The following is a 144179-nucleotide window of genomic DNA, read 5'->3' on the forward strand; positions in this document are numbered from 1 at the left end:
GTAAAGATCCACGTGGGCAACCGCATATTTGGTACCAAGGAATACACAGGGAGCTCACCCCCAAGATGCTAAAGATCTCAAGCAAACTAGGGTCTCAGAAAGGCATGTTTTTGCTAGGCAAAATATATTGATTTAGGTTTTCAGCACATCATCAAACACATCTTTCCCACTTTTGATCAACTTGAAAAAGCATACATTATTTTTTTGGCAATGGAGTTCTATATGCTGAGATACTGTTCGGGCAGGCCAAAAAAATATTTAATATTTCCATACAGAAAAAAGAATAAGAGTTTGAGGGACCAGGTATTTATACTCACAGTGAAGAAATGCAGAAAACAAAATATAAAAAGGAAGAAAAGTCTAGTTTTTAAGGGTTTCAGACTTACTAAAGATTCCATACCTTCATTCATGAGAGTGCTTCAATAGATATTAATTGCTACAGGATCCCATACTGTCAAGCCTGGGTCCTTCCTTTGTGAAAAGCAAGTCTTCGTAGTCTTCTCCATGTAAAACATAGCTTAATAGCTTATGTATAAAGTTGCTAGGGGGATACTCAGGAAAGTATGAAAGCCTCCTGATACGCTGATAGATTTATACTATAGCTTGAGTGTGATCTGAAATCCAGACTTGCTTCACGCTCAGACTGTTTGGATTAGAGCTTTTAGATGTATTTTAGACCATGCCAGAGGAGAAAGTGTTGTCATGTGCTAGTCCTCAGCATGGTTCTTCACATGTTTATTCCCTGCAGTGCAAAGAATCCAAAGAAACCCGTTCTTCGCTATGTATCTCACATTGCCATGTGATGATGTCATTTGATCAACCTCCAGCAGACGAGTCAGCAAGCTGCCTTCTCACCCCTCCAGCCCAAGGCAGGGAAGCATATGGTAGCTGCTGCAGTAAAGACATTTCATAACCACCTTTGTGCACATACACTGTGCTTCAGTTTGCTTCCTGATCAGTGCACTGACAGACATGAGAGATATGATCTCTGCTATGGCTCTCTGCATACACATTGATCCAAGGTACCCCACTGAAACCCAGCTGGAGATCAGATGCTGAAATATTTGTGGTCACAGACTGTAAACTGCAACACGATCTCTATCAGAGCCCGTCCTCTTCAAATAAGTTCTGTTGGCATCAGAAAGAAAGTAACCAGCAAAAACATCGCCACGTGCTGTAACAGTGCCGTTACCAATCAGGCAATGGAGCTAAAAAGTGATTTTTTTACTTTTTACAAACAAAATAATCTCATATTTGAGGTCAATTTAAAAGAAAAATACAAATATATGTACATATATATTACCTTAACTAGAAATAGACCATTAGCATTGCTTTAAACAACAGTGCTCTGAGACATCTCACCTAGATAGGGTGGAGCAGTTGCCTCATTCAGCAGTGGAATGCCAGACAGAATTACACTTCTGTCATATTTATTCATTGCTATCAGAATTAATGCCACATTTGGGACTATTTTTATTTAGATGGACAACTGCAATCTTCACTGTGCCCTCCAGTGAAAATGAAAAGTGGCCCCTCAGATTATTTAACTTTCTTCTTCTTTTCACCAAATTTGCCAGGCTTCCTGTTGTTGCTCTTCCCTCTCAAGGCTCTCCACAATTCTTCACTCGTTTAGCAACGATCTCCTTTTTCCTTTGTTAGTTTGCTATGAGTACATACATATTCCATCTCTTCTCCATCCTTTTAATTCTCTTTTTTTTTTTTTTTTCCTCCTGTTACGCTTTAGAACCTCCTTCCTGCACTAAGCACTGGACTACAGCTCTTTCCATTACTTTTCAAAGTTTAACTCTTCTGTTAATCTGACCTCACCAACCTGGTCTGGAAACTCTTTCGGTGTTTGCCAGTTACACACACATTTATCCCTTAAACAGGGAACTTGCCATGCAGGGAACATGTCTTGTATGGCTTATACCCTCCTTTATTGTGGGTTAAACAAGTACATCTCAGTCTTGAAGAATCCTGCTTGTGCAGGGGTGACTAGGCATTTCAAATCAATAAAATATCACTCTTGAAGTGAAATTTTTATATGTGGATACATACTCATGACAAATCTGTACGACTGTAATAATCATGACAAAAGATCTTTTTTATTCCCTCTTACAGCTTGGGATAAAATAAGGATTGTCAACACTTGGGAAAAAAAATATACAAAGACCCATATTACTAAGTATATCGGACAATTTTCTTTTCTTACTGCCTTTTCAAACCATTTCACTGAAATACATTGTAGGCTTTTAGCCAGGATAATGTAATGAAAAAACTGGGGTAATCTATTTTAGCTTTATTTCTAGTGAATTTTCAAAATTAGAATGAAGGTGTGATGAATTTGTCTCATAAGTCTATCTTCTCTTGTCCACATCAGCCCAAGGCACATGTAGAAGACAAGGGAACACTGTTACAGAAATGCCAGTTCGTGAAGTCCAAGAGAGATTGATTTATATTTGTGAACAGAACTCAGGCACAACTACAACAGAGCAAGCACTTACATATGTCCGGTGTTTTGCCTAGAACAGCATTCACTGCATGTTGAAACTTCAAAAAGAAACCTGAAGGATCTGCACAGAGAGACATAGGATAACCATCATAGGATCATAGAATGTCGCTTTCTCTGAACTGGTGATCTGTTTTGAAGATAGTAAATTCCACAAGTCATTTAAGGGTATTGCAAGTTCCCCTGGATGTTTTTAGAGGAACTAAAAAAAAAAAAAAAAAAGCCAGCAACCAATACATTAGAGCACTAATCCAGTTGTCAACAAATAATAATTATGAACATGGTTTAGTGGTGTCCTTGGCAGTGTTAGGTTAATGGTTGGATTTGATGATCTTAAAGGTCTTTTCCAACCTAAATGATTCTATAAACACAGTTGAATAGAGGCACGCTAAATGTCTTATAACGTCATGTGATGTTCTTAGTTGCTAAGCTTGATTTGCTTAATGTTTTAGCATATTAAAAGTAGTGTTTTGGGAGTTTGAAGAGTCTTTTTGCTTACTATTCGCTTGCAGTATATTTTCAAATGTAAGATTTTCCTTATGGATCACAAAAGAGCAACATTTTAGGTTTTATGACGAAGAACCTTGCCACAGGAGTTTGTAGAGAAAAAATAGTGAGATGATTGAATTAATAATCAAATATAAAACATGTGTTTAGTGCATGCACAGGAGAAATGTGCTAAGTTCTAAGAGGAATATGTTCTGTGGTCTTCAGGAATTTTGTTAAACTTCTGTACTTTTATATATGTCCTAATCCTTTCCCCAACAAAGTTTATGTCAACATTTCTGTTGACGTCAGCAGGAAGCGATCAGAACAAATTGGTAAAGCTGATGATTTGTGTATCTTTAAATTGGCAGCTTTTAAAATATATGGGGTTGTAATATTATTAGCTTCCTGTTTTTCCCTCAAAATTATATTTCATACATAACCTAATGAATACAAGTAACATAAAAAAAGGGTTTATATTTCAATGATCAGCGTTTCTGTCATTCTAATTTTAAAGGCATTAAAGCGGTTTTATTTCATGATTGTGGGATTTACATTCTAAAAGTATTCAGTCTCGCCCTCTGTTTTACAGATCTCCATGGAAAGTTTCTCTCAAACTCCAACTGCAATGAAGACTGTTCATGGAAATGCTCATTCTAAGGAGTTATTTTAGCTGCTTTGCCAGGATTATTGTAGAATCACAATAGAGAGAAAACACTACAAATACATAGGTAAAATTGGAAACCTATGATGCTTCTTCTAGGACAGAAAGCCTGTGATCTTTCTCTTGATACGAGGCTATATCTTTCCAAGTTCCAATAAACACATTTAAATCTCTACAATATTTATAAGTGATGGGAATTTAATTTTTCTCTATATGTATCTTTTCCTTCTACTTGATTCAGGTGTTGCTCGCTGTCTCCTCTACCTTCCAAAATACACATAAGCTATCCGTAAGCTTTTGGCTCTGTGGCTAGATCCACTATTAAATGGAACAATATTTTTAAAATAGAAAATAAAAAAGGGCCTAAGTTAAAACATATTTTTCTTTGAACAGTTTGGAAATGGTCCAAGGTTCAAAGGGGCTATTTTGAATGGCACTATGCACACAAGGCTGGTTATCACATTGACACTCTTATCCATGATTAGTAAATCATGTATGAGTGCATACTCTAGCTAATACAGAAAGTGTATTATGGACTCCACAGATTTCATTCCCAGAAAAATAAACGGTTAGTTCTTTGTTTTCATTTGTATGTTTTTTTTCTGTAGCTTTTTTTTGTCCTATATGATCTCCAAAAAGTCCATGCATGAGGGAGGTGTACACTCCTGCTGCTTTATAGCAAGGCTTCTCACTGGCATAGACAACAGTAATTAGCCAGAGAAACAATGATCACATTATAACACAGATGTTTTTGTGAGGAGGGTTTTTCAGTATAAAAGCGCAGTTAGAGCTGTTTGTTACATACGCTGCTTTATCAAACAGTTTATTCAGTCTCTGCCATCTGCTTTAATTTTAAACAGCTATTTAGAGCACTTGGGAAATTCTGTATGTTTGATAAATAGTATCATTTTATGCATTTTTACAATATGAGTAACGTTCCATAACCCTTGAATATAAACTTGAAACTGAAAGAATTCTGGAGATTAATAACCTAATTCAGCCTGATGTTTTACCATGGAGTGAGCTCACCCTTCAAATAATGAACAAATTAGCCTATGCAAGTCATAAAATTCCTCCAAACTTAACAATGCCCATCAAAATTCTTCCAGTCAGATGTTCATGGCTTGTGTTTTAATGGATTTCAAACTCAGTTTAATGTAAGGCTTCTCTTTTCTCCTCTCCTCCCCTTTTTTGTCCTTTCCTCCCCTCTGCTGTCTTCTCCCCTCTCCTCTTTCTATTCCCAGTGCAGTGTTAGAACAGAATGCCTCTTAATTTTTTTGACCTAACTCAGGTTTGATTAGCATGTAGCAATTGTTAGCAAAATTTTAAATATTTAAATGCCAACTTTTCTTAAATTAGTCAAAGTGCTCATAAAGCCATAGGTGACTTAAATTGACTTCCTTTCCCTCAATCTCTGAGTGAAACAGGCTAAATTGATTATGATTATGACAAACTACTAACTTTTATTAAACTCTCTCTCTCTGAGTAGATGTATATATCAGAGTTGTTTCAAGTTTTGGCAGTTTCATTTTGCTGAGGTTTGTGCCAATATTTCCTTCAGTTTTAGTCCAGATGGGTTCACACTCCTAAATTTTGCTCTGACTTTCAGTATTGAGCAAACTCAGACTCTCAGCTGAAATTTAAGGAAAATGACCTGCACTTGAGAGACATATGAAACCACTTTAATCCAAAGATTGTGTTGCCCCAGGTTTGTTTGAAATTTAGGCCAAAGTTACGTATTAAAGCCACAAAGCTTACCTGTCTTTTGTCAGACTGACCCAAGTTTCAACTAAAATCCAGATCCATTTTCTCTGCAAGTATTGAAAATAGTGCCTGTGGTAACATCAGAGCCTATACCCGTTCTTTAGCACCATGATGGAGCAATTCAAATCCCTTTTTGCTGGATAGTCAAAGGAACAATGTCGAGAGGCGGTTGTTTTCAGCTTCCTGTTGAAAATTATGAAACGAGAACCCAGCCCAAATCAGAAAATTTTGACTGAGACAATAAGGTTCCAGCCATGCTGAAAGGAAAAATATGCAATGTTTTTTCCCAGCTTGTTGTTTTAACCCTGTACTGTTAGTTGACCAGTCTGGAATGAAATTTGGATTATGAAAATATATATTGAATTTACATTGAGAACAAATCTTATTATTAAGCACTCGTCCTGTAGAATCTCTTGCCTTTCCCAAGTTTGGCTCTAGGCAGACTTTTGCACATGCTCTGTCTCTTTCTCCACTGTAACTGAGTGAATAGGGGAAGGACGGATCAGTACATCTGGCAGAGGACACCGAGCTTCATTCTGCAATCAGTATTCCTTCCCAGATGAGGCACGTGTTATCTTGAGTAAGTGTTGGACAAACCCTTTGGAGCCTATTCTGAGATTTGTTTAATACCTTTCTTCAGCACAGAATTCACTAGTAGCGTGTTTTCACCTTGAGAAAGACGAGAGAGTTTGTCTTGAGAAGTTCTGACTCAGACTGTCTCCAGGTATGAATTAGCTAACTACCTCACGAGGCCCACATTTATCTTGCAGAAATCCCCAGAAGTGAATTGTCAAGCATTTTGAAAGACTGCTTGCCCAGTTTCCTCAAGATATGGATCTTGACCTAGAAAACTATATGACTTTAAAGAATAAACTACAGGTAAGAACTGTTCCTTTCATTTTAGCACGCAATTCTCACATCTCTCACTACTGGTACTTCGGAGCCCGGCTGATCAAGCTTGTGTTTCCTGAACTCAACTCCCAAGTCCTAGCGTTATTTGATTTGTCTATGCTTCGGTTCTTAGCTACCAGCTCAGAAAAGTAAAGCTTCCCAAATGTGCAGAGCGAGCAGCCAGAAAAAAATTAATTCACGCTCCTCTAGAGGAGCAGAGCCCTACACACACAAACACACACGTATATCCTGGCACACACCAACACACAGAGGGAGAAGGTCGAACCTTTGGGAGAAACAAGAAACAACTCACTGATCCTATCACACGCATGAGAGAGGAGAAAGTGGGTTCCCCCATCTCTTATTACCTCATTCATCCACCTCCTACCACACATACTGCAGCAACTGATCCTGCATGCGTCCAAGAATATCTTGGAAAAATATATTCTGTCAGTCAAATTAAGTCAAGGCTAGATGCCTGAAAAAGTAGGATTTTCTGGTGGATGCTTAGATAATACTCAGGGGGTCAGTGCATAAATCGGGCATGAGACTTTGCGGGACTGACATGTAAGGTGCACTTAAACTTTGTTATGCAGATGCTTCTGCATGGCTATTTTGCCATGCATCTGATTTCCCAGTTAACTGAGAAGTTTCCTAAGACTGAAAAGAGGGGCATGAAGAACTGGGGGATGGCTAGAGTTAGTATTTTATTTTTATTAAGTGCTGTTTAGCAGCTGCTCTAAGACCGACTACCATGAACATTTGAGGAGCATTGATTTGTGATCATGCTAGAGAACAGATCATGAGTTTTCACAGATATCAGAGGACACCTATGTTGTATAACAGTTTGTTATAAAATTCTGTGCTGATGTATGAGGCATGCCAGTCAGTGTTAAAAAGGGTAACTCCACGGACTTCACTGAAAGAGAAACAGTGGCGTTGCTCACTCATCCATTCTTTAAGCTGCATTTGTGCAGCTGCATCATTATGAACGGTTTCTTCACAATTCCCCTGCAACAGTAAAAACATGAAAAGTATGGTTCATCCTCTGCCTGCTAAAAATGGATCTTTATGCCCATTACCAGATCAGCTATTGATGTGACAGCTATTTGTAGCTACTCTCTGGTGGAGATTCAGCCTGTCTTCCTGCACATCTAAAGGGGTAGGTATTCAGCAAGGGTTGTTCATGCTAAAGCGAGCGAATATTTACTGTTCTGACTGGCCCCAGAGAACACACTGGGAAGCGCTGTATCTATTAAATGTTTTCAAGATCTGGGGTGAGATAATGGCTTCACTAAATCAATGGCAAATTTCCCAGTGCATTTGTGGGGCCAGGACTCCACACCTTCTGTTTTCCACAGAACATTCAGACCTGCTCATGTAAGATTTGAACAGCGCTTAAACTGAAATAAGATCTGCCTGTGGCAGTTTAATGCACATAATACTATAGTATCTTGCTGTCTAATTCTGGCTATTATATAAAGTTTGTGGACAGATAATCTGCAGCCGCTAAATTCTGCATTCCTTCTTGGTTTGATATACCCTGGGACTCTGTTAAGTGCATGAAATTGGTTGCTCTGGGACCGAGAGAGATTGCATGTTGTACCTGCATGTGCTGTGTGCTAGTCTCTGATAATTCCTCCCTGGTAATTCCTTTCATTGTTGAAAAAGTTGATTTTTGTGTCATCAGAGAGCCACAGAAGAGTTCTGAAAACTCTTATCTCATGAGAGGCTGCATAGGTTTTAGGATACTTTAAAGCTGAGTTGGCTTCAGGCCCTAAAACAACTACAGTAATTTTCCAAAGCTCTTTACTGCTTTTTCTTCCTTCTTTGAAAGCCTGAAAACAGATTCAGTCCAAAAGTGCATTCTTAGCTCTAGCCACACATTAGCTATGTTTATATGGACAAACTGTACAGTTCTCAAAATCCTTTTCGATTTTCAAGTGGCTTTCATGTACATCTACATCATCGCGTATAAAGTCCAGGCAATATTCTAGTACTGACAGCAGTTTTGTGCCTAGTCCACATGCACAGATGTCCTTCACAGCATGTCCTTCAAGGACTTAGTCATCAGATCGTTTTTTTGGTTTGAGTTGATACAAAATGAACTTTTCCTCTTTTTTCTCCTAAAAGTTTTATCATTTAAGGTGAGTTCTTGGGGCACACTAGAGAATATATATGAGAAATTGGTAGGACTTCCGATGGCAACCTGGCTAGTTTATTAAGACCAGCAGATTTTTTGCTAAACTTTGTAGCAGTCTAAGAATGAACAGCAAGTTGTAATTCTTTACTGGAGACCTTACACGCTTGGAGAGGGAGAAGAAAGGTTTAGAAGCTGGTAACTTACGTAAACTGAGCGCACAGCCTCTGCATTCAGTTTCCAAGTGACTTTTTCCACCTGGTGTAAGGTTGTTTAAGACACTTTTTTCAAGTCTGGAAGTAAGCTACTGCACCATCAAAGCTCTAGTTAGTGATACACAGACAGCAATGACAGCGGCTAAAAGGGTTAACAGAGTTAGGCAATAAAATAGTATATTGGCTTTCAAGAGTATTTGAGTACCAGAAGGGCCTTCTGACATTAGCTTCTGAAAAAAAAATAATTGTTGTTATCAATATAATTTGATAGGATTATCCAAATATGTCTATTTTACCTGTATGCCTCCAGTTATTGCAGTCTCACAACCTCAGCACTTTTATGTATGACACACACGAGAAAGAAGAGAGTGAGCCTCAGAAGCAAAACAGTTTATGGCAGCTCAGAGATGAGCGCTTCCTCATTTAATCCACTTATATGAGGCCAAATGTGCCATGACTGCAGTACTGAAGAACATGTTCACATGGTTTAAACTCAGCTAAAAACACTCCAGCCTTTCTTTATCTGCTGGCTTTCTGAGGGAAGGAAGTGATCAAAGAACAAGATAAATCAGAACAGGGTTCAATTCCGTGTTCTGCTAATGAGCCCTACCCTTAGGATATGTCTTCATTGCATAATTCATTGATGTGAAAAGGTCATCTTCCAGTCCTGAAGATTCATCATATATGACTCTTGGCAGAGCAGTCTCTTGTGTCCTGAGGCAGTATGACCACTTGTTCTCTGTGAAGTCTGACTTCTAAATGGCGTGATGTAATTTGTTTCACTTTTATAATCCAGAACGTTAGTCATCTGTAAAACCATGTGCATCATCACGCTTAGTATCAGCTAACCTCTTCTTCCCACACTAGTGTGCTCCACAAGCTTCCAAAGGTGGTCTGCACAGTGACGGTCAACAGAAAACAAAAACCCGATGCTACAAGCACACATGTATTTCCACAGAGTGTTGGGTACCTGTAGGCTTAAGGGGGAGCCAGTTCCTAATGGCTTCAAGGCTTATCTAAAATTTTTGTAACTCTGCTTGTGACAGTTTGAAAAATTATTCAGTGTTAAGTGCATTATTTATTCATCACCCCAATCCTCCAGCTCATCCACTGAGCAGAAGTAGAACATTGTAAGATTATCTGCACTATTTTCCCCCAAAAGATTAGAGAGGTCTTCAAAAGAAAAAAGGTTGGGAAAAGCTATTTTATCTGATAGCCATGTAGTCAAATTCTTATTAATGCTGAAGACACTTTTCCTCTATATAATCCAAGAGGAAAAAAAAATAATTTTATAACTGTACAAGACAAGAAATATGATTTAAAGGACTTTTCTGAGTATTACAAGAACTTCTGGAGAAGTTAAAAAAGACTTAGAGAAATGTGTCTTAAGGGTCCTTCACATAAATATTTTGCCTTAAATTTCAGTCCCAAGATTAATCGTCTCCAGCCTTACTTCCAGTGCATCAGAGAACAGTCCAGAAGCAAACTCAGCATTTTTTTGCCTTCTAGTGGAGCATTAATCTGTAATTTTTGTGATTTAGTAACACACTTGAAGAAGTTTTCTTGGCTAAAATCTGATACATAGTGCTGGCAACCTCCAATGCCCTTCCCTTCTCTGAACCAAAGGCCTTAATCGTTTGTCGTCTAATATGTACAGAGAGGCCACTCAAAAGGATGAAATCCAATATAAATAAATGACATTTGGTGATGAGGCCAACTTTCAATTTAAGATTTATTTTACCCAGATGCCTGAAATGAGTGGCTAGACTGCGTTTCAAGGTTCAAGGAAAACTTAATAGATATTTACCGGTGAATTGAAGGAGTGACATGTTGCAAGCATCTGTACTACATTACATTTTAGGGAGGCTACTCTATCATCAAACTCTTCAGGCCTTCTGATGCTGTCTTTCATGCTGATAATTTCAAGCATGAGAAAATGGATATCTGATAACTGAAAAGAAGAAATAGATTAAGATAAACAAGATCCAAGTCATGCATGTATATTTGGATTCTGCAAGATGGCCTACCACGTCACTTATCTGCTCCTACTAATGTCAGAGGGATATATGCTCACAGTTTTGGTGGGAATGGACTCATGGTCCCACTGAAACTACCCTTAAGTGAACTCATTTAACATAAAGATCACAATCATTATATGGCTTTAAATCCTCCTCCCTCACACGCGTACATAGCGTAAACTAAATAAAATTCAGATGTCCTAAATATCTATACTAAGTGTAAAACCAACTGACTGTCCAGCTGTGTGAGAGTTAAGTGCCAGTCAAACGAGATCTGTATAGTGCCTGGGGTTTTTGGTCCTCATTTTGTCTTTAGTTTCCCTTGTATTTCTGGTAAACATAAAAAATCCTTTCTTGTTCATAAACTATGTCAGAAATCCTATTAAAATCTAATTTACTTCATGCTACTTATGACATGTTTATTTTCTGTAATTCACTTGGCTTTAGTACTCCGGAAAGTACTCTAGTAAAGTTCCCCCCCCTTTTTTTTTTGTTTTCAGTTTTGGCTGTAGATATTCCATTCCAAAACTTCACTGAAATGCTTAAAGAAAAAAGAAAAACAACAAAAAAAAACTTTGCATTTAAATGTTAAAAGTATTATTATATATAACATACAATGTATAATTATAGGTACTCAGGTAATGCCCCGTTACAAATCCATGTTTTCATTGTGGTCCTACATCAGGACCTGAGAATATCCTTTTCAGGTGGCTGGGATGCTACGTCTTCACAAACGGCATATTTAAGCATTTGAACATCCTCAGGACACTGCTTACTCAGAAATGTCCTTCCCCATTAGCTTTCTAGCAGACCTCTGTGATGTTTCCCAAGGCAAATGGAACATTTTTGTTACCATCTCCATATCCCAGTTTGCTTGAGGAGGAACTGCCAATGCCCAGACATCTGTCACATAGCCAGCAAATATCTTGTTTAATATTTATCAAGAGGAACATCTTGACAAATGGATGCCTAAAGGAAATGCATGTTAATTGTTAGAGAAGCACCCTAAAGAGTCAAAACATTTTCCACAAGAGGAAAAAATGAGTCCCAAGAGTTACTGAGAACACTTGAGTTTTTTCTGTAATCCCAGTCCTTAATTCTCTTAAAGAATTTCTGTCTCTATAAGGACATCTTTACAAGGTGTCCAGTACTATAGATCTGTCTGCACAAAACTTGCATTTATACCACTTCACTCAGAGGACAGGTTGGAAAATTAACCAGGGCTAACACAGAAGTTGCTGAATTCTATCCTGCTTTGACTAACTGGCTTCCAGTATGATATTAATTATTTTAACGGAGCTCAGATATTTCACAGCATATAATGTTGACGTACACAATATTAGGGACCCTATTCACATCTGAAACCCCTGAACCTTTTAATCGTGAGTTCTTCTTTTGCCCCGTGGTGTTGAACTCTAATAATCAGGGTCTTGATATTTTGGAATAGGTATTTCAGAACGTACGCCCTAAATTATCCCCTCTGACGTTCTTACTTCTGTGCGTCCAGCTTCTGAGAGCAAATTGAGAGTAATGGGTCCTGTGAGAATAAATACACTGTGAAGCAACAGCTAGTGCCATGATATAGATTCTGAGGAAATAAAGCGTTCTCTTAACTGTGTTTAAATAGCATTAGGGATGGAGGGGACACATTAAACAAATTCCATGCAGTGAAATCCTGAACAACTGCCTGCTAATCTGCCAGAGTTCCTGTGATTCACTGAGGTCTGAGGAAAAACAAAAATAACCCAGTAACCAGTAGGACTACCAAGGGGTCTGAAGTGAAGTTACACAGAGAATCTCCCTTCTGGTATTTCCCATATTCTGAGTGCTTGACTTAGACTGCTATTGTTCTTCTGACTTTGTTTAAAAAAAGTAGGGTATCCACACGTCCTGTGTATAAAATATTACTACGCACGGAGGGCTGTTTTAGCAGGGCTTTCTCATGAGAACAACTGCTCTTATTGCCGTACGGAGGACTAGATGAGAAATCCCAGTGCTCTTAAAGCCATTTCAGGTTTGCTACTGGTTTCTACAGTGGATCAGAATTTCACCTCTAATATTGCTAAGGGTCAATATACAACTGAAGGAAATGAAAGCAAACGGTAATAAAACATCAGCAGTAAACCTGTCCCACAAATTTCTTGTGGTTTTACAAGGATGTAGTTAATACATTAAGTTGTTGTTACCTAATTAGGTGACTTTTATTGTGTCATCAAACAGAAAACTGATACCAAATGGCATGCGCATATGAATGAACGAGAGAATGGAGACAACTTAGCAGAGCAGAAAACAGCCACCGCCTGAAGCATGATTTCAGCGCAGGAGCAGAGACTTTCTAAAGGAGACCATATTTATACTGAGGAAATAATTAGTGAATGATAATTAATAAGGCGTTATTGGGGTTTTGTCTTTATAGACCTAAACAGATCACAATCAAACTCATACTTGAAATACTCTTCTAAATAATACCTGCATCTGTACGGTGCCTTATGTCTCCTCTTTCTCCAAGAGTCACACCAAAAGAACCATCCTTTGAGGTTTCTGCATCCCTTACTCATTTTCACAGAGCAAAAATTGGGGTGAGTCTCTTGGGGGGAAGGTGTCCTGTCATCGCCCCTTTTCCCATCCTCGTTTCAGTCGCCAGGACCTCAGTGCAAAAAGGATTGGACACAGCAGTAAAGTAAAATATGAATCAGTTTAGTGAGGGTGGCAGAATTGGGAGGTAACCGCTGAGCAGATCTTTAATGCAGCAAATGCTATTTTTAATACTTTCTGCTTCATCATTAAAAGCTCTTACCTTCACTGAAAAATATACCGCTATAAAACCAAGCATGCACAAACGAACTTAGTGTGTGACGGAGTGTGGGAATGCATTAGACCCACTGTAATGATGAATGTCTGCAACGTACAGCAGGAACTCAGTTAGACAACAGATGCAAGGACAGGCTCAGGAAAGGCGGCTACCAACGATATTAAACCGAATGGAGCAATCCTGGACATGCGCTCAGCTGCCTCCCCCTCTGCTTGCAGGTGCCTGATCTCAGGAAAGCGGAGCTGTGTTTCCAGGCATGGCTGCAGCGGCTGTGACCTCAAGGAGATGCAGGCTGATGTGGCTCCAGAAACTAAACGGTGGACCTGGAAAAGCCACAGGTACTGTCCCCATCAGCTTCGTTAAGCCCTCCTCATTACAGGGAAAGCCAAGCAAGCACTCTGCTTGGGGATATACCACTGCCAAGGATAGAATTGTGCTAAATGCTGTTGCTTTTGAAATCAATCCATAGGAAAATATGAGCATTCACTATTCCCTCAACCATCCTGCCCAAAGGACGCATGGAGAAGAGCAGAGCTCAGTAACCAAGTGCAGGCTTGCTGCTCTGTACTCCCTTGCCCGCTGCTGCCTGTTGCCTGAAAGAGATGCTGGGCTAACAATTAGGTGCCTAAACCCTTTGTCGTACCCATCTCCCCAGGCTGACTTCTGTACTCCTCCCACAGTAGCTCTGCTTCTGTACGAGCTGTACATTTCATCACGAAGGCTGCCCTCCGCGAAACCGGAGACTCGCTGTGGCCTGCGTGACGGGCCGTACATCACCACAGTGGCAGGAGAGCCTGTTTATACTATATAAACTATATGTACTATACAGGCTGTTGCGGGAAAGGGCTCAACTTTGTGCCTCAGCAGATTAACTCTACTTATAGGTGACTACAACAAATCCTGGGAGGGGATTTTAATGTCATAACAGCCCTGGAAGTAGCAGCTATTTTCTGCTGGCAGCACGGCTGTGCAGGACAGGACGGGGGGAAGCGCAGGCACACTTGTGGCAGGAGAGCATCCTCAGCCAGCATTTCCAAGCCCTGCTGATAGCTCTGGGGAAGCGCTCTTTAAGTTGAATGACAACTTCACAATACTGCTTGATTAATATGTCTATTCACAAATGACCTAGAACTGCTGAGGGGTTGCTGCGGTGATTTGAACCACGTATAGCACAGGCCATTTTTATAAGACCTCTGTTTTTTTCTTATCTGGGAGTTGATCTTTTTCTGCAGTGGAGAAAAATCTCAGTAGTTCCCTCCTGTTAGGTTTCTACTGTAACAGCAGAAAAGACCAAAAAATGGCCACCTGATTTTTCAGCAAAAATCAGTCAAAAACATGAAGGGAAGCTTTCCATATGGGTGCTACTTAAAAGTTGGCTCAAAAGTCTTCATTCTGGTCTGTAGGTTATATGAATCAGATATAAGCTACTTCTTGTTCTGCAGTGATTTTTCTAGGAGACATTTACAAGGAGGAATAAAGCCAAACTCTCAAATAAAAAAAATGTATTTACAGCAATTTATCAATCTTTAATAGCTGCCCTGCTATTTAATATGATGTTCTAGGAGACTCACCATGGCTTTGTGGAAAAACATTTGTTAAACACAGGCTGCTTCTTCTTTCAAACAATCAGGTTTCAAATATACCCAGAGTGTTTCATTTTCGAAGAAGCATTTCCTTTTTTTTTTTTTTTTCAGAATGACTCACTTCTCTATCCTATTTCTGTATATTTTAAAAAGAAAATGTCTTTTTTGTTTTTTTCCTAGTTATAGGAATGACATTACGTGGAAGGGGACAGTGGTAATTATTTGCCTCTGATTATGGTACTTTACAGACTTCACCCTTCCGTTTTTAATTTCTAATGGCACAAATGACCCCAAGCATTGTGTCATACAAATAAGTGGAATGGCCATAACAGCCAATTAAACGTTTATGTGAGCAAATTTGTAGTCAATTACTGCTATTATGGGTTCCCACTTTAAAAAAACACTGGTTCAAAGGAAATAGCAGTAGCATATTTTAACCATGGTGTTCAGAGAAGTACAAAAGGACTCAGATGGAGAGAGGGGGTAGCTGCTAGTAGAGGAACTAACATATGTTTGAAAAAAGGGAAAAGCAGTTGATTGGATGACTCTGATTTTTGGTCTTGACATACAGAATTTTATTAAAAATTCCAAAATACCAATTTTATTTAAAAGTATTTAGAAAAAAAATAATCTTTGATTATAATGGTCTTCAGGAGCATGAAGAAAGATCCTTTACCCCCAAATTAAACTGCAAATATAATGCTGAATATACACTTTAATAAGAAAGAGTGAACAGTTGCGTACAAGAAGAAAGCTGTTGATGAAAAAGGCACTAAGTCTTGAGGTACATTTTTACTTCTGAATTTCCTTGAGCACAGATGAAACTCCTTCTCAAAGCAAAACGATACGTAATTCCTATTGGGCATGGGATTTATGTTAGGGGCTACATAAAGGGCAAGTGTATTAGTTTGTAAATGTCACACCGCAGCAGACTTGGAAACAGAGAATTAAACTCTAAGAACAAAGCTTTCCTAATGCCACATGACACAAAGCTCAACACAGAATATCTTGACAGGTAGGGGGTAGAGGAGGAAAAAAAATCCCATTGCCTGTCTGTCTCAGCAGGAGGACGTAAGTAATGCGGGCTGAGGCTTACAGGGGAAAATACGGACAGTTTGAAAAATGTGCCCTACACAAACTATACTGCTTTCTAACGTGCGTTGTTTTTGTTAGGGTTTTAACTCCCTTAGTACAGTATCTTGCCTAAGTGATACACCGGCAAATATTTTCTAGTGTACAACGTGCAGAAGTGACAGACTGCGTGAAGAGAATTCAATCAGTCAGCAAATCCTGTTGTCTCTCAGTTTGTAAATTCAAGCGATAATTCTGCATTCATCTAATGTCAGTGTGTGGCAAAAGGCCCAAAATAAGGATTATAGCAGAGGAATTTTGTGTGAGAGGAGAGAGAAGGACCTGTGATTTGCAAAGACTCCTCTCAGAGTCGTGTTTCAGGAAAAAATATGCTTTAGCTTCTTCCTCATATTTCTTTTAAAAATCCACTTTTGTGTGTGTTTCAAGTAATGTTAATGTAGACTTTGCATCAATGGTTGCTTTACAGTCTTTCCGTCATCTCAGACAGCACAAAGCTGTAGTGTTATAAACGAAGATTATATACACTCATTGTATTATCTACTCCAACTGCTCAGACATTCTGCCCTTTTAGGCTTAGTTATGTTGGAATAGTCCGTTTTAAAATTGTATGAGAGAAGCCACACAGCACTTTCACTGGTTGACTGAATCTGTTGAATTTCAACTACTGTAAGTATTGCTGTAAAGAAACCTGAAAAGTTATGACTTCTGGATTAGTTCAAATGGTAAAGGACTTCTTACATTCTATACATCTGCCAGCATCTTTCTATTACTCTTTGCAGAAATATATATCTTTCTTTGTTTTGTGATTATAAAATGCCACAGGTATATTTACAGCATCTTTTAAAAAGTTAAAATTAAATATCCATCAGTACTTCCATCTGTGTGCATGTGTAAGACTTCTAGTGCCAAAACCTCCCAGGCATGGGTTTTGTCTTTCCTTCCTCCGTATTCCTGGTTGCACGTCATAAACGTAACCCGGAGCATTAGTGTCTTTGTTACAAACAAAGTATGGATCTTAAATTGGCTTGTGTAAGTGTGTAAGCAGAGAAAGCTTGGGAAAGCGAGTGAGCTGCTACAAAGTCTATCACAAGCTTCAGTGACTAAGAGCCGGAAGAACCACAACACTGTTCAGACGCTTTCACACTTATCGAGACAAATCGCTGGAAAAACGTGATAATGAATGGATAATAAGCTGCAGGTTCACAACCCAAAACTTTCCCATTTTTATAATATTCCCTACTTCACTTCCTTGTAGAACAAATCTAACTTCACAGCCTATAAAAACATTTCTATTTGTCTGAGCTGCCTCTATTAGTCTGAGCAGCAGGCAGTGTGATAGAAAACTAGCGTTATTACAAAGGTGTTTTGGAGTCTCGGAGGAGCAGTTCATGGCTTTCCAGACTTTCTCTGCTCCTGTTGTCACACTGCAGAGAGCGGTGGCCGAGGCAGCCCCACAGGTGCAGCCTACCTCCCATTACAGCAGCCTGTTTAAGTACAATTGATCCCTCCCGTGAAGGCAGTAGAGAGCATCCTGCCACATACTTCACAAACTCCCGGCTTCTCAAGTGAAGCCTGTGGGAGAGAGAACATACTGCAGATTAAATACAGACGAGGTATTTCCACCCAGCTGGCCCGCATTTTGCACCGAGGCACCGGCCCTCTGCCCTCCTGCCTCTTGCCCAAGGGCAGAGACCAGAGCCATACTCATTCTTGTCCTAAAGTACCACCGAGAAGCCAACCAGCAGGATGTGCAAACGCCGAGGGGCAATGCATGGCCACAGATTTGCTTGCTCTCTTTTTGCATCAAAGAGGAGGTTGACACATATGAGGCCTGTTTTAGTTTTTAATTTCCAATGGGAATATTGTTAGGAAACTGAGAACAGCGTGCAGGGGAGTTTCTATTGCAATTATTTACAGAAAAAACATAGTTTGATTTATGAACGATGCAGATAGCTTCATGGTCTCATATTAGCGAAAGATATTCTTGGTGGTGGTGTGTTATGCTGTTGTAGTTAAATGGTTCCCTGTGCTGCTGCCATTTTATAGGCAGTGGCACAGAAATAGAATGTAAGTAGTAGAAGAGAGGAATAAATTTAGCATAGTACTCCTGCAGATATATACTGGCAACTTTTCTATCATACTCTATTTACATGGAATTGCCACTATTGGATAAGACAGTCTGTCACCATACGATCTGCTCGAAAACTTTCTGTGCCCCACGTCTGTAGCATTCACTTACAGTCTTTTGTCCCTGAAGCCTGGGTTTGGTGCATTTGTAAAAGAATATTGACAAATTTACATCCTTTTCCTTAGAGAGATTTTTTGTACAGGATTATTGTTTTCTAGTTGTCTTTGGGCAGTTTCCAGAGCATGTAATACCCAAATACAGGAATCATGGCAGTGATTTAACTGAGGATTATTAGCAAGCGAGCTTATTTTGAACAGAAAGTAGATTGTCATGGCCTCAACACTTATAGACCATGGGAAACGTTGCCTATTTTAAAACTGTTTATGGTGAAATATCTCCCATCTTTGTGTGTGTGTGTGTGCTTGTGCACTCAGATTTAATTTGCCGTGATTGGATTAGTGGATAATTCCAATCATCTGGTATCCAGAGAGTGACTGATGTTGTGCCCACATGCTATCAAAGGTCAGTGTTGCAGCTATCTTAAGCAGACATATTTCCTGACAAAGCACTTCGCTTCAATGGCGTTCCTCATGGCTGAAGTATTTTTCAAAATGAGTCAGGCATTGTGAGGTAAGGTCTGTGCAATATGAGTCGTTTGGACCTTGATACTTTCTGGTTATGTTTTGTCAACTTAGTTTATTCTGGTTCATACTCTACTCTGTAATTGGTCCCTCTTCTGCCAGTTAAGTACCATTTCAGCATAAACAACTTGGCAGAATCAAACTGTAGAAATAAGCAAGAATGTGGTTGTTTTAGACTAACTTCTCTGAGCTTCTTTACCAGTCAATGGGGAGTAAGAGGGAGTTCAGAAAGTGCATATGCAGAGCTGCCTAACTGGGGTTTGTTGAATAGTCCACAACATCAAGCAAGGCAAGGAATATCTTGTACAGCCTCACAATGTCAGACTGTGTGCCCTGGGAGGTAAATACACCCTAATTTAATGCCATGAACAGCGCCACTCCGATTAATCCTAGCTGCGTTTGTCACATTAAAGCAATGGAATCTAACTGATTAAAAATGTAAATAAAGATTTTAAGAGACCTATTAAAAGTAGTTAAAGAAAATCTTGTTCTCCAAATGTTAAAAAATAATTAAAATCTTATCTTGTTGCTTTGGCCTAAAATATTCTTCTAGGTGGTGGGTTGTTTTGGGTTTTGTTTTGGTTGTTTTTGTTTTGTTTTGTTTTGTTTTCAAAGATTTTACTCAAAAGCAAAGTGATCCATTAAGTAGCAGAGGGACTCTGGCTAGTTAATGGCTGAATTGAGCTCCTGCATCCTTATTTGTGTGTCAGAAGCACAGATTTGTTCTAACTCATACTATCAGTTTATGACTTTCTGCTGTCATATTTTAAAAACTTAGATTTGTTATTGTAGTCTACATGTTCTTAAAACCCATAATAAAGGGGGGCATTTGGTGATGTTGGGCTTATTTAGAAAATAGATACAATCTCAAAAACCATAACTTTGGTTTTAAGAGGAAAACAACCCAAGAGTGAACAAAAGCAAACTTCATAAAGGAATGCATAACTGAGAGGACCATTTGGTGCTCTTGGGCTGACCTAGGAAATAGAGTGTTACAGTCTGTTTTGAACTCAACGTGCAATGGCTACCACCTCTATACAAAAGCAGAGTTATTAGATATTGACAGAAAATCATTGCTATTTATTTATGCTTATTGTTTTTCATCTTGTTTTTAAAGTGCCCTTTGGAAGGCTGACTGTGGACAGCAAAAGTTTCAAAACAGTAAGTACTAATGTATTAAGTATCTAGCTGAGGTCTTCTAAGTGACTACACAGTGGCAGCCAAAAAATAATTATTCAAATCACATTACTTTTACACAAAGCCTTACTCAATAACAAGCCCTGCATATTTCAGAGAATGGAAGTATTTTCCTTTAATTAAGCATTCTCAAAAAGTGTATCATGAGATACAAAACACATGCCATTAATATTCACTTGGGGCTAAGGAACAGCTCTGATAATATCTGTACTCATTAAATTCTTCATTCCAAATAGTGTTTATCACACAGAGCTCTTGCATCACAAGATTGCTTGTTTCAGATGAACACACAGAAAAATTCCTTCTCCAAGGAACAACTCTCCAAATATTACTCTGTTTTTTCATGCAGTGGAGAGATGAAACGGAAAAACAAGGTGTTCCGCACGCTTGAACAAAGATTCTAACATGCCAGGATGCCAAAAGAAAATGTACCTTTTTGAGTAAATGGTACAAAGAAGTACAATTCCTCTGTCTACAGAGGACAATATGAGAAAAAAAACAGGTTTTTTTGTCTTGTAGCTTATGACTGACAGTAATAGGTTCTATACTCACTCAGCTAATCTTTTCTATTATGTGCTCTATATTACTTTAAAGCTCTAAACGAAAAATACTACTCATATGATTAATGAAATGCAATTTTTTTTTTACAATAAACCTTTTCTGAATTACCCTCTGTTTTTTCCTCGAAGTCAGTTGTAGTGAACAGATGGTGAGTGAGTCCACAATAAGGCTTTCATGACTATTGCATGAGTATTTTCTCTAATCTCTTAAAACAAATAAGTTCTAGCATAAATCCTCAAGGCAACACATACGTTTATATACACACACATATATACATACATTATGTGTAAGTATATATAAAAGCAGATATCCATTATCAAGAAGATATCCTTTATCACACACACATATACATACGTATATATGTATAAATATATATAAAAGCAGATATTCATTATCAAGAAGTTTCTACAGAATGTAATGGGGATGAAGTCTGTAAAGTTATGTAGAAATCCTTGTAAACTGTGCAAATAGTAAAAATGGTGAATATTCTTTCTGTGATTTATCTGAACCTTTCTTTAGACTCCTATAATAGTTACTTTCAATAACCTACTACATTCTGTAAGAGGTTCTACAAAAGAATAGGAAAAAAGTCTTTGGTTTCTTTTCAAAATATTTTTTTAAAAGGCAGAGCACTTTCTTATACAGTTCTACTTTTTAATTCATCACTGCTGTGATATAATGCCCTTTTTTACTAGCATATCTAGAACTGGCATTAAAAAGAATATTTAAATATATGTAGCAATATTAAAGTCATAAATTTTAAGCAACATAAGAGGTTGAAACAGTCATGACTATAGCTGAGCAAATAATTGGAAATATTTGTCACAAATTATTGTTTCAATAACTTCTTGAGTGAGTTATTGTCACAGCCACACTTGTAATCATCCATGCTAATTCAATTTGTTTGCATGAACTGTGGAAGATGACTACTTTTCAGACAACTCATTCAGGTACACAAGTCATTTCAGCTGCAACTGAATTCATACTGCAGTTCAGGTACTTTCATAATTCTTTTTGGAGCTGCTGGTTCTCTGGTTTTAAGGCTTCAGTTACCACACTTGCACTCCATGACTTGGGAAACCAGTCATGAAACACGAAGGATAAAGAAGGAAGACCCACGAGAGCTCACAAACACCCCAGTTAATTGCTGAAGGTCCATCTGAGTTTCTCCCCTCAATGTTTCATTACACAACTCCATCCAGAGCTGTCCTGGCTTTGGCAGGTGGATTGCCTGGTGAGCCCACTTGCCTATTTGAAGCTGGAAGTACCTTCAGCCATTAAGATTCACATGGATTAGACATACCAGTGCTCATCAAACAAGTATTTAAATATTTATGAGAAGGGAGCTCCTCGGAGATTCCTGGCAGACACAGATGCCTGCCTTTTTAGAAATGTGAAAGCCAGTAAATGTTTCTGCCCACATTGCTACATCTGCTTTGAACTGGCACAGTTAGCCTTGTGTTTTGAGATGACACATGGACATCGTCCTTTTGGGGGCTATACATTTCGGCTCCATCTATTTAATGAAATGAAGAGCTACCTCTTCATTTGCTGTAACATAGTATAGACACTGTTACAGTAAGAGAAAAGCTATACCAACCCCTGCAAGCACAGGCAAACTGCAGCTTCAGATTTCAGTATTGCTTCCCTGATGCCGAAAGGAAGACTTCTCCTTAACACAGGTTTTAAAACATCTGATATAAAATCACTACTGTGAAACTTATCTACTTTTTAAAGAATATCCTTTAAAATGTAGGAGTTTGTTTCTGTCTGGAAAATTGCAAGGGATTTGCTTCAAGATGCAGTTTTATAACAGAAACACAAGTGTTGCGTTAAAGGTACAAGCAAGGATAATTTTCAAACCATCTATCTTTAAAACAATTCTACCATTTTTTGTGCTAATCTTGTCACCTAATTGTTCGACTAAACCTGGCCTGCCCAAGAATCTGTATTGGTTTTAACCTAAAAATATTTTACTACTGTTTTTCTAAGAGCAATTATTAATAGTGCAAGCTCCTGTCCCCTTAAACAGAAGTGAAGGAAGAAAACATGAGTCAAAAGCTATTAATAAGCAATATTTCAATTGTTTGAGCATAAAAAAGTTAAAGATTCCCTGTTTTATTGACTGATCTGTGTTACAGCTATGTACAATTTGATACATTAAACAGTCATTGCTGAAGTAGCTGTTATTTATAGATTTTTTGCTTCTAAGCAGGTCATTATTTTATGTTTTATTGAAGATCCTTTAGTTCAAAATTGTCTTATAAAACTCTATATTATGGACTCATAAAATAGCAGTAAAAACATTCTTTTTGATGTAACTCGATAAACTGTAAAAGGTTTTTAACCTACAATTAATTTTTAAGGTTTGGGATGAGGGTCTTAGTGAAAAAAAAAAAAATTACAGACATCTTTTATTTATAGGATTCTGCTAGAAGTTTCTGCTATATTTCCAGGATATGAGGTACCCAAAGGCTAAGCAACACTGAAATTGTACTGTAAGGTACTATCCTCAATGTGGAAACAGAATGTTTAACTAATTTGATAGACTTTTTCATTTATAATTGGAATATTACTTTTTTAATGTCTTTCTCTTTAAAGGGAAGTACAAAGTTTTCTGGTAAATGGTGGTTTCAGGAGTTTTCTTTTTTTCATGGCCCATTTCGCTTGCAAACACACAGACCGGGGTGGGAAGGTGGCAAGTGTTTTTTGTATAATGTGTGACTGGATAGCAAGTTAGGAAGGTAGCCAGCAACCCACCTGCATAACCAGTGCTATTGAACAAATACCAGGTACCAATGAAATCGTAGTTCTGTTTGTTTATTTCTAAGATTTCTACAACTTAATATCTTAATCACTGCTTTAGATATCGAAGAAAACTGCACAAGTGATCCCCTGACGCATGTTTGCAACATATTCTTTTCAGCCTAAAAAATAGGTTGTCAAGCTAGTTTCAGGCAATGTCATTTAGATTTTTTTCCTAAGTACAAGTTCATTCTTGCTAGACTTTTAGTAGGATTCCCGGAAATTGGATATTGCGCTGTGTTAAATGTAGAAATATAAAATAATATCATGAAAATATAAATGCCTGGTGAATGTATAACTATATACATACATACCTGTGTATGCCTCTGTGCATGTTTTACTACAATAAACTGTATATAGCAGTGAGAGCAAGATGCTTGTAGTCTGTTACTGTTAGATACTGTTTGTCTGTTACAATAATAGACTAAATTAATATAAAGAATATTTTGATAATTTCAAGAAGATAATTCAAGGCCTACCATAATTTAATAGTCTCAAAGACATTCTTAATCTCTTTTTTCCTAACTTATTACTTATTAGTGTTTCACAAAATATACTCCATCTTTGGCCAGACTTGGGGTTGGTTTTTGACAGTGTAATACTGTCATTCCTTTTTTTTTTTAAAGAAAAAAGACATTTCCTGCCAAAGGATTTTCCTTTTAATTCTTTCCCTTTTCCCCATAAAGCCTTTTCTTACAGATGTGGGAATTACTCTCAGTACATGTTCACATCTGAATAGGGACACTGATGAAGATAGTAATAACAAGACTAATGAAAGAAAAGCTAATGAGAGAAAGAATCACTACTGAGAGAGCATTTTGTAGTTTGAAAACATTGTTCAGATGTTGAACTAGTTTAAGCTCTAGAATAATTTTTCCTTTTTCACTGTTATTACATCAGGGAACTTTATCCCTGATGCAATCCTTTTATGTCTTAGTTAATAACGCTTCACAGCTTTTTATTTAATGAATCTATAGTAGCTTCCTCCTACAGACATAAATCATCTTCAACCTTATCTCCCCTTTTATTTATAACTCAGGAACACTTGTTTTGCAGCTTTGCAGTGTCACTTCAAATGCTGTATTGTGGCTTAAAACTGCAAGCAGCAATGAAACCCTCCATTTCTGAAAGTTAGGTATGAGGTTGTTCACATAAAGAACTTGCGTCTTTTTTTCTTGGCTCTCACTTACTACTGGTTTCTTAGGAACAGTGGCTGGAGGGGAGACAAGGGGACACATAAGGGGACGGTTTAGCGTTTTGTGTGCAACTTAGGCCCTTCATAACGCCTGAGCAATTACAGTCTCTGAAAGGACCCCCAGATTTTGACAGACCTGTATCACCCTTACCGAAAGCAGTGTACCCTTGCTGCAAAGAAGGGCAGCAGCTCCCTGGGCTGAATTAGGCAGAGCGTTGCCATCAGGTCAAGGGGAGGGATGAGCCTTGCCTTCTGCCCTTTTCTAGTGAGACACGTCAGGAGTGCTGGGTCCATTGCTGGGCTCCCAGTGCAGGGGAAAGAAGAACATACTGGAGCAAGTTGCACGCAGGGCCATAGAGCTTATGAAGGGACAGGAGCATCTTCCCTATGAGAGGCTGAGCGCTGGGACTGTAGGAGAGAAGGCTTGGGGAATTTCATCAGCGTGTATAAATACCTAATGAGGGGGTTAAAGAAGACAGAGCCAGATTCTTCCCACTGGTGCCCAGTGGCAGGTCGAGGCAAGGGGCACAACCTGAAATACAGGAGGTTTCCTCTGAACGTACAAAAAAATCTTTTTTAATGTGAGAGTGTTCAAACAGTAGCACAGGTTTCCCAGCGAGGTGGTAGGGTCTCCATCCTTGTCAATATTCAAAACCCATATGGACGTGGTCCTGAGCAACCTGCTCTAGTTGACCCTGCCTGAGCAAGGGGGTTGGACTAGACAATCTCCAGTGGTGCCTGCCAACCTCAGCCACCCTGTGATGCTGCTATTCAAAGACAGAAATCTCTCCAGGCCACAAAAATTTTGCAGCGATGCCCACACACCCCATTTGGCTTCATCAGTTCCTCTCAGGCCCGGCAGGATGGGACAGTGTCCAAGCGCAGTGGGAGGAAGTCTCTTTTCTTCCCTGATCATGGCTTCTTGAGGTGCTTCCGCTCGGAGATAACTAACCGAGGCCTCATCCTGCAAGTACTAACGCATGCGATAAACTGTGACAGGCGATATTCCACTAAAGCTGGTAATGTTACTGATGTGGTTAGAGCTCAAATGTATGCAAACTTGTGCGGAAGATAAGGACTCTAAATAGCTTTTTCTTTGAGTTATGTTGGTGTCTTTGGCGGTAGGAACATTTGACCACTGGAATGCAGAAATTACCATCTCATTTCACTGTTCATCAGCCATCCGCTGCTGATAACATTAGCACTCCAGTGAATCCAGTACCATTTCAACCTTCTGTAACTTCAGCTATTTGAAAGATTTGAGTTTCAGGTCAGCTGTAAATCTGCAGTCGAACTATCACCATCAAATGTTGAAGAAACAGGAGAAGGTTTCAAAGCCTCTCTGGTGCCAGAGCATCCGGCATACTGAAAGGAAAGGAGTACACAGAAAAGCTCTGGACTTCCTGCCGTTATTTAAAAAGCCCTTCAACTGTCAGGCATGAAAGAAGTAAGCTATTGTAATAGCCAGCACTCGCACCTCCCAGGGGGGAGAAATATTTCAGAGCTTCATTACAGCTCCAGATATACAATTAGCTGAGCCCCCGCTAAAATACCTGCCATTCTCAATTTAATCCATCGAAGCAGTGAAAGCCGAAAATGATGCCAATGCTTCTTCCTAACAAAAAAAAAAAAAAAGCCCTGAGTCCCTTCATCTGTAAAATCATTGCTTACTGCTTTCTGGTTACTAAAAAGTCATAAATATAAAAGCAGTGTAATTTTAACTGAAATACTTTTGGAAATTAATTACAAATTACTTTCCATGACAGCGCCTATGATCATAGGATCCCTAAAGTGGCTGGAAGCAGTTAACCTTCCCTACCTATTGCACTGTTTCAGACAGGAAGTGAATCTGATATTTCTTATACCTTATATATGTGTAGCTCAGTTACCAAGCTATATGATAAAGGAAGTAAAATATAACTTTAGGAAATTCTGTAGAATGTAATTTTGGGACAAAGGAAGACTTCTCCAACCACAGTAGTTTGAATGGTAGTCGGTCCTCTTGGCTACTACTCATATGTTTACAGTTTTCTATTCCGTTGCATGGAACGGTAGGCTGCAGGCTTTTCCAATACAGCATTAAAAACTGCTGTATAAAAACTGCATGTAAAAAAATAGCTATTGGGAACTAGCCAAGATCAGGCAATAAATGATGGGCAAAGCTAGATAAAGCACCCAAATATAATCCATTTCAGTTACTGGCTCATGAAGAAGGGCCAGCTGGAGGCATGCAAAATTCCTCTTATTAGACCTCTGAATAATTCTTGGTCTTGTGTGCCACTCTGGGCAACTTTAGAAAAAATAAAAAGAGTGAGGTCAGTATTTAGCTCATTTAGCTTTTAATGGATATAAATATCTTATTATCAGGTCACATTTTTTGGCTTCCATTGTTGTCATATCTGATTGCCCTACAACATGCAGAAGCTAAACTGAAAGGATGAAAGTATTTCTCATTTCATTAGTTTTTAACCTAAAGATTTGTTCTTTACGGAAAATGAGTAACACGTAAGAGCCATGCCAATTATCAACACAAATACATCTTACAGAAGAGTTATTTTGCCTGTATGGTTGCAAGCTTTAGCTGAATTTCTTGCATGAAAAAATGTGTCAGTTTAAGTTCCAGAGCAAGATGAAAATGACTGGCTAGAGCCATCTCCTTCAGAGATCTTTGGTCTCCTGTTATAAGAGATTTTTCAGAAACAAGCGTGAGGCTGTAACAAAGGCCATAAAGGCTACCTGAGTATGAAGACGTCGTCAGCCATTATTCGATGATTTAAATGATCCACCAGCTAAAGTTGCTTTGTTTGAAGTTGTCCAGCTTTCCATCAGCCACTTGCTGTTAACAACCCTGTAAATGTTTGGTATATGTTTGAAACATCTTGTCTGTTTTCTCTTTTTTTTAAAAAAAAGAAACCCCTCCACTGAAATTTTGCAGTTTAATGGTTCATGGATTAGTCATGTGTTAACTCATGTCACCTATATTTAGCTGCAAATCTTAAATTAATTGGAAAAACTCCACAACAGTGCCTGATATTCCGCTTTGCTGCTTAGCAGTGACGCTAGACTAATTCAAAAGCTCCTTTAAAAGAATCGTGGCATGCTTCCAAGAAAAAAAAGGAGTAAAAGAAAAGCAGCCTGCTAGCTGTATGATATTAAGAGTTAAGCCACTGTTAAAGAGCATTAAAATCATGGACCCCAGTTCTACAAACAATCGCACACGTGTTTCACTTTAAACATGTCAGTAGTGCTATTGACTTTGGTGAGCCTCCTCGCATCGCTTAGTGGTACTGAAATATTACATACATGCCAGAGAGAAACTCTTACTGAGATTTTTCCTCAAGCACAGGTCTTCCCATTTCTAATGATGCCCATGCAACAGAATCTGGGACATTAATGATGGGAGGCACGGCTAAAAATCCTCGCTGCCAGCTGAAAGCAGTGAACACCCGCTCAGAAACTTAAACTGAATTTCTCTTATAAGACAGGCGCATCCACTTTCAAAATGAGCTTTTTTTACCCAGAGGGTTATAGAGCTGAGTAAAGAATATCCCAGCCTTTTTGTTCCACTTACACTTTCTATTACTGAGGATCCTAATTATTGTGAAGTTTCATATTAACGTGAGTGTATTACTTTCTCTGTATAATAGATTCATAAATATATGTATACAAATTTATATATATTAAACACTTTGTAGGTAGAGGCATACATTTCCTTATGTCAAAATGGCATGCACGTGCTCTTCTCTATTTTGTTTTTCAAGGTAACATGAAAATATTAAGCAATTTAACTGACTGAAACAATTTTAGTCATGTCTGATTGAGTGGCTGCCCACCTCTTCATGTGGAAATAAAAGCTTTTGTTAAAGTACAGATAAATTACTTCACTTAAACTCTAGGAAAAAAAATTGATTTTGGCTGTGCATTTGTTCATTAGATCCAGATGTACACTATTAACTGTCCATACCGGTTTTACTAATAAATCATGCCTGAAGGATTTTGTTTTGCCAGATGGCAGGAGAGGAGTGCTCTTGTTTGTCCTCTTGTTGTTGTTTTTTATCACAGCTGATTCATTTGTTTTGTTTTGTTTTCTGCTTGAGACCTTCTGCCAATAATAGCACAATAGTCTGTTTTCGGAAGAGAAGTGTACGTTGACTGAGAATTTATGGCTTACAGATCAGGCTGTGCAGACCTTGTGAATGGGAAAACTAAAAATGGACAAAAGCAATTTCATAAATTGTTCAGCTGTTTTGTAAATGCCTACCTAGTAGCTGAGGCAAAAATGTACATCAATTACTACACACATATACTTTATATATATGTTATTTAATGTATATGCAAGAGCAGGCATTTTCCAGCCGGCCTGCAACTGCATTTAGTAGAAAACCCAAATGTCATCTCCTTCTCACTGTTATCTCCTATGCAAGATGGGACAGAGGGAGCCCTTTCATAATTTTACTTCTTTTTTTGAGCTGGTTGATGTATAAAGGGAACTCGTCTATCCTGCTGCCCCACACAAATCTCAAACAGCATTAGCTGTGTTGTCTGAGCCATCTGTCCAGGGAAACACAGACTCACTTCTCTTTCTGAAAATGTTAAGGCTGTAAGGAACCCTTATCGCCTGCAAAGTGCTTAAGCAAGTAGTTCGAGGAATTTGCAGTCCCAGCCAGCGAAAGCAGTAAGAGAGAAAGCTCTGCAACATCTTGCAGAATTGGACTTTATGTCAGTCTCTGTACATTAATTGTAACCTATCTTGTCTTTTCAGTGATAAACTTTTTCAGAGGCTAGAGTGGATTTCTCACAGAGGATAATATATAAAAAAAATCCTTCTGTTTACAGCATTTTTTACATGCATAGTAATATTACACATACATCATGTAGTTATGCAGTATATTTATTGCCCCACTTTATTAAGTAAAACCTGCCAGTTAGAAGGTATTGGACAGAATTATTCCTACTTTGCAACAGACAACACTGTGATTTTTTTCCTAATATACACATTTTTTTATAACAACCACCTGTGTTCTAACTGAATTCTTTTCCAGAGCTAAAGTAATAATTTTAATGAAATCTTCTGTTCCCCTGGAAACATATATTTTTGAACCTTCTGTGACATATTTACAGCTTTGGTGGTGTTTATTTTCCTCCCCTTTGTTGTCTGTACAAACAGACCACTAGTTTTTCGCTTTCTTGCCTCTCTTGTACTGGCACCAGTAATTAATAGACCATTTAATGACTTCTCAAGGTATATGGAACACATTGATTATGACAACTGTTTCTATGCCCCTCCATTTCTAAGATCCCAAGACCCCCCACTGCACAATTTCTGCCTGAAGACCCTGATAATTTGAAGGTTGAATCTGAGCAAATGTGCTTTAGTTCCCATTTTCCTTTGTTATACTTTCACCCAACTTATTCAATAGTATTAAGGTGATCCTTACCAGCAGTTCTTGGCTGGCAGCGCAGCTAGGCTGCATTTCTGTCATGACGCAATATGAAGCTCTGCTCTGGGGCTGAAATTTGTCCTTGTAGTCAGGTCTAAAATCTAAAGAGCAACAGCAATGATGAAGATCTACATGGCCTGTGTAGATCCTGAATGTCCTTGCTTGAATGAGCTTCCTCCAGCTGCTGTGACCGGCTTACACTGTAAAAAGCTGGAAGCTGCTGTTGCGTTGTTTCATGTCTAGAACAAAGAGTTGAGGTCTTCATGTTAGTGAGGAAGACTAGTTTTCAGTCTCAATATCTTCTGTTTCATGTCTTTTAATAAGAATAAATAACAAAGAAGAGAGAGCTGCTTTAGATGTAATTGACAACCTTTGGGATAGCATAAATTATGGCAAATTCAAGTAGTCCAAAGAGAAAGCTCTTCTCCAGAATTGCCAAAAAGGCCTGTATGCTCTGGCCTCGCCCCTCTCCATGCCTTTTCTGACAGTAGGACAATGCAGATGCTAAGGAGAAAGGGCTTTTCTGAACCCAGCCTTACAAAGGTAGCCTCAGAGCTCCTTCCCAGAGGCCTCTCATGACCTGCATTGTCTCATTTACAAAGCCCATGAAGCTGGGAATTAACGGTAGGAAAAGACTTCACACATGCAGCTACGAGAGAAAGGGCGCAGAGCAGGTTAGGCTACAAGTACAACTCGCATAAAGTGAGCAGCGTGAAACAGCCTGCCTTGTTATATATTTATTTAAACAAATAAATAATAAATTAACTAACTAATTAACTAAATAAATAAATAAATCAATCAATAAAAAGCTAAACACTTTATTGTAATCCAGGCTGTCCATGAAAGAATGAGCAGGTATGTATGGGAAGTTAAACATATTAAAGGATAGTCCGCTTCGCATAAGTTGGCTAAGGCAAGAGACATTAATACGGTGATATTTTTCTGATGGAAAATTCTTGTGTCTTATCTTTTCCTTAACTATTCAATTAAAACAGTAAAAAGAAATAAAAGTGAGTATGTTAACTTGCTGAGATCATTGGGAAAACAACCATTTTTCCCAAGAACAATAACATACTCCTAGTATGTATTTATATTTTAGGACTGTTTAACTCTCTAAAAATCACAGGTGCTGACTATTCTTGCAGCCTATATCAAATAGATGGCTATAAACTATTAACAGGTGCCCAGATTGTTTAGGGAGCATGGTTGATGTATCATGCAAGAGTGGTTGGTTTCACTCTTAGAAGCAAAAACATTAGGCAGAATGACAAAAAGTAAGACTTGCTATATCTTTCATAATCTACCGAGTTCCTTAGCTCTAGTGTCCATGCATGGACAGTTGCGTTTGAGTCTCCTGCTTCACGCTGTAGTTTGGCTGTAACCTTGAGTTTCAGGGATTTCGACATGTCATTGTTTATCACCCTACTTTATGCAGCAAGGAAACATATTTACAGGCTCCTGACCCTTTGCATTGTGTCTCCAAGTACAACATATAAATTTATATGCATACCAGGAATCCCTGTGCATCTAGTGAAATCCACATGTAACCTTCTGTGCCCATATTCCATCATATTTTTACATGAACACATGGCCTTTAAAACAGATCCTGCTCATAATTTGAGGCCCTCCTTTTTCTGTGATCCAGCCATGGGATGGATTTTTCATTAATAGGGCCCTAAGACTATACACTTGACTTTGGAAAAAAAACAGGCACTGGTGCCAAGTTTTGAACTCTGAGCTCATTATAATGCAGTCTGTTGTGTCACACACATCCAGAAATGCAGTTCTGGGAGAAACCAGAGTCCAGTTCCTCGAATGGGCCTCGGTGGGCAGCAGGCTTTACTGAGCATTTGACAGCAGCGGTCCTGGGCACGTTGGCTGGGGATAATTGATGGCTCAGAGCACAAGAAGTGGAAGTTGGGGATTTCTTCACCCAAATAAGGAGCGTGCTATGATGCATGCATGCTTTGGCAAAGTGCCTCAGTTTTTATCATTTAGCACAAAGAACTTTTTTGTCTCAGGTTTCATTCAGCTGTCTTCTAGCTCCCTTTATTGTAACAGATTCTACCCATCGATGCCCAATCCTATCAGAAAGGCACGTTCCCTTATCAGGAGCATCCTTATTTCTTATTTCAAATATACCTGCATGTGTTGTAATTCAAAGAAACCAGGAAAATGGGGAATACCACCAAGTGACTATCACTAATACCTTGAATTGTCATTACACCTTCCATCACAGGACCTTTTGCCCTCCAGGGAAACATCAATATAGTCTATTTTAAAGTGCATGACATTTTCATGAAGCACCTGTGTTCATTTTTAACTTTAAGTAGGTATTAATATACCTTTGTGGAAATCCTGTCATCTATAGTTTCACAATAAGTAACAGACAAATGTTCTTACAGAGGAGACTTGAAATATGGAGACTTAAGAAACAGACGGGAAATCTATTGGCACAGCCCAGATAATTCTTACCCAGGCTAGCCTACAGTTACCCTGCATTGCTGTTGTTTTAGATTAAATGGTTTTATGTAATTGAATAGAGATAAATAGCTTTTTACAGCGTGGCTGCACCACTGATCTTAGGGGATGGTCCGTGCGGTGTCTGAGACATGGGACATAATGAAGTAAATACACATGTTGATAATTAATCAGGAGGAAGGCCTATATCTCCTTTCAGGTACCTAATAAAACTGTGGCTAGGTTTTGTGTTGGAATTGGCCAACCTTCTGCAATTATTTTCTGAGAAAACCTTTTAAAAAACACTTCTCCTTTACATTTTGGAAAAAGGGCTGAACTGACAGCTCCCAAAGTTGAGATTAGTTGGCAAATCATAAAAAGTTTGGGCACTATGCATTAAGGTTGTACTGCACCGACCAGTCAATGCTTTGAACGCTGACCCAGAGGGACCATTCCCAGAAGTGAGAGAGTCAACATCTTGGATCTCATTGGGGATGGTAGAGTGCCAATAAGTGCTAATTGTGGTGATGGTTTATTTCACATGCACTTCCTAACTGCCAGCCAGCAACAAGGCCAAGATCATCAACTTGTTTAATTCAACTTTTATTATCTGTTTACCGTTATATACATTTACAAGATATGCATCATTGCAGAATCTGGACACGCTTTGCAATTACATGGACCAGAACTGACTCCACTGGCACTGTTAATATTGTTAAGCATTTATTATATCCCAGCATTGTTTCTATTGTCTTGTACATAGTCTGAAACTGCTGGGAAGACAGACTTTCTCCCAGGGAACTTAAAGTATAGACAACCAAATTTTTCTGATTAGCAGAACAAAGGCATTATGGGGTTTGGTCCTGGCTTTTTTTTTTTCCCCTGGCTTTTAGCATTAATAAAAACACAATTCAGATGAATGAATTTACTCTGTGAAGACCAAGGCCATAAAAAGATTCTGCCTTTGCATAAGGTCTAAAATGGAACAATGCTTTTAATACTTACAGAGCACTGATTTCCCAAAAGAAGACCATATGCCAGGTATCAGAAGTACCTCTCTGTAATGTATATTCTTTTAGAGAAGACAAACTTTGATACATACAACTAATAGATATTTCACGTTACCTCCAGTAATTGCAGTTTATGTTTCTGGGTAGCTCCTGAGTTTCACATATTCTGAGAACTGTGAAATTATACTGCCTGTAGGCATGGAGTTATGGAGCTCTGAAATGAAATGTGCACTGCTCCTAGCTAGCTAGGCTCTAATTTCGTTATTTTATTGAAAACTTACGTCAGGGCTTGCATCACTTTCTGGTATTTGCCAATGAATATGGGGAATGCTTTACATAAAATATTTGAGAGCGTTGGTACAGCTGATGCATGCTGCAGGTGCAACTGGGAAGGAAAAGCAAAGATGCTGTTCTGTGGGGTAGAAAGAGGTAAAAAAGAAGTGAATGACTGTCAGATTTAGGATTTCAAGGCAGAAGTCAGGCAGCACTCATGAGGGAGGGTCTTTCTGAACATACTTTAAAACTTCTGTTGAAGTGAACAAGCTTTATTAGATTTTATTGTTTCATGTTGTGTGTTTTGTCACTAGAAATCTGGGATGGGCATACAAACTGATGCCTTTAAATTTTGAGAATAATTTTCTCCTTATGCATTAGCCATTTTAAACTGGATATCATCTTGGATTACACACGTTTAGACATGTAACTAATTTTACACCCCTATACTTACAATCCAATAAAGCACTTGTATATTGCAATTTTAAAGCCTCACATACAGCAGGATCTCACTGCTAAGGTTCATTTGCTGTCCTCAGAAAGCACTTAAATGTGTTCTCTTTAAGTCTATCTGTATTTCTCACAATTCCCTTTAAGCCAAAACAAATAATATCTTTAGATTAAAAAGGAAAACAAAATTCAAACCTGCTGTGGCTTTCATTAACTTACGAGAATCTAAAATAAGGACACTAAATTTAAGTCAATCCATAGGATGTTCTTTTGTCCTGTGAAATTTTCATTTAATAGCATGAATTGCAAATGCGAAGCTGATATTTGAGACATGTTCTAATATTGTCTTGTAGCATCCCAAAAGAGACAACTAGCAATAAAGTGGAAAAGACAAGAATATTTGCAAAAATGCTGGGTCCAGATTCCCAGGTCTCTGTTTACAATGAACAGAAAGTCTGAAAGGGGATGAGTTGAACCAGCCAGAATGAGACTGTAGATACTCGGCAAGGCTGGTGCGTCCATCGGCTAACTGTGCCCATGTGTACAAGGAATAGGAGCCAACTCTTCTAAGCCCTGCATCCGGGCAGCTCCTATTGCTGGTAAAAGCTTCTGGTGCAATTTGCATTATATCAAAAACAGGTCCAAAATCGGGCCCACCACTGGCCTTTCAGGCTCTGAAGTTGCATTTCTCCTGGGTCCAGACTACTAGCTCAGACAACAGAGATGCATAGAAACAAATCTGGCAGCCACTGTGCCCCAAGTTTCCTCTGTCCTTTACGCTGGCCTGCATTGAAAAAGAAAGCTTATGGCAGTGCAGCAATTTAAAAATTCAGAGGTTTGGGGCTGCTTCTTCACTGTTAGGTGCAGAAGAATCTCCCATTTATCTCCTATTGAAAACAAATTCCTACTGAAAACATCTTTGGAAATCTTTGGAAAGACCTGGGTTATCTCACCCATTGTAGTACCTGTTCACTACAGGGCCCGGGTTCTTGGCTGGCTTTAAAAAAATGCCAACATATAGCTGTGATTTGCCTGATATTCATTGTCACTTTAGTCACAAGAAATAATTTGTAAAGGTGAGACGTTTTCTCCTTTTTGTATAGCTTTTCTCCTGTGCCAAACATACACATGGCTGAATCTCTTCAAACTCTGCTTAAAGAAAGGATGTACATCAGTTATTCAAAATCGATGTTCACAATAGAAAACCTTACATTTACTTATGCTTACGATAAATCTTGTTAGTAATGTCTACCCGAGAATAACAGGCAAAAAGTGAAATGGATGCGCAAGTCCAAGTGTTTCGTATCACATCATGTGAATGGATACATAGATACACACAGGTACACATACACACACGCAAACATATACATTTAAAACCATGTGAGACTTTCAAAGGCTCAGTTAAACAAGCATAATCCTGCATAACCTAGCAAAACTTCTGGACACATTCTGCTTTCCAGAAATCCAGCTGACTCTGGTATTTTGTTAGTGGGAAGTGACTGCAAGTAGGGGATTTGAATAAATATTTATTTATGTACAATTATGTCATCTGCTGGATGCTCCATTATTTTTCTGGCAAAAGGACTGATTAAATGGAAAGAGTAAAATGCATGAATGAATGTATGACCTGTCACTGTTTTGTTTTTCTTACAGTGAAACAAGAAGGCAGTGGCAAAGAAACCCTCACCCACATCATGCGTATGTCCCACAGGAACTTGGCCTTACCATTGCCAGCTGTATGTCCCCCATCTTACTGTTTTCCTCAAAAAATGGATTAAGCTGAAGTAGCTCGTTTTATATATATATATATTTATAAATATATATGATATTTTTTTGTAATCACAACCTTTCCTTATTAAATGTACTCTAAGAATTGGGGAAAATATGTTATTTATTAAAGCCATATTTTGCTAATAACATTTTGCAAGAGTTCAGATTACACAGAGCACTATTCTTTACTCCTTTTTAAGGAGGTGCTGTAATTTTGGAAAACAACATATGCCCCATTTGAAGCCTGGGTTGCTATGGCGAATTCACATTTCGATTCAATCATGTAGTAAATAATAACATAAAATTGTGTGCAAATGGCCAGAGTGAAGGTTAAATGAGCCTCCCAAGTACCCTTAACTTGGGGCAAGATGCTTTTTTTCTGCCAAGCCTTACAATTTCTGCGACTATTTCCCGTACAGCCTCCATGCATACCATGTGCACTTTTAACTGCATTTTTGTATTCTTGGTTGTTCTGAACTTCTTGGCTTATGGACAGTTTCTGGATAAGCTACAAAGGAAGATTCTTGGGCCCTGATAAAGATGAGTTTTATGAAGAGGTAGACTCCAGGCACCATCCAAACCAGCTGAATGCTTTCAGGTACTACCTAATATGTCTACATGCAGTCAAGTAATCGCTCTCCCCAGATACATGACAGAGGAGTGCTGTGGGGTAGCAGAAAGCACCCCAAACCCATCAGCTCCAGTAAAACCAGAGCTGCTAACACAGCCAGCCTGCTCCACCTCTTCACACATTTACCATTCGGGACAAACCTATTCCACTTGCTCCTGCCCCCAATCTGACGCAACGCTAGAGGAGCCTTCCTCTTCCACAACTGAGAAGAGACTTGCGGTGTTTAAAAACCAATTAGTAATAATAAAAGAGATCTCCAAGGTCAATAGCTTATTTACCATTCTCATAGCATAGGTCAGCTTGTTTTAGTGTGCGTATTTTTTTGTTTCTTTGTCAATATTTAGCACTGATCAGAGAGAACGATGGTTTGCAGATAGTGTCGTATTCATAGAATTACCAAAAATAGAAGTGTGTTATTGTATGGCAAATATAAATATACTTTGAGGAGGGAAAAGATCATGCTAATCACTGTTGCCCTACCTGCAAGATGTCAGAGATGAGAAGGCAGAAATTTGACTGTGAAAATGGCTCCGGGTCTCCAGCACATTCGCCCCTGTGAGCCTTGTGCTCCTCTCATAAATGTGGTTATCTTCTACTAACAGCTCAAAGCTAGAAAAGGAGGAAATATTTTTTTCTAAAACATAAAGGAATTAAGTTACCAAGAGATTATAGAAATAAAACCAGCAAATTGCATATCAGCAAAAGTAATTATAAGTTAGCAGAGAAATGAGTTAGCTCATCTGATTTCTAAGGCTGAGGTCACCTCATACACTTCTGTGCGGCCAAAAGAGTGAGACGGAAGGGCTCTTTTCAGGAGACAATGCTGGGAAATGCTAGGTTACATTCTTTGCTCCCCCTGCTTTTCTTTATCTCTCTTTTCCTCTGTCTTTTGGGTTTCTATTCCCAACAGGGACCCAGACCTGCAGTGGCTCTTTCCTGGGCTGCTGGGCACAAGAGCTGTGCCCTGGGGAAAGCCACAAGGGATGCGCCGAGTGTGGGGTTTGACCTCCCACCTCCTCCCGTCTGGCCCTTTCTGGGTTGCCCTGTGATCCTGCTCCTTCAGAGAGGTTTCCCAGGCTAAATAAATAATGCAGATATTGGCCACAGGGCTGCAGAGGCAGTGGTAGCCCAGAATTTCTGTCTTTTGACAATGACAATATTTTGAGACCTGTGTTTACAGTGTGCATTTTATTTAACTTCCATACATCTTGAATCATGTTTTTAAAGTTCCACTTCTGGAAGAATGAAATGTTATATCAAAATTAAACTGTCATTAGTTTATCCTCCCACACTTTTCATTTTCTCTCATATTTTACTCTGCCACTGCTGGCCTGTATGGGCAAATGGGGAAAAAAACAAGATTGGCTTTTTTCAAATAATTGTAATGTTTTTAATGGTTTAAAGTAATTAAAGTAATTTTAAATATCATGTGGCATGTGATTTAGAATACCATTACTTATAAACTGTCTTTTTTTTTTAATTGAAGTGCAGTTACAATGCTACTTAAAGCAGACTGAAATTTGAGTTGTTTCCAGCCCTTGTTGTAACAGTTTAAATACAAAGAAAATACACAGAAATAAGAAAAACGAGTTATAACAGTGTAGTCAATCTTCACGGTACAGATGGCTCTTCAACCTGATTTTCCACCTGATTTTTTTTTCCCCTCATAAACTTCTGCTGTCCTCTTGTTGCTTGTTTTTCAGGAACTGAAGTCCTTTCCACTTACCAAACAACCTGGCGCCAGTTACACTGGAGGTGCTTCTCCATCAAAAACTACAAAATACTATTTCCTTTATCCCTCTTGTCCTGTACTTTTGACAACACCGATTTACTTAAGGGAGGAAAACTGTATCTGATCTGAGTATTGCCTTGAGAAAAGAGAATAAAATGTTGGGTCGTTGCCAGTTCTACTGTCTTGGAACAACCCTTGCTATGAAAGCTCACACCACTATTATTGCTATAAAAAAACCTCTCTTAATATTGTCAAGACCTTTTCTCAAATCTTACTGATTTCAGGCGGACTGTCTTTTCTTTAGTAACAATGGTTTTTAAATCTCTGCAGGTTTGACCACCTGCAGAAGCTGCTAGCTGTTGAAGCTGGGAAAAATAACAACAAATAGACTTTATTTCCCATGATTTAATTCCAAAAATCTTGCACATGTGCTTAATTTAAAGTACGTGTGTATTCTCCCTGGAATCAATGGGAATACGCAGATGACTAAAGGTAAGCAGATGTGTAAGTTGTAGGATCTGGGTCTGAAATTAAGACAAGCTTCAACAAGGGAAAGCTGCAACAGAAGGGGAAATCAAAGATGACAGAAGCAATAAACAGTAATAATATTGTGAAGCCGACCTAAGACATGTAGATCATGACCATCATCATACCATATTTTAAATTTTAAAAAATAAATGTAAAAACAAATTCCCAATCACAAATCATTTTCCCTTTTTAAAGGACACTACCTAGAGGTGTAGGAGCTAAGTCTTGAGAATGGAGCCAAATGAGGAGAAAGCAGGTTTTCAGGGTGTTGAAAGACAGCGTTTCAGAGAGCATATCAGATTACATATCACTATGTAATATAGATAGCAAAAAAAAAAAACCCAAACCACCAAACCTCAAAAATGTTACAGAGGTGTGTCTCCATAGCGAAGATGTTATGGAAGCAAAGAGCAATTGATTGAGAGATGACAAAAAATATCAAGAAAAGGTGCATTTGACTTTGTCTTTTGAAACCGAGGACAAGCAAGCTCTTCTAGTGCTGCAAATTGATGAGTCAGTGGCAGGGTTCAGTGAAGGGGTGACCCTAACTGTATGGTAAGGAAGGAAGATCATCTATGGCAGCTGCATTTGAATGAGCATTAGATAAGTCAGAGGAGAGAAGGTGACCATTATCAAAGCCAGAGATGATAAGGGCATAAGTGAAGAGCTCAGCTCTCTGAGCAGGAAAGCTTTAGTCTCAAGAACACTTTAAAAAAATACAGCAGGATATGACTGACAATGCATTTAAGTAGAAATCACCAAACCCTTTTCTTTTACTTTGATTGATTTGAAAATTATTGCTTGCTACTCATGTACTCAGCAGTTTCAATATAGATATAACATATAATCTGAAGAAAAAAAAAAAGGGGGGGGAGGACAGGAAGTACTGGAAATGTCATTACAATATTCCCTGATCCACAGCTTCATTTTGGATTATGATAATGGCTTGAGTGTTTTACAAAAACACCCCTGGTATCATGCTGGTGTGTCAGAGCCAATGATGTACCTCCTGTTGATTCCTTTACGGCAGAATTCTTTCTCTCAAATGTCTGATCTCCATATCTCTATGGAGTCATCCCTTTGTTATTATATACATAGCCAGGATTCAGGAAAATATGCAGGCATTTGGTAGGAAGTAAACACAGAGGTGTTAATATTAATTCGAATTATATTCTAATTATATGAATTGTGTCTTTGACATTAAGCATCTATTTAAAGAGATTTTTTTTTTTTGCCTTAGCACCTATGCTTTTAGAGTGATACTGAGGATGACAGATGACCTCTAAAGACCACGGGGTGACTGGCTTGTGGGTGGCAATTGCGGGTGGTCTGGAAGGGGAAGGAGATAGGAGCTTAGGAAGATTTTTCAAAGGAAAAACTCTTGAAGGTAAATACGCAGTTCAAATTTATGATGTACATTACCTGTGTCTTGAAAGTTTTATGCTGACAGAGTCAGGACAATTTCTCATGTCTAGCACTCAGTGGGAACTCACAGTATATCTTAAGAGGGCTTTTGTCCTTAATATTAATTTTGACATTCACTTCGGTGTAGAGATGGGGCTGAGTCACAGCTTTTAGAGTCATAGCCACATCAGAAAACGCCTAAAGTTTGAGGGCACTCGGACTGATAGTTTTGGCTCAAATAATCTCTGATCTTCTGTAAACATTTTGGCATCCTTCCTATTTGCACATACTCAGTGAATGATGTGAACCAGGAAAGAAAATAAGTATGCTAAAATAATCCTTTCCCCCCTGGTGTGCATGTGAATGAAACTGAGCCCGTCAGAAAGGAGGATATCTGCCAGTATCAGCAGGGAGGTTATTATCTTTGCATATGTTGTTTGCTAAGAAAATCCCCGTTAAGAACTGTTGTGGTGATACGCAGAATTGTGGAAAGATGAATTTGCACTATACACATCTGCATCTGTCTGACTTTTTAATTTCCTGGGTCTCTAACACCATCCTACGTGAACAGTATGCCACCCCTAAGGAGATTAACCTGAACTGCGTTCAGCTTCAACAGGACAAGATAGAATTCTTCTGACAACAACGCTACCAAGCAGTTTCCAGCTTGATACACACATGAAAGGAGCTACGCGACGCGGTTGCTGCTGATACCAAAGGTCTGGGCTGGACAGCTCAGGACTGTCCTTTCAGTCTGCCTCTTTTATGCCCCCATGTTGCATCTGTCTGCACTTTCCACAAATTTCCACCTGTAAAAAGAACAAGAAAAACAAAGCGGAGTCATGATCAGTGTGTATTCTAAACTGCCCTATGTCTTAAATTTAACAGACATTAGCAAATGGACAACAGGTGAGGAAGAGAGAGGCAGCGAGAGGGCATGTATTTGTGTCCATGCCCATTTATTCACATCTGTTCCCAAACTCCTGCTTTTGATTTCATAGGAGCACAAACCACAAACAACTGCTGAAGGCTAGAGGAGGAGCAGCACAAAATGTGAAATCAAGATCAGTCCTCAATATGGGACAATGCAGAAGGATTCATGAACACAAGAAACAGCTTGCGAAGGAAGGAAAAAAATAAGTCAATAGTGACAACGATTTTTTAAAAAAGAAAGAGCAGGATCCCAAAATAAAAACCACACCATTGGTGGTCACTAGTGCTGTGCTTAAGCTGTCATCTGTTGAATCTGGCAGTCTGCACGTCATTCAACAGATAAATGCTTTTACCAGAACCCTCTGGACAACGAGAATATACAGTGCACACATTCAAACCAGACTGCTGGGGCTGGGGGAAACTCTGTTGGTGGTCACAGACACCAAAGAATCAGGTATAGGAAATTCTGAGTAAAGCAGACGTATGCACAGAGGGAAAAATAATGAGAAGCAAACCTTTTTCCCTTCTTATCCAACATTTTGGTAATCCAGGCTGATTGCACATTAATGAAGCCACTCATAAATTTAAGAATACACACAGATTACGTCTGTGTGGCTAAACTGGAAGCGGTCTTTCCTTTCAGGTAGCCACAGAGCCATACAATTTGCTTTGGGAAAGTGGGACATATTTTATCTGCTCTCATCCCAGTTGCTCTAAGGAACCACATGTAGCTAGAGGTACTGCCTAATCTGCAACCTATTAAATATGCCACAGCGAAGTGTTTTAAACTGTGTGCCATGTGGTGAGTCTCAGCGAAGCAAGAAATGGTGGGGTTTTTTTGCAGATTATTACATGGGCTCAGAAATCCTGAGCCTGCGCAAACATTAAAAAATACTGAAAATATTTGAACTGGAAAACACACTTGTTTGCTATAATGCCTGTGGATTTCTTTAAAAAATACAGGGTCTTCTTTTCCAGTCATCCTCTCAAATGTGAAGTGGGATAATGAAGAAGAATTCTAAACATTTTATTGTAGCATGTCTTCATAGGCTATTTACAGCCGTTTCAGTTTATTCGTTTATGTACATTTTGTCTCAGTTTTCAAACAAAAACAAACCTTTCCTGGGGGTAACTTCATGCAAGTTTTGTCTTCTGCTCCATTGTTCTTCAATGTACTCCATGGAAACAGGCGTATTATTGAAATATCCTCCTTTCACATCAGCTCTGGCATGAAGTTTCAAGGGCCAGCAACTGTGCCTGGGGCTTTTAAAGGGTATTTCTGGGGCACTGCAGCCCCTGACACTCCAGCAGGAATGCTAAGTTGTGGAACAAACACACTGCACATGTTATGGCTCGAAGACGCTTCCATGTGCCACAGTGAAGCTTGAACACTCTCTGTCCTGTGCGTTTGCTGCCATCGCTGTGCCAATGCTTTTTGAGTATATTATCCAGATTTACTACTTAAGTCTCACTTTTTTTTCTTTCCCTCTCAACAGGCTATGACTAGGATTAGCATTTTCTATGTTATCTGCTGCATACACGTGTAAAGGGACAAGAAAACTAACCTTTTCATAGTCAAGGGCAGGGAATCCTGCACAGACTATTCACTTTTCACAAGTTATTTTCCATCATATAATGCAGAAGCAAAGCTATTAAAATGTTACTTCTACAGAATTTTCCAGTTCCTTTTGTTTACTCCTAATCTACATCATCTGCACCTCCTGCGTTTTTGGGTGAGCAGTTGGTTTGTAGTCCAACACATGAATTATCTTCACATGCCAAAGAAAGCTTAGGAATTGCCCAGTCTATTTCAAAACTAGTAGAAAAAGTAGAAGGTTGTATCTGGCAGCAGCAATATGGATCAAACCTTCTCAAAGAAAGCTTTGTTATTAAGGCAACCCATTTGGATCAAGCGGGACCAACATAAATCTTCATTCAGGACTTAAAGCACACCAGGAACTATTCTGAAATTAAATAATCTCTTTTTTTTCTTCTTTTTTTTCCCCCCATAAACATTTTTTCCATATCTCCTAGGTCTCTGCTCTTCTAGATTTTAGCCTCTAATGAAATAAGAGACCTCTCTGATTATCCTTTGGACTGTGTGCATTGAATAAAGCAGAATCAAATGAAAACCCATTTTAGTTATGCATGAGATTTTTCCTAAAAACACTGCACACTTCAAGATTTTCTGTGGGTCAACTTTCCTGAAGCAGACAACGTCTATACCTCTGCAGGCAAAGGCTGCAGAGCAAGTTCTCTTCTCACTACAGTAATTTATAGAGCTTGAGGCCATTAGCATTTATCAGATTGCCTGCAGACAGAATTGAGCCCTCAGTCACCCTCCCTCCGTCAAATGGCACGCACACGATTACCAACCATAATAATGAGTCAGAGCACATCTGACTGGACCTTCTTCGAGACATAAAAAAGAATTCATTTAATCATTCCCCTCCTTTTTCCTCTTCTGTTTACATCCATTCTTTTCTCTCCCTGCTGCACAGAAGGTTTGGATGCTGTGTTGGAAAGCTTAGCCCTCCTACGTATTGTTGAGAACTCTCTGGCTAGTTTTGCAAGAAGCTGCCCATCACGACATGTTCCTCCCACAGAGAAGCGATGCAATGCTTTCAAAGAAAGCTCTTGCTCCCAGAGGAGAAAACATAAACAATCCAGATGAACATGTCAGAGAGCTGCCAATTCTTCTGATCCAACCTAGAGTCCCCCACTATTTTGGTGGTGTCGTTAAGGTCCGGCTTTTAGAATCGCGTATGACGTGGGAAACTCAGTTTTCATTTATTTATAAATAATTCACTTCTAACCCTTGGGACTTCAGAGGTTGCATGATTTTTGAACAGTATAACTTATTAAGGCGTTTCTGACTCGTGATCTTGAACTACTTAGTGGTGGCAACGTGCATGTTACATCGATTCCCCCAGATAAAGCAAGCACCCTACATGCGCTCAGCCAGGCGTGGGGAGAGCAAGACGCCCTCCCGCAGCCCCACGCTGGGGAGGGAATTGCAGCTGGCTGACGCTGCTCGTGCCACATGGTTGACTAACCTACCCCTGCACATGATGCATTAACCGAGGGAAGCTCTGCTTAGGGGTTTGGGAATTTTTTTATTATTATTATTTTATTTTAGTGTATTTTATTTCAGGGGCAGAATCTGAATAGCAGCAGTGTCAAAAAAAAAAAGAAAAAAAATTAAAAGTCCTTTACCTTTCTCTCCAGCTGTTTCAGTTTGGTCCAATGAATGCCAGTACTCCCCTGGGGAAGCCCTTAGACTGTGGCAGCACAACCACACTACCAGCGACAGGCCATAGAGGGTGTATAACGAGTTATCCTGCCCAAAGAGTCAATCCTGAAAATATTTTGGGTAGTAATCTGCTTGTTTGTTGGCTGCACGGAGTCAGGAAGGGTGAGGTAGGGAAGAGAAACATGAATTTGGAGATGGTGCATCACATCTGCCTAAGAACCTGAAATCTATGGAATAATTGGAACCTCTGTGTTTGCAAGGCTCTGGAACATGGTTAAAATAATATGCAAATTAAAAAATAAAAATGCCACTGAAGCATTTGACTGAATGTACCTTCACTGAGCTGAGGCCAGCTGGGAATTTCCTTAAACCCTAGAATAAAGTGAGGTTTCTGATGCAGATAGCCCACAGTGGAGCAACAATGTTACATGGATTATATGAGTTTCAATAACTCTGCTTTAATCAGAAAATTAGAAGTAACCAAGAAACACCCCAAGGCCTGATTTGCTACTCTATTAAACCAGTATAACACCAGAGTAACATCATGGCTTTCAGTGGCGTTGTGCTGGCATAAAATTGATGTCAGAGGCAGGTGAATCAAGCCCCAAGACAGCTGTGAATTATTTTCTTTCTATCTGGCATTTTAAGGTTCAAGTGAAAAAACATGGTGGAGTTGGGAATGAATCCCAAACGCAGCCAACCTGAAAGGCTTGATAGACAAAGATGTGGGTTTAGTGCTAGTTTAATCATGCAAATAAACAGAATATAAGTCTTCTTAACAGAAAGCACCACCTAAACAACCTGACTGCCACAGTTCTTAATAAATTAGCAACCTGCATTTATGCACTGACATTAGTAAATCTTTGTAGGACATTATAGTGGACAAATCCAAAGGTTTGGATAGGATTTACTGATCATTATTTCATTTTTTTCTGAACACAAAGCTAAAATATTTACCCTCTGGTAATTGGAATAATTTTGTAAACTGTAATGCAAGCAAAGAACTTAGTGGTACTTTTTCTGTGTTATGTGTCTACAAGAAGATACATAATTGCATTAAATTCAAGAATGCTATGCTAATTAAAAACAACAAGAAAGAATATCTTTTACAGTGCAACAAGATTTTAACTTAAGTGAGCCAGGTCAGTTTTGCACCATTTGAAAAATCCCAGTATTGTAATGTTTACTAAATATTTGTGAAATTACATGAAATTGTTTAAAAATTGAAATCTGCTAAATAAGCAGAAAGAAGACATCTGTAAGTAATATAACAACTGACCATAAAAATATTAACCGGGAGACAAAAGTTGCCAAACATATACATAATTATTGTACTTCATTAGACCCAAATCTGACGAATCTCAGTTAAACTTGCAAATACATTTGAGATTCAGTCCACACTCGCACCACTTTTGCATCAAGAGAATCCTGTCAACTGAAGGTCAGTGGAGACCTTCTGCTGGTGTACGAGAAAGGGGAAATCAGGCACTCGGCTTAGAGTTTGCCAGGATTTCAGTGCCTTAAGTAGAATTAATACAAAAATCCCAAAGTGCAATTTTTACCACCAGGAATTGTACAACTCAAGCATGCAAAATGAAGCAATATGGTATTTTAGTGCCAAAGTAAGTTCACTTAAAATTTCTGAAAAACTACGGTTTGCCAACTCAACGTCTACTGCATACAACCAGGCAGTAATGAGGGATAAACATGGGAAGGTAAATGGCCAGCTTCCTGTACAAATACTTGACTTCATCTTAAAGAGTCAGCTGAAATCCCCTTACAGCCTTAATTCAAAACTGAATCTATTACTTTTCTTGCTCCATATTTACTCGGGCCTTTACCACTTCTGCAACAATTGGCATCTCAAGAGTTGAACAGAGTTGGTTAGAACTGAACTTTAGCGGGCATCAACATGTCAAAGGGAAGTCCAAAATGGTAGGACTTAGGTGGTTTTTCTGCTCCATACCACTGTCAGAACAGTTCAAACTCTTCTACTTAATTTATGTTTGGGTACCTATTTAGAGCCACATTCATCCACCAGCTTACACGCTACAAGACATTACTCCGAGAGTAGTCCAAAAGCCACCTGAGGTCCCAAACACCTTGTATGTGTTGCACAAAGGAAATTCTGTTCCATATTGCATTTACTGAACCATACAGATAAGTACATCATCGACAAATTTTGGTGCTTTGTCCCCAGCTCAAAGCCTCACACATTAAGTAGCTCTCTGGGAAGAAAACTTGAGACTACCTGCCAATCACTTAGTTTTAGCCTGTGCTGTTCCTGTATTTAACAGATCAGGTAGTAATTCCTGTAAGCTGCAGGTCTTCCACTAAATTGCCATTGTACATACATCAGTATGAAGACAGACTAGCCAAGGAGGATTAAAAAGAGAAGCTCAGAACTCAGCCTTGTTAATCCAAATATTTCTATGGCGCACTCTCCCTCGCCCCTTGTTCTTTGCCTCTGCTGCCTTCCATCCCACCACACACACCAGCCAGGGAGAATCTGGTTCCTAGTCTAGAGCAGACCTCAAAGGGGCAGGAGAGACCAGTTCACCTCAGGAAGAAAAACACATCAATTTTCCAACATATATATAACAAATACAAATGGTTTGCAACTATGTGGCCCACTTCCAAGATGAAATTTGTGCTCACATAACTGACCACCTCACAGGCACACAATGCTCAGCAGTTTTCAAGATGTTGCCACCAGGAGATGCAGTCAGATGATTACCTATCGCTGCTACCAGTGCTGGGAAAAAAACAAACAACTAAAAAGCCCCCATGAAATGTCCAGCTAGAAAAGCCACATGCAGAAAAAACAACATGCAGTTACTAATACTTAATTAGGCAGACTGGAAAGTGTGTTGCACTGGTTGTGTGTAGTTAACTCTGGAAATAGGAGAAAAAAGAAGTACTCTACCTTAAAAATATCACATGAATCATAAAAACAAGTTTTGAGGAAGTTTCCTGCAGCAATTTTGTCAGCATATCACTGAGAGAAAATGCGCTTCCCTCTCTTTATAGTAATTTTGCTGAGGGAGAACTAGAAGCAAGAACTTACAGGAAGGAAAGCAAATCAAGGGCAAGACTAAGCTGCAATCTTTTCAAAATTCTAAGGGAATAGTTTCTTAAAGACAAAGCAGAAAGGTCCAAGAATCAAAGTTGCTTTATATATATTCCTAAACTCTCTTTAGAGCTAGGCAACAAGCTTTCTGGATGAAATGAAGCATTGCAGGATAAGAACAGAATTATGATTCTACCAAAATGATCGTGCACTAGCACGTGTCTCTAGGATTTTTTCTACTGATGTTTTTATGTACAAGATATAGTCCAAAATTATTGGGAAGGGCAACATTTAAAAGAAAGAGAAAGGAAGAGAGGAAGAATAAAAATTCTATATTACCTAAAAATGTCAATAAACAATTGATTCATATTGAAATATATTCGGCAACATTTCAGCTATAATGCTACAGCTATATAGAAAGGAGACTATCATAGCAAGAGAAGAGATGTTAAAATTTTTTATCAACTCTTTCAGAAAACACCACGTCTGTCTTCTTACAACGGACATTTTGGTTGATTATCAGCCCTCTGTAGTTCTTATGAAAAAAAAGTCTTGCTTGCGTGATAATAAACTGGAAATTGCTTTATCCTACTTTCATAACCAAAGAACAAGAATTAATATTTCATTCTCTGACAAGTGATGTTTACAATCAAGTATACCATTTTCCTGACCACAATCCTAGTATCTTGAAAGAAAAAGGCTTTTACTACAAGTTTCAGTGCCAGAAGAGATGTCTCATTCTTAATCTAGTTGTCACTGAGCGGATCATTTTAAAAATGTCCATGTTCATTTCCTTGATTTAGTCATTTAGCCCACTGGTTAAATTCATTAATTCCCTAGTTACACAACCTGGGTGCATAATTGTAAAGGAAGCTATATTTGACTTTTTTAGAACATCCTTCACATCCTTTGTTCAGATGACATTTCAAAGAAAGCAGGCCATGAAAGATACTTGAGCTTTTTTTCCCTTAACCACCTGCCAAATTCTACAGCTTTCATTTCTGTTCTCTATTTCTTTGAAAACAGTACAATGAACCAACTTGTCCTATGTCTGTAGACACCTGAGCTCTATAGACAGAATGATGGTACCAAGTTTTACTACCCAATTCACCATCACAATTACTTGAACACAGAAAGCTGTTGGCTTGTGAGATGAAACAACTCTGCCTCCTCTTTATGCTTCAGTGTCCAAAAAGGAAAGAAATGTTCCTTTTACAGCCCTATGAGCCATTAAACACATATGCCTTGATTAACTTATATATGCTAAGTGGTTTGTGTTTTTTGGAACAGATTGAGGAGAAGGCCAGCCAGTCCCGTCCAGCCAGATACCTAAACTGGAAACAAAATCTCTTTTAACAATTTCAATCCACAGGTCTTTTGCTATAAAAAGATTTTTCAATGTCCAGAAAACTGATGTTCAGTCCTCCGGAAACCATTTCTCATGCTTCAGAATTGTTTACAGTAAATAAATCATGTGCTGGATTAACAGAAAACCCATGTCAAGTTTTAGCTTGAGTCTTTAAGCTTGAGAGTTTACAAAGAGATTCGGCTTTATTTTTCTTTTTCTTCATTGCTACCCAAGACCAATTGAGAGATATCAAGCCTCCAGCGAAGAAATAAGGGGTGATTCCATTTTGTCACATGAGGAATCCTCCCCAAAAGACTCTAGTTAAGAATCAGCAGATCACTTAATTATACAGGAGACACAAGATGTTAAGTTCTTTTACTTCAGCTCTAATTCAGCAAGGGATGTTTCTTAACCCCCTAATTTCAAGCATCCTTGAAAGTATCCATATAATTTTCAGTACTATTATTAGTATTACTTCAATAACACATTGACAGAGACTCTCTTCTCACAACAGCATATGATACACATACATATGGTGCTGAATGAAATATTTTTCTCAGTATCACAACCCTTCCTCCCGAAGAGCTTTTATGCCTTGTCCAATAACAACATGAAGACCTCTCATGAAGAATAATTTGATGAGTCCCCTGTGCCTAGAGTTTATTGAGCATAGTTTAGCTGACCTGGCAGTAAGTATTCATGAAAACAATATCCTTATGGCACGTGTAATTGTGATAATAATTACCCGCCGTTACCAATTTCTTCCAATTTAGTAGGATCAGTTGCTTTTGGAATCTGGCAGCTCTTCATATTGCTGAGTTTTTCAGTTATTGAACTTGTGCAAGTTTGCCATAGATTCATCACCAGGTCAATGAGAAAATATACTGGAGATAATAGCATAAAGTAAGTGCTAACAAAACAAAACAAAAACCACACACACACAAAAAAAGGAAAAGTCTAACTATGTATTAAATTTATCTGGATCTACTTTGACTTTCAGTAATTTTCAAAATTTCATCTTACATTTAAAATTTCATTTTAAAACTTCCATCCACACAATAAAATTGAAGCACCGTTTCTGAAATTCCAAAATAAAGTCTAATATAAATTAACAAAAGCTAATAAGCAATAAAGGTGGTTCTCTTTCCATCATTGTAAAACTAGATTGAAATTAAATACAGTTTGTATTTTTATTTATCTAATTTTATATTATTTTGCACATAAGTAAATTCAGGTTTTTCTTCTTTTTGCTGCTATTATGTTATCACTAATCTAGTATAAAGTTAGTTGCTGCTCTACAAAAGGTAAATATAATTTCATTTGACATAGAATCCACAATTTTTGGTTTATTTAAAGGCCCTTTCTGTATTGAGGGCTTATTTGTCTCAGATATTACCTTGCTTCTTGGGTGTTGTGAGTCCTAAACATGACATGAAACATCACCAAATACAGTTAAACATTTCTTGAATTTTCCATGAGGCACAGGCAGGTCTCTAAACCATTACCTCAAACTCTTCTCCAATGATTTTCCTGGATACTTTTCCTTCTCTTGCTATTCTTTTTTTTTTATTGCCTTTTTTAAATGTTGGGAAATGAGCAACTGTAAGCATGCACTTACAAAGATCTCGCTTACTGTACATTTGAAGCATATTTATTACCTCTACATTTTTAGTCTACAAAAAAAACCAACCAATCATTCCAATATAGTTAGGGGATCTAGTAACCTCCTAATGACAAATCTGAGTAAAGACAGAAATGACTTAGCGAAGGAAGGTGTATATACTTCATTCAGAAAAGCTTTGAGCGTAATTTGCAACGTGGCTTGAGTGACAGTTGTGCAGTCTTCACATAGTGTCAGTCCCTTGTCGTGCTCTTGTGTCTGCTCCTCTAACGGGTGTATCGGGTGGCCTCATGTCTCAGTAAATGGAAGGGTGCCCAGGAGCACCTGAGGTTTTTCTGACTTTTGTTCAATCTGCTTTTGTAGTGAGGACATTCTGTATAAAGCAAACTGTCTTTTAACCCTAATTACGATTCTGGTTGAGGAGTCTGGAAGCTGGAAAGAACATGCCCATTAATCACTTGGGAGTGGTACAAAATGAGATACACCCGGCTACTACATACAGCTATTCGTTTTAAGACATCATAATCACTAGCTAATGGCACATAAACAGTATTGAATAAAAACAAAAAAACAAACCAAACAAAAATAAAAAAAACAACCAAAACAAAAAAAACCCAGCCAAGCATAGGCATTGGATTTGGGCTTAACCCACCTGTGAGGGAAGGGATGCAACTTTCTCTAACTTGCACATCCAAGCAATAAACTGGCATTTTCAGCTTTGTACATCCAGCATGGCCTCTGGTTTATGCATCTGCCTCTGACAGGGTCTCGACTGTTTCAAAGGGTCCAGATCACAGAGAAGTTTGTGCCAGGATGCTGCTATTAATTCTGCATTAGGGTAAGACAACATTCTGAAAATAATGAGAGATCAATACTTTCCAGAAGGCTTCTAAGAATTGCATTATAGCTAAAGTAACCACGGGATGGGGCAGAAGGGTGCTGTGTGTGGCAGCACCAAACTAACAGCTAGGTTATTATTATAACTTCGTTCTCTATTTTTGTGTGCAATAAGGGTAGTACATTAGCAAATTCAGAAAGAATTTAAGTGCCCAAATGGGATTTAGCACCCAAGACCAGTACTGAAATCACAAATTACCTGCTCGGCTGCTGCATCTGACTTTCCCAGCACCTACTTTCTGAATGTAAACATCACTAGCTACCTTTGGAGCCTGGAGTTACATCTGGGTACATCCCTTTTTGAGCTTTGATCCCCTTGATGAGGCCTAAATTCAATCCAGCAATGTAATTTTCCTGGTTAATTCCTCTGCAGGGCCTGATGCAGAGAGCTTTTGCAGAGGAAGGCCAGTGTGCTTCAAAAGAATTAGGGCCCGTTTCTTTACAAAGTTATATTTTCTTTTAAAATACAGAGGAGGGATGGGCATTAGTTATTCTGTGTATGCGTTGCTCATCAAAGCACTTTCTGGTACCTGGAAGACCCAGTTCCTGTTTCCTTAACAGTCTGAGGTATTTCAAATCTATGTTGCTCATCTTCTTAGGAAGCATTTCATTTACATTCACCCGATCAAGATCATCTACCAGAGAAAGGAGGGAAAGATAGCGAGGTGACTTTTTTAGTACCTTGTCATAAACTGAAAATTCAAGAGCGAGACTGGCTCTATTTCCTGAAATAATTTTTTTAAAATAGAGAAATAGCAAGACACTTTCATCTAGGTGAAGCTACTGGACTATAATTCCCCAGCAAAAAGTAGTGCTTTCCTATAGTGCAATGTACACATAGTGCAAGGCTTTAAGACAGAGCTCTCCTACCATCTCCTTAGTGTTCCCAAGAGTCACAACAGGTAATCCTTCACCCAGGATGCTGGCTCAAGGGTCTCACTCTTGAGCGCACAAGTAACCTTGTTAATTATGTCTGAAAGCTACATTACCTAACCGAGTTGCCATTTCGAGGCGAAAGAAGAGTACCTAGTATTTTAGCTCTGTGATAGTCATCATTCAAATGGCCAAACCCATGAATATAAAATCCCTATTATTGTGTCCAAATCCGTACCCAGAAGGGAAGATCCAAAACATAGCCTGCCCAATATAGGGCACAATAACAGCAAGTTGTGGTACACGTTTCCCACTGCAGAAACTCTAATCTTGCCGTAACATCCAAAGCAATGCCAAAGAGGTCAGCATAAACCTTTGTTACTTCTGAGCTGTGGGTTGTACCTCTATTTGTGCCTGGGCACCCATATAACTGATTTCTCTGTATTTTGTGCACATTATGAATGGAGAGTATGCAACGTTGAGTAGGAATTAGATATTCATTGCAGTAGAGGGCAGTAGTATTCATTCACAAGCCAGACAGAGCTATGTACAGTACATGTAAATACCAGTGCAGTTGTCAGATGATTTAGGCAAATGGAGTGATGTGAAGGAAAAATAGCTCTTCCTTGGAAATGAACTGTATTTTTAATACCTCGATCAAAGTGCAAAATGAACTTACATCACACTCTTTACAGATAGCGATAGGTAATCAGATTGTGTAATCCTAATATTAAAATAATCCTACACGTGTTAAAATTAGTAACCTCTTAGGAAATCAGTCCAAATTTATGAGCAAACAGAGACTGCAACTGCTTGTGCTTCATGCAACAATAAGTGTAATTTAAAAATCTGTAGTATTGAACTTGGGGCCATCCCTACCCCATTAAAAATAAAAGTCTCCTCCAAGCCAGGGGAAACTGGCAATCTTCACCGAGTAGCAACAGCTTACAGAAATACATCTCCATTTGTAATCATTTCAGTGTATGGATGATGACATTTGGAAACATCTGGATCTGATGATGTCCACAGGAGATTCCAAAATGGTAGTGTCTAAATGTGATGATACAATAAATACAAGATGTTCTACTTTAGATTGAAATAGCAGAATAAAGGCAAGGGCAGATTTAGATAAAGCATTCAAGCATGGGACTTCAGGTGGCAGCGTGTACGCCTCTTAACTCTTGAAAACACCTCCAGCAACAGCCACCTTCTGTGATCTCAGAGCAGCCCTGCAGCTGCTCTCCAGCCAAAATTCTTAACAGGCTTGTGCTCACCAAACTATGTGGCCATAATTCAAACCATTCACTGCTCAACATAATTAAGAACCAATCTCTGAGTCCAGAACAATAGTCTGCTCAAGCACTAGCACATGGGAGCAAAATGAGACTTTATGTCTTGGCTCATGTTCGCTTTCATCATTTTTTTTTCCTCTTCCAAACAAAACCTTAGCTTCCCCTCTCCTCCCTGCAGCACATCCGTGGGCAGTTTTCAGGTTACCATAGACTCCTTCAGACTTTCTTCACCACAGAAATGGAGCCACAAAATTACCCCAAATGTATTGTCGCGCACGAGCGCTAAAGCAATAAATTTAGGATCTCTGACTTAGAGACTGCTTGCTTGGAGATGTAACGGCGAGACACTGCACCGACGGGGCACTGTTATTTCTGGTCCACTCCAGCTACTTTTGGTGTGGAACAAGAGGGGAAATGGAGGGCTTTACATAAACTTTGCTGTTGCTTAAACCCCCGATGACTCAAGACCTACTTTATGCCTCAGCCTGACCACGGGCAGCCTCAGGGACAGCTCTGACAGCCAAGAATAGCTCGTATGGAGCAGCTCTAGGTGATTTCTGGTTTCCCACTACATTCCCTGCTCTACCACGCAAAGGCTGAGACAGCCGAGAGAAATAAAACTGGTTTTATGACACAGTTTTCCTCTGTCAGGCAAATTTCCTGCTAGACTGGGCGGGCGCTTCTTGGCTCTGCAGCCAGGAGGTTTCCAGTGGCCAGAGTAAGGCTTGCTTTCCATCGGGAGCGGGTCTTCCTCATCCCTGAGGTGCGTAACACCACTAACCACATCTGCACCAAGTCTTCTGTCATGGGTTATGTACAGCCACTGCTAATGAGTCACAACTTCGACGCAGGTTGAGGGTTTAAACAAAGAAATACAGCAATGCAGAAAACTGATAACATGGACAAAAGTGTAAGACCTTCTGGGCCACAAGCAGAAAGAAGAGCCACCCTGTAGTGGAAAACAAGATGAAATGAGCTCCTCTTCATATGAGCAGTGGTTTTTTTAAAAAGGACTTTCCCCACTTCAAGCTACTGACAAAGATATAAGCCCAGGAAATATTTTCTGTTTTGCAAAACAAAGTCCTGCAAAGGAGGACGGGGAAGGAACGTAAAATATATTTTGAAGATCTGAAATCAAAACCATGTGGAAAGTAATGGAAAAATATAGCAGACGGGTTAAAAAGAGGAAATCTCAGCAAGCTTCATGTCATACTTTTTCACTATTTATTCCTTACAAATGAAAGAGTGCCCTTCCCCATGCAAAGGCCACTGTTAGTCTCCATAGGTCTGGAATTTGCACAAATTAGAGGGATCAGCTGTAAAATCTAAACAGCCAGTGAGGGGACCCTGGCTGCTAATGAAGGCTCCTTTTGGTGTGGAACTGTGAGCGGTTTGCAGCTCAGGTGGAACCCCAAGGGACTGTCTCCTTAAAGGTGACTACCCAGTTTAGTGATGGCTGAAATGCGTGAGGTTTTGGGGGTGGGAGGGGAAGGGGGGAATTTTGCTCCGCTGCTGGCTGCCTTGGTCTCTGGTATACTTCTCCTGTAAGGACCATGGGACCATAAAACCCCTCCAAACTCAGTGAAAGAAGGATATTGCTGCCAGCTTGCTTAACCTGGTGCATTTTGTGACTGGGAAGGGAAGAACCACCAGAAGAGCTCCTCAGCATACTCCAGCTGGGCATGCTGTTGGGACCACAATTTGGAGGAGCCAAAAAAATTGTTCTTGCAACTCAAAACCCTTTACTGTCACCATGGGGCACTGCTCATTTTAGCTTTCTCTCTAACTCCAGCTAATGAAATTAGCGTTATTGAAACACAAAAACATAATAGGTAGATTAAGTTTCATCGGGGCCTTTATATCCCCTAATTAACCCTCGCTACCATTAAATTAGAAGCTTCTGAGATTGTCCTTGTAAGACATACCCACTCAAGTTAAGCAGTACCCATGCCTGCTTACTTAGCTATTAAAAATAAGATACGTGCACAGTTTATGTCATCTTCCCATGGACGGCTTAGAAGGAATTAAAACCATCCGCTTAGCAGTCCATGGCTCATTTCTACTCAGGAAGCAAGGATTTGCTGCCAGGAGTGTTTTTGGGAGCTTAGATACTATTGTCATTTCATTAAAATTGTTCCTAGACTTCCCAGCTGCTCTGCGGTGTATAATGGGATGTGCATGCTGCTTGCTTCTGCTCGTGGCTTGATGCTTCTGCATGTGGCTCCACATGCGAAGGGAAGGAGAAAGTCACCACTGTTAAAGTTAGTCTCATTTTGCTATTGGTACCAGAACTACTTCTCCTTCAAGTCAACATTTGCCTGCTAAAGGTATCCATACTACTTGTGTGCCACAGCAAAGAACAACATTTCAAAGTGCAGAGCCATCAGGCCAGCTTTTTCTTTGTTTCGGACCTTGAAATCAACGGGTGATAATTGCCTAATGCTTCTGTGCATTTGATCCAGAGGAATTACAGTCAAACACTTCTTCGGTCTTAGAGCACACGGTTCATTCCTCACAGGTCCCCTTTTGCCTTCAGAATACGTGCCTTACAGAAATCTATCATTCCCCCCCTTCTTTCCTTCAGAACCTTAATTTTAAACATCATGTGTTTAAAACACATTATTATATAAGTTTAAAACACATTATTATATAAGTTTTTGCACAGATGGTCTGAGTGACAAAGCTAGCGTATGACATCAGAGTTTACCCTACAACAATTCGTCTTTCTGCATTAACTGTGTGATAAACTATGGAAGAAAGAGGGGCCTCCTTTCCAGTTCTTTTATCTATGGACTGTCGTAAATATTATCAGGAAACTGGTGACCCAATTCCTTCAGTTTCCCATGATAACTTTACTGGATTTGTTTAAACAAGCTCGTGTCCCAGTCCTCTGATACACTAACATGCTTGTTGTAGAATCACTGCAGCTGTTGGTAAATCATATATTTTACAAGACGACCTCTATCAAGTGTTTAAGGTCGGATTTGGCTCTGTGTCCCTGTCAGACTGAACAATGCTCACATTGCCATGCTAAGGGCAAAATTTGGGGTAGGGAATGAAGATCTTGTGTGTGGATTTGAAACAAGAGGTAAAAGAAAGAGGGAAATGACAACATGAGTTTCATTAAAACACACCTAGTTATGGCCAGTCTGGGGTTACACTTGTTTTTATCAACATACAAAGAAGTGGTCTCTTTTCCATTTTCTTAACTTATATGTACAGCCACACCTCTTTTATTTGAGATAGGTTGCTTTATGCTCCTGCATTTTGATCAAAATCAAGCTATTTAATACAAGTAATACTGCGTAAATGCTTCAGGTGAACACACTGCCTTAAATATATTTCAAGTGCTTACTATTTCAGTTGTTTTCCACTGTAGATCTCAAAACTCAAAAGAATTGTGAATCTAAATGCTCTCATGCTCTTTAGCAAACAAGTCCCCTACCGCATTAAGTTCTTGCCATGTCTGATAATGGTCTTTGCTCCAAACCTGCAACCTGGCCCACCCCCAAATGCTCTCGTCTCTTTGCTGGAGGAGGAATGATTAACACTGTAGGCTGTGGAAGTGTACATTGCCTTCCTCAGGCTGCTAGCACTCAACCACCCTTCTCCCTTGTTTCATGCTTGCCCTAGGAAGCTAGTCTTTTGGCCAGGGGGAGGGCACCATGTACCCAATACCAGCCAGAAGCTCTGATAAAATTAATGGGTTCAGGCTTTGAAACCATGCTCTTATTTCTCAGTTATCTAAACCCAGGAGGAGTACGTTGTGAGGAGCAGGGGAAAACCTGTTGCACATCCTCACCTAAATCAAAAAGCTGGCCTCGCAGTGCCCTGGCTGGGACAGTATCCATACCCATAGTGTCAGGAATCTCAGGTCAGCTGAGGATGCTGCTGCAGGGCCCTGGGAAGGATGGCCAGCAGCTTTATGTGCCAGGCACAGTGTGTACCAAAGGCCTCCGTCCAGGATGGGGAGAGATCCACTATCCCTTACTGACCCCACGGATAAACCTAGGAGAAGGGATTTCTGATTTTCTCTTTTCCTGGTCCAATGCAATCTCAACACACTGTTTTTTGAAGGAGGTGAAAGTCACCAATCCTGCCCCTCCTTTCCCTTTTCCTCCCCAGACTCCCAAGGTTGTTTTTCTCTCACTGCTCTTATCAGTTCCCAGGCTCCACCCTGCTGAGATGGAGGGACACTTTTCTTAGAGAACCTTTTCAATAGGAAAACTCGCTTGCAGCTCCTGATGACTCACAAACTATGCCTCCTTGGAGCTGAGGCCTGGGGTCCCCAGTGAAGGGCAATGGAAATATGCTTTTGCAGAATGCAGCTCCTTTCACAGCCATGCTTCCCCTCCTCTGACACTGATCAGTCCTGCTTAAGTTACCTGTGTGACATTTCCCTCGAGAAAGCAGCCATGCTTCTATCCCATCTGATTTGCTAAACAATAGGAAATACGTTAAAAAGGAAAATCCTGCAAACACCTGAAAAGACTTCGCTGGGGCATTCTTGACCTAAATTATTTCATTGGAAGTGGATCATGTTAATGAAGCAATAACTGGAAACTTAAAGAAAACGAGAAATTTGGAAAAGCAAACACTGAATATGAATTAGCTGGCAGCCAAGTAAATGTTATAAGTTTCTTTTATACTCACAGGCAATTTTGATTCCAATTTTGTGCACTTAGTCAAATGCTAAATCTCGGTACCCAGTTAACCTCCTTTTTAAAATTCTAGCTAGTTTACAGTTTCTGACTGAACATTTTATAAATAATATATGGTGACTTATTTTTATAAAGCTGTCAAAAGCTAATGCCTGCATGTCTTTTGGTATTCAGTAAGGAAACTGAAGAGAGGGAGGAGTGGTGAAAAGAGTACAGAAAATAAAAATTCACGAAAGCAACGCCCTTCCTCTCAAGCCAGCAAACTGAAAGTGGAGAGCCCTTTTTCACTGTCTTAACTCCGGAGCTAGGAAGTATTCAGATAGCTGTAATTTTCCACAGAAACTGAGCTCAGAACTTTCCCAGGGTGAGGCGAGCTGCAATCACAGCCTCAACCTTTCAGGAAACTCCGGTGCTGATGGTCAGTAACTGCTTCTTGTAGAGAGATTTATTTTTCCATTGGACTTGGCTGGATGGTGCTGGGGATGAGGCTGTTGCTTTAACTCCCACCACCCTGTCACGTGCACAGCGATGCAACACCTCCCTCCCTGGGGCAGGAGGGAAAGGAGGGGGGAGGCAGGCAGTGGGAGAAGGGATGTTCTGCACTCCTCAGCTACAGCTGGTCACTTCTTCCTATACAAGTGAACGGGATATCTTGCCCAACGCTGGTTTAGAATGCAGACACCCTGCCAACACCATAAGCTACGAAAAATGGACAATGGCTGAAACCTGTGAGGCTTTGATTTTTATTTTATTGGTTGTGTGTGCTGTACACCTGCAGCATAATATAACTTTTTACTGGAGGTGGAATGCATCCATATGAATTCCCGCAAACAGAGTAGCGTATAACAAAAATAAGACTCTCCTGAGCTTTTGCCAAAATAATTGGAAATCTCAATTTATAAGAGTTTTAAAACCCAGTACCAGCTGGCAGCTACTGTTTGTGGGGAATTCGTTTTGGTTATGGTAACAAGTAATTATGTTTCTTTTAAGGCAACAATAAACACCAGTTTCAAGCTGAAATCCAATAAGGTAAAACAACCTTGCACCAAAATACCCGTTACTACAGTATCTTGTGAAGAAAGCTAACTGCTCCTACACAGAGTTTCCTAAGCAGACACCATGGAAGGAACTAACATGCCTGGAGTTTGGAGCTTTTCGAGCTAAATGTCATTAAAAATAAGTACAATTATCTTATAAACACAGCAGAGCATTATATATGTTCTGTCAGAGCTTTACACTTAAAATGAAACTTTAACTCTTGTCTGTCAATGCCAATGGCAGAGATTAATATTCTGTACAGAAGGAAATTTCCATAAAGAAAATATTGTCCCAAGTTCACCAGATACTCCTCTCCAGGTCCAGAAATAAAAAAAAAAAAAGTGTGAAAGCATGGAATTAAGAACTAAAAGTACGGGGTGTAGCACAAAATGCCACATCAGCTCCTTACCCTTTGCCAGGTTGAACTCTCGTCTCTGCTGCGTGAGTCATTTGGCCCTGACCCTCCACCCCGAGTGCTCAGAATGTGTGTGAGGAACTGCGCTATCAAGTGAAACCACTGCCTGGATGGCCAGCACAAAACCCTCAGCAGGCTGATGTCCCGTTTGTCTTTCATCATTTTACTCAGCACCTTTGGAAGTAGAGGTACAGCAAGAACAAAGGCCTCTGAATCCTGCCAGAAAGCTGCCTTTGAAGGGGCCCTCAGGAAAGACTACCAACAGAAATGCCAGCTCTGAGCTTTGTTGCTACCAATATAGTAGGAGAGAATCATCAAAGTCTGGTCAGAACACTGTCAAACCTCCTGAAGTCACTAAAAAATTTTTCTTTGTGGCTTTGCATCAGCTGTATAGAATATCCTGGATGATGTCTGAAATAATACCTAGTTCTCCCCAGAGTCAGTGATTCTGAGACACCACGAGAATGTGAAAACCGTATGAGTGCATTTCACTCCCCTCTGGCCTGAGAGCCGACTGATGAGATCAGTAAAAAAAAAAAAAAAACATTTTAAAATGAAAGAGAAGTGATTAGGAATGAATGCAGTAAGCATAAAATCACTTTGGTGAAGGGGCTATGAAAAGGGTAGGAAAAAAACTTTTGGCACGTTCAGGAAATGCAATGGGTGTAAATAGCAGAAGAATTAGTAGGCTGAAGTAAAAAAGACGACAATATAGACAGGAAGGATTCATACACATACAGAATAAATGATCCTGTGGCTATTCAGTTGTAGGCATTTCTACTGAGCTACTGTCTATTTTCTCAACAGGGTAGTATTTCAAAAATTTCCAGCTAATTACAATAACTACACTCTGCAAGAAAACCTGGTACCGTCTGTTTCAATGATTTAGATGTAAAAAGCTAACACTGTTTTTCAAAGAAGTTTTCAAATTCCTCTGATGTACAAACCAACAAAGGTTTATAAGATCACAGGCAGAGCTGAAAAATGATGGCTTGTACCCAGATTCTTCTTATTCTTGAGAAGTTTGGAGTTAGAGGGAACTAGGGAGGCTGAACGAGGTAAAATACCGGTGCGCAGATCACCTGCCTTTCGTTATAAGTGCTGGACATGAGCCTGATGAGAAAATAAGGGGAACAGTTCCAAGGTACTAAGTATGGATGGCTGCAAAAGATGTCCGTCCAAGAAACAGGAGGGAACTGAATGCAAACGACATGAATTACATCAGCTGAAAGTGTGTGGAGGAATGGAAATAAAATACTGCCACTGCCTGTACTTCCAATTTAGACCGAGAGATGGGAAGAGGAAGAGGACACAGAAAGTACAGCTGTCACAGTGGCAACTACTGGGTCAGCAAAGCAGAGAGCCGTGAAGCTCTGCTGTGAGGAGCAACAACCCGGGAGCACAGGGACAAGTGCCAGCTTGGGAGCTCCTCGGGTGGAGGGCAGCGGTCCAACGCCGAACCGCATTTCTGCCTCCTGGGTGAATGCACTAACCATTTGCTAGGTTAGCCAGCACAGTGTGCCTCAGTTCGAGTTCTTAGAATGAAGAGTGTATATACTACAGAGGTTTTTATGAAGGGGAGTTTAATACCAGAAAAGGGGTCTGGGATCCAGTACAGGGAACCTAAGTTCCAGAGAGGAATCATATTTAAAAAGTATCACCCTCAAGGGCATTTCGTCTTGTGCATCTGTAGGCAATCTCTTGCTGGCTGTGAAGGGGTTTTTGTGATCCCAGTTTAAATTATCTCCTATGGTGGATTTTATGCACTGCTTTAGGGCTACAATTAATCACTTTCTTGGACTAAATTCTTGATGTTTCGCTAAATATATGTCTTGGAACAGGGAAACAATATCATTAACAACTTTGGGCACTGAGATAAATATTTCATCAACTACATCAAAGATTAGAGACCTTTTCAGACTATATGCTTGTCTCTCTAATAAATCAGAATGGACACATTGCATAGGCATGTATAGCTCTGGATCAAAACCGAGTTTTAAAACTTTGTAAGCACATACTCCAACTGTTGAAACTTCAAGGGACTTCACAGTCTCCAAAGAAACTCTTTACTTCACCTCTTTTGTGATGGAGTAGATATTTTCCACATGAGGAAGGGTCATGAGCCACCGTAATGCTAAATAAAGTTGCTGATGTGGTAGAAAATGTGGGAAACTACTAGGAAATAGGTTGCAATGAAAACTGTACAAACTTTCACAGAAGAGGACTGAGTGCTCAGCTGACTGGTGTCTCCCTGAGATTCCACAATCGCAACATCAAACCTTTCACCTTTTGTTGCAGTAAATGGGCTACACCTGCCAGACAAAATAAATGCTGACCAGGAGAAGAGGTGATTTGCGGAAGTGCATTTTTCGTTGTCACTGGTGTTTTAATAAAACCAGTTTTGTCTGCTTTACAAAGACCCTGTGTTGAAACACAGACAATATATCATGATAAGACCCTGAAAGCTATTGTTTATTATCTCTCCATACTAAAACAAAGTTTTCAATGCTCCTCAAGCTGTTTCTAGCTTTTCCTTGTTTGGCTTTGTTTTGAGTGCCTCATCTGAAACTTGCCTTTTAACTTTCCTCAGGGAAATAAGTCTTGCAGAACAGAGTTTTCACAAAACTCTTGCAACCGTGAACTTAAAATTTTTAACCAAACACCTACATGAAATTTTAAACAGAAAGTATGAAATGAAGCTAATGTTCCTGTAATGTTTTATGAAGCATAACAATCACACAATCACTGAAAAAAAAAAAATACCTGGCACAGGGATGTCAGCAACCTCAAGGAATTAACAGGTCTCTAGTGGTGGGTTAACAGTGGGCTGTATGCCCAAGAGGGGACAAAGAAACAGAGCAACAGAAGAGGAAGGAGCCTCAATGGTGGAAACAGCAATGAAGATCCTTGGCTCCTTTTCTTCTTTAATTTTTTTTTATATTTGCATTTACCCCAAGTTACCAGGGTCATATAACAACGTGTTTTAAAAAGAAAAAAAGATTGGTTTATGATCTCAGGTCTACTCCCCATCCCGGGGCTAAATGCTGTTGTACTTGATCTGGGGACTCCTGAGGAAGAGGCAGCACGCACATCGGCGTCACTGGGATAACTTGCTTATGGAAGTGGTCTGAGTCACATCACACAGCATCCTGAGTTGGTACTGGTAAATGTATGTGAGCGAGGCAGAATTTTTGGCTGGGGCTTTTGTCCCAGATCTGGAGAAGAGAAAACCCCAACTTTGTGGCATCCCAGGGATGCAACTTAAAAAATTATTGTTTTTCTGTTATTTCTGTGCTATTGTTTTAATTAGGAAACCACAAAAATTAATGTAATGAACAGAACATCTGAAAGAGAAAGGTAAAATTGAATCTGAATGTCATTGATATAAGTGCTTTGATGTAAGGTTTAGTTCAGCTGAGAGATGTAAGTGTAGAAATGAGGGGTAGCATGGCTTATATCTGTCAAGTCTCCTACCATAGCTGCAAAGAATGATCTGAACAGTCTGTTGTTAAAATGTCTCAGGCAGATGTTACTTTTACCACCACAGTCAAAGCAAGGGTCCTCAGTGTTTGACTTTCAAAATCCCCTCTAAGGTCCTTACAGAGACGTAAAATGGTTTGTTTATTAAATTCATAATTTTACAAAACTTGTGAGGTCCAGAAAGAAATGCCGGATTCTCTGCAATCTCCGGTGGGACATATATTTCCTTAATCTCTTTAAGCACATACCTCCTTCGGTCCAACACCAAGTGCTACATTTATAATCTAAGATGACAGTCAAAATCCTTTTTTCTTTGGTTATAATTTCTGCCATACTCATCTTAAAGAGTTACCAATTTAGCCATTTTTTTCTTGCGAATACATGGAATCAGTAGCGAAACTCCACTTCGTGTCACCTTTCTTTATGAATGCCTGAATACGTTCATACTTTTTTTCTGCTCTCTTTGTCTCAAAAGATTTCAAAGGTGTTTTCAGACCTCATATACAAAGGATTCACTTTACCAACCACAAAAGATTGATCATGGCTCAGAGGCAGAACACAGTAAAACTAAACACTGGAGAACAGTTTATGTAAAGAAATACATGTAGAGCCTTCCCTGAAATCCATGTTCAATTAGTAGATTTTTGTTATTTTTGTTTCCTCAGCAATCCGATCGATCAGTCACGTCTTTGTGTACCAGAAATTGAAAATGGAATATCAGCCCAGTGGCAACATCAAGAAACAATGCGGGTAAATGGATCTATTTTCTCTATTTAAATTTCTCAATAGTGAGACACTAGTGATTAATTCACATCAAAATCTGAGTGAAAGAATACAGCCAGACTTCAGGCAGGGAAAGGAGCTATGTCTCCAAAATGGTATAGGATGAACCTCCTAATGTGAAGCAGCATTTAAGAGTCATGGAGGAAACTCTGAATTCCCTGAAGCTGAATAGAGCTTTAGCTCTGGAAGTCAATGGTAAAATTTCAGCGAAGCATAATTTAATTCTAGGCAATTAGAACACATTTTAAAGTGTGTTAATACCAGATTAAGTGGATTTCCTTCTGTTATACCATGTCTGTATTTAATTCAGTGACCTTCAATTGAAACTTGAAAGAATTTGAAATAAAATAATGGTAAAAATCATGATTTTTTGATTTTCTGTATTGCATTCACCCACTGTTCTGTGTCTAATGTCAAAGAGGAGTTCAAAGACACGCACAGCAGCCCTGTGAGACCCTGGCTCTCACCCAGGAGTTGCCCCTATCTCTGATACTGCAGTAATCATCAGCCAGCTCCGAATGTTTAGAATCACTGTGCCTGACCGAGATCGGGACCTAAACTCTGAAGAACGGTCTGAAAGGACCAACAGATGAGAAACGCATTACGACAGCATCAGCTAGTCACCATCCATCCACAAACACCGCCGTAATGTCACATGCTGATTGCCCAAATCTGACACTGAGCTGACATAAACCAAACTGCCCGTGGCTTGAACATACGGCTGTCCGCACTGTGAGGAAGGTGAGCTGGGAAGGGCAAGGGGAAGGGGGACACAAAGCAGGGATGAGGAGTCATCTCGCCTAGTCAGGGTGGGTCTTGTGTTCTCCCCAAAAAGGGGAAACAGAAAGAACATTTAAAATAAAGCAAAGACCAGAACATGCAGAAAAGGGAGGGAAAACTGGTTGGGTAAACCTCAAAATGTTTCCTACAAGACCCTGAGGCACTGAGTACAACTTAGAGAGGCAGATCTGGAGTTTTCTCTGCCGCTTCTCCTGTGAAAATGAAACAGTAACAGACCCCCTCAAGATGGGAATTTTGTTTCTTTCCAAATATTTTACACATTTTTACATGTCCTGGTAGAATTTATACATAACCGTGCAAAGAAACCAGTACACAGATGCGTAAGATAATGTCCTTTTACACAATTATACAGCAACAAGCAGATTCAGACATATACCCAGGAGATATAGTGGCTGCCCAATATCAAGGCCTCCCCAGAAATGTTTGTTTACCACTGATGATTTGCCACATCATTTGCATGCATAAAACCTAGGAATACCTGTTATGCAGCGCACTGTACATTCCTTACTTCTTAGCAACCAATACAGAAGGAAAGTGCTTCCATCGATTCTAGGGAAAAAAAAGGAAAAAAATATCTGTTAAAAAATTTCAAGAACAGAAAATCTGTGGCGATGCAAGTAAAAACTGTGTTTAATGAGAAGGATCAGTAATTCTGTGTATAAATATTGTGTGACTTGTATCTAAGTGAGGAAAAGTGTCAGAAAATATATGTTCTTTGCTTGGTGCACCAAGAAGGAATTAGCACAACCTTAGGTGGCATAACCTACTCCGGAACACCTCTAAGGAGTGTATTCAGTCCCTTGACTCAGTCCTCCTGAAACCAGTGGAACTAGATCTATTACTTCTAGTCACACCTCATGGCCTTTGTGAGTGTAACAGAGAGCTGACTTTATGTATTACGGGGAAGTCAGAGAATCAAACACACACCCACAATAATGTGAAATGTGCCTTTGGTAAATACCTTTATTTTGTACTCAAGGTTAGTCCTAAAATACCGTATGATTCTTCTTTTAAACTTGAGCATATCTCTCCTGAATCCTTTCCAGATTATTTTGTCAATCTTCGTCATGCTTCAAAACTGAGACCTTGTTTCTAGTTTTTTAATTTTTTTTTCAATTGTGTGTTATTTTCAGAAAAAAAAAAAAGTGCATTATGCCTGCTGCCTATTTTATTTGGATTAAAATAACCAGAAATAGTTTGGGGCTGGAGTAACCAGTCAGATCCATTTAAGTATAGTTGACTCAGAGACTAGCAGAGATAAGCAAGAAGGTTTGTAAACAACATTAGTGTTTCCAGACCAGCCATCCTGCAATTCCACCCATGCCAGGTCCTGGCATGCAGTGAGTTTATCAGGAGTAGGCTGCAGCAGAAAGCTGAGATGAAGTCAAAGTCTAGCTTTACATCAAGGCAACTTAGACTTTCCACCTTGTCATCCACCCCTGCGGTGATTTTAATTTAAAAAAAAAAAAAGAAAAGGAAAATACAGAAATAAATAAAACAAGAAATGCTTTTGTGAAGCAATTCTTACAGGCTGCAGTCACATTAAAAGTGTTACATTTTCAAAAGCACACTAGGTGAGCTCAGCTTTGGTTTCAGCAGGGTATCGTTAAGTCCTTTTGGAAGTCTCATCCTGTGCAAGTGCCAGCAGAAGTGCAGAGACCTTTTGCTGCTGGTATTTCTTCTGGTTTTATCCCACACTTCCTCTAGCTCCTCCCCCCTCTGCTTTCTCTTGGTCTCCCAGTGCTGCTGCTGGAAGTATTCTCCGGCAGGCCAAAGTAGCAGGAGCAAGGGTGCAGCGCTAAGGTCCTCACCTTCCCTGTTGCTGGGAACCATCCTGGGGGCTCTGGTGAGTGGTTACCATTGAGTTTATGTTCCCTGGCAAAACAAAAGTAGATGCCTGAAAATCTGTTCATAGGAGTTAGTAGTACGTTATCTCTTTCTGTCAGTATATCTGAAGAATATCAGTACTTCAAAACACTTGCCAATGTGTTGTTCATATCTCTCTCTGTACAGTTCTTATTAACATCTGGTCACAAAATGTTGTATTTTCACTAGTCAATATTACCTCACTCTTCATAAAATATATTTGTTTAGGGCTGCATGAAAAGTCCAGCTAGCCCCTGATAGTGCCCAATACCAAATGTTTAAGAAAGAGTATCCAGACAAGCTGAGGGTGCAGTGACAGTTCCTCAGAAAGCCGGTTCTATTTTCTGTCCTCTAGTTCTTGTATCTGCTGTATTCTGCAGAGAGCGATGACACTGCTAAAGGCAAGACATAATTCATAATGGTGAACTCCAAACGTTCATGGAGACAGGCAGATAACACCAGTAAAAACACTTCTCTGAAACGCCGCTTTAGTGCTCAATGTCATGATGTGCTTAGACACATCGTGGTGTTCGTCCTCTCTAGCTGGCAGCATTTCAGCCGCAGCCTAATGTAGAATATCACATTAAGCAAAAGGAACGCCCAAAACTCCGTATTTTTGTGTATCTCTAACAAAAGCATTTGAAACCTGAAAGAAGATATAGGGTTTTGAAAAAGAACATGACTTTACGGTTGTGGTGATGTCTTTTGGTAGATTATAAGCAAAACACAATTTAATAATCTTAACATTCAGGTCTAACCATGACAATTTTTGGTTCCATTCCAAATGCATTTTACTTTTCTAGATGTGAAAAACGTTATTTCAACTAGGTTTGGCAAACGGAGGAGTTCAGAAAACATCACAGAGGAACCTACTGTTGACGGAATCACAGCAATTTTTATAGCCGAGCTTACATTTACAAGCCGGAGTATCACCGGGGTCACAGCCCTGCTTCGCGTCATGTGGCAACTGAACAAAGTTGAACACACACAGTCAGACATTTAGGTGGCCAGCTGGCATGGGAGGTAAGCTCTGCAATATCATTTTGCCCACCCACATAGACAGTGTTTTAAAACCAGTAAATAGAAATACAACAGTAGTTTTATAGAAAGGCCAGACCATAAATAATTAATGCATTGGATAAATATGTTTACATCAGACAGAAAGGCAGGACTCACCAGCCAAACTTTACCTTGTATAAATTTTTTGGAGCATGTGTTGTTGCCAAATGTCATTAATACAAAGAATACAACTCTGAAACTACCCAAACTTTCTGTTGCTTCATGCAACCAGCTACTGTATGTAGAAGCCTTTTTCAGAAGAAATGCAATATTTTAATATACAACTATCTCTGCAAGATGGAAACAGCTATGATATCTGCCACATAAACAGTTTCCCTCAGGACTCAACTCATTCTGCAGTTTTCTCATTAATGTGGTGATGACAACAACCGTATTAGCAAACATGAAAGCTGCCTGTGTTAGAAAGTTCACTTTGGTAACTGTATTTGAGGATTTAAGGGAATTCAGAGTTCAATTCAAGTTGGGAAGTGTACTCTTCTCTTTTTTATTCTCAAGAATTTATCTATGTAACTATATCAGTTGGAGAAAGCCATAAAAGTTTTCACTATTACATGAAAAATAATTTTAATTTTACACTTTAAAAGTAACATACATTTATCATTTGCATTAACCTAACTGTGAGCTAGGCAAACACCCTTAGGACCATCAGAGCTCTAAGTTAAAAAGCAGTTGTTAAAAATTATATTGAAAGTGGCATTTGCCACTTAATTATAACAATAATGCTCCAGTTTAATATTATTGAGGATGATTATGAGAGATCTAATTCTTAAAAATACAGGAGAACTATTCAATAATGCATTCACTTTTTTGAAGGAGATAACATGATTTCAATAATTTGAACATTATATTGCATACAAACGACGTTTCCCTTTCCTACACAACTGCTGTTTCACTGCAGAGACAGCTAGATTTCACTGTGTGGACAGTAAAAGTAAGAAAGGGGCCAAGAAGTGCTGATCTTTCTCCTATACTGATCTGCTCCGAAAGGAAATAGCAAAAAGTTTAACTAAATTGTTCCCCATAAGCTGGAGGGAGGTAATCAAAGCTAATATACCATTGTTCTTCTAATCCCTGTCCAGGGAAGTTACCTGGTTCACAAATCAGGGTGCTGCAGCATGAGCTCCAGGAGAAGACAAGCAAAGAAACAGACTGGAATGAGAGATTCAAATATCAACACCTACCGATAAATCCATTTTTTTTTTTTCTGTGCTTTGATATTGATACATTATAAATATGGTTCACGGTACAGAATTCCCCGAGCAATTCCCCTGTGTGTTTCCATAACTTTTTTTCTTTGCCTTTTTCCTACAAGTTGCAAAAGAGCAAAACCAACCAAAAACCCAATAACAATATTTTTTATTTTTTATTTTTTAAATCAAGCTATTTTGGAGAGAAAGCTTTATTGGCCTGCAACTATTATATAGCTTTACAGACAAAAGTAAATACTTAATGTAGTGGACAACTAGCCTTTCTTTGCAGCAAGACAGCATCAAAGCTAAGGATTTATTAGCATACAAGAAAAGACTGGACAGTTATAAGACAGCAAGAAGAGTCACCATCGCATTGAATGGGAAAAACATATTTTGCTATAGAGCTACAAAAGAAAACTATAAGTCTCAGAACATGATCCAACCTGTACTAAATCAGGGAATTAGGAAAATCTTAGCCTCACATGAGAGTTAATATTAAGTTTTGCAGACTATTTTTTTGCCCGCTGACACAAGGCAACGGGCGGTATTTGATCCCGGCCGGATCCTCGCTCCAGGTACCACACAGCTGATCCAAGTGTAAAACGAGGTCTGCATTTTGCATGTGGTGGAGAAACGAGGCTCACTGAGCCTGCAGTGCGGTGTTTTTCTGCAGCTGCTCAGCAAATCCTGCTCATCAGATTTGCCGCATATTGCTCACCCAGAGGCTCCTGAGATTTCAAAACAACTCTGCACTAAGAACTGAAGTTGGGCTCTCCCCCTTCCCAGGTTGAGTCAGGAAGACAGCCAGTTACTTGTAATTTTGATTAGAAAATAACAGAGCTAATAAGAGGGGAACCACACAGGGTTCTTCCGCATATCTCTGTTTTTGAGAGAGAAAACCCACATTTTTCAGGTTCTGTTTGAGGTTTAGACATGATTGCACATCAGTTCTCATTTCAACTTTTCTTAGTTTTCACCTGGTTTTACTAGAATTCCTAAAGTTTTACTTCATACATTTGCTCACTTACACTTTATCTCTTTCAGATCGCAGGTACGGTTTCATTCTTGGCACGCTATGCACAGCTACCAAAGCATGTTAGCAATTAGGGAAGCCCATGATTTGGCTGCAAGAAATAAGAGTTGCAGATCTTCTTGTCGGATGAAAACGGATCGCTATTGTAGCTGATACTTGGCTTTCCAGAAACATTTTCCCGCTGAGTATTTTGTCATACCGCATTGCTAAGAAGGAAAATCTTCTACAGAAGCATGAGACTGTCATTGATTTCTGTCACCAGTCCTTCATGAAAAATCACCGCTAACTTCAAAAAGGGCTTTGAAGTAAAAGGACACAGATACCAATAATAATCGGATAATAGCTTTCACTTTCCTTTCCTGAGCTCTTTTCTGGGACCTTCCCTTCACCTTTTTCTTTTTTCCTCTGTCTCTCACTCCGTTCCTCACTGAAGCCTCAAACTTTGCCCACTGCATCCCTCTCTCTATTTTATGCCACATGTGTAAAAAACCCGTGGCTCCACCTGCTTTACTGCTAGACTATACGCTTCTTTCTCATTAGCACATATCAAATATAATTACAGTTTTCAGCAGCATGGGAGAATAATGTGAATGGGATCCATATGTTCAAAATAAAGCTCAGTGTTTTCTTTACATATTTCATGAATTAAGGCACTCTTTTTTTTTTTTTCCTTAGATGGTGGTAGGTTATCTTGATCATCATCATGCATGATAGCTACTATTTGTCGCTATATAAAATTAAATTAACACGTGTGTAATCAAGTCGGAGGTTTTCTCTGCAAGACATACACATCACAGGAAAAGAGTATGTATTAAAAATCTCTTTGTTTTTTCATGGAGGAAATAAAAGACTATAATTCTACCTGTATTACTAATTAATTCAGAATGAATAATGAAAAACCTGAAACCTCTACTGGTGATATGATTTTCAAAACTAATCTCTTCACAGAAACATGGTAAGTGGAGTAAGACAAGAAGACCATTAGGAATAGAAAATCTTGAGAGAACTAATAAAGTTGTTTACAATTTATATTTCACAAGTAGAAATTTCACCAGATAGCATTCATTCAACAAGCTATCCAGCTTTCTTCTTCAAATTTAGAAGTTTGATGCTTAAAATAAATACCTGTTTGTTACCTACTTAATCAAATATCCAAAGAGTCAAAAAGACCCGCTAGATCATACAGTTAAACTAGTCATGAAAGTGATCTTCCTCTACTTTTGGAGAATTCTTCATTATAATTAATTTTGCTAGTTTTTGTCCTGAGAGTGAAGTGCATTTTGAATTAGGCATCTGCTATCAAGTAAAGGTTAGTACAACACGCACAGCTGAAGACATATCCGGTGGTAACATATTTTCTATTTCAGTAATTAAAATACACCTTTATATCTGGGTTGCCTTGTACTTTATGTCATACAAAATTATTTCAAGTTCAACACCTCCATTGTTTCCAGTAATCCTTTTAATATTCAGCATGGAGAGAGCCAACAGGTCACAAAAGTGACCTTCCCTTGTACTGTGAAATTTCATTTGGGTTTGAAAATAAGGTCTGAGCTCATGGGGCTGTGGCCTCAGTCAGGAAGTCCACAGTTTCTAGTGTTCGTCAGCAGGAGGGTCACAAGCTCCTCCATCGCACAACCAACCTTCAGAAACAGCCACATCCCTTGAGACTGAGTTTATGAAAGGGCAGCTTTGCAGCTCAGATGGTTAACATCTATGTAAAAACTCTTCATAGCCAAATCCCTAATAGTAACACACAGCGAAATTGTTGTATTTGCACATGATGGCATTTTGTTCACACTGAGTTGCTTTTTCCATTAAAAAATAGGCATCTCCAAATATAAAATATTTCATCCCAGGGAATGAAGATGAGTCCTAAATCTAGGATACCCTGCCCTCCAAGCCTCTTTTTTTTTTTTTAACCAGGTTATATCTGCCTTGATATCATTTTAAACAGCTCTCTCCCTCTCTTGAAGTTCTCTCTCTGTAAGATGTAAATAGTAACCCTGTATGGCAAAAAGAGATAAACGCCTTCATACTCTCCAGGTACCTGGCTGGTACATTGATGAATGTCCTAAATGAGACCAAAGGTGAATGTATAATTCCACATTTAATTCAAGCCTTAAAGACGTGAAAGGGCTCTGCAGTGAATAATGAAGGAGGAAACTGCCTAGAGTATGTGCGAACATGTAATTAAAGACTGTACCTTAATGCAAAAGGCAGATGAATTAGAACTGCAAATCCACTTACTGTTAGCACTCCTTGCTTCAGAGATGTTCACAGATTAATGTTCTTTTAATGTATTTCCAAGTAATGATGTACAAACCTATATATATATATATTAGCATTGAATGAGCAATAGATCAAGTCTTTGATTCAGGAGAGATTTACTGTATAACAACTATAGAAAATAAAATCTGGATAAGAAATGTCTTTTGTACGGAAAATTAATTTCAAAACATTCATCAATTTATTCATGAAGCTCTAATTAAAAGGATAAGTTTTGCTTTCCAAGTTAAAATTAAAAGTCATTTAAAAAAATCACACCTATATCTTAAAATAATTTTAACCAACTCAGTCAAAAACTGCATTTATTACAAGCTGTAACTTTGCAGTCATACTCCTATCTTTATTTCCCCACTACTGATGACTTACACAGCTGCCACCCCACGCCGTGCGTTCCCTCTGGGTGCTCCTCTCCTGCCTTCTTGCTGATCTCCAGACGGCACACCTAGACCTGGCCCACCCATTGCCCACACTGCAAACACGGTGGTGCATGTTTAAGTCCTGCTCTCAAGCTCTCAGTCTCACTGCAGAGAGTGTGGAGGACAGGCTGCAAAACACACAAGGAAGGGAGGAATACTCAATTTCTGTGTTTTTATGGTGTGTGGACATGACCCCACCATACCTGCTGCTAATTCATTTGATGGCTCGCTTGCTGTCGCCGAAGGTCTGGTGCCCTTGTGCAGCGCTCTGTACCCACACCAACAGTGAGACTCCCCACGCGGGTGACCTGCACTGGGGAAAAAAAAGTCAGAAAGGAGAAAAAAAAAAACAAAACAAAAATTAGACTATACACCTGAGCGCAACTATGGTCTCGGTAGATAGGGACTCTTGTCTCTCAAATGCTCCCTCAGAAACTACCCACTCTGCCCTTCCCACTCCTTACAGATTCCAGAGTTTGCTACATTACAGGATGCACATTAGAAATGCTCTTCAGCTGATGTTAATTCAGGTCAGCTAATTCAAAGCTCCAACGAAGGGAAGGAACAAAGGGTAAAATAAAAATAATGAACCAATTGTTCAGTTAGTGTAATTGCGTAGGCTTCAATAGAACTACACTAATTTCCAGCAGCTGGAGTTCTGGCTCTCTATTTTTGTTTACTTTACCTTCTGTTCTTAATTTCCTACCCTCCCATTTGTTTGCTATTTTCTTGTTCTATGGTGGCTTCATTTGGAGTGTAAATTCCTTGAGAAACCAATTTTTTTAAAAAAAAAAACAACATGCAAGTCTAGGACACAAATTAAATGAATTCCACTAGATGACAGGTAGGAAAGATGTGGTAAGTACAGAGACAGTACAAAACTGGAACAAAAACCAAGGCCAAATCCCGCTCCACATGTATTTTCTACCTTGGACAAGATCTGATTTCATATACAATGTTAATTGTTCCATTACAGAATTCATGAGCTAGGAACAATTTTTTTTGGTCAGGTGTTTGTATAAAATATCCTTCCTATGTTTCTGAACAGACTTGCTTTGGTCCCTTGAAAATGTGATAAATTAATAGACATGTTTCTTAATGACTATCGTTTAAATTGACTGTACAACCCGCTTCCCTGCCAACTTTTTGAGTAAGATTGGGGTGGAAACATGTAAAGTGCTGTTTGGAAAGTATCACAGGGCTCTTTGTTGCATAAGTTACTACTGGCGATAAGACATACTCAAAAAACGCCAAGATTGTGATGTACTCTCTCACTTTCAGAGCTATTTCCTACTTCTCAAAAGAGGGAGCTTTGAGAGAACTGATAGTTGTTTTTTAGCTGGTGCACTTTTTTGGTGATCTTTGCTTCTTGTGTTTGTATTGCTAGTAAAGCAATCAAAGGTCTAAATCAGCCAAGCAGTGTGAGTTGCTGAAAACTTTTTACAGACAACATCCTAATTCAAGCTCTCAAAAGTTTAAAACTGTTGAACCACAAAACAATCAATATATATCAAGATTAATGCCCCAAACAGATGTGGAGATGCACTGAAATACAGTATAGTGCCCTCACTTGTGTAATAATTCCCTGGAGGCCTCACTATTTGTTGACAACCAAAAACCATATTGCTAAGGATTATTATGATCAACCTGTGATGGAACTCCTCAAAATTGATAAGGTAATAAATCAACCTCTGCCTGAAAGGTCTTTTTGAATTGCCGAGGTGAGGTTGACAAAAATATTTTTACTTGGGGTTTCATTTTTTTTTCTCAGGAATTGTAATATCTTAGACATCAGAGAATTAGGTATCTTTGAGCATTGTATAACGATCATTGCAAATTATCAGTTTATTTAATACACTTGCACATGGAATTAGTTTTGTCATTTTTGGAAAAAAAAATATCCTTAAAGCAATAACAATTCGTAGTCAAATAGTTCTCTCAGTACCAGTTGCACTAAATGTTTAGGACTAGGACTCAAAGGACTTAAAACCTGCAACCTTGTAATGAAAATGTGATTAGACCTTGACTGTTCCCATGGCGAAGAAAGGCTTTTCTAACACAAAGCGTGTCTGTAGCGGGCCGGCCAGTACAGAGGCCGCAGGGGGCTGGGATTCAGCATGCACTATTACAGCACAGAACTGTAAAGTTTCATTTTTCCTCTAAACTCTGAATTGTCTTTACACAGAGACACAGGTTACAAAGGCAGTTCTTGCTTTTCATCTCACTCTCTCTGGCACTTCTCCATTCTATTCCTCAGACCTATCTATCAGCAGCTAGTACTGAAATACATCAACATATAACACAAAACTGTGTTTTACTTTCCCCTTACTTCCATCCTTTCCGTTTGTACAGTGCTTCCACAGGTAAAGCAGAAACTTCAGGTCACAATCCGTCAAGATATTTTTGAGATATAAGCTTTTACTCAGAATTTGTATTATGTGGTCAGCTTAATGATAAAATATCCTATCTTCATTTTCTAACAATGGGTAGGGATGATGTCTTGAACAAAGATTCAGGCCAAAGTAATCTCGTTTCATGGTTTCTGTAGCAGAAGTTACAATCTTCCTCTACAAGCCAAATTCATTATCAAAGCGGTGATTTTCAGTACTATCAATGAAATTTTAAATACAAATAACAAAGCATTTCTACATTTTAGTCCTAAAGCCAGACTTATTAGGCAAAAATGCTCACCCCTTTCAAAATAACATATTTTCAGTTAGGTGGAAATACCAATATATACCTTTACAAAAAAATAGGGATTTAAATAAACTCTAAATCATTGTGTCACCTACAATCAAAGATTTTGTTTATAGTTATTTTTGCAGACTATTTTCATATAAATATGCCATAAACATTTTCCCACTAGGTTTTCATTTCCTTTTGTACAAATGCCATTCTGAGATATAGTTTACACAATATCATCCAGCTAATTTATGCTGATGTGGCAGTGTGAAAAAAATTGGTTAGTGGGAGAAATACTGATTCCTAAGGAAGCTGGTGCTACAGTGTTTTAAAAGACGACTCAAGTTAGAAATTAGATTATTTAAATGGTAGGCATGAATTAGGCTTTTCATAGAAAAGCATTACTCTTATTTTCACATGAATATGTTGTTTCTAAAGTTTTGCATTAAAAGTTACAGATGATGTAAGGAGCATAAAATAATGCAAAATTCATCCCATCTCCTACAGATCAAAAGCCCCAATATTCCCCCTGAAATTAAGCTAGCATTCATGTTAGGATTTAACAAGGACAGCGGGTCAAAGACTGAGCTAAAGACGGAAGTTGAAATGGAAGTTGTAAAATTTGGTCTGGGGACTATTACAGAGCCAGTAGTTAATGAATTTAGTCCAGCAGTAAATCAGGAAAGGTCTAACAGCAAAGGGAGTAAAGAGCTCAACATCATCTATAGCATTGTTCTTGTATTTCAAGAGCTTTTACTCTCTAAGTTGTTAGGCAAGATGAATTTGTTCAAACAAAGCCTCAGGGGCTTTGTTACTATCAGACAGGAAGAAGAGTTTAATTTCTTCAGTACAGACTTTATCCAGTTTATCATTCATCTTAAATGTCTTTGCATACACATATTTATATATATTTACTGTGAGAACCGTTTCCATGAGAAAAGAGATAAACAGCTTTACCAATAATTCATTAAAATTTATAATAGCTTTACACTGTAAATATCTGTATTAAAATGTTCCTAAAAATAACTGACTTTATTACTGACATAAAAGTGATTATCAGGTTTTGAAATGTATTTCTCTTATCTCAGTTATTTTCTGTTGGAGAGGCCTGCATGCACTTCTAATGTTAGCACTCATTAAAGTCTTAGTCTTAAAATCCCTGGTGAGACAGACTGTTTTCCTGGAATGAAGCCCACCTAAATGAGAACAGACAGATCTGGCAAAGCAGGCGACAGGGAACCTAGGAGTTAAGGGGTTTATTAGGTTTGTTTTGCTCTTGTCTTCTGCTTTTGTACTAAACCTTTCAAAAATTGCATCTTACTTATCGTCATAAAAAGCTCAGCCATAGGTTCATCTTAGTACAAACTATGTAAGACGTCTAAATAAAGTTTATTGTATGGAAAATACAAGTTTTCTCATATTTCATACCCATTCTCAGTTTTTCATCAGACAAAATACAAATCATAAAGAAACCTAAAGAGACTATAAACCCCCAAAATATGCAACGTATTTTCTTCTTTCCATACTAACAACTTGGCTTTTACATCAGCAATAAACTGAACTCTATTGAACAATGTTTATAGATGACTCTTCAGCTTAAGCACAGGTTATGAAGGTTTATTCCATTTTTAGTTGTAAAAATACAATTTTAATAATAAATTTTAATATTCTAGTATCAGTATAATTAAATTCAAAACCAGTTCAATTTAACCAGAGGCTACAGAGTTTATTCATAAGTTACTAATCCCATTGTCAGCAGCATTTTTCCTTTGATATACTTATTTTTACTTTTCCTGAAATCTGTGAAATAAAAATATAACAAAAACTTAAAAACGATTTCCCCTGGATAATTTATCATGCTATAAATTCCTACCAAGAATATAAAACCCTGGAAGTACCATTTGCAATGTGTATTTCCCAATTATTAATTGTCAGTGTCATTATTAATTATTTTGTGCTGTCAGGTAAGAACTGAAATTATAGAATCATAGAATCATATTATCAATTGAAGTAAAATGAGAACTCATCCCATTTGACTCAATCTGGTCACATAATTAGCACTCATTTATAGACTTCCACTAACGGTGGTACTCCATTTACAGACTACCGAAGTGAGGGGAAATAAATGTCCCAAATTGTTTCAGGCCTATATAATGTGCAAATTGCAATTCCAGGTATAGTGATAATGTCATTTATAGCACAGTTCTCTGGGGAAAAAAAAAAATATTTCATTGTAACTATGCCATATATTTTTATTAACCTTTCTACTGCAGCTGAGATATTGATATGCCCATGTGCCTTTAACACTCAAGGCAGGAGTCTCTGGATACAGAAGTTTTCCAATTTTAGGAAAGAAAATTAATGATAAAATTGGGGGAACGCAGAGTGCACCTTTATAATAAGTCAACTATAAGTATATGTTTAGGGTACCTCCAGTGCCACAAAATACAACACACTATCTGGTCCTGTAAAGTAAATGTTGTGTTAATGTAACACACACCATTTTCCTTGTCCTGCTAATAGTTTAAAATAGAGTAAAAAAAAATGATGAACAGAAAACCTAAAAAGAAAGATTGAAAACCTAAAATTTTTCAGTTTGCTTCTTTTTGCTTTCCCCGAATACAAACCCCTTTTCCATGGCACATATTGTTTACTCAGCACTGCATGAATTCTGGCCCATTTTAGGGGCCGAGGACGATATAAGGACACACAACTAAGATTTTGCCTTTGAATGTCTTTTGCCCAGACTGCGTTATTTGTAGCAAGAAGTAATACCTGCAAGTCACCACTGTGCAACAACTACAGTCACTTAAATTCCATTCAGCTTTTTCAGAGGGTGGAAAAGGAATAGAAGTAGATTGATGAACTTCAAGGGTAAATTTTGTTATATGTTAGCATTGCAAAGAAAATAATTAAAAATATATTCTGCTAAAAGGACTCATCTGAATAAATATTTAAAACTCCAGAATTTTGAAATTCAAGCCCATAATCCTTATGTTTATACACTACGTGTAGCATTACTTGCATTTTATCAGAAATCAATTTACTTTTGAAAAGGGATAAATGAAGAAAATGAAAAAAAAAAAAAGAAAAAATATATTTATCAACTCTGAATGTCCTTTTTTAAAGTCCAGTGTTTCAAAACTGAACTTTAAGACTATGCTACATTTTTAAAAAAGCAAATAGGGAAACATCTGATAATATGGGTTTTGTCTTCTCTTTCAGATGGCATGTGGAAAGCCGTCAACAAATACATGTCTCTGCATTTGTACAACAGTTTCGAATTACAAACTGCATTCTCTAAGTATTACAGCAAACCATTGTATTTGGTGGCAGTATTAAATTATTTTTTTATTGGCCTAGGATGTGTACGAGTCAAAGCAGAACTATTTGGTCAACCACACATAGAGGACTGTTTACCCATGATTAATACAGCACATATTAATCATGCGCGAGCAGTATGTGCGGACAGATAAGGGGTTGATTGCAAGCCCCAGGTTTACCTCCATGATCTGTAAATTGTCTCCAGCCAACCACACGAATGTTTCCTCCAAGCACAAGGAGACGGAAGGACAGACCGACTCTGAATACTGAACCACTTGGTTTTTGAAAGCAGTTCCCCATATTTAAAGCTATTTTTGCCACCTTCTCCTCCCCAGCTTCGTTGGCTTTACTGTTGCTTGGCTGGGCCAGAGGATGCCAGCCTTTTTGTGTTTGTTTAGTAACTACATAAAGCAGAAGAAACTCAGGACCATCATTTTCAAGTACTCTGGAAATAGCACCAGTTACATTTTATTCTAAATAAATAGACCTTCAAAATTATTGTTGAAAACACATGGAAAACCACAAAAAGAGAAATACTTACAAAACTGGAAAAAAAGGTGGGCAGAGGCATAATACACCCAAATATCCCCTTTCTCCTCTTGTCAGCATCTGCAGTAGAGTCAGGAGCTGAATGGAAATGAGTCTACAGTGCTAGAGAAAGAAACCCTGCACTGACCGAAATAACTGCTGCAAGTTGGATGGGGGCAAGATACGCATTGACCTGAGAATACAACTCTGCCCTGTTTTGCAGGCACCATTGTTTTGTCATGGTTATTGTGGAAAAAGAATGTAAAGGCTTCCAGTGTTCAACCTGCCTTTATACGAAATTTGTAAATATATAAATATTTGTCCTTGGGTTCTCTTAGACAGTAATTCCCACAAATCTAAGGGTCATATTCAGAGATAAAATACTGCAGATAGCAGCAGTGTTTATGCATTAGAACAGTTTACACCACAGTTTTTGCTGATTTTAAGATAAAACAGAATCTGTGACTCAAGATACTGTGAGGTCTCAATTCGGTGTAGTCCCGCAATAATCCAAAACAAGGGAAATACTGGATCTACTGTGTTATCTGACAGCAATTAAAGAATGTGTAAATAGCGTGTATATCCTATAAGGCTGCCTGGAACACCTTCAGTGTGTTAATCCTGCGTGGAATCCTAGTCTGCGTTTCTCACATGAATATTCACTACATCTTAGGAAGCCTTTTTTGCTGTTTGCCAACTTTGCTCTGAGTGGCAGATTGAAAGGGACAAGCAAATTTTTCTAGGCACCCTGAATGCCAGATTCTGGATGTGGTACTTCGAAATACCTCTAAAAAGGCCATTTTATTTAAAATTGAAAATGTAAGAGCATTATGCTTCCATTTCTGCAGCGCCTGGGAAACTGTCCAAATAAAACCCAGGGTTGTACTATCCACATTTTGCAAACGTTTCCCAATGTTCTATGCTTTTTTCCACAAGTATTGTGGCCAAATAATTTCTATCCAAATTAACAACAGCCACTCACCCAGAAAAAAGGTTAACATATTGACATGTCAAAGTGTCAGAGCAGAAGAGGAGGAGGAAGAGGGAGAGCTTTCTGTCAAACACCTATTCTCGTGGATCATGCATAGACATTGATTTCATCAGCTCACGGCTAAAGCTCCACTGGCTCCATGATAATAAAACATTGCGCCTTTGTGCCCCTTTAAGTAGGTGAGCCAATAAAGAGAGAAATATACACGTTCCTTATAAGTCATATGAAACTGTTCGACTATAAAACACCAACATTCCCCCTCTTTAGCCTTAGACATAATCCCTTCTTTTTAGCGTGAAGCTTGGATCATTTCTGAGTTTTTTTACCTCAGATCCTTGTCCTCTAATGTACCACCCAGGCAGGCTTTTGGGTAGATCTTGTGTGTGTTTGGGTCACAGAAAAAGAAAATTAGTCCCTCTGCTTTTCATGTTATTCAGAGTTGGGACTGCAGTGCATGCCGTTAATATTGACATTCCAGGACGTACAACTTCTGTTCTCCTTTGATTTTTCCTTATTGCTAGTCAGGGCAACTAGTATTTGGACTTCTTCAAGGACTTTAAGAAAGAAAAGTCCACAGGCTTGTTCCTGTTCCCATTTAAGCTAACAAAAACTTTTGCCACGACTTCAGTAGAGTCCTGGGCCCTCGGGGAGGATTTTCACAACATTCAGCTTCAGCTTTTGAAGTGCCACATGGTTCAATTCAAAAGTTGAGTCACTTGGGAGGAACAAATTTTCAAATTCTTCTTTGCACACCGAAATTCACATTCCAAAAATTGCAGAGACTGGTTGAAAATAGAAATAATTTTACCAAACATGTCACCGTGTCCCCCCCCTCCATTTTTTCTGTAGTACCTCCTGTTTACCATGACCTTGGCGAGTTTTCATGTGACTTGCTGTTATTTCAAGAGGAGGTGGTCACTGTAAGAGCAAACCAGCAATAACGTGCTCCGTTGTCACAGATTAATTATCACCAATCGGTTGTCACCAATTAATTTGTACAGATTACCTATCAAAAATACAAGAGCTGGGGGTGGCTTTTAGCACCTTATAGTCTTACGATATTCTGGCTAAAAATATTATCTGAAAGCGGACTCCTTTCAGAACAAAAACATTCACGTTTGACTGGACTGCCTTCTGTGTGCATCACCTACCCAACAAGATTGTATCTAGCTAGTGGAAAGCTCTCTATTAACCACCAATATGTACTGTAACCACACCTTTGCTCTAGAGCGATCACGTGCATAATTTTTTCCTCATGACCCACACCTCCACTCATATTATACTTTGAAAGAAGTGTGAATAGGGATTTATGCTGTCTGAAGAAGTCACTTTCACATGAAAATGGTTTGTGCAACCATTTCCACTTCAGTGCAGGAATAGGATGATGTTTTCCCATTATGCCAAGGAAAACAGTATGGCTGCTATGGCAAGGGCGAAACAGCTTTCACTGGGGAAGCTGACATGTTATTTCTTTTGTAAAAACCTTCAGAACTTTCTGAAAAGGGACTCAGTATTTGGTGAAGCATTAAGGACTTTTTGGAAAATGTGCTTTGCTTCATAAGAAGTTACTTGGAATGTGGTTCAAAATGTGTTTTTCTAACTAAAGAGAAACGTGTGGTGCATATGAAAAAATACAGAAACCCATGAAAGATATCTTTGTTAAATGTCAGTGATATGTGTCTGTTATTTTTCTGTCTTGCAAGCTAATAAACTTAAGACCAGTTGCTTTACAGACAGGGTAGTTATTAGCTCTCAGTAGAAAATAATGTACCACAGGGAATTTACAGTATAAGAAAAATGCTCTTAAATATTTGGGGCCATCTGAAACACCCAGGGTAAGTGTTTTCTGGCAGTAGAGGTGTTATTTTTGCCATAGTCCTGCCACATGATGTTATTCTCCTAAGTAAAATGTAGTTTTCCTATTAAAGGGCTCTGCTTAAGCCCAGCGGCAAGTAGCCATGATTTCCTTCTCATACCCGGGGTGGAAGAGATGGTTTTGAGAATTGTGCAGCAGTGGTAAAGGAAAAGAGCAAAATTGCAATCTGTGGTTTAAATAAAGCAGGTGGACTGCAATAGAAAAGCATTTCGTTTCTGACCATGCTCACAGAAAAAAAAAAAGAATAGCTGAAGGATTATATTACTGCTTACAGTGACCATAAAAGGCAAACTTATTGCTTCTGTCTTTCAGAAAGAACAGAAGACTTCCAAACATGAAAATAAAACACTACAAAAACAAATCTACAAGGAAGTATCTAACCCTAATGGTTTTATTTTCATGGAACCTCCTTTTTGCTATTAGGTATCTTCCGTTTTTTCTTAATTGTAACTTGGATCTAGTTATAGAAGATCCAGATTGGCCATAAGAACAGCTACCGTTGGAAGCCCAAGAACCAGCCTACGTGGTGATTGCTGCAATTTATCAACCACCTTCCAAGCAGAAAAATAAACATGACATTATGTTTTCAAACCCCCAAACAAAGTCTGGCTATACACTTTCTTGGCCTTAAACTCTGCTTTTAATAATGTAAATATGAAATGATCCTGCATTAAAACTTGACAAAAATTTCTTTATCCCTTATTCCAAGGTACCCATACTGAAGCTGAGGTTTTATGAGGGTAATTAGATTAGACCTGCAATGTTATTTTCAGTCATGTACTTATTCATGAGCAAAAGTTTTTTTAGATACAAACCAGGTGCAGTCCAGCTGCTTTGCGTATCTGTGAAAGTGGCCCCAAGCTAAACAAAAAAAATTGCAGATACCTGTCTTCGAATAATAGCATTTGTGTGTCATACAATTCCTCCATGTTATTCCTGTGCAACATTTTTCCATAACTAAATAACGGGTGGGATCCTCAGCTAAGGTCAAAGCCGTGCGATGCGGTCTGCCCCAACGTGTTGCTCGATGGTCTCCAAAGGGTGCCCACATGGCCACGCTGAGGTGGCAACGGGTGCAACCCGCTCCTTCCCAAGTCCACAGACTGTCCCAGGGGCAGCACAGGCACGGGGTTGCGCTTCTGCAAGTGTTGTTGTGGACGGCTGGGGAGCTGAGCACTGGGAGGGGGTGAGCGAGTCCCCCACCCATCCCCTGCTTATTGCCACACTCACCCGCAGCTGGTACGTGCTGACAGAGCCGTACAATAGCAGCATAGATAGAAAAACAACAAATCATGCCAAACAAAACAGGCTGTTTGAAATGAGGACTGTAAATCCCAGGGAAGGTCAGTGTCACCTTGACCGTAAACAAATGATAATGATTAATATTAACACATAAATTTCTGTATGGGGAGGGGAAGAAATGCCTTAAGGAAAGCTACAATACTTAGCAGTAACCTAAACTTCATTGCTCATATCTCAGTTATTTGCGAGTGGTAGCTTCTGAATAAAGGCCGGAAGCAATATTTGATTGGAAAAATATTATGCAGCCAGAAAGTAAGAAGAACTGAGAGAAAGGAGCCTACAGCACTTGAAACAGAGGACTGAAAGTTTCATCTGATAGAAGAACGAATACATGTCGATCTGGGGAAAACATAATGCGAAACATGTTTGCTGAGTGAGAAAAATGTTGATTGGGCAATATCAAAAGCAGCTGTAGTGTGACAGTGGAAAACCAATTAAATAAATGTGACATGGCAGCAAAATAGTCCATGTGGACTGGGGTCTGTGACGTTACTAGGGGGGACAGTAATGTAAAAGTTCCTCACTAAGCTATGATGTGACGACAGCATCGGTGACTTGCCAAGGCAGGAGCAATGCACATTACTCAACGTTTCTACATATCTTACTTTTATAATTATGGTCCATCTCCCAGCTTTCCTCCAGTTGCCACTGTGCCTGATGAATCTTGATCAGATGCATCCCATGCTACGGTGAAGATAAGTTACCAACACACGTAGCCTTTCTCACCTGGTTGTTACCTCATGCCCTCCACTCCCTGGACTTCTATTTATGTTTCTTGACACCAGACTTGAAAAAAAAACAAATAAACAAATGACATAACACAAAAAACCTGAAATGCACTGTGCTCTTCCAGACAAGAAAAGTGTTACATTGACTGTGCTGTAACTTTCAACTCAATAAGAATATAATAAAATATCTATACGTTTTTACTATCAAGAGCAGAAAATCTTCTATAGCTGTCATTTTCCTTTGAAAGAATATGCAGTGTCTGTAATGGGATGGGGTTCATTTCTTTTTGAGCTATTACTGCAAGATAAATCATTGCTGTGGGTATAAAGACCAAATACGCCACATGGCATCGCAGGCTGGATGGGTGAGATATGCTGCCTATCAATGTTTTGTAAAGTGGCATGGGATGAGAAACTGCTTTGCGTACTTGAAAATACTGGAAAGCCAAAATCCAAACAGAGAGAGAGAGAGCAAGGTGTACGTCTTTTTCAATTTTTGTGAGTTTCTCCTTGAACAAAGAAACCTTTGTTCAATTTTTCTGTTTATTTGAATCACTTAAAAAGTTTTGCCAATGAGACCCTGCCAAGAGACTAGATGAAAAGACTTTATCGCAAAGAGACAATGTGATAAAGCAATGCAAGTTTATGTTCCAGCTTATTACGTAGTAATTTCAACTTAATGCTAGGCTTCTCATTTTCAATGTATGCTTGCAACACTTCAGTCAAATTTGGGGGTTTTTATGCCCCAGAAGGTGTCAACAGTTCTGGTTCCTAAAGCTTTCTACAGTTCCATAGAAGGGGAGCGACTTTCATTCAAGCTTCCCCAACACTCTTCCACCTTTTCCTTAAGGGAGCACTTCAGGATGAATGCATGGCTTAGTCTCCATGACCCACTCACTTGTTGGTGCCACTGTGACTGCCAATAAGTGACTGAAATTAGCTTTCACTGCAAGGCGAACACTAGAAGTAGTTAGACACCAGTAATTCATCCTTCGCTTAATGCATATTTCTGCTCCTGTTAATCTGCCTGAATCAGTGACCTACAGCTAATGGATTCAATGGGCTTTTGCTTTAGTCTGATCAAGCTATTACTAATACAGCTGGGCAAAAAATTACAAAAACTACTTTGAATTTGAATATGATTTTTTAATGACCTTCTCTATTCCTAATGCCTACAGCCCACCTGTTTCCAGGTCAGGCTAACGTCTAAAGCAATCATCCCAAGCAGCAATGGGTTATCTTTGGAGCCTACAATCCATTCCATTTGGTGTGCTTTCCTTTTTTTCAACAGCAGCTGGGAAAGTAATTGCTGGTGGAAACACATGGACACAGTGAGCTTTAGCATCGCCAGGACTGCATTAGACCATGTGGTTAACTTGAATTGCATGTGTTTGGATTCCTTTCCTTAATTCTGAACCCACAACATAAGGGGAGCATATTTCTCTGCTCCCACATCATTAATTGCAATCACTATTATCCAAATAATCTGGTTCATAGATAAAAATTGTTTAAAAAAAGTTGGGAGAGAGACAATAGATCAGCTAACAATAGACCGGCTGATCGTTTAGGAAAACTAATAAAAAAATAGTGACATATTAATAAACCATTCCGACTCCTGGCTTGTCAAGTATTTGGACTATGAAGTATAACAAATCCAAAATCCATCCGCTAAATTCAACTGACACCAAAATCTATAGGAAATCTGATTCCTGAGTAGGGTGACAGGTCAGTTCAGTGAGTTCAGCCAAGCACTAAGGCCTGAAATTTGGCTTCAGAAATTCTGACATGCCTCCACCTCCAAGTGATCGCAAAGGCTTACCAAGTGCTGTAAATAGCCCAAGCGCAAACCTCCTGCAAGAAGAAGCTGCATTAGGTTTTAGCAATAAAAACATTGTTACCGTCTGCCTTACATAGATTTCCTACGTGACAAACATCAGAATTAAACAGTTGCAATATTCAGCACATTTTTATCCAGATAAATATTGAAAACATATTTAATGCAATATTGAAGGGATTACAGAATTCAGAAAAGGGAAAGTCTGACTAATGCTGCAGCTGTGCAGCATTCCAGTGAATCCAAGCCATTGCCAACATTTATTAGCCACTCAGCCTTTGACAATAAACAATCTTCAGCTCATGATCATATATCCAGACAGATAGATGTTCAGTATTGCTTACACAGACGCATTAACACTGTCCTGTCTATGCGCCATGAATACTCTCAACCATTAGCTTTAATTCAGTGAGGCTGTTACAAATGGTATAGTCCAATTTTGATTTAATTTAATGACTATAGATAACTATGGTATAGTACGTTTTGTTGTACATTTACTTCTGTTTTCTGGAAGAATTAACGTGGGCTGAAGTTCATGAAGACTGTTAACATTAAAATAAAGACTTTAGCCATTTTACAAAACCAAATTTTAGAAATTTTAGGTCGTAAAGTATGCTTTTGTCCACAATATTTGGAATCAAACTACTTAAAGTTGTGACAGTAATTGCAATAAGGAGCAGGTTTTCATCCATTGCAGTAAGCGTGCTTTGAAAAAGAAGATACCAGTGGAAATGACTGGTTTTGTATTTCTCCAGAGAAGAAAGTACAATATTAGGAATATGAAAGAAATCATCATGATGTTATCACATTAAATCAGATGAAGAAAAACCTCAGGGATCTTTTTAAATAATTTTGTGGAATAAGCAACACAAGTCTTGTGAATTCTCTTCTGTTTAAGTATGCACTCCACGTTGCATTCAGATCACCAGGCACACACAAGATGGACTCAGAAAGCTGCCTCTCATATCTTTGGTCACCACCACATTATAAAAGTCAGTTAAAAGCCTTATTTATATTTGGTGTCTGGTGAAGGTTCAGAAGAGGAAGCAAAGAAAGAATTGCCATTAACGACACAAAACTACTCAGTGCGAAAGTGTTTTTGTTTCTTGAAGTACCTGGTTTACCAAGGACATGCTCAAGGGTTTATGACATGCAAGCAAAGACACTTGCTTTGACATATGACATCAAAACTGGAATAATACCAGCCAAGATGAATCTCAGATTAGCTGCCCTGAGAATGGTCTAAAGAAGAAAACAAGAATGCTTCGTAAAGAAAAAGATGGGGAAATGCTTCAATGCTGCTGATAATACGAAGCAGAAAGTCACACAAGAGAGCCTCTCGTTTAAAAATAAGTATTTTTTTCAATACACAAGATAAAATAATTATTTGGCCCCCTTTCTCTTCTTTTTCTTCTAGGAAATGAAGAATGAAATGTCACCAGTATTATCCAGTTATACTCATCTTAAAGTTCAGCATATCAGAGGAAATCTTGAATAATACTGAGAAAGAGATTATTGTCAGCTGGAGAGTGTTTTATTGTGGTACCTTACTAAGATAGCTCTATAAATACAATCCAAGAACAAGTGGAAAAAGCAACAGTATCCTTGTAATATATGGAAGGATTAGGGTAAGAATAATATATCTATTTTCATTTTTACTCCAGCACTGGATGTTCCAACATTAAATATAGCAGGAAAGTATTCTAAAAGCATATTTTTCATTAACATTGAATTTTCCCTTCAGTGCAACCAACTCCGGGACATCCAGACTTCTAAAAATGATGACTCTCAAAGTAGCCTTGGGTGGCAAGGAGGCAAGCCAGCAACAGTGGGACCAAGTGCTCAAGTGGTCACCCAACTATCACAAACTCCGTCCTGACCCCACCACACAGGTGTCTGAGCTGCCAAACATGCAGATTGTGAAGTGCTGCAGTCCATAGTGCATTTTAAGATGAATATTTTGAGGCAAAGCAAACAGGATGATGGTGCACCTTAAAAGGCACGCCATACCTTACGGAAGAACAGATAAGCATCTCAAACAGGTATAACACGTGAACATGACAGGCAGGTCTAGCTAATACTTTCAACAGTCATCCCAAATTGTCTGTACTTGTTAGTCATTACCTTTCAAAACATCTCTCATGGGGGGTGTTTTTGGTAAAAGATGGACCCATATATATACGCCCGTGTCCAAGAGTCACAAAGAGTTGCAGTGGAAGCTGAGCTGTGGAACAAGAATTCTGAGCTCGGAACTGGATACACCTGGGATGAGATAATTACACACTCTTGTGATTACACTGTTCTCGGATATTTTTAGTAAAACAAGCATTGTTAAGATACCACTTCAACCTGAACCTGCTCAGTGGCACAAAGCTGTCAGGCGGTCAACCGAAAATGCTCAACATTATAGTGTCATAACAACTCATAATGTTGATGGGACTTGCATCCTCTTTCATTAATGACTTAAGAATACAGGAAATTTTAAAAACTGAACATTAGCTTTGGAAGTCTCACTATGGTTAATAGCTTACATTCACTAGAATGCCACTATTTCACATAGAATTCCACCCTGAAGAAGCAGGATATCACCCCTGAGTTCATGTCAAGTTCAACTTGAAAAGCACAACGGTACAGTATGTGCTGCTGGATATAACAAAATAAAGAAAATGTCTACAGCTAAACTGAGATTATCAAACCTGAGAGAGCTTCTGGAATCAATGATCTCCAGTTGAAAGCTTACCACTTTTGGTGGTCTGATCCAGAAGACATTTATTACTGTATAAGGAGCACTAGCCCAAGAGACTAGACAAAACTCAATAAATACATTTTTCATTTATGAGGGCAGCAATAACCTGGACAGTCAGCTAAGATCCTTTACCAGCAACAAAAAAATCATTCATTTCTTTGGCCTTTTGTTAAATCTTTTTGATGCTTCACAGAGGTTTAGGAGAAGCTGTGGTCAGGGATCAGGAGCTCAGATGCAACTACCTGCAGGTGATAGTCATATAAAAGATAAAAAGGCCATAATACCATATGGCATCCAAGCAATCAAAAAGAACATTGGCAGAGAAGAAAAATAGGAAAAAAAAAAAGGGCAAAAAAACCTCAAGTACACAATTCAAGTTGTACATTTCCTTTAAAAAGAGATTGGAATAACTCCTACTTCTTTACCATTATAAATTATTCTTCTTTACAATACCATGTGAAATGATGACAACTAAAGTAACATCTAAAGGTCAAAGTAAAAAAGCAACAGCTTCTAGCTTGTCCTTTCCAGAATAAAGGATAATATTTGCGACTAACATTTTTTGTAGTATCTGCCTAAAAAGTCATATCCTAAATAAATGCTATTATTTTTCAAACACGCAACACTACTGGGTTCTTTCAACTCTTGAAATCAAGCCAAATATTTATATATAATATGGCTTTATCACAGCCATTCTAAAAAAAACAATTCTTTGCATTAGGCGTTTCTTAATCTTCCTGTTATTAAGCTTAATCTTCCAATTATTTGGTTATGAGCAGAGTTCTTTGTGGTTTTGAAGATCAATATTACTTTAAATTAAAACTCAGAGTCTCAGGATAATCCTTAATTGCTGAATGAAGGAACCAAAGATAAGGTTGAATAGGACTGTTGTAAGGAACAGATTTTTTGTCATATACATTTCAGTGACTTTTTTGAACTCTATTTTGCATCTACAGGTTATCACACTGGTAATCCTACTACGAGAAATCATTTGAAGACTCATGGCTGAACTTGTGCATAATATCAGGCACGGTTTGCACAGATTCATCCCTCATTCCTCCCACCTCAGCTGAGGCACTTAAATTGGAAGACAAGTCACTCCAAGCACCTTGTGCTTCAGTGATTCAGGCAACTTCTATTTCATGGCCTTTTAGAGACTCCTGCATCTTTCCACTTCATGGACTCCCAGCTGTTACATCCCAGGTGAATCCTCTGGCTAAAATCAGGTGGAATGAAACAGGCCAGAGGGCAGACTTTGGACTGGACTTCAAAAGAAGTCTTGCATTTATTTCAAAAGTAGCTTAATATTAAGGTTCTATCTCTTTCTCATTTCTTCCTCCTTAATTCAGAAGATGATAATTCTTCTCTAGCTAGCAGAAATAATTCTTGGGATAACTTCTTTCGGAATTTAAAACCATATATTTCAGGAAGCAAGCTGGTCGACAGGAATATGTTAGGCATCTTATCAGTTGGCATTTTCAGTGAAATTCAGTTCATTGGGAAAAATGTCCTGCTTGAAGTTTGAGTGCTTCACAGAATTTGGAGCAGGTTTGAAGATCAAAAGCAAGACACAAATAACAATGAATTTGTGTGAATTTCTTATTTCATTAAAAATACTTTGCCCTGCTACAGTACTTTGTGCATATTCTGAATACAGAAATCTTTCTAGATTGGAGGGGGGAAAAAACCCAAACCAAAAAACAAAAAGCCCAGACACAGAAGTGTGTTTCCTAACATAATCAAACGAACATTAAGCATATATATCTGTATTTGGCAATACAGCAAAACTTAAAGAACATTCCTTTTTGCATTGTTCCGCATGTCTGTCTATAGTTCTGATGGAAGCTAGAAATAATAGTACGGATCAAATAAAGTAATATTATGTGCACATTTCTGAGCCTACAAATGGATGTCAATTTGAAGGACTTTGTAATTTTTCTGGTTTATCCATTAATTTCCTTATTAAATAGAAGCTAAGGAGGCCTCACACTTTCATAGCCAAAAGTACATTTATTTAGAAAAAACTTCCTAAAATTCCCTTCTGCTTGCAATGATAGAGACTGTCGAAGCGACTCAACCTGTTCTTTATCAGCTACCACAGCTGACATCTTCCCCTCACGTTTGCCTTTGGCATTTCTGTGCCGGACATAAGTAATCATCTGCTTGGGAAAGTAACAATAAGTATTATTTAATGCTATTCCTTCAACATGCTCTTTATATGACTTAGCAACTGGCAATAAGAAGGAAAAATAGTATTATAGAAAACCAGCTGGCTTCCCATGAACCACTAACAGACCATCAGCAAGGGTGACCGCAGTATTTTGACACGTTATCCACTAGCACACTAACCCCAGTCAGAAGCCCTGGGAAGCCTGGTTTGAGAATACATGTTAACTGTGAGCAGACATATCACAAATGCTTTGGAGAGGGAGCTATGTGCACAAATCTGAAGACATAATCACTTCTTAAACCTAGAAATACTGCCCCTCTGTATTCTGCTGCTCTGGACAAGTTGTCCACAGGTTAACTGGCTAAGTCCCCAGCAAGCACTCATCTCAACATCATGTGGGAATCTCTGAATTAAATCATGTCCGTGGCATTCATTCACTAGAAAAAAATAACTAATTTGTCTGCAAAGTGAAGTACTGAACCATGCTGAAAGTTGCATCAAATACAAGCCATTTCTGGCAAGTTAAACACTGCAGCAGATATTTTCAAAGCCTCATAAGGACCACAGATGACCCCTTCTTATTATCATTAATTTGCTATAAGGCATCCAGAGCCCGTGCCTGCTCTGAAAATGTCAGAGTCGATAAGGGATATTTGTTCAAATTCCTATTTCACATTTGGAGGGTCTATTCTGCTACAGTTGAGTAAAAACAGATTTCAAGTTCACTTCAGTAGGATTAGTTTCCTTCATGAGAGGGGACTAACTGGGATTCATGTCTTCCTATTGTTCTCTGTACAACCTTTAACAAAAAGTGCAACCCCGGAGTGCCGACACCTGATGTACTCAAAACCGGGAGATATACAGCCTTGTTCTGCCCTAGTTATATCCTGCTGAGAACCACTAAGTTAATCCAGGGTAAGTGAGACACTGATGTTCAGAGCAGGTCTGGTTTGGAGCAGAATATTCATCCTTAAACGGGGATGGGAAGAAGTGTCCAGAAGCGTTATTTATAAATTAAGATAAGCGCTGGCTAACTTTCCTGCCTTATGCTTATATCATCTAATTACTTTGGCATGGGGTTTCACTCTTTCGTGTTCCAAGTCTGCTTTGTGCTCTAGCAATCCACATCATTCTCCTTCTTATCTCCTATATTTTCTTTCCCCTCCCTTTAGATACACCATTAACAGTACTAACTAAACTGAGCTTCAGGGGTTTATATATGGTCAGTGTTACATAATTTGTGCTCCCAGTTTCCAACCAACACTACTTATTTTTTTGGCTGCAAGACAATACACTATATAATGGGCACACTTTCAATGGGATCTCCCAGACCCCCATGTCAATCTCAGAGTACCCCAAAAATAGTAAGAGCTATAAATCCCAATGGCTAGGTTCTGTTATTTGGGGAAGGGGAAGTCTAGGAATATGAAATTTTTTGAACAACAGTGAAAACAGAGTGAGACAAAAAAGACATAAGGTACAAAACTTATCTGGCTGTATTAGTCGTCTTTTTATAGAGCAGGACCTTTCCTCCAGTACTGGTTTTAGTTCAGCAACCTTTAGACTTCCCAGACTGTTAACATCCTAAGACGAGTGGCTTTCCTCCCTTCACCTCCAGCCACGGGATCCTTCTTGTGCCGGTCACAGTCACTCCTAGCCCCACACCTTTCTTCAGCCTGGGTGTCTTTCCACCTCCGTTTCAGAACCTTCTCCCAGCTGTGCATGCTCTGTCAGAGGGAAGGAGCGACCTTCCCATCTGCCCTCTGCGCTGGGGCCTCTGTCAGACAATGAGACAAGGCAAAGAGCCAGCCTTTCTAGAAACACAACACAGGGTGAACTGCAAAGAAAGAAATAAAACAGGTACCATTCCTGAATGGATTGGGATATTTTTTCCAAAATCGTATTCTTTGGCATTCCCCAATATGTGAATTTCCTAGAATTTTTTCTTACCAGCTCTGAAATGGAAAAAGACAGAGAAAGCCCCAGGAGAAAATGCCAGCCTGGTTGGAGCCATTACAGGCTTGTGTGTACCTGCACCAAAGGGAAGCCTTTGTGGCGGGGGAAGTTGACTAGCTGGAGCAAAAAGGTGGTCTAAGAAAAAGTGAAAGATCACCTTTGGCTTCATATCATGAATAGGGCAGAATTTTGCCCTGTTTGGTGCAAGAACAGGGTGCTGAGCCTCCACAGCAGAGTCCTCAGCACCACCCCCGGTCTGGTTTTGCTGCTGGAGTAGGTGACCTGGCTTGGTGTAACAGGGCAAAAGCAGCTTAGTCCCCACCAGGGAGGGTGGGGAGGAGCTTCGGTCTCATCCACACATGGTCTGTGTCCCCCACGGTCTTCCCTGGACACAGACATGCTTTCAGCTTGAGCAGTATAAGTACTGCTTTTGCAGAGGAAGCCAATGTGTCCAAATGTGAATATATGCATGTCTAAGAGTTATCATCTTCTACAGCACAGTAAGTTAAACGTTCAAACTGCAACATGGCAATGACTTGTACGTGCTGTTAAAAAGGTTTGTACATGACACAACTCTTTCTGTATCAACATCTGCTAATCCCTGAAGCCTAAAAGGATTTTTAAATGCTTTGTCTGTTCTATCTTCCTAACGCTAACAAACAAGTCTTTCAATCTCGCTACTTGTATCTCCTTTCTTTTTGAGTTAGCTGAGTTTAAATACCCCAATAAAGTTTCATAAATGTATCTTACATAAAGGATATTTCCTTATCCCAAACCGAGGTAACAAGATATAATTTCTCATGCAAATTATCTAATTACAGTGTATTAGAAAATGACAAATCTCTCTTTTAATGAATAAAAAATCTGCAGGTAGCTGGCAGAATAGACCATATTTAATTATAAATATTTTCACTACACTGCTAATAGCATGATTTAGGAAAAAAGATTAAAAAGTAATGTAAATATTTTTGCATCCATTTTTAAACAAGTCTTCAGTTCTACACAAAAATGTGTATCCAGCTCTAGCATTAATTTGTTGAAACTAGATCAGTACCAGTGGAATCTTTGATCTCCACAATTATCAATTAGATAATTAAAATCAGAAGAGTGAAGATGCTTTGAAGATTTATTAGTAACTTAATTTATTCTCTATTATTAATTTTCATTGCATAAAATTGAAAAACATGAAACAACAAAGCGTACATGCTGGCTCTGTAGTGGTCTTTGAACTAACAAGTCTCCTATGAGTTCCAGGATGTATATTCTGAGTTATTTGATTATATAGTACATGTGTTCCTAAGAAAATATAGGCAGAGTCTGCGAGGGGTAGATTTGTGATTAGTGCTGTAATGAATAATATATATATTTTAAAGGTTTTATGAAAAAAACGTGTAAGTTACTGTTTAAGAAACTTAAAGGACAGACGAAATCTCTGGACTAGCTGGCACAGTCAAATGACCAGAAAAACTAATATACAGGTGGTAAAAAAAATGTGTGTATATATATTGTTTATGGAGCACTTGAAACAGTTACAAGACAAAAAAAAAAAGAAAAAAAAGAAAGCTGACCCTATTTTAAACACTTAGATACATGAAAGGCACATTGGGTAAGAATACTACCAAAACCCCCACTGTTTTAAATTTTTAAGGGTAAAGGGTTTGTAAGAAGATGTAGCGTGAAACAATGGAGACGGCTATTGCATCTGTGGATTACAAACTTCAGGAGGAGTTAAAATATTTTCAGCTCAGAAATATTTTTCTGGACTTTATAAGAAATCAAAGTATTTGAAGGGAAAAAAGCACTTTTTTGAAAAACATTTCTTGGAAAATGAGAAACATTGGCAGCCATAGGGTCTCCCTCTTACAAGGCCTTTCCAAAACCAAGGTCTTTTCCACCAGAATGCTCTGAGCCAGTCCTTGTGACCCATCTCAGAAAAAAGAAGGAAGCATGTCAGAGAATTTCAGGAGCAAGCCACCAGGCTAACTCCACACAGACTGCATTCCATCATTTAAATATCCTAGCAATTTAGCAGAAATGAAGCTATGCGTCATAACAGCCACATAAGTCTACCTCCTATCGTTCAAGATCAGTTTGCGAGCCTCATTTTGAAGGCTCATGCCAACTATTCTGTTTGTTCACCTCATACTCAAACCAGGAGATGGCATTTGCTACTATTATATACAAAGAAAGCAAGAAAAAAGAATGGTGTCCCCTGTCAGTACCAGAAGTTCAGAGAATGAGTGTCCTGCCTGCCAGCCCACAGTCTTTGTGTAGTTTTTCTATATGTATAAAGGGTAAATAACTGAGGATTCAAATTGCATTGCGGATGAAATCCCCAAAATTACTCTGTTCAGTCACATACATCTACAGTGATTTGTTCTAGGAATCAGGCTTTCTACCACCACCTCATTCACATGATATTTTTAGTTTTTTGTGGTATCAGTTAGGAGAGAAATTGCAAAAAGATAGCTTTTCTTATGTATCTTTCTATGTATTTCTATTGCCATTTTACCTTATAAGAGAACCATAGCAGAGAAAAAAAAACCACAGGAAGATAACAAGCATCTGGACCATAAATGAGGGTGAGTTGCATCTTCCATTCAGATGAGTATTTAGGTAAATGTTACTTTAATTCAAAGCGATCAACATACCTTTAAGCCAAATTCAAAAACCTAGCCCAGTGAACTGTTATTGCAAACGTGAGATAGAAAGCATGAGCTATGTCAGGTGAAAATAATCTTTCTAATGTCATGGAGCTGAACAAAGACAGAGTTACAACTTCTACTTAAAGCTCGCTGATACAAATAATAAGCGGAATGACACAATCTCTGGCGTTCACCAGAAAAAAAACAAAGCACATTTTGCCAAGTTAATTAAATGTTTTTACTGCACTATGGATCGCTTGTTGTTTAGAGTGGTCAGACACTATGTTGAGGAACCACCATCATAAGCTATCCTTCTCCTCCCTAATTTGTTTCAACAGAGCCTACAGTATCCTCCCTTTTATTTGTTAATTAGCACTCTGCAAGCATGTGCAAACGGCTGTGTCCTTCCTCCTGAGGAACCAGGGGAAGATCCTGGCAGCAGCAGCAGCCACCTCTGCCCGTGTTCCACGGCTGGCCACTGGCTTGGCCACCACTGCAGAGCAGGAAGAAAGGAGAGCTTTGTCTTATATTCACGTGCTACACAGTGTATTTCCTACATTGCTTCTGGACAGTAACAGAGCCAGCAAGTTCTCACAAATGAATTTTTATGAGAAATGAAATGTCACTGCTTCAAAGCTAAATAAAATAGTTTTAATTTGATAAAATGTTCGCTTGAGAACTCACAAAATTTTCCCTCCAATATATCTTTCCCTCTCAGAACGCAGCCTGATCATTTAAAAAAAAATGTTGGAAATGTACTTCAAAATTGAACACAGTTATTCTGAATTACTTTCCAGTAATTCAGAATGCAAAGCAGCATTTCCAGTGCTTTGTGCCATTCTGATAACTTGGAATAGTCGGGAACTGAGTTCACAGCTGCTTTGCATTCCGAAAGTGACACAGAACAAATGGATTGTACTAGGGAATTCTCCCTTTCTTAAGTGCTCTTCTCCCTTCTTTCACCTACATTATATATTAAAAAAAAAATATAATCAACCAAACCAAAAACCGCAACCCAAAAACTTTTACTGAAGAGATAAGAAAGTCCTACCTAAAAGTTGCAATATTGCTTCACTGGAAAATTTTCATACTCATTTTTTTCTTTCTTCTGAAACCCTGTCTGAGAACCCATAACAAGTTCATTCAGCCATGAAAACTTGCTTAGTGCTCTGTAATGCACAGCGCATGAAAACTATGATGGAGCTTTCCAGGAGCACACCCCGCAGGCACACACACGAACGGTGTTAGCAATCAGGTGGGTAGGTATTTGGCGCACTGAGGAGCTGGCAGGACGCTCCCTTTTGGTGCACAAACATAACTGAGCAAGGAAAGAGGAGGTTGTAGTTTGTTCCACTGACTGCCCACAACAGGCAGAGGAAAACAACGTGCTTCAGCCAAAACCAACAAATGTGCTGCTCCTCTCCTCTGCCTCCCAAGTCCTCTGGGGCAGAGTCGTTCACCCAGAACAACGCATAAGTCAGAGCTGTCAAAACCGCCAGTGAAACTGCACACAAGTCCTGTCCTAGCCATAAGCACAGGTTCCAGGTCTGTACATGGAGCTTTGTCTTCGGTGGGGCACGTGCGCTTATGGGTTCTTTGTAGGATCAGGGAGAAAACTGCACTATCTGATACATACATCCACTTACACAGAAGCTCAGCAAAGAGGGCAGAGCTCAGAGTCCTAGGAGAGAAAATGGGAGTAACAGCTTCCTGATGACTGCTAAGCCAACACACTATTAAATGTACCGTCTAACATTGTTCTGTTCTTCCACTCTTGCAGCTACCACATGTGATGGACAAAATCCAAGTTAAACACTCTCACCAGAGCATGCTCCAAGACAGACGACTGGGCCTCAGGCTTCGCCAATACAATGCAGTTCTATTCTCTATTTATTTTTGTAGTTCAAAGACCTGGCAGTAGCCCACATGATGCCTGCCATAAGGACCAGTGCACTCCTGATTACTGCCATGAGATTTCCAAGCCATGTATTCCAGCGTATGCCAGTCACCACGATAGACTACCTACAAATAGCAGCAGGATTCTCTGAAAGAAAGAAAAAAGCCAGCTCCCGCTTCTACTTTGAACCCCCCTCCATGGTAGGCTGCCAGCTTGAGGACCTTGCTTTAATCACAGCAACCACATGAAAGAGTTTGTTCTGTTTATCTTTGTTCATTTAGGAAACCAGAGATAAGTCTGCCATGAAAAAATTCCATCTTCTCCTGGAAGCTGGCATACGTGTCCCATGATACGGGCTTTGATTTCATTTTAAGTGCAGTTATTTACAGTCATATCACAGAGTGCATGAGTTTTCTCATTCTACCAGATGACTTCTTTTCCCTAAGCAGTGAACACTTCAAAATTCCTCTCAAGTACAACAGTATCCCTGAGGGGAACTAGTGGGAAAAGGGCAGAAGATCCTCCTAAAGATGCAGCTCAAGTGTCTAGGCTGCATCCTTGATGTGTGCACCCAGCAAGGCAGCAAAAGGTGCCGGAATAAGAGCTGTGGCCCACACATAGGAGAGGACAAGGTGTGCAATGCAACTAACCTTTCTTCCTCCCACTAGGCTTTCTGAAGCAAATAGGACAAGTGCAATATTAAATAAAGATACGAGACTGGTGCCCAGCTACTGAATATGAAGGTGGTGTATTACTTTGCCGAGGAATAGCAGTAATAGAGAAAAACAAAGGTACAGACTAACGGCAGATAAAATCGTATAGTCCCCTTCTGCAGGAGCTAGCTGCTTTTTTTCTTGGCTGTAGAGTATTATGGATAACCAAACAGGTACACTTGTCCCTGTAAACCAGAGAAGTATATATACTGTTTAACTTTGCTACCATCTACAGACCGCTGGCTGTCCCCAGCGCTGTTTGTGGCGTCGCCAGATTCTGTAGTGCTGTTGCATTAGTTTTCTGGTACCTCATAAGGTTTAAGTGTCAATGACTGCAATTCTCTCCTAATAAGAAGTTTCAGAAGGTGTGAAATGGCCGACAGGTTGTTTTGAACCCAACGGATGCAAGGTAGTGGCGATGATGGGAGTACGCGCTGGAGACTGTTTCGGCACAGGTTGCTAAAGGGCTTTGGAGCAGATGGTAGCAGCCTGCTGTAACCGACTGAAAGATGTTTATGGGCATATTCAATTCCTGGAAGCTACATGAAGCCTCAACTTCTGGCAAAGACATAAATGGGAACGGAGAGGAAAACTTTTCTCATATTTGCAGAAAGATGCATAATTTTCAATTTCTGAAGGATCGTTATCTTCTGCACAACCGTTTTCCCTCTTGAAATATAGGTTATATTACTACATCCACTTCTGACTTCTCAGGCCTTGGCACCCATAATTCAATTTTCCTGTTTGAAAAATTGCTGAGGTCTCTACGCTGATATCTCAGCAAACACAATATTTCATCTCTAACTGTATCCTGTTTAGTCTGGATTTGTTCATGTTCACAAGCAGCAGTTTTGAAATACAGCCTTGCAGAATAATCAGTAATAAACACACAAAAGTGACAGGCAATAATTTCATAGTTTTCATGGGAGATAACATGCGATATTTTTCAAAACTTTGCCATATCATGTGATTGTGCCAATTTACCTCTTGCAGTAAGATAGAGTTATTCGTATTGTGAGATATTAGGAGATTCTACTATAAATCTTGCAGTGTCTCGCAAATGTACTATTACTCTTCACAAGTGCCCAGATGGGGATTATAGCTCATTATATCAAGTGCCATGCAAAAAACAAATGTCTGGATGTAATTAATGGGGTTGGAAACTTCAAGAAGAACAGATCTGCTGATGAAAAAAACATGAACGGTCAGAGTTTCGGCTTGAATAACAACCGAAATGACTGGATGTTTATGTTAACCTTGTCCAAAGTACGTAATCTTCCTGAGAATGCAAAACTAGACTGAATCACAAGAATGACCTTCCCTGCAAGCTTTCCACCATGTCCTTTGTCTGCGTGTCTATGTGTTAGAAATATATCAAAAACTTTTCCTTTCTCATGCTACAGTAGCAATTACATTTCTGACCTTTTTTAGAAACAGAAATAACAGCTTGCTGAAAAAAACATAAGACCGCTTTTATACAGCATTAATGTTAGAAGAAGGTCCATTTTGGTGGGAGCTTAAACGAGTTCCTATTTTATGTGTGAACCGATTCACTTGAACGCCTAGACCCTTTTGCTCACATAGGTGTAACATGACATTGTCAAATTCCCAATTACAAGCCCTAACCAAATTTTCCAACACAAAACTTTCTCATTCTCCCTGCCTGGAACCCTAAATCATATCACTGAATGATCAGTTCCCTTTATGTACCACTGTGGCATTCTGCAACTAGACATCATCCCTGGATTATGCTGCCCAAGAGCTGTTCGTGGCCAGTCGATGCACTTTGCAATATTTCAGTTTCATTTGCCCCAGTAACAGATTTCCCCAAAGAAACATCTCTGGGTGATCTGAAGTGCGTGCCAGAGGTAGCCAGCTATACAGGCTTGGGTTCTTCCCTGAAGTTTTCTGTAACATTATTAGCTGAACAGGCTCAGCTGAGTACGCATTCAGATATGCTTTTATTAAAAATCACTTTTAATATTAGTCATGAACAGATCTTCATATTTCTAAACATTTTTTTCCCTTAGTGCCAACATAGTTAAATAAAATGGCATCAGAATAAAGTTATTCTCATTGTCTAATACATATTTTGATTAAACACTCCAAGTGTTGATCCATCTCTAAAATATTTTAAATGCTTTGAGACGTGAGTTTTCAGTTTTCTCTAAAAACTACATAGTACATCTACTCCAAAGGAAGCATGGGACAAGCAAGATCACATTTTAAGGCATAAAGTGAAAACAGCTGAAATTTTTCGTTCAAGAAAAATGACCTTTTATGAAAAGAAGGCTTCAAATTTATGATTCTACCGATTTTTCTCTCATTCTCGGAAGCGTTAAGAAGCAAAACTGAGAGCCATTCCTTTTCCTTTCTATTGGACAAGCAGCTAAAAGCAGAGGTGGTGAAGTTCCACTTACCTACCCTTAATTTTGGCTTCAGCAGTATCATTTGTCAGTCAGAACCAATGTCAGGATCGCACGCTTATTAAATGAGCTCCATTTATTGAGTCCTTGCAACCCTTACTAATGCATAAGCCATAAAGCATGAAAGTACACATTCATTTTGAGTTCAGTTTGTAAAACAAGTAACCAAGAAAACCACCGCTCTGCCTCCCTCTCCCTCCAGCTCCCAAAACCTGTCCTGAAAATATTTAATGACCCAACCCTGCAAAACCACTACGCAAATGGGTGCCGCTTCTTAAACAGACTGTCGTGAACGCATGATGAACAAGGGAAGCTGTAATGGCTATTTTTTGACAGATGGCACCAGTTTCAGAGAAAGTTTCTTTTTTTAAAAAAAAAAAAAAAGAAAAAAAAGAAAAAGCTTTTGGATGACCCGTCCTTATATGCAGCTATATCAGTCTACCTCAGCTTTCTCTACAACAAAAAATGAGTAAATGATGTCCCGCATCACGCCTGGGATTTCTGCTAGATGGAGAGGAAACGTCCTGCAGGCTCTGTGGACCAGCAGCTGCCACTTGGCAATGACTTGGCTGACAGTGGGAAACTGCAACCCACACATTTATTCGCCTGACTTACTAGTTTGCTCTTCTGGCTTTTCCTTGCAGCTTCTTCCATCCAGTCTGTGCATAATCAACTTCTCTCTCTAAATAGTGCTTAGGATGGGAACCTCAGGTTTTCTTGCTAGAATTCCTCCTCACTCAGTCCTACTTGCTGTAATTTTGTACTTGTTATTTCTGTCTAACAATACATTCTTACTAGAGAACTTAAACGCTAGCGGTAATTGGCCCTAATAGTTGCCCTTGAAAGGTTACTGCTGTTTTATGTTTGGGAATACCAACTCTGACAAGCTATGCCAACACTTAATTTGTACTTGAACAATTTAGCAGGTGAGTTGACTTTGATCACCGTAACATTTAAAAACACAAACCTCACAAAAATCGTATACCGAACAGCGTGAATACGTATGCTGAAACATCTCTGCATTCTTGAACTCTCTGAGTCTTTTTTTTGATCTGTGCAACTCTGAACAGGAGAAGAGGCATTTTGTGCTATTTCAATGCCTCTGTTCAGGAGAACCTCCCTGCAGCTGGGAGAATATGACAGCGTACACTTACCAAGAAAGGCACAATACTGAAACGCTGCTCTGAATTTTTCATGGGTAGGGAGTTAACAAGACAGAGCTCTGCCTACAGATTAACTAAGAAAGTATTACCTGGATCTAATGATATGCTCTTGCTTTCACTAAAATAGCATAATGCAAACCAGAATAAAACTTTGGCTGTATATCCACAAAATATAATTTTTTCCACCAGAAACTAGAATAGTTTAATGTGTTGATTTTTACATCCTGCTACAGTCCCATAATAAAATCAGCCTGGAGTTTGGAGGGTTCAGCTATTGCATTTAAAAGGCATTAGTGTCCAGATTGTAAATTTGACCATTCCTCCCTCTCTCCAGCCCTTAACAACGATATTACAACAGACAGAAAAGAACCAAACTGAGCATGTTAACATACTTACATAATTTTCAAGCTAAAAAGTTTGCGGTTTTATATGTTTTACTAATTTTTCTAACAAAGCCAGTAGAATACACTTCTAGCAGTTGACTGAGGACTCTAATCCAACAAAGCACTTCAATACATACTTAATTTTAATCTTCCAAGTTGACGCCTTGACTTCAGCTGAAATACCCAAAAGGAAAACTGGACAGAAATAGTAATACTCCCTGCCTTTAAAAAAATATATGCTAAGCAATTAATCCCAAATCTGTACCCCCAGAAACCCCTAAAAGTATTTATTTTTTCATAGAAATTAGAAACAAACACAAAGTTCTGGCCTCCTGAATGCATGCCAGGAAAGCTCCTGTCATCTGCCAGAAAGTGAACTTACAGCAGGGAAAAAGGTGGCTTCAATAAGCCCAAGAAGGGAGTAATAAAAGCAACAAAATTATTATGAACAGCCTGGTAGGTAGTAATTACAGCCATAAAACCATTGCTATTTACTCACTCTTTTATAGCTATCATGGCAAAAGAAATGGGAAAAGGATGAGACGGTTTTGAGAAGTTTTAATCGTTTGAGAAGCTCATCATGTTCAAGAGAGCTGTAAGAATGAAAACAGAAAAGGGCTCCCTGGGAAATTTGATAAATGGGCAGCCTGCTCTGTTTTTTGATGAGACCTGGTAAAGACAACTTTATGTGTTGTGTGGGGGAAAAAAGTCAGTATCATTTTTTTCTGAGTGATAAATATAGAAATGTTTCTTGAATTAATAAAAACATCAGTAACTATAGAAGAGTTACGTAACTGAACCCAATATTTGCATTAACTTAACACTTTAGACGTGTCATTGTCAGCTTGTGATAATCACTGCTGTAAGTAGCATCACTGGGTCAGGGTAGCGAGTGTATCTCAAAATTTATGACAGAAAGACAACCATAAGTTTCGTTTGTTCCTGTGTTACAGAAATTATAAAACTGAGGATCAGAACTATAAATGTAAGTTTTGAAATCCCAACAAAGTCAAGGACTACAAACTGAAAAAAGATTCCTTAACCCATAAAAACTCGTAATCGGAAGATCAAAAAACTCCATTGAACATCTAAATATTTCCAACTATTTCATAACAATCTGAAAGACACAGACTTAACAAGAATTTCATACTCAAACTAGCTCTGATATGGCATAGAAAGTTGTCAAAATTAAAAATATCTCACAGATTACAAATTGTGAATGTTTACATCAGAACAATTAAAACATACCACTTTTTAAAAATTAGTAACATTCAAATAAGATAGTTAATAATGATTTATTCCTAAACCTAAATGTAAAATAAAACATTAAAATTAATCATTTAATATAATAAGAAAAATGTTATGTAATTGGAACAAATCAAGAAAACAGAACCAGTCATTACAATTCTCTTGTATTGAAAATGTTAAAATTAATACTTTCCTGTGACACTTTTTAATTTCTCTTAGATTCCTTATTCTGATAAAATTTTGTCCTAGAATTTTGTTTCATTTGCATTGCAGCTTAATAAACGTTATAGAAAGAATCTGAACGTTGTCAAACAGAAGTGCCAGGCAGAAATTTTAAAATAACCCTATGACGTATTATAGCAATGACCAGACATATAACCTGAAAATCAGGTGTCTTCAGAACATTAGCAATCCTGTACTTACATTAACTTCTCAGTTAGAACTGGGATTTTCAGAGACTAATTCTACGCATAAAATGGGTGTCTAACTTTCCGAGATGAGCTTGTGAAAATCCAACTGTATAAGTAAGGAATTGTTGAAAGTTTTTAGCATAATAGTCTTGATGGAGACAAGCCAACCAATTCATACACATATTACAGCACAGTGTGTCAAATGTATTACGATTAGATGTTTCAATGGACTTTCTGAATCTTTCACTTCCATAGCTCAGTTTCAAATATGATTGGATCAAACGCAGTCACCACTAGTAACTTTTCAGTGACTACAGAGGTGCCTGTAAACTAATCCCTTGGAAAATAGGGCTAATTGTTAATTCCCTATTTTTTGAGAATAATTCAACCAAAGACCTAGTTTTGCTTTGGCAAGCTACATAGGTAAGATGGTAATGCTGCAGGTCCTTCCTATTCACAGTGGAAATTTTTATTGCTTTGGGGATTCAAAATGGAAAAGAACAATTCAAATATAACTGATAATATAAACTGATGGCCAAGACCTGTTCCAAAGCAATCCATCCCCCACCTCTGAAATCTTTTGGTGCAACATCTCACAGATTTGGAATGTTGACTTGTCTTTTCTGTCCAGAGTATGGCCACAGAAGCTAGAAGAACTTAAATGTAAAGAGCCATTCATACAATTAATTGCTCTGTGAACCTTGAGACATAACAATTCAGATGCACCAATGCCACCAAAGGTCCCCAAACCAGGAAAGACCTGCGACCAAGTAAAGCTGCAAAAACATCTTGTGCAGTCACTTCGGTTTTTTGTCTTTCACAGTAGAAGCGCTTGAGGACTTCAAGGCTTCTGCTTTACACTCCTCCTTAGCTCGCCATAACTGAGATAGTGACTTACAAAAGGATCAAAAATATTTTGTTGTTTCACAAAGCCATTTTAAAGGACTACTCTTATGGTTTTGCCCAGAGTGCTGGGAAAGAGAAGGATGAATGTTTTCTAAAGGAAGGTAAGGTCGTGTGAAAACAGCATACTTTTGTAATGTGTGTGGTTGAAAAAGTAAACGAAGTTTCAAGGTTTAAAAAAAATTGAAAAGGAAACATGTATACCTAACCAGATGATTAGATAGAAATAATCCATGAATTCTTCCTGTCCTAATGTCACTTTAGAGTTCAATGTCACGATAGAAAAATTATTTAATGTAACAGTTGTATCCATAGCCAGGAGCTTTCCACATCATAGCAGAAGGTAGTGGTTGAATGCTTTGTGCATTGCATGAATGCTGCTCTGTGCTTGAATGCTTTGCTAGTGGGAGTAGGGACCAAGAAGAGATGAAGGAATATGGTGCCTTCAAAGCCTAGGCTGAAGACTTCCTTTAGTATCTTTCATATATTTTTACTCATCACCAGCTAGATAGTGACAAGAGATACTATTCCTAATTAGTTTAACTAGGAATTAGTCTAGAAACCAAAGCCAGCCTAGTTCAGTAAGGACATTAATATCCAATAACTAGGTCACGTTATCCAGAGTTACTGTAGAGACTATAGAGTTCCCTGTGGAAAATAACTTTCTGCATTATCACAGGACATGAATAAAATCTGGGATGTATCTAGTTCAATAATGGATTCATTCAAGCAGAAAATTAACCAACACACAGTCTAGCCACTAATCCAGTAACTCTAAAATTCCTACAGTGTGTCAGGTATCTGCTTCGATCAAACCAGTGGGGAGAAAAAACGCAGAGACTTGTCTCGCAGCGTTTGAAAAAGAAGAGAATTTCACTCACAAAAGAAAGACTAGATGTTTTCATCTCTGAGCAGTGCTCAGTGCAGCAGTAGGCAAGGACATCGGGGGCACTCTCTTGGCTCTGATGATCCTTCAGGTAAGACTGGACTGGCCACGTGTGCCTCTTGCCCATTTGTTGGGCATATCCTCCAACATGTTTCCTAAACCTGGTATGGGGAGTCTTGGCAATTAGCAGAGAAGCACTTTCCGGCAATGAATTCTGCATGTGGGCTAAGCAAATCTAAGAAAATCCAGATCGCGGAAGTCCTTATTGTGCCAAATGTCTTCCAGCTGTTTCCTGTCAACCATAGTACTTTAGTACACTATGAAAGTACCATGTTGCTGAGAACCTCTGATGCTGCAAAATATTTTCAGATGATGAAGAGCAAGAATCTATCAGAAAGGATATACTCATACCCCCTAAGGAAAACTAGAAGCAAAGGCTATGCCTAATCTGTCTAATCTGCACATATTTATTGTATCTTATTTGTAACTTACAAATTTCCAACACACTCCAAGTCTACACTACAACCTTCAGGACTGCTCTGCTTTGCATGGAAACAATATGTGAGAAGTGGGAAGGAAGCTAACATTGGTTTGTTCCACATTTGTAGTCGTAAGTACCCAGAGACCCACAGTTCAGATATAGCTAAGGATGATTTATTTGAAATTAAGGTATGAACAGGTTCACCTAAGAAGCTGACACAGGAATCTCGTGTGTCAGATACCATATCCTTTCATTCCAGCTGTGTATATAGTAATCAACAGTGCAAGAGACTTAAAGGTTTTCAGTTTATCAATATTGTATCAAATTTTTCTCACGAGAAGAGAAACAAAATAACAAAAATATCCAAAGCCAGCCATCAGTAAGTGCAGACTCACTGATTTCCACAGTAGATAAGACACCAAGTTCTCCCTCTGTGGGAGAGAATTGCTTGCTTCTTACACTAAACTAAGATGTTACTCAAGCTTTAGAAATACTCCTTTCCCTTTTTTTAAATATTTGAATATTACCTCAACCTTTAAAAGTAATTGTATTGAACAAAAGAAAGAAAAAAGACATAATCGGAACTGTTCATCTTTAACTGATTTGTTTCTGTTCAAGGCCTAGACTAGCTGTGTTGAAATACCTTACTATGATATATGCAATCAGACAGTGGCACGTCTGTTCAGGACTTCTGGGAGATTATGTGTTTACGCAATAGACAAATGCCAAAGTCCTTAAATTTTCACTGAGGTACGTTCCCTGTGGTTGCATTGCAGAGGTCAGGTTTTTAATTACCAGGGGCAAATGCATTTTTAGGGTGATATTATGTATTTGTAAGGTTTGCCACTGTGGTTTTCTCTTCCTTGTAATCAGCATTGTTAAGAGCTCTAGCGATGTATGATTTATTAAAAGTAGTCTTTTACTTTGGTTTTCTTTGAAAATGTGTTTTGGTTTGCAGCTATATCTTTTCTTCATAAAGTAGTTACAAGTCAAACCAACATGCATCAGCAGCCTTTAAGAATAAAAATAAAGCTGTTCGTGAAACTGCTTCCCTCATACTAAAAGAGAGTTTGAGAGATGTGTAGTTTTCAATTTGCATGGTAGAGATGCAGTAACCAATTGGAAGGCAGTCGCTGCCAGGAACATTTGGCGTCAATTACAGCAGGGCTGGAGAAAGAAAAAAAAAAAAACATATATAAAAAATTTTTAAAGAAAATGGTGAAATCTCACGTTTTTCTTGGGTTTGTCAGAAGTGAGGATTTCCTGCATTTTCTGTTCTGTCAAAAGGCGGTTTGTCCGAGCAAAATGTCAAAATGCCTTTATCTAAGTAATTGCCCCACTTGCATTCTCAGCAGAGTAGAAAGTTATACTATTTTCATGAGTAATAATGAGAATACTAGAATGTGATTATTAAATGCAGACATCTGAGGGACAGAAATTGTAAAAACGGAGGACAATTTTCCACTTACACTTATTTAAATGGCTGCCACTATTATTTCTGGAACTGTCCCATGACTGCTGCTATTGGTGGCCACATACCTCAGAGCCTAGGTCTGTCTTTATGCCATGAGTAACTTACCCCATGAGTAGTCCACTGATTTCATTCCCTACCCTTTCAACATAGCTATGGGACAGAATCAGGCCCTTATGATCTAACAAGAAAGCTCTCGCAGTGGGTAAGTAGAGGTGTTGCACTTTTCTTAGAAGCATTTTTAAGGCTACAATAAAATATACATGGACTGTAGTTTTCAGTTCATAAAGAAAACTAGTGTTTTCTGGGTTGAAAAAATTACCTCCAATGAATAATAATGTCCTTACTTGTGGCTTCAGAGCTTAAACCCCATAGGTTTTCACCTTTTTCAATCCCAAAGAGCAATTCCTTTCCCCATAAACTAAAGCTCCAGCCCACATCAGTTTTATTACACACCTTTAAAATGTCATTTTAGGCTAAAAATGTGCTAAATGTATTTTAAGTATGTTCTACCTATCATAAAAAGAAAACTACATATAGACCTCCACAGACAATGTAGAGTACTGAAATTGTGTCACGTTGGGAAAGAGAGCGTCCATAGCTGTTCATAGACTGCTGGTGAACCAGCAGTGAGTCAATCAAGCTATTCTTGATTCCTCCAAAGAAAACCAGTGTTTCTCCTTCTGCTTTACCTTTGTGCCCTTAGCACATGGATGCTGCACTGCTGTGTGTATAGCCAAAATGATCCCACTTCTGAGCCTGCCGAGTCACCCACTGTACAGCTGGAAAGGCACCTCCTGGAGTGACCTGGAGGATGAGAGGGTATCATTGGGAGTTACTAGGGAACCACAGGTTTCCCTGCAAATGGTGGTGGTCCATGGCCTGGCATTAGCAAACTCCAAGTAGGAAACTTCTCATTGGTGGGGAAAAAAATAAAATAAAGCATCGTTCTTGTGCTGGCACAGTCTCTTGTGCAAGTTTTGCAATCTTGCATCTCACCAGAGCTATAAAAGGAGGCCCAGAACGTGATCTCATTTCCACCACATCTGGAATGATTCCACCAGAGTCACTAAAACCCCTGTCTTGTGCCTTCAGAACAACAGGCTGCAATTACTTCAAAAGCTTTTAGCCACCAGAAAGGGAGGTAGAAATTCTCCTTTTCCGGGGGCATGTTTAGCTAAAACATGCAGTCCCTTGTCCCAGACATTAGACTTCCACCTACCTGGACAAGGCACTAGTTTCTGGAGTTGCTATAGATCCTTATTTCACTCAACAGAAATTCAGACAATTTCATTTTTAGATGTCTCACGGGTTGATTGCAAAGTATAGAGTCGCTGAAGTTTTTAGTTCTTGCTTCTAGTCATAAGGTGCTCAGTATTAATGCAAATCTTTATTACACATGAAAAGCTACTGAAAATAGCTTACATTTTTTCCTTCTCTCTCAGGCAATACATTTGGGTCCCATAGTAATAAGAATAACTTGAATTTATAAGTGCAGTGTGACAAAAAAAATACAGCAAAGTATATTTTCTCAAAAGAGCCTAAAATTTTCCTTGGAAGAAAACAAAATTTTCTGTAATTCTGTGTTAGCCCTGTTATCAGGATTTCCGCTGGTTTCAAAAGTAATTGCTGCTTTCATTCAGGAGGAGAGCTGATGGGATATATTCTCTCACAGTAAAATTAGCATTAAAATTAAAATGATATTCCAGTCTGGTATTTACTGGCACAAATCAAGCACAACCAGTACAACTCATCATAAAGCCATCTCAAACTACAGGCCAATAATAGACCACCATTTATTCACACTTATTTATTTCTCTGTGTTTCTAGAAAAACTTCACATATTTCTCTGCACAGGACACATTTCTTGGTCTAATTAACATCCCTTTAATCTTTTCTTCTCTATTCAATATTTTATCAGAAGGTGTGTGACAAAAAATTATTTTTTATTTTAATACCTTAATGAAATTAAGGGTAATGATGATGATTCCATTTATAGACAGGAATATTAAAACTGAAGGGAACGACATGGCAATTTCTTTGGTCACCCACTACCAAGATTGTTTCTAATTTTACTTTGGTGAAACCTGGGAAATGTGTTGTTAGCACTTTTCTGCCTCCTTCTCCTAGCAGTACTGGAGAAGAGTTGGCGTAGTCTCATTTTATTTATTTCCTTCAAAGACCTCCTCACCTTCCCTCTTGGCTTATTTTTTTTCCTTCTTTCTCCTCCCACCCACTCCCAGTCATAAAGCTTTCTGTAAATAATGGTAAGCTTCACAGTTCTGTGGGTTTAAAAAAAGCCCTCATAAAATAAAGACTTCTTTTTTTTTTAAAGCAGAACACATGCAGGGTGCTTAAGAGAGATGTGAAAATGCTCTCATTTGACTACCTTCATTTGAGGGCAATTTTTGGCAACAGACGAAATTAATAAAGAACACAAGGAATAAATTAGCAGGTCATCAACATCTTTGCAGCCACAGAACATAAGGAGAAAAATTATGAGGAATAGTTAGGTTAGGTGAATCAATGGATAAGTTATATATATGTTATACATATGTCTGAACCCTCTGAAATTCTTAAGTCAAATTGACTTTTTTATTTTTCTTTTTTTTCTCTACATCTCCCAGCTTTCAGTGCCTCATTGCTGAGTGACTGCCTTGGGTATCCCAGAGCCTGCTCTCAGAGTTGAATATTTACAGTTCCAAGTAAAGTGCTAAAGCACAGCCTCACAGTCAGGTTTGATACAGCTCCAACAGTCACCCAAAGGATGTCACCCAATGTTGGTGGAAACATTTGGAAATAACGGTCTAGCACAGCACACTGTGTGAAAGAGAAAATAATATGAAATTTTTACCTTGCAATGACTGTATGTGTAAAGTATTTTACAAGCCTTGTTGTATCAGATTACTTAGAAATGTGAGGGATTTGTCCTTTCTTTGAGTAGAAAGTAATGTTTCCTGTTTTCAACTGTCTTATTGTTACCATATCTATTGCTGCTGCTGCAGAAACAAAGTGAACACATCAACAAATCAACAAGGAAAGATTTATTTTTCTTAATAAGTTATAAGAATGGGAAATGAGCCATCTACAGTGGTCTCATGCCAAAACTGGGAGTTAAAAACAACTAAATAATAGGAATATAACACCTCTGCTGCTATAATTTAAGCATTCAGGAATTCACCATATGCTTGACATATGCTAAAGGTCACAGGCAGCCAATGGCAAAACATACGAGAGTTTCTAAATGTTATAAATTATCATCTTCCAGCTAAAAAGGCACTGAACCCAACACGTAATAGATTTTAATACTGGAAGGAGCTAAACTATGATTATCTTCTAGCCTGATCTTCTGCAGTAAGTATTTGAACTGGTTGTAACCGATAAAAGATTAATTACCCTGTTTTCCATATATCATCCACCCTCAGATAAAACAGCATCCCCTGAAAGAACAGTATGCAGATAACCCTCAGATAATGTACAAGTTAATGCATAAAGCATCTGGCTTCAGGCAGTAGGCGAGAGCTATGGCAGATTCCCTCCCTCTCAGCCCTTTCCACAGCACCCTCTTCTCCACCCGACCAGCCCATCTCCCACCAGCTCTTCCCTTAGCCCTTCATCCTGATACTTACAGGTCAATAAATCAGCTCAGTGTAGAGAGCTGTGATGGCTGCTGGAGGCACAAGGAAGCTGGGAGCACAGAAAGAGGGAGGAGAGCCACGGAGAGGATGGGGGAAGGCGGCACCAAACACCAGCTGGGACAGCAGGACATGGAAAGGGAAAAGCCTTGTCCTCGTAGGGCAACATGTGACATGTGGGAAAAATCACACTAACCTTTATTTACATGGTTTCACAGCTCACTCTCCTCGCTGGGGTCAGGTTGGCATATGAAAGGAAAATCTGGAATTAAAATTCTCTTTGTTCTTGTCATGTACAGAATAACCTATGATGCAGAGTAATTCCAAAGTACGTTAAATACATAGGTATGTGTGACCAAGTTTATTTATATAAGAAAATGTCCATAAATATTGGAATTTCACATAAAAAGTCAGAAGTTCACATTTCCATAATAAAGAAAGTAATTCCAAAATGAGCCCTGATTTACTGTGCTTTTGTATGTAACAGACTTCAACACTTAAACCCATGTTCTCTCTCAGCTCATTTTTTCCACAGTACTTCTAGTTTCTCCCCCATTTTCTAATTTTTTTCTTCCCATACTCAGAGATTAATTAAAAACTGGACCAGAGTTAATTTATACTAGTCAGCTGGCTAACACAGCATTTAGACTGATCAGCTCATAAGCCAAGTCAGACAGAAGCTGCTGAGCTCAGACTTTAGGAAGGAGGAAGAAGAAAAGGTAGGGGACAGTAACTGAAGCTCTCTCCTTTACTTATCCATTAAATTTTTTATCCACTTGTAAAAGCAAAATTTTTTCTGAACTTTCTACCACTTTAAAACGTTCTTGAAACTGCCTAACAGGTCATAGATGGATTAAGATAAAGAGCTCAACGGCATGGTAACATAAACTTTGTTTCCCCTAGCTCTCAGTTTTTGCCCAATATGAAGAATGCAAAGGTATTGTCTTCTCATTTTTATTTTTTCTTTTATTTTTATTATTTTTTTAAATCTTTACAAGTGATATCAGCCTTCCAGTCAGGGAAAACACATTTTGGCGTGTGCTTTATTTTGATTTAGCTCATCCTTATTTCATGCAGCACCAAAGCCTGTTCCTGAAGTTATATTACAGCTACAGGATATCACCCCTTTTATGGTTAAAGTTTAGATCTCATGAAATGGCACTAATTGCATTAGAAAAGGGTATGTATGCATACCACAAAATATTTTTTCTGTAGGCTGTATTATGCTTTATGCAAGAGGTAGGAATAGATACAAAAATTTAAGTCTAACTTTGGCAACTGAAGCAGTAAACTAAAATTTAGGAAGAGATATGCAAATGTTACAGCTACTGAAGATTAGATTAAGACTTTATAAGGAAAGAAATCTGGTTAGTCTTTGACATGAAAGTCATTCACTGTTTTGGTTCCAGTGCCTCAATATACTGTTAGTAACACTCTTCAGCTTATTGATTAACAGATTATTGTTAGATTACTACAGACCTGACCTTGGGCTGATATAACAAGGTATATTATTGCCTTCGTTGCAACTGGATGCTACTCCATACGCCAACGGACTTCTCTTTGGTGGCAATGGTTACCAAATAAAGGGTGTTTTCCTCTTTCAGGCTTTGGCAGTTGCACCCAAAGTACTGTTGGACAGAACAGCGCACCCAAGGCTTTTGTGCTGCTCTGAGGAACAAAAGGACCTGCCCGTTTGAAAGCCTTAAGAGTTCCAAGGCTTCCTTGGGGTGCAAATGCTTACCTCCTGCTTTAGGATGTAGCTTCTCTTACCAAACTCAGTGGTAGATGGATCTGCCACTTGCAGTTATCTGTTTTGAGGGAAGACCACTTCATTACATTAAATAAGACAGTTATAGAAAACCCTTCAAGTCAGATTTTTTTTCACAGCAAAAAGGCTATTTAACAGATTTGAAAAATCATACAGGTATTTCTGGATTTTTAAGCTATTTTAGCTATTCTTAAGTTTGAAAGGGAATCTAGTAAGCTTAAAGGGACTGCATTTATTTTCCCACATCACATTACTTTTTAATAAGGGGGGAGTGGCGAAAGGAAGAAGAAAAAATGAAACAGGAAACATTCAATTTTTTTTTCCAAAACTCCTTAATAATTTGTAGGAATTTTGGATAACTATATCTTTATATCGTTTCCAGTAGATTTCTTAAACAATATTTTTATCCTTGCATCCAAATTACAAGTGAGCTAATACCTAAAATAACCTTCTAGAATTCTAAAAGAAGGATCTTCAAAAGGGATTGCTCAGCTGCTGTTCAGTTGTGTTTAATTATAGCCCAGAGTAAGAGATAACAATTTCTTGCTCCTTCTCCCCTTTTATGGGAAAAGCGACTGAACTACTTACAGTTACACTCAGCAAAATAATAGGGACATTAAAGCAGAATTGGGCCACCTGCATATAAATACTGAGATTAAAAAACAAAACAAAACAAAACCATACACATCTGGCTGCCGTTTAACACTGAAATGGTCTAAACTCACCACTCTCAGCCATGTTTGACCAGAAAGCACCATAAAAATCTCGACACCTGTCCAAACTCTGTAGGTTGGTCTTTATCCACTAGATATTCAATAGATATTAAAAAGATATTTTTCATGGTATAATGACAGGATACAACCATCCACAAATAAAATTCCTTGCTGATGCTGCTATACCACAAGTGTCACGCCATGGCCTGGGAAGGTGGATGTCTCAGCTCAGTTTCAGAGTGATTGGAGGATCAGGATAGAGAAGAGGGAGTGAGAAGGTGAAGGATACAAAGATATATCTCTGGGTACTCTTGTTGATGATTTACTCTGTTGTGGTAAATCACTGAGAAAAGAAGAGCGTACAGCTTCGATGGGGAAGACCTGGCATCAACTCAAAGCTTATTTTTATATCCTATCTAAAACCAGCTGGATGCTAAAAACTCAGAAACAGGCTTCAGAACAAGAGGAGGAACATAACCTTCCCATCGCAAACTGGATGCCACAACCACCAGGCTGCAGAGCTATGCTCCCTGTTGAATGAACTTGTACACAGATGCATACCCTTCTATGCTCAAATAAAATGTGGGGACCAAGAGGGAGTCCATTCATTAAAAATTAAATAAATACCTAAACCCACATTTGACAGAATTCTAACTTTTGACAGAGTTTTAGGTGTCTGAACCTTAAGGAAAAGATTCACAGTCTTTATGAACTGAAATACCTTCACGTAGTCCACATGCCAAAGAAGAAACCCCAGGGATGTACACCTAATTACGCAGTACCCCACCAACCGGAGGGAGTTATAGAGCTCTCAGGTCCTGGCACGCTTTCTCTGGGGCACACTCTCAGGCCCCTGCTCTGGCTGATCACTGCACAGAGAGCTGCCCCCTGCAATGACCCCCTGCACACCAAGCACCTCCTTAGAGAGCTCCAAAGTCCTTTACCAGAGTTAGCTTTCAATTAACGTGCTGGAGGTTCCCAGTCAATTGCTTTGGCTGGTGAATAGGTGAAGTGGGCTTATGAATCCCCAGCCATCTTTGCTTTCTCTTCAGCCACTAACTCTGTCATTCATCTGGGAAAGAAGTAAATAGGGTACTCTCTGCCACCCAGTAACATACTTTTCAAAACATAAAACCTTTCTTTAAAAGAAATCCCACGTTACAGTCCCCCAGAATGTGTCAGAACTGCATTTCACATCATAGGCAAAATGTTTCTTATTTACTCTACTACTAGTGCATTTACCTAGCTGCCCATGAGGACCAACACTCTCACACATCCACTGAGATACCCACTTACAGGTGGCTTTCTGATAATTTCAGTGAGGCACATGCTTTTGCGAGATTATGGTTTAGTGATTCAACTATTTTCTACTTGATGTTGTTGCATTAATTTTACTGGGTTAGGAGTTTAACATAACAAGCAGTAGCTATCCAGACACTTTAGCTGATTCTTTATCTATTTACTTTGGAAAATCAGTGTTATAATGATTTTACTCTAAGTAAACACCCCCCCTCTCCCCCCCAGTTTTTATTTTACTTCTCAGAAGCAAATGCAAAGAAAGTAATTAAACATTTCCTGGTGGTCTTCCAAAAAATTGGCATCCTTTTATCATCCAAAATGAAAAAGCAAAAAAATAGCTTGTTATTTTAATTATATTTTGAGTGCCTTTCCCCAACCCCCATTCTGAGTCTTCGGTGGAGTTTTATTGCTCCTCTTTTCTACAAATTAGAGTAAGCGCTTTAGCAGCACAATCAGCTTCATGTATTATGGAAAGTGGCCTGGAATACCGCCAATTTGATACTTCATTATAAAAGGAAAAAGACTTGTACAAACACTTACTCCTCATGAAATCTGCAAATTAAACCCACATCAGCCTTTTAATACTAAATCCTCCAATTTTCAATGCAACTTGTTTAAGCTGCATGCGGGCTGCATTTTGAAGCTATTTTTCTATTTTGTTTCATTTCATCACATATGTCACAATTAATCATCCAAAGCTATGAAATGGTCAAAGACAGATTACTGAAGGCTTTAAACAGCGGCTTTTAATACTAAGACAAATCAGACTCCCTTGTAAAACACTACATTCAGTGGAGAACTGCATGGGAGAAACTCCGGCAGTCAATAAACTATAATGAAATTAAATTCTACTGGAAATGCACCACTTGCTTTTTTATCTGATTTTTTTAGTCTACCATGTCTAGGACTATGTATATGGTACCATGGATTAGATGGGACTCTGCCTGCTTCTCACATAACAGAATCATTAGGCAATTTTCAGGCTAGAAATATGGTTATATGTAATTTATTCTTTTTCGTATGTGTACCTTCATTTTTTTCCTAATATTAAAAAAAAAGGTATGAGGTGAGATCACATTTGGAATGATGTCCTTCAAAGAAAATATGCCACTGCCTTAACTTTGCCCACCAAGACAACTTTGCTGTCCCACAAAGATCTTCCTAATTAACTCCCTTTTAGGCTGCTAATTACAGCGTGGCTATTTCCTGAAGATAATTGATCAGAGCACAAAATCTTCATTAAGCACTGTAAGAGTTCTTCAAATTTGCATGGGAAATGCCTGCCAGCTGCAAGGCTTAGGTAATAGCACTGTTATCTTCCAAAAGCAGACAAAACACAGCTTTATTTTTCAGTTAAATCCATACTACCCTTTTAAAAGAAAAGGCTCCATTCAGAGTCACACACATGCAGCACTTTCTCTGTAGTGCTCTCTCCAGCAGTTTACCAAAGTACAAAAACTGGGGACTTACTACTAGAAATAATACTGTACAAGTCCTTTTGTGAAAGTAAATGTGTATATAAAATCTGACATTAGCTTTCCCACTACTTAACACTCATTACATTGTAATCTGTTTTCACCTTCACCGTTATCAAAACTAATTTCTTACAAAAACGCACATACTACAGGTATTGCATATAGACCACTGAGTTTATTACGTTTGGTTTTTTGGTGGTTTTTTTTGTTTGTTTGTTTGTTTTTAATGGAAGATCTGTTTTCTTCATCTTATGTGTATTCTAAAAATTAACTTGTGTTCAAAGATATTACTTCAAACTTTTACTTGGTTCCCACTGATCTAAGTCACTATTTGTATTTATTTTTGAAAGCTGGTAACAAGTTTTAAATCCTCAGAAATCCTCTTGACAGCAATGATGCGATGGAGGCAACTGTAAGGATCCCTGTCTTCCCCAAAGCAATTAGTTATTCAGCTTGGAGAAGGATTTTCTTATTCTATTTCAGAAGAAAGAAAATAGACCAAAAGCAATCACTATACCATGGCCCAGCGGGCTAGTGTTGTTTACATAGCTTAATAAAATTCAAATCCATAATGTACCAGTATCTCTTTTTTCTTTTACCCTTGAGGTAACTGAGTTCCACTGCGGCCGGGGGAATCATCCTTGATGTGCAGCACTGTCACAACGGTGCTGCTCTAACCCTGCATTATGCACAAGATTTATTAGCAATACAAATTTTTTTCCTCAATCTCTTCAAACACTTCACAATCATTAACTGTTTTCTAGTCAAATAACGCTCTGCAAGAACGTTTGAGAGTGCCAGGGGTCAGATTTTCAGCTAGTATGAATGAAAGCAGATCTGCTGAAGCATCAGGGAGCCACATCTACTTACACAGTTGAAGACATGCTTTCCTCGTGGCTCCTCTCATTTTCCTGACACACTCTCTGTCACCTGAATTGTGAAAGCATTTCAACTCCCATAAAAAGATATCATGCTTTTACTTAGCACATTCAAATGATACGCAAGACCTAGCTCAGTTACTGCTTTGCTTTTAGACAACCTTGCCAGACAGACGTTTTGGCGGAAATTACAAAAGGCATTAGTTCTCAGAAATCTGTGTGGTTTTCTGTTTCCTAAACTAGATATTTATTATCTGTGAGCAGTTGACTCTGCATCGTTAATTTATGCCCTATTAGTTTCTTGCATTTGTTACTGTGATCTTTCTTAGCTCATCTTCCAATTTTGTATTTTTATTTGGGAAGTTTACTAAACTAGTAATCTAATCTTGGTTTGTTTTATTTCCATTCCATATACATTTTCTTCTGCTGTTTAAATTCAGAGGCATTCTTAGGAAAAAAGTTGCAGGGGTTTTATCCTTACGATACTTATCTTATCAAAGTCAGTGCTGCTTGATAACCAGTCCTTCAAACAATTAGTTCCCCTTTGCCCCACCACAACTATCAGAAAAAAACTTACCACTTTATAAATTCAACTAAAGCTCATTTTACTGCTGAACAGCCGGTTCAGAATGCAACTTTTTTTACAAAGTGTATGGTGATTTATGTTATTTAGCATTAAATAATGGCTTATGTTACATCACATGCATGGATTAAAAACCTGAATACAAAGAACTCATTTGAGGTGCAAGAAATCTTGGAAATCATGCATAAAGTGAAGTATGCTTGTTTCTAGTTGAGAAAGCTTCAAATACAAAGTGATATTCTAACTTTTATAAAGCTTTGCTCTTAGCATCTAATATTTACAATAAGCAGCATGGTGTACATTTAACGAATGCAAACTTTAAACTGCAGCTACAAATAATTACTAGAAATTAGATATATAGGGCAAATGATCTAGACACTTTTTTACAAGTTCCTCCGTTCATATAGCCAGTAATAACACAGGGCACAAGCATATTTCCACAAGTAATGTCACAGTTGCTGTCACTGCTTCTTCACTACTCTGACACAGTAGTTGCTGACTGATACCACATACTTGTACATAATACAGCCTAGCAAGTGAGATCTGCAGCTTTTCTTGACCACACCTTTATGCTGGCATACAACATCAGGAAATACACATGGTGTGATTCTCACCTCAGTTGTGCCATGCTTTGGGGGGAGTAACTCACAGTACCGTTATGTCGGTACATCAGGTGAAGCAGAGAAGGATGCCCAGTGGTGCGAGAACTGTGCCTATAAAACAGAAATATAAATGATAATGTGGACCATGGATAAATAAGGGAAGAGCAGGAAGACAGTGCGCCAGCTAGCAGAGTTGGTGGGGCTCTCGGAGCGTGGCACTCTGTCATATAAAGTGCCACACGCACCATCTTGTTTCCTGAATTCCTGTGGTGGGATAAGGCTCTGGGAGTAAATGCACCGTGTTCGGCTGGCCCGTGTGCCCTGCCATGTTGGACCAACGATCACTTGGGTCAGGGACCTTGTGCAAACTCACCACAGCTCCCTTCTCGCCCAGGTTTTCTCCCCAGGGATCTGGACCGTTGTGAAGGGTGCCATGGAGGGTCGGGGGTGGTCTTATCCTGACCCAGGTCCAGGATGTGCACCTACAGCCTTGGCGTCTGCTGAGCTTGTCACTAATGAAGGTGAAGGAAATGAAGGAAAGCAGCCTGGAAGCCACAGGTTAGACATAACCTCTTTGAAACAGCGCACAGGGCCATTACATCAAAAGGTACTACGCTGGCCCTAGTAATGCCATGCCCCTATATCCTAATGTTCGTAATACAGAGAAGCAATTATTGAGAGCTTGTTTACCCTGACTTTCATGACTTCCCACCTTTCCTGGCACCCTTTGCTTCTATTGATATACTTCAGCTGTAGGGAAATAAAAGCTTCAAGATCAATAAAAACGATGCTCTTCCTGTAAGCCCTATTGCCAAAGTATGAACTGTAGTAAAACAGGAAAAGGGAAGACAGGAGCAGGAAAATTTATACAGTAGTGTAGAAATTCTATTATTAATAGGATTGTTCCTGCCAAATAACACCACCCCCCTTTTCCAAAAGCTGTTTACAGCCATTTCCAAAGCTACTTAATGGATTTTTTATCATGTCTACAATTACACTGCTCTTGCTAAATAGAAAGTTTGATTTTAAACTTCTCCTGCTTTCATTTAGTAAAATGTCTCATTTGTACAACCCAACTGCTTCTGTTCCTTGGAAAGTATCTTATTGGTTTTTTAATTTAATGTCTCTAGGTTTCACCAGATCTTAGCTGGGACAAAAACTTGCAGCTGCATAAGACAAAGAAGACAGACGGGAAGACAGACAGAAAAGAAAGAACGAAGGAAAGAAAGAAAGAAGGAAAGAAAGAAAAGTAAAAGCCAATATATTCTGAAATAATTGTGGTACAGAGGTGTTTGGTCTCGTTCCTAGATTCTGTTCAAGACATTGACACATGGATTGCCATATCATGACACTGACCTTTGCTTAGAGAAATTTTCTTCAATAGCAGCCAAAAATGACAAATAATGGACCACACTGTGGCTTTCATTATGTCTGATCTCACACCCCAACAATTCAAATCAGACCAAAAATTAGATCCACAGGCCATCAGGGATTCTTGGTCATATATAAAAGGTTCATAAAGGTTTATCCAGAGATAAAGAACTCATCATGCAAATAGATGAGCTGTGTTGGTGTCATGGTTTAGCCCCAGTCAGCAACCAAGTACCACACAGCTGCTTGCTCACTCGCCCCTGCTGGGACAGGGGAGAGAATCAGAAGAGTAAAAGTGAGGCAACTCATTGGCTGAGATAAAGGCAGTTTAACAGATAAAGCAAAAGCTGCGCATGGAAGCAAAGCAAAACAAGGAATTCGTTCACCCCTTCCCACGGGCAGGCAGGGGCTCAGCCATCCCCAGGAAAGCAGGGCTCTGTCACACGTAATGTTTACTTGGAAAGACAAGCGCCATCACTCCAAACGTCCCCCCGCTTTACATACTGAGCATGACGCCATATGGCGTGGAATATCCCTTTGGTCAGTTGGGGTCAGCTGCCCTGGCTGTGCCCCCTCCCAGCTCCTTGTGCGCCCAGCAGAGCACGGGGAGCTGAAAAAGTCCTTGACCAGTGTAAGCGCTACTTAGCAACAGCCAAAACACCTCCTCATTATCACGCTGTTTCCAGCACAAATCTAAAACACAGCCCCATACTAGCTACTACAAAGAAATGCAACTCTATCCCAGCTGAAACCAGGACAGTATCCACCCCTTATTCCATACCATTTACATCATGCCCAGGTTCCACACTATCCAATACAACCTCATTAACCTCCATGCCCCTTCCCATCCTTTGATAAAATACATGGATATCATTTAGTCCACGGCTTTGGTCTCCATCTGGTGTTTGTTGTTTTTATTTTGCACCATTCATTCTTGTACACATGAGAAAGCATAGAAATGAGTCCCTTTACCTCTGTGTTTAAGGATGGGTTTATCCTTCTGACTGCTTCTAGGTCTAGACCTTTTCAGGGAAGGTTGTGGGGAAGGTAGGATGGGAAGAAGAACCTCCAGTGGCAGTTCAGCCCTTTTTAAAATGTTTTCTAAGTGAAGACAATACAGCCTCTAAAAGGTGCCTGTCTTGCCTTTGAGTAAAGAGTAAGCTTTGATAACTACCTTAAACAAAATATCCCAGTTTAGGTGGTTAAAAACATGTGAAGTGCACCACAAACTAAAGCATTACTATGGCTCCCTACTTGTAGGATAAGATTCATCTTTATGAAGCACATATAGCACTTAAATCCCATTTACACCCTAATGTCTGAGGATTTAGTAAGGGTGGTAATTTTTTCTTATGCTACGACCTCACACTACACCATTTCTTACATTGTGATACAGAAATAACTGCTCAACAAAGTTTTCCAGCAGAATTTATAGAACAGGGAGATACTTTGACATAAAATGTAAGGTTCCTTTTACCAACGGAATAATGACTATTCCATAAATTATTTCAGTCCAATTGCAGTGCAAGTTTTACTCCACAGCTGATCCAGCAGGACATACTGCTTTAAAAACCCCAGTAAAGCTTTTTATCTTGTATTCTAAAAATACACTGACTGCTTTCATAGACCGGAAAACAAAAGTACTCCCTTCAAATTCCAACCACAATTCAGAAGGGTGCAAAAGAGCAAAATGGAGTCCCGTTTTTTAAAAAAAAACCCCACATATCTTTGAAGTCTTTGAAGAATTTCCTTCTTTTTAGAGACCTTAAATGCAGTGCCAGCAGTCATCCCTTGTACAGCTACTTCTCTGAAGTAGCTCCAGTTCCAGTAGATGTAACTTCCTCCATATATCTCTGCCTGAAAAGTCTGACGAGGCCGTCGCCAGACAACCTCAGGAGCCAAGGGTCCAGATCCTCAATGATGGATCAGAGGGAGTAAGACATCTTAATAGGAATTGGGTGCTTTTGCAGATCTGTGTCTAAATTGTTTATCATTTATAGTAACCACTTCCAGTGAAAACGTCGAAGAAATTGTAAAGGAAAACCATCACACTGATTTGAGAACTGCCTATTTGGAGTCTCCTTTTACCGCGCTCAGTGCTCATGTTATGTAAAAACCTTTGTGGAGCATGACTAGAATAGGCTATCAAATCAGGTTCGGTGATTTGTAATGTTTTTAGCATGGATCCAGTCATCAAATAAAGTTGTCAGATTTAAATTCTTGTATATGAGCACAAGGCTAAATTAAACAACTTTGGTAGCTGCCTTATGCAGGAAGAAGGCAGGTGGAATTAGTTTAGCTCAGGAGTTAACACTCCCTATACATAAATATGCCTAGAGAGGCGAGAGGATGTCAACTGCAGTTGCAGAAGAAAATTCTGTCCCAGACCATCAACACCTTATATACATACTTTTACATACACTGCATTGTTTCCTATGGATGGGGTTCCATATCCAACTCACCATCATTTGGCACTTGAAGAGCCCGCTGGTTTTAAATCACCGCTAAAGTTTTGATTTGAATTTTGGCACCTCCAGCAATGATAGTAATATTGATTTCTAAACAATTTAAATTCCATCATACTAAAGCATACAGTTAAAAAACCTCAGCAGACAGTCAAAAAACCAGATGGCTGTACTGGTGGCAGGCGTGTTGCGTACCATGCTTTCTTTACAGGTTATTGCAGAAAAGACTATCACAACACTTCCCACCATCTCAAGGGAACAAGCCTCTCCAGGAGCAGCTGCAACAGACCAAGCAAGTACAGTGGGAGCTTCTAAAACACTCTCCCAACTCCCACCCTTTTAGGAAGGGCTAAAAAGACAACTCCTCTCTCCAAACCTTTTAATTTACGAGTTAATTCCAGGGTAAAAAAGGGATTCTGAAGGGCCTTCCCATCTGCCTTGTATAATTTAGTTTTCACTTCAGATGTAAAGGACCTATGGCCAAACTCCACACTTGTTTACAGCAATATGTTCCCATGTTTACTCAGTCATAACTAAAGCAAAGTTTTCTGCCACAGCACTCTGTTTACTTGACTCACTTGGCTCCACTTACAGTGCCTTTAGTGAGACACGCAAACGTTTTGTGGTTGGTAGCTCTTGTCTCCTAATCTTTAGTGACAGCTCAGCTCGATCTCTGGTGCTTTCCAGGCTTGGATAGAAGACAGAAAACAAAATAAGGTTTTTTTCCTCATTCTCATTGACATTTTTCCTCTTTTTATTTTTTTCTTTTTTCTTTTTTTTTTTCCCCTGAAGGCTTTTTTCACTTTTAATGGCTGAATTTTCAAACTCTGATTTTGAATTGCTCTTCTCTGTGGCTTGAGATGTTTCCCATCATGCTTAGGAAAAAGGTTTCTAGCGATAAAGAGTTTAAAGAAATGATTAATCTATTTGATGTATGATGTAGTAAAATTGCTGTTAAAAGAAACAGGTAACATTTTTCCCCTAATTTTGCCTCGCTTCCTTTGCTTTCCATTTTAGAAGAAAAAGAGAGCTAGAGAGGAGGAAGCAACACTGAAAGAAAAACATGATTAAGAATGCTCTTGGAAGATGGTCTGCAGGACAGACCCCCAGTAGTTTCGAACAGTTCTGGTCACTTGTACTCATACAATCGAGAAGAAAGGAAGAATTTATCAAGCCCCCTTGCTCTGAGTGCAGAGACCTATCAATTTCTGTCTCTTGGCTAGTCTTTGTAATAAATATAGGCTTGGTGTGTAATGAAAACCAGCTGAGTGTTTCTCAAGGTACAGATGCTTTCTTTTCTTCTGATTCCAGCTAAGATTGTTCTTACTCTTCATAATCTCTCACAGCTGCCAAAAATCCATCTTATCATTGCATGAGGTGAAGTTTCCATTAACAGCTATTATGGTAGCAGAGGTCAGGCGTCCAGTGTCAAATGAGCTGCTAAAGAGAAACACTGTGCTAGAAAATGCTGTACTAGGGAGAAAACCTCAACTGAGGTGTGTTTTATTATTAATTTGAATAGTTTTTATGTGCAGATGTGGCTGGGCTGGGCTGCTGACAGACTGGCTTCTGATGTCCCGGAAGAAGAGAGTGAAATTTGGGGTGTGGAGGAAGTGGGAATAGACATCCACTTGGCTGATTGAAGAGGAATTTTAATAGTTTTGATGATGCTCAGTTTTCAGTGTGTGAGCCAACCAGACTGGCTGCCCCTTCAGGTTGGAGAGCTCTAATGAAGGAAGCTCTGACCATAAACACCACTTGCAATTTCAACACTCACATCACTGCAGATGATGTTCCTGACTCCCAGTATCGCAGGGGAATAAAACAAAAGCAATAATAATAATAATAGTCCTTAGTTTCCAATCACTTAATGGAAAACTAGAGGATTCCTCCCAAAATAAACAACTCCATCTCATTTTCATTTATAAAAGGTCTTCCCCGAGTAAAAGCATCTGGACTGAGTACATTCTTTGTTGATAGTGAATGACAGTATTTTAATATTCTTCTAGTATGATGATGGCATAATTTTCTTTTGGAATTACCTGCCTGGAAGTGCATACTACCTGGAAGATATTTTGAATACTATCACTGTGTATGTGTCTTTATAACTATCTATCTGCTTGATAAGTGTACCAAAGCTGTAATCATACAGGCCTACACACTGTGCAGGTGCCAAATGTTAATTGTCAGTGTGCTCCACTCTGAACAAAGACAGAAGTAGAGAGATAAAAAAATAAGATCCAATAATTTTAGGACTTGTTTTACAAAACCCCTCAATTTTAGATAATGAAATGCATAATTATTTGGAAAACCATTATCAAAACATTGACTATCATGCCATATGTTAAGAATTACTTTTGACAATTTAGAACATAAAGGAATTCAATATTTGCAGAAAATACTGGCTGTTTTTCAAAGTATCACAACATTATTCTTTCTACAGTTCCTCAGTATTGCAGGCCCTCTATGTTCCAGCATGCAAAGATTCCTGCAAACCCCTTGTCACCCATGCTCAAGGCCCTTAAATATACAGCTATGGACAAAACAGATCCTAAGCTGGCAAACTCTCCCTCAGGATTAAGGGACAGAGCAGAGAGAGCGCTACGATTTGCCTTTAACTTTCTTCTTCATTGTGTGGCTAGAGCAAAGGCGTGGGCACTTTGCGTAAGAGTAATTTACACTGTAAGCGTTGTGCACAGGCACAATGTAGCATGCGGAGTTCTTATTTCCCCCCCGGATTGTAATTCTAAATACGCACTCTACCAAACAATGCCAAAACTGTCAGATGCTGGCACCATTGCAATAATGTCAGCAACATCCTGCTGAGCCAAGGGTACCCTTCCTCTACCAGGAAGCCACTTTGCAAGTTTATCAGTCAGGCTCTAGGGAAAATGGGACTTCTTTTGTCAACTACTAGCATTTTTATGCGGCATAGAAAACAATCTCCCACACAGAGATTTGAAGCAGCTGTACTGCACTTAGTCCCACATTACGCAGCTTAAAAAATCCCTACTATTTTTAAAACATTACAAAGCTTTTACAAAATTACTCACAAGGAAGCACATCAAAACCCATCTTTGCTGACTGTACCTGCACCTGTGGCAGTAAACTGGAGCTAATCCATACCAGTAACCAAGACTCTACCACCAGGAATTGGAGAGCAGCTTATACTCAGGAGCCACACACGCAACTCCTCTGCGGCAATGCCATCACCACAGCCCCCCTGACCCCAGGGTCTCACAGGCACTGGCAGAAAGGGAGCAGTATGGGCTCTGAAGGATAACTGGGAAGTGAAGGGCATACCTGGAATATCTTCCCTGAGCCCCACGAACCTAACTCTTATTCTGTACCTTCTACAGTGAAGAAACTCTGCAATAATATAGGGACAGGAGATCCAGCATTTAAGCAGCCTTTTCTACCCTCCTCCCACAGAGGGTTCTATGCTGCAAGTAGATGTGGACACTTCAGCGATGAAGACAAATCATCTCTGAAGCAATCTGCAGCCACTCCTTAGTTAGCACAGAGATACAGTGTGTTCCTTACTGCTAAAATTTCAAAAGAGGCATTAAGTCTGATTCAAAATGATGTTGATTTAAAAAATCCACTATCTTTTAAATGGTTTAATGAAAATGATTTTCATTTGTCTCAACTAAACAAAACCTTCTTTTATAGAATGTGCCGTTGGCCCATAGACAGCAAAGTGGTGTTGGTTTTTTTCCTTTTCCTAACTGGGAGAAGACTTACATACATGTCAGGTTTTCTGGTGGAAATCTGGTCTCTTTCAAAGTATGCTGGTAATAGGAATACCAGACTAATACGCATCTCAGTTGAATTAATGGAAAGAAGGCATGAAAGTGAAAATGTACAGTACTGAACACAAGTAAAGAAAAGGAGATACACTCTGCTATTGAGAATTGCACTTTGGGTAACTGTGAGTCAGCAACAGATCACTAGGAACATTTCTCGAGATTTTTTGTTACATTAAAACCAATCTTCTGTAACTTGTGTTCTGCTCCTTGATGCTGGGGTCCTCCTTAAATGTAAAATTGAGATTACGCAAGGATAAAACATCAGCACTTCTACTGTTGTCTCAAAATTACAAGCAAAAAAGCAGGATGCACGCATGCATCTCTGACAAAATAATTTTCAAGGGTCTTGTAATTTAGCATGTTTCCATCTTCCAAGTGAAAATGGGAAGCCAAACCCATCCTGAAAGCAGAACAAGATGGGACAAGGACGTTTTTACCAGGGTTGGCTGAGGAAGACTGCCACAGTCTTTGCCAGCCAGTCTCAGCTTCCTTTAGTGCTGGCAATCTTATAAATTGCCCTTTACATGCCAAAAGGACAGAGTGCATTTAATCAAGCTGCACTGTTTTCTCACCCTTGCTCTCTTCTTCATAAAAAAAAAGGAAGGTTTTATCATCCTGCTTGCAAATAGATGCAAAAATAGATTTAGGAAATGGCTTCCAAGGTGTACAGGGCCCCTGAGAAACTGCCATAGAAAACAGTAAGGGATGATGTCAAAGAGCAACAATATAAGTATGATAAATTTGATACAGTAACTGAAATAAAAAATTAGGGAAAACCAAACTAAAATATATTTCCATCATTAAGGCGTAATTGTAGACATGAGTGCCACAGGAAGCTGTGGAGATAAAAACTGAAAAAAAAAAAAAACTGTGCAAGAGACACGAACATCAAAAATATAGAGTTGAAATCAATGTTAAAAATGTTTGGCCTTTGACAGCATCACACTTGATGTAGCTCATGGTTCTTTTCCTTACTTAGTATTACACACTTCTTTCTGGACTACCACCAAACACCAGCAGTTGTAGATGACAGACTTTGGGCCTGATTTAGTGTGGCAGTTCCTATATTCCCTCTAGTCTCTCTCTTCCTCACAGCATGAATCCATCACATTCGATGCACCAGAGCAGAAAGAACAGTATTTCAAGTTAAAACAGTTACACAAATTAAGTTCTGCTTTGTTGGTTACTAGTATGTCAGGAAATTTTTTTTTCTGAGAATTGTTTTGTAAAAGTAAGATGTTTCTATCCGTGTTCCTTAGCCAATTTTTTTTCTTTCATTAAAAATCAAAAGCATGAAATTTGTTGAGAAAATAATTGAATTGAAAAAATATTACCACAGTTGTGGTACAGATGCCTTATCACCATATTATCCTCTCTAGATTAGGGTCCTTGACCCAACAACCTCTCTTTTCATGCCTTACAATCTCTTCTGTTGTTGAGCCACCTGGTGCTTCACGAGAGGTGGCTGGGCCCTGGCTCGCGGGGGAATAGGGGTGTACGAAACATCCAATGTAGTTTTCACAAGTCATCATATCTACACTTCCAGACAGATTTTTCACGGGGATACCTTTGGGTTTCTTTCCACAGATCATTGAATTTCCAAGTAAAACATGAAATGCAGAGTTTTACATAAAACCCCACAGCTTTGATATATAATTTTCAACCTGTCCTACTCATTATTATACGCTTAGTATTTCCATGTGTGCTGAGGAGACGATATTATACCTGGGTTAATCGTACATACACTGAAATACATCACTGCATCTTGAGCATCTGCAAGATAGTTCTGACAGGCCTGGCAAATAACCTGGGAGCTGTACCAGACCTTGCTTCCAAGTTTAGCAACTGGAAAATAAAAGCATCTGATGCACCAGGGCAGTAGAGCAAAACAGTATGTACTGACAGGAGCTGAGATGGTTTTATTCTCTATGTAAGTAGAGGGTTGCATGGCTTATTTTTCTGTCAGTGAGCCAGAAGTTCATAGGTAGTGGAGCTAAGTCGATCCAGAGGTTACTGGAAGGGAATTTCACTCACGCTGCAGTGTGTCCTCTCAGCACAATGCTGGCTCCTTCTGGCATCTACTTTTTTCTCCCCTCCACCTCCTCTATGCTTTTCATTAGTATTGCTACATTCAATAAGGTAGCAACATATGTGTTATTTTTTCCCAGTCCAGCAACAGTAAGTGTTAAGTAGACGATAGTTCCAAAATGCAACGTGTATATCATATTTTCTGACTAACACAATCTCCCAATCAGGACATTTTGATCTTCCAGTTATAGCGAGGGACTTTTTCAGGAAATGATCTTTTTACATGCTCTCATAAACCCTCAGAATGTCTGGTTTTGTTTCACTCTCTCTGCTAAAGAACACCAATTGTTTCTCTTTGGTTTTCCAGCGTATGTTTATTGAGCTGATAAATGCTGCAAGATGTATTGAAAGAAACACTTAGTATATTTTATTTTATTTTGGCAGTGATAGGAGAGTGGAATCCATCTTAAAACCAGGAGAAAAATAATTGGCATGTCCCAGTTATATTTTATACATACGCATACACGAATGCATGCACACATAGAATTTTTTATATTTTTTCTTTTTTTGAATGGGTACCTCCCTGACTTGCAGCCAAACCAGGTAAATGCTAGCCAGCTTGTGCGTTTAACTGTACCAGCGTATAATGGTAGACAGATTTTCTTCCCTTCTGTGCTGCGGTGTGAAAGGAAGCTTTCACAGGAAACAGGAGAGCACAAGGTAAGGGGAGCAAAAAACCCAACTTCCATTGTGCAACAGAGATCAATTAAATCACATACGCATCTAGATGATATACTGAAACATACTGTCATGCCCTCTGTATAACTTATAGAGTACATACCTGAACTAATAAATGTCTTAGGGAATAGTTAGCGGTGAGTGGAAGCCTTGCTCAAGTGAGGTGGTTACATTAAAACCAACCTAACCTAGCTAATATTCTGGTTTAGGTACAGGCAACAAAACAGAAACTGCAGTTGAAACCTGAGAAAATCTGCTGAACTTTCAGCCCTCTTTGTGTGTCCATGTCCCTTTTCAAACACACACACACAAACGCATACCTCTCACTAAATTCCAACCAGGAAATAAAGAAAATTGCTTAAAGAAAACAGATATTATTGTGTTGTTGTTATGGTCAGCATTCAGTGGAGTGCACAGAAAAATACACTTTCTGCCTGTTATGCTTAAAACTTATGTTAAAGAATGAAAAAGACTGCGAGTTCTTTATCCAGCACGTTGAGTTGAAGGTAAGGTCATTGCTTGCCAGCAGGCTATGACTGACTCTAATTAAACATTTTTATACCACTCATCTGCTGCTGGGAAACATGTCATTAAAACACAGGAAACATTAATCTACAGATTAATGCTATAAAAGAAAACTTTTACACAATCTTTATTTCCAATTAAAGGAAGCTTACAAAACATTAACCCTTAGAATACCACAGTGCCACCACCTAATAAAAGCTCCAGGTGGATGTTTGCCTTACTCTGCTAACTGCCTGTTTCTTCATCTAGTCACACCAGCTTTCCCTCAGTGTGAGTGTGGTTACCTGAGTTACATTCACTCACGGTATGTAGGCAGAGCTGGTCTTTTGCCTACAAAAATCACAGATCTTAGATTAGGGAGCTGGTTATGTGTATTTACTACATTTTGACTATTTGGAACAGAGTTCAAATACTTTTCAGAAAATGGTGGGTGATCTCTCCATAAATCCCTATGTCTTAGGCTAGTCAAGAGCACAGCGTATACTATTATTTATTCACTATTTATTTTTATCAACCACTGTGGTCCATCTTGAAGCAATTGCATTTCTGTGTGAAGGCATCCCTATGCTAGCTCCATCTGCTTATAAGGCCAAGTAATGTTTTGGACTGGGTTTTGGGGCAGGGGGGAAGAGGCAAAGGAGGGTTTATGGACGGACAGATTTCTATGTTCTTGTCTATTTACCACAAGTATGCAATTTGCTTTTGGTTGTGAGGTGCTACTCAGCCTCTTGAACCTCTAGTTCTCTCACTGAAACCCCCCATTTATTCTCCTTCCTTTCTGTAAGGAGCTGTCTTTACCTTCAAACCCCTTATAAAGGGGTTTATAGCCGCTGAGATTAGCAATACTTGATTGAGAAGGTGTAACTAGTAACATTCATTTTGTCTTAGATTTTACAAAACCATATATGTATAGAGAACACATTCAGTATTTTTGTTAGTATGCTATTAAATTTGAGGAGTCCTTTAAATTTTTAGGGCATTAGCTTCCTATTGGTGTCTGTATATGAGTATGTATAGATAAAGAAACAGAATATGTAACTCTATCTCTGCCTGCACGTTTAGAAATTTAGCGCATAGTTTCAACAGTAGCATCTTATCACTGCTTTTACTTTTCAAATTCTTTTAATAAAAAAGTCTGTCATCCAGGTCTCAATGTTACACAAGCATTTAGTTAAACTAGTTAAACAAGATCAGGTTGTTGCTGGAACCACGTTGGAAATATTTACGATAAAACTCACCTGGTTTCAAGTATTGTTCCAAAGTTGAAATTCAGCCCAGTCTTGAAAGTTCACAAAGGTTCATTAGCTTATTTGAGCAAAACCTAGGCTCATTTTCAAGTAAACTTTGGCTGATATTTAGTTCTAGATAAAGGGCACAGTATGGTGGTGATACGATTAAAATGTTTTGAATGCAAAACCTTTGTTCACTTTTCTGAAGTGGAAGAGAAACATCATTGTTTTGGTTACCCATTCAACACTTATAAAATCAGCCGCTCTCCTTCAGAGGGAGGTTTACTGCTTATGCTCACAAATACTCACCACGCAGCTAAAGGATTTACATAGTCAGCTAAGAAGAAAATACACAATATGGGCAAGTGAAAGCATCGCTGGTTATTTAGGGAGTTTAAACGTCTCCTAAACTGGAACAAGCTAAGTATATTCTACCTTAACAAAGGGAAAACAGCATTCTCTAAGTACTTACAGACTTAAAAATCTATTCCACATAATGGTCGTCACTTAATGGATTTGTAGATTAATTGTTTCTTATTGTCCATTAACCCAATGACCCAGATTTTACCGCAGCTCAGATCCAAACAAAAATCTTTCTAATCATATGGGAATGGAAGACCTTTAATGAAGTTTAAGGAACCTGGTTTGCCCTACCATGCCAGATTGCATGTTACTAATCCGCAGAGAGCTACAGCTAGTTTGTCAAGATTAAACAAGGGAGGAATGTGAAAGTATTATTACCTCCTCTGAGGCTTCAAATCAGTTTTCAGTCTGCTGTGATGACCCTGGCCACCTTCAAGGTTCCCTGGAGAAAAGAAGGAAAGGAAATTAATAAATAGGGATTCATAAAGATGGCTGCGGTTCTAAACAGCATCCACTGCTCTCTTTTTTTCGCCCCTTAGTATATTGTGAAGAAAGAATGCCTGATCCATATGAAAATATAATAAAATGCATATGTTCCTTTTATATATGGAAAAGGTACATAATTAGTTTTAGTTTAAATAAGAAAAAATGAAGACTGAATGAATGTATGCTCACAATAAAAGAGAAAACAGAGAAAACTTTTTTCTTTAGAAAGGCTCTTTTTTAAAATCCTAGTAAAACCAGCAGATGGACTAATTTCATTTCAGCTAAAAATAGTATGCATCCAGAGGAGGGTAAGCTTGAGTCTCACTTTGCAGGGAATGTCAACTGTACATTTAGCGGGATCCACCTTTTCCTTGGCTGCTTGGGTCAGTGCATCGTTCCAGACAGATCACTTCATATCACAGCAATGCTCACTTTCATCCCAGCGTCCTCTGGCATCTTTGCCTAAGAATCAAACACACAACTGCTTAAAAAATCATTATCTTTACCTTTACTGCTTAAGAAAAGAGGACCAGAAGGCTCATTTGAGTATTGAAACTTCTGATTGTCCACATAATTTTTACTTCACACCCTGGCTCCACTTTGGACTCTCCCATCCAGTTCTCTTCAAGATAAATATGGAACGGAGGATTCTAATCGTAAAGCAATGTGGACGCAAGGAGTCGCTGCTCCATGACTCTGAGGCTAGAAACTCATCCCTAGTTTGTGCTTAATGATATAAATACAACTGAATGGATTTGTCCGATGCATGGTAACGTTTTCAGGAGGCAAGAAAGGCTTCTGGGAAACAGCCTTGCTCTGTGACCTTTTGGGATGTTTGAAAACCTCATGCAAGTTTAATTTGTACATTTTCACATATGACCAAGTCCCATGTCCATATGTATTGCTTCTCTACACTGCTTCTCTCTTTAACAGATATGTCATGACACATCAAGAAAATTTCATGAAATTCCAAGTTTAATTGTGGATACTCTTTGATAAACTGTAGAAATGACTGACCTTCTATTTAAAGCATAGACCTGCCCTATCTGAAGAAGTAGAATCCACCAGGATTTTTTTTGTTTCTCCTACTCAACTATATGCAATTTTTCTACTGAAACAAAGCCTTTTTCGTTCTTCCAGCTCAGTCTGGAAACTATCTTTCCTGATAGTTCATCACAGAGCAACTGTAGCATTTTTAAATCATATTAAGGTGCAACTGAAGAATACATAATCTGTTTTCCTCTTATGTCACTTTGCAGATATAGTTGCAATATATCGTATCTAAAAAAAGTTCCAGCACACACACAAGATTAGAACAAAAGCTACTCTGAATCACCCTAGAAAAAAAACCAAAACCTAAACACAAAAGCAATGGCCCCTCCTTCCCTCCTTTACCGAGAGAAGATAATACAAACCAACTGAACTGGGTTTGCGTGGCAAGGTTTTGGTAGCAGGGGGGCTACAGGGGAGGCTTCTGTGAGAAGCTCCAGAAGCTTCCCCCATGTCCCATAGAGCCAATGCCAGCCGGCTCCAAGGCAGACCTGCCGCTGGCCAAGGCCGAGCCCATTAGGGATGGCAGTAGCATCTCTGGGATAACATTTTTAAGAAGGGGAAAAAGTTGCTGCGCAGCAGCAGCCAGAGAGTGAGAGTAGGTGAGAGGAACAACCCTGCAGACACCAGGCTGGTGAAGGAGGAGGAGGTGCTCCTGGTGTCGGAGCAGAAACACCCCAGCAACCCGTAGCGAAGGCCATGGTGAGGCAGGCTGTGCCCTGCAGTCTGGGGAGGACCCCACACTGGAGCAGGTGGATGCCCAAAGGAGGCTGTGACCCCATGGGAAGTCCACACTGCAGCAGGTTTGCTGGCAGGACCTGTGACCCCGTGGGAGACCCATGCTGGAGCAGAGGAAGAGTGTGAGGAGCCTTCCCCTGAGGAGGAAGGAGCAGCAGGAACAACATGTGATGAACTGACCCGGCCCCCATTCCCCGGCCCCCTGTGCTGCTGGTGGGGAGGAGGTAGAGAATTTGGGAGTGAAGTTAATCCTGAGAAGAAGGGAGGGGTGAGGACAAGGTGGTTTTAAGATTCAGTTTTTATTTTCTCATTATCCTGCTCTGATTTTTATTGGTAATAAACTGATTTTCCTGAGTCTGTTCTGTCCTTGAGGGTAACTGGTGAGTGATCTCTCCCTGTCCATATCCTGAGCCACAAGCCCTTCGTTATATTTTCTCTCCCCATCCAACTGAGGAGGGGAGTCACAGAGCGGCTTTGGTGGGCACCTGGTGTCCCGGCCAGGGTCAATCCACCACACCAACCAAACAAACAAAATTACAGGGACAGGCATAAGGAGGAAAGGGAAGGGAAAAGGGAAGGGAAAGGGCAAAGAGTGAAAGGGGAAGGGGGAATTGGGAAAGGAGATGGACCTTTTTGAGAGGTAGTAAAAAATTTCTTAAAACACTCCTTTTACTTATAAAGGATAAACCAAAATTAAAACAAGCTCAAAACCATAGATTTTTTTTTTTTTCATATTTGTTACCAGATTACCCTTTGGAATACAATCATATTTTGAATCGAGTAAATAGTACTAGGTAGCCTAATTTATATTTATAAAAAGTATGGCTGAAGAATCACTGAATGAGGAGGAATGTAAACTCAGAATATATGTTCAGCAACATTTGCTTAAGTGGAAAAAAAAACTGTAGAGTTGCTACTGTTGCTCAATATTAAATCTGAGCAGCTGGGTCTGAATTATTTATGTGCTGAGTTATTAAAAGTAAATCAAATAAACACACGGGAGCACTAGTCATTCCATTTGCTTTCATGAAATCTCCCTCAGGTTCTTTCTTTTATATATCAGCAATTTGCCCAAGCAGACCGCAGAACTACTCAAGTGCCATGGTAATATTTTGGCATGTCCAATAAGCATTGATAGAGGGGAAGACTTTTTTTGCCACTCTCACAAAGTGTTTTTGAAGTGTTTATCCATATAATTATGACAAGTTATGTTAATTAATACTGAAGGACCCTTCTGATGTGAAGTTCCTAAATTTACGGTAATCTCAGCGTCTTGAAAGTTTGTAGGACACATTTCTGAGATATTATGAAATATATTTATATATGTGAGACTTTAAACATTTTTTCATAGTTGCAATCATGTAGTCTTACTATATTTTCTGCTTCCAGGTTTCATAGTGATTAAATTTCAAAATCAGTTATCCTAATGAGACATAATACCTGAGAATGATTTTAGTATAGTTCAAGTTAAACAAATCTAAACTATATCTTCAATCAAAAATACTTAGAGTCATTGTCTCAGGCTTTTTCCCAACATGATTTCTTTGTACAGCATACTGCGAACCATACATAAATCTCATTTGTTTTTTAAAGATATCGCTTGGGTTACATTCTCTGTGGTGCAAACTTTCCCATACACAAAAAATAATTTCATTATATTTTGCTGTATTCTGCTCCCAGTTATGCTTCTCAGGATTCATGAAAGCTCAGTGCTCTCATTCAAATTGTGAGAGAGCAGACTTTAGAGGACTACACCTTTCTGGACTGCACTTCTTTCAGGTTCATCTATGATGAAATTAATAGTGTTGTTTCTCAAGGTGGACTATAAAGAAATTGTCCATATGTAGGATCTAAGCCAGTGAAAACAATTTCCCTTTCATATTCTTTCTTACCGGGCAGCCAGTATGGAAACTTCATCATATTTGCTGAAGGTTTATAGGAAGAAACCATTGTTTTTGTGAATGAACACCCTCCCTGATCAACCAATTAACCCGTTCCCATGACTGTCATATACACATATAAACATATTACTGGCTTAAGTCACTAGATATTTGTTATGTCCTGTAAAATTTGCACAGTTTCTGAAATGTGGATGTATCTGTGAAACTGGCGGTCCTTTGACAAAGTCTACCCATCGCTTCTGAAGACACATCTCATACTGCTTTTCGTTGCGGCCCATTATCATGTAGGACTTGACAAAATGTGGAATTAAAATAAGTTTTTGGACATTATATTCCCACTCTTATTCATTTCTCTTTTCATCCACAGCTAACCTGCATACTCTGAAACAGGTTATGAAGTTTCACATAGTTACCTCTGAGGACTAACACTGTCAAGCATTTATGGTAATTCCCATTATTTATGAACAAAACTAGACGTTTCACATAAAACAATATTAGCATTCAGTGTCTTCTTTCCACATAAAATGTTGGCTTTCTTAAAAAAACCCCAAGCTCACAAACCTCCCAACATCATTTTCTTTCCAGAGAACTTTCCTGGTGTCCCATGTAAGCTAAGTTGGTTGGTTTGCGTTCCCAAGGATTGGGTTCTTACCTAGACTACAAATTATAAGTTACTGGGAGCCTTCACGAGGTATCAACATTCTTCTCTGAAGACCAAAATACAGCAGATTAAATTGGCAGTACGTATATGCCAGTAAATGTAGCACAGACAATTCTCTTAAGGAATCCTCACATAAATTGCAGCCAAAAAACATATTTTGGCCAAAACTTTTCAGTGTTTGAATTGCCCCTAAATGAACAACCAATATAGAGGAAACATTCCTTTTCATTGTCCTGGAAAAAATACCCATTTTTAAACAGCTTTCCTTTCAATTAAACAGAATAACACTGCCATAAAATGAAATATTCACACTGAGCCTTCTGTACTGACAAGCAGGGAAAGAAAGCAATCAAAGATGAGATTATTCTTATTTATTCTTATTTCATTACAACTGAAGAATAGTCTGCAGTTCTCATCTACAGGTAAATCTTGCAATTAAATTGATATAAACTGCAATCCAAGACCACCTCTGAATGTAAAGTTAAGTCCTATCCATTCCAATTTCCCCACGCCATTTTCAATTTCATTAGAAGAAACTTTAAAACCCTCAGGAGTTTTATAGTATTATGATGGTGAACAACAAATAATCATTTGCTAGTGCTACAGCTCATTTCAGGTGCTGGCATTCTGATAAAGCTGACTTTAACCAAAGGAAACAGGAGCTTTTACAAAAAATAAAAGTTGCCATTGAGCATCACAAACAGTATACAGAAGCTTCTGTAAGTCCTTGGAAGCTTTAAAGAAAAATATAAGGTTTTTGTCTCTGTAGCACAAAGTGTGTGCTGTCTTTCCCCCTCCCCCTAATCAGAAGAGGTTAAGCTATGCTCTGAGCAGCCTATTTTCAGGTCACCAAAGTAAATCGCTGCTATTATGTAAGGTTTCATCTTTCAACAGGAAACGTCTGCCTGGCGTAAGATTTACTTTCACAGCAATCCTGACTTTATGATCCAATCCCTTACGCTACAGGGAAAGTGAAATATAGCAAATGTACTATGTACTATATGTAGAACTGTAAGAAAAGCATTGCCCATTTGTCACTTGAACAAGGAAGAAGGTAAAAGTCTTGCAGGCTGTTTCCATTATGCAGGGAAAGTGGTGGGGGAGCTAGGTGCTCTCTGAGGCTGCCTTATTTATTTACAGAAATATATACGCTGCTCTCTTCCTGAGCACAAGTAAAATCAAATGACAAGAGACAGTTTTCTTGCTCACTTTTCCAAACCTCTGTTAGCCAAAATGCTCTCCCACCAGCTATTTCCTCGGGGACACATTCTCCATGTTAGACTAAGCTGTGTCCCCCGTCCCCTTACGAGCTTCTACATCAGATTCTTTCATCTTTTCCTCATCTCTCCCACAGACATAAAACAATCAAATAACAGCGGCTGAGAGAACTGTTATTGCTTCCAACTGCCTTGAGTGAGTCTCTCCCATGTGCTGTGAGGGGTTCCTGTATTTTGGGTGGTAGCTACTACGGTTTTACAACAGCATGTAATTTTCTTTAAGGCCCTAAAATTACAGTGGCCTGCTAAGTCCCTCAGGTTTCAGGGAAACTTAGTTTCAACTATAGATCTTTTTTTTTTTTTACATTTAAATAATCTTTATAATATTTGTTGTAATAATGCATTTTAAAACATTGATGACCAATAAGAAGAGAGTATTCCACAGAAAATAGGACTATACTAAGTAAGCAAAACACCTAGGAAGCAATATTAGGTGAATACGTATCACCTGCTAACAGGAAAAAAAAAATTAACTGGAAGGGAATGCTGTTGTCTGAAAAATTCAGATTATTAACCAGGCAAAGCCAAGAATGTTTTCTGGGTCACTAAGATGAATTGCAAATTACTGAGGATCTGCCACTTTATTAATCGATTTTACAGGTTTTCATGTTAACAATCCTAATAGCGTGAAAGGTAAGGCATCATTTACCTCCAAAGCATAAGCATGACTGGTGTTTGTATGGGCATGTAAAAAAGCAAATAAAATCCAATATATGTACCTGGCCATCTAGCCACCTACCAGGTTATGTTTATGCTGAAACACCTGCTCTGAAAAGTACACCTGTAAAGCTACACCGTGGGACTTCCATGGGGCTTTTCTTGAGCCCTGAAAGCAACCAGAAGCCTCAACTTTACATGTAAGTCTCTAAGTTATAGCAGCAACAATGGCATTAGATAATCCTGACACACAAAAAAAAGTGTTAGCCGAGGTGGTTACCTCTGCTCTAAGGATGGAGGTCTCATACAAGCCCAGTCAGACTATCAGCTCATTTCAAGCTTGCTGCTGAATTTATATGGAGTGTTAATGACTTCCAGCTAATTCTAAATTGGAGTTAAGAGCTTACAACAGAAACTGACCCTTGCTGACCCAGAGGAAAAGTGGGAGTGAAATGATTATCTGGGGCTATTTGTTAGGTCTGAAAACCCACTTAATATATCAATAAATCAAACAGTGAGTGAAGCTGGTTTTAAAAGTAGGTGTGTGGATTCTAGTACTAAATAGGTGTTTCATGTAAGGGAATGGTGCGGGTTATTGTGGACTGAGTGAAATCAGCTGAATTGTATCCTGTAAATCCCCAAAGCAGTATGACATTTGTTCTAACTTTACTATAGTCACCCCCTCTTGTAAGTATTCAGTAAAACACCCTTGTACGTGTACCCTAAGCAAAATACGTCAACATAACATGCCTGTACTATTTGGTATGTTTTAACGCAGTACACTAGTAATATACAAACGTATAAGTGTGTATATAGGTAGAATAAATCAAGAGCTGTCAGGAAACATCAAAGAGAGCTTAGTGCTTACGTTTAGGGTATTTTCTGGTGTAAGATAGAAAAATATATCACTGAACTGCCATAGAAGAAAAATGATGGGCAGGGCAAAAGGAAAACAAGCTTACTTAGAAAAATTAAGAGAAAGTGAAGCCCAAAACCTCATCTTTCCTGACTGATGCATGGCATGGTGTAAGGGCACTCCGGAGGCAACTGCTTTTTCCAAGTCATATACAGTTCACCAGCAGATGTATACAAAATTACCACAGCAAATGGTGCAAAACCCACACACATTACCCCAAGTTTCCTTCACTAACTCATCCATCAGTCAATCATCTTCATTGAAACAGTGACATCTAAAGAGCTATCAGAAGATGTGCCCTGGAGTCTTTTAAAAAGTTTTTTAAGTTATTAAAGTACTTAGTCTCGCAGTTACACACAACTCTATGCCAGACTTTTCTTTTTTACATAAATAGTAGAAGTGGTAGAGAAATCAGGTTTGCTCTCTGACAACATATAGTAGTTAATTTATGCAAACTTGAAAGGCACTAAGTGCTATGATTTGCTGTAGCGCACTGCAATGCTCAGAGAGTTTCCTCAGCAGAATGACTGACTCAGTAAAATCACACTTTTTCAAACTCTCACTGTATTATGTGCTTATGTATTATGGTGTAATAAGGCCACAACCTATCGTATTCAGTGTTAATAAATGCAGAACAAGTAGGCAGCATACAAACTTAGCTTTCACATCACAGATCTCTTAGGACAGAGTATGTCCCCTTGCCCCAAGAAAACTTTGTACCAAAGCAGTCTGGCATTTAATTCTTGAGGTAAACCCAATTCCTAAACCATGCCCACCGATATTAACACTACAGTGCCTTCCCCCATAAGAATTTGTCCCTGTTCATCCCAGACAGTAAACTTTTGAGCTAAATCCCAAGAATCATCCTCAAATACCATTTTCCAAATATTGTCCAGTCCATGCCAGTAAGATCCTAGTAATGCATTCAGTATAACCTCAGTGGAAGGAAACTTGTACTTTAAATCAGGACACACTGCCCCAGAAATCTTACTAAGCGTTCAGAAAATATTCAATTGGGAGGAACTGATAGCCTGTTAGGGCAGGGGAAAAATTCATTATGATCTTAGACTATTACAGAAGTGGCTTAGGATCAAATATAGTCAGGTGCAGAATGCTTAGCTTAGATCAGAAAATTTTTATGCACTAGACAAGGATGAAGAATGATTAAGCAGCAGCTGTTAAGAAGAGATTTTAGAGGAGTGCCATGGACACAAGCTCAACATAAATCAAAGTTTTGTTCTGTGGAAAGAGGCAGACATCACATCAGGATGCATTTTACAATACTACAGAATCACAGAATTGTTGCCTATAAAAGACTGAAGAAGGAGCCTTTCCTGTGACAGTGCCAGGAGGCACCTGGACAATTGCCCTGGAAACACCAAACTGGTAAAGGGAGTCATCATTTAGAGAGAGACTGAAAACGGGTGACAAGAATGAGAAAGGGTGAAGAATCAAGGAGAGGGCGATGAGGAGACAGGGGAGGGGGAGAGGAAAGGCTGAAACTGAAGCTACTTAAGAGAAAAGAGGAAGAAGGTGGCAGTGGTGTTCAAATCAATGAAGTAAACTGAAAAGATAACAGCTATTAAACTATTTAGAGTTATGACAGTAAACAGACATAAAGCTACAGACTTAAACTTCAACAGCAAAGATAAGTTATGCACTGGGGGAAAGCTAATAAAGTTATCTGGCAGGCCCAGGGAGAGCGTGGACCCTCCATCACTAGAAGCCCTTAAGACAAATGTGTTGAGATGCAGGTGCACTTGATTCTGCTGCTGGGGCAGAAAGGATCTCAGGAGGCACTTTCCAGCCTTAAATTCAATTATTTTGTGATTCTACAAAACTATTGCTATCATAATACTATTCATCTCTTTAGAAACTACACAGTCACCACAGAAATAAAATAGAGAGAGAAGAGAGGTGATGAGTTTTTTAATAAGTTTCTTGTGATCAATCTTATGAAAGTTCCTGCTAGGGTCCTGGGTGCCTATTAAGGAAAGCTCCAGAGGCATACAACTCTAATATTTCCCATTTTATCTTCGTTTTTACCCTCACTAATATTCTTTAGATTCCATTTTGTTTGTACTAATCTTAGTGCATCACATCCTCCACAGCAATTTTCAGATATATCTCCTCAGAACAGTTCAAGAGATTGCCTGTATGATAAAGAAGCGCCAGGAATCTTTTTCTTCTTCTTCATTTTTTTTTTAAATGAACATGGTTTTGAGTTAATAATATGCTGAGGGAGCAGCTGCACTCAGCAAAACTGCAGCTATAAAACCCTGAAAAGCTTGTGTTTCTTTCACCTCATACTGCAGCCAAGCCAGCTGAATCTACATCTGCCTCAAATCACTGGCAGGTAAAGTCTGCGTCTCGCTACAGGGATGTAGTCCCACTGGGTTATTTTATTTATTTGAGGCAGAGCAAACTGAAACATTTGGTTTAGCTTGAATTTGTGTTTCTCCCCCAAAGTTCACATGAATTTCAGCAGGGCTTTTTTGCGTTGTTTTGTTTCTATGTATCTTCCTTTATTGTATCTATTGTATATTTGCAGCACCAAACAAAAGCCATAAAAAACGCTATAGGATTGCAGTGGCCATTTATGATGCCTTGTGCTTACAAGGGCTGTGAAAAAGTAACACCCAACATTCATGTTTGTAGATTCTGCACAGAAACTCAAGATGGGCAGCACTGAGGTAAATTCCAGTTAACTAAATATAAAACTGGTGGGATATTTATACATATAATAGCAATCAAAGTATCTTTGCTTTCCTCTTTATCTAGCATTCAACCCTTTAAGCCTTTAGGAGCTACGACCTTCCTGTTGTCATTTGTGTCCACATTCCCTTAAATAATTTCTGTTCCCATACATCCCTTCTGTACTGACAACACTGCACTGTGTTTGTATTTACAGACTGTTATTCAAAACATATAATATGAAAAATTTCCAGTCTCTTAAATGATGCATGCACATACCAAGTGAGTGATTTGGGAGTACTGCTTCACCAAATCTTCATAGTCAAGGCTAAGAATGCCAGTTAAGCAAAACGCTGAGCATATTTTACAATATCTCTATTTGCCCTACAGCCCTCCCTGCTCATCCTTTGCTCTCCTTCCTGTTCCCACCTCTCCACTTAACCTACTCCTTCTCATGACTCAGGATCTTCAGTCACTCAGATTTGAAGGCCAGCTTAAATAAGTTTCTTCTAGTGAACCCTTCAGCACATCTGCCCCCTACTCTGCCTTCTCTAATGCCAATGCCTCTTCCTCCTCCCTCAGGAGACCTCAGATAATACTATTTAAGGATTATTTTCATCTACTTGTTTACAGGTTTGAGATTATACCTTGCCCTTAACTTTCTACATGACAGGACTATATTCTGAAGTCCCCGAGTCAACGTATCTAGCCAGAATAAGTGGTATAACATAGGAACTTCAACAGCTATTCTAGAAGAAATAAATGTCAATAGGTACTCAGATCAATTTAAAAAAAAATAATCAAAAGTCACTGATGGCAAACATTTGTTTTTTCCTTAACTGTTTTGAGAGGACAAAGAGGGAATTATTTGAGAAAAAGGTTAAAATCAATGAATTGATTTCACTGTATGAATGTAAGAAAGAAATCAGTGCCCAAGCCCAGTGGAGAGACACAAATAAAACACTTGCACATGGAAAAAGCATCCATTTTGCTTGTGTTTATAAACAAGGCGTGTAAACAATAGGTAAGAGTATGCCAAGGCAGGCCCACAACATCCACTCAAGATTTTAGACTTTATACCTCAGTAAAAATGTGAGTCAGAAAGTGTGAATCAAGGTTAATGTAGCCACTGACCTACCTAAATTAAAAGGACAACTTGACATTATTATCAAGAACAAAAGACTACAAATGAAAGCAACAGCAAGTAAATTTTCTACTCATTTTAAAGTGTAAGTATGATCTCAGTTTTCAAAGCTGACCTCCTGCAGCTCTTCTTTGACTTTCATGGCACAGTAATTTATAACGCGGTGATGAACTACAGTTGCCTGTTCTGCTCACAGCACCTGCAGTACTTTCTAACGTGGTTACCTATAGGCCAACGCACCTGCAACCATGCAGTCAAAAAGTCATAGAGATTACAGCTCAGTCTGCATTTGGTGTAGGCATTAGTAGGAAAAATAAACAGCATATACACAACAAGAAGTGCATATATAATTTGGCAACCATAAGCATAAAATTTGCAAGTACATGTGGGATCCCCTCTATTCCCAGTTCCAGAATGTAAATACTAATAATCCAGAGTGCACTGTAAGCATTCACGAGTTATTTTCAATTTCCTCAAAAAGTGCACCTGAATTTCCTTTTTTCTAACCTGACATTTTGTCTCTTCCCCTCTTCTTCCTCATTAATATTACTGCATTAACCATAGAGTCAGAATAATCTCTTTTGATAAAGTCGAGAAAAAAGTCTTATCACCCTACTCCGTATCCCAAATTATCTTCTTTAGTAAGTATCTGTAATAAATATTAAACATATCCTTTTTTCTTTTTCTTAATTTAACTAACTTCTGATGTATTTATAGAACCATTACTTAATGCCTTTTATGTATGGTTTCCTGACCAATTGACTTCTTATGTAAGGACCTCTGATTTTGTTCCTACAAGCTTGTGCTGTCCTTGCTTATACTTTTTCATTATTCCTTTTGGACTATCAGATTATCAGGACCTTGATTTAGTGACAGCCACTTGTTCTTCCTGTCACTTTTGTGAGTCAGGTTTGTTTGCCAGAATGTTTGTGTTCTCTCCTGGTTTCCTTTTTTCCTTAGCTTCCTTTCATAGACCCTTACCTAGCAACTCTGATTTTGCTGAAATAAGCTTTCTTGAATCCCTTATGACTCTCTGGTTCTGATGATTTGCATTTTTTTAATGATGCAGATAAATACTTATTAAGGATGAGGCTGGGAAATCGCTGTTTTCATTTTACAAATAAAACATTTCCAATGTGACACCCTGCCTTCTTAAGTGCAAAATGGTGACATGTATCGCACTGCCTGGTCCCTTGAGCTTGTAAAACTCTATTTTCTTGTAGTAACTCACATGTGTTGACATATAAGATTCCAAACAAAAACCAAACAAGCAAAGGCTGAGGATGTGTTAGACGCAGTTCTTAGAGAAATGAAAGGAGAAAGGGCAAGGTAAATATTGCCTGACAAATCCTTCCCTGACTACCAACAGTGGATTCACAGTGTGAATTATAGTGCATTTGCTATAGTTTGCTTCTTAACTTTCAAGAAGGCTTCTTCTAATACCTTCCAATTGACTGTACAAAAGGTTCACATTATTTATTTGCCTTCATACTCTGGAAAAGCACAACAATTGCACAGATGGGCAGTTCCATGTGCCTTTCATTAACTTTTTTCTTTTTAAACACACCTTCTTTGCTCAAGCTAGTTTATGCTGGTTTTGTTTTACGACATGATGGTTTATAAAATTTCTGTCAAACTGTGTTACTGTTTGATCATTATACGAACAATCAGA

The sequence above is a fragment of the Phalacrocorax aristotelis genome, chromosome 4 (genome assembly GCF_949628215.1).
Source record: "Phalacrocorax aristotelis chromosome 4, bGulAri2.1, whole genome shotgun sequence".
Taxonomy (NCBI): domain Eukaryota; kingdom Metazoa; phylum Chordata; class Aves; order Suliformes; family Phalacrocoracidae; genus Phalacrocorax; species Phalacrocorax aristotelis.